Source organism: Bufo gargarizans, chromosome 6 (assembly GCF_014858855.1).
Source record: "Bufo gargarizans isolate SCDJY-AF-19 chromosome 6, ASM1485885v1, whole genome shotgun sequence".
NCBI lineage: Eukaryota > Metazoa > Chordata > Amphibia > Anura > Bufonidae > Bufo > Bufo gargarizans.
Genome location: NC_058085.1, coordinates 102,537,893 through 102,682,071, shown reverse-complemented (window position 1 = coordinate 102,682,071; position 144,179 = coordinate 102,537,893). Strand labels below are relative to the sequence as shown.

General features: G+C 46.1%; 1 protein-coding gene across 1 annotated transcript; it reads right to left on the bottom strand.

The window, feature by feature from the left end:
• Positions 1–33,851: 33,851 nt before the first annotated feature.
• DHX8 (DEAH-box helicase 8) lies at positions 33,852–72,859 on the bottom strand. Its single transcript, XM_044296604.1, has 24 exons — positions 72,743–72,859; positions 71,088–71,234; positions 68,382–68,467; positions 67,005–67,077; positions 66,821–66,906; positions 64,548–64,657; positions 63,778–64,101; positions 63,545–63,689; positions 63,040–63,243; positions 61,321–61,408; positions 61,050–61,147; positions 60,049–60,196; positions 57,989–58,170; positions 50,844–51,038; positions 50,215–50,400; positions 49,632–49,842; positions 48,577–48,758; positions 47,550–47,690; positions 47,142–47,297; positions 44,205–44,342; positions 43,961–44,089; positions 42,822–43,018; positions 38,315–38,494; positions 33,852–34,243 (listed from the first exon to the last, which is right to left on the bottom strand). Exons 2-24 carry the CDS (start codon positions 71,188–71,190, stop codon positions 34,024–34,026), a joined length of 3,582 nt encoding a protein of 1,193 aa, XP_044152539.1. The 5' UTR covers positions 71,191–71,234; positions 72,743–72,859; the 3' UTR covers positions 33,852–34,023.
• Positions 72,860–144,179: the final 71,320 nt, after the last annotated feature.

The following is a 144,179-nucleotide window of genomic DNA, read 5'->3' as shown; positions in this document are numbered from 1 at the left end:
CCTCTGCCTTGGCGGACTCGGCCATGTCGAAAATTTTCGCCAGAGGGCCCGTGATATCCAGAAGTTTATCCTGAACAGCGCGTAAGGCTGAATCAAGTCCCTTCTTAGGATTAAATTTTGTCTTGGTGAGGAATTGCGCCATCTTTGGATCCACCACCGGTGTTTCACACACCTTATTGGGGATCAAAGGGCGGGGGCATTCCGCTCGCAACTTGTTGCGGGACTCCTTGCTTAAAGGAGTACGGATTTTTTCTTCTAAATATTGTGCCACATGAGTAGCGGGAAGCCACTCCGCTGACCTGGGATGATGTAACTCATCCGGATTAAAGAGAGGGACACCCAACGGGTCCACCATGAGGTCGTCTATTACAGGCTGGTCCTCTTGTAGGGCCACCGTAGCCGCAGGTGGTATAGGGGTCGGTAACAAACATAAAGGATCAGACTCGCCGTCCTCAAACTCCTCTCCGGAGTCAAAATGGGGTTCGTTCTGCACCTCCTCAATAGATTCTCTGTCAGAATCAGACAACTGCTCAGGCATAGTCCTGGCTGATTTCCAAGCACGAGTGCGTTCTGCCTGCCGTGCGCAAGCTCTTTTCCGCGGGACGACCACGTGGTCATGTGATGGGTTACCATCGGGTCTAAATGTTCTGGAGGCAGACGGCCTTTCAGCATCCACTATAGGAACCGGAGAGGTCCTAGGGGGCTGAGCACATAAGGCCTGTGATATGGATTCAGATAGCGCTGAGGACATGGAGCCCATAGCTACCCTGATAGCCTCAGAGATAGATTGCTGCAGCGCAGCATTTTGTCTCTCCAGTGAGGATTCATTAGCAAGGTTGGGAGCACTAGCAGGGCTCTGGGGTCTAGCAGCAGGGTCCTGCCTAACTGAAGATAAACTACTGCGGCGAGACATGATAACAATGTGGAAGGAGTTAGTCACCCCAGACCACAAGGAGGGAAAGACCTAGGAAGAAAGAGAAAAAACGAATGAGGGCTAGAAGAAAAAACACTAATGGATGAAGCAGGGCGCAAGACAGGGACCCACCTGATGAACAAACAAGCCGGGGATCCAATAGGGAGCAGCCGGAACACGAGCGGGCAAAACGGCGCGAAGCTGAGGTGGAGCGGCCGAGATCTCGCGAGATCTCAGCGGCCGCAGACCCGCAACGGGAGCGCCGAGCTGGGAGAGCCTGAGGCCGAAATCTCGCGAGGCGCGAGACTTCGGCCGTCCCCGCAAGCGCCGGAGAGATCACGGGCGAACACCTGTGCGACGCGATGAAAAAAGGGGGGGGGGAGACCGGGAAGACCGGCCCAAACACGCTGCGCACCGGAGGTAAGCCAAGCAGGGGAAAGAATAACCGAACAAGGGGAAGAAAAGAAAGAAGGGGGGGGGGGAAACACCCCAAGAAAGAATAAGGCTAAACGCCGACAGTGAAAAAACAACAGTAAATGAGAGGAGAGGTAGAAACCTCCACAGACAGCTCTAGAACCAATTAAGAACAGTCAGCAAAAACAATATAGCCAAATGAATGGCAGGCAAATTTCTATTAACAAAGAGGATACTTATCTGCTATGGCAGCAGCAAAGAAAGAGGATGATCCCAGGAAGTGGAAGTCCATATATACTGGGATAAGGGGAGGAGTCGGTTACAAGGGTGTTTCTTTTGTGATTGACATGTTCTTTTCTTTGCTGCTATGGTTACAGTAAAGGAAGTTAATGCAATAGGAGCCTCCGTGTCTTGTGATAAAATCATTAATTAGCTTATGTATGATGAGATCGCAGTGTAGGGATTATTAGTAAAGAAAAAAAACAAAAAAAAAAACGGTTTAATGGGGTGACAGAAGGCCTTTAACTGTCCGCAGCGGCTTATTACACGGTATTTAGTGCAGGATGCGCTAAAAATATATATTGCTGCTGTCACACACAATAGTTCTTAAAAGGACTTCTGGGTCTCTGAAAAGTTTTTTGTATAAAAATCTTCCTATTACACTTCCTACACTGTCTGTACCTTCCTATGCACAGCTCTCCCTAACACTGAGCAATTTAGCGCAGGTTGCGCTACAAACATATATTGCTGCTGTCACACAGAATAGTCCTTACAAGGACTTTTGGGTCTCTGAAACGTTTTGGTACCAAAAAAATATTCAATTACACTCCCTACACTCTGTCCCTTCCTATGCTCAGCTCTCCCTGACTACAAATGAGCAGAACTGCGTCATATAGCACCCGATGACGCATTCCAGCCAGCCAATCACTGTAATGGAGACTCGAGCATAGGGCTTATTCAGCCGAGTACCGCCATATGCCGAGCATCGAGATGCTCAAGCCGAACAGGTGTTCGTCCGAGCCTGCTCGGTCATCACTAGGTGCCACCCATGCAGAAGGTGTTCATTCTGTGTCTAAGGTGGAAAAAAAATGAGAATTTGTGAATCCCATGGACAATAAAAGATATACCATTAGGCAATTTATTAAATTGCCAATGTACAGGAGTAGTATATGTAGCCCACAGTGATAAAGATCCTAGTCATTGGTGGAAGGTTTAACTCGCATCAAAAGCTCGGATATTCGGCGTAGTTTACTATTCATTGCCTTTAACCCCTGAAGATGCAAAGGCTATGGCGAAACATGTCGGGGGCAGTGTCTAAGAGTTTTAATCTGTCACCAGCTGCAATCTTGTTACAAAGGAATACAACTACAGGTGAAACTCGAAAAATTAGAATATCGTGCAAAAGTCCATTTATTTCAGTAATGCAAATTAAAAGGAATTGCATTAATGCAGCTTAAAATTTGAATTTTGTGAAAAGGTTCAATATTCTAGGCTCAAAGTGTCACACTCTAGTCAGCTAATTAAACCAAACCCCCTGAGCAAAGGATACCTCAAAATTGTGACTTTGGAGTTTTATAAGCTATAAGCCATAATCATCCAAATTATAACAAATAAAGGCTTGAAATATCTCGCTTTGCATGTATGTCTATTACATATATTAGTTTCACCTTTTAAGTTGCATTACTGAAATAAATGAACTTTGCACGATATTCACATTTTTCGAGTTTCACCTGTATAAGTATAGCACAGTATCTGACATCGTCATAGGGATAGATAGGAAAAATACGTACCTGGGATTTTACTTTCCTTGAGTCCGGAGGCAGCACACCATGGGTTAACCCGACCTCATCAGATCCTTGGACCGCCCACCTAGTTAGACAATTAAAGATAGTTAGTACCTATATAGCCGGTCATCTAGCCGCATCCCCTTGTGTTTTAAAAAAATTGATTCAGACGAAAGATTCATGCTAATGAAAGATCTTTATTTGGGAGGGTATATATGTGCTGCCTCCGGACTCAAGGAAAGTAAAATCCCAGGTATGTATTTTTCCTTTCCCTCTTCGTCCTCCGGCAGCACACCATCGGATTTTTATAGATCACGAAGGGGGGGATCAATCTGCAAGGCTGCACTTAACACTCCAGTGCCGAAGGCTGAGCTTTTAGCGTTGATGTCCAGCCGATAGTGCTTGACAAAGGTGAGAGACTTGGACCAGGACGCAGCGTTACAGATGTCTTGGATAGAGACTTGCGCTTGTTCCGCCCAGGAGACCGCGGTGGCTCTTGTTGAATGTGCTCTTAGAGGGAACGGAAAAGAGAGACCTTCTAATTCGTATGCTTCAGCAATCGTAGACCTTATCCATCTAGCCAGGGTGTCTTTAGATGGCTGATTACCCTTCCTTGATCCCGAAAAAGACACAAATAGGCTTTCTGCATTCCTGAAATCTGCTGTTCTCTCCAAATAGATTTCAATGGCTCTTTTAACATCTAGAGCAGTGTTTCCCAACCAGTGTGCCTCCAGCTGTTGCAAAACTACAACTCCCAGCATGCCCGCACAGCCAAAGGCATGACCGGGCATGCTGGGAGTTGTAGTTTTGCAACAGCTGGAGGCACATTGGTTGGGAAACACTGATCTAGAGTATGTAAGAGCTCCTCCTGATCGTTAGCGGGGTCAGGAATAAATACAGGTAGGAAAGCTTCTCTATTCACATTGTCCGTGGAAGAGATCTTCGGTATAAAGGAGGGCATGGTACGCAACAATACACCGTCAGGCAGGAATCTTAGATAGGGATGTCTTGAGGATAAGGCCTGTAGCTCTCCTAGGCGCTTTGCTGAGGTAATATCCACCAGAAATAACACTTTGTATGACAACCATTTAAGGTCTGTATCTTGAAGGGGTTCAAAAGGCGGAGTCAACAACTTCCTAAGGACCAGGGAGAGATCACAGACGGGGACAGGTTCTCTCAAGGTTGGCTTCAGTTTCCTTATGGCTTTGAAGAATCTGGATATGAGAGGGTGATTAAGAAATTTATTCTCTGTGATCACATTGATCGCTGTCATGTGAGCCTTTAAAGTATTGGGCTTAAATCCCTTCTGGAAACCCTCTTGGAGGAATTGTAGAATGGACTTGACTGTAACCTCTGGATAGTTAGATTCTGTTGACCAGGCCACAAACTTTTTCCAGATTCTTGCATATTTCATATTAGTGGAATCTTTGCGTGAGCACAGTAGGATAGAAATCACTGATTCGGTAAGACCTTCCTGTTCTAGTCTGGTTCTCTCAGTCTCCAGGCCGTAAGGTGTAGCCTGTCCAGATGTTGATGGTACAGGCCGTTCTGAAGAAGTAAGTTGGGAACTAGCGGTAGCTTCCAGTATTCTCTCTTCGACATTTGAAGCAGGATAGGGAACCAGGACCTTCTGGGCCAGAATGGGGCTATTAGGATGGCTTGGGGTCTCTCCAGCAGGATCTTCCTCATAACCCTCAGGATGAGAGGAACAGGTGGGAAGAGATAGACGAATAGGTGCTTCCAACTGATGGAGAACGCATCCACTACTGTGGGCCGATCCCTCCTGTTTAGGGAGCAGTAGTTGGTCAATTTCCTGTTTTCCTTGGATGCCATGAGATCCCAATCCGGACAACCCCATCTGTTTACGATTTGTTGGAATATAACAGGATTCAATTCCCATTCCGACTGACTGATCTTCTTCCGACTCAAGAGATCCGCTCAAGTATTCAAGCAACCTTTTATATGCGTCGCTCTTAATTCTGAGAGATGTACTTCTGCCCAAAGGAATATCTCCTTGCACAGATTCAGAAGCGCAGCATTCCTTGTACCTCCTTGTTTGTTCAGGTAGAACACCGCTGGAATATTGTCTGAACGAATCATCACATATTTTCTCTCGATAAACGTCTGGAAGTGGAGCAGGGCTAGAAATATTGCCTTCAGCTCTCTGTAGTTTGAAGAACGCTTCTTCTGATGCGTCGACCATTCCCCCTGGATCCATTTGTCCTGAAAGTGTGCTCCCCAACCACTGCTGGAGGCATCCGTGGTGATTTCCACCGGAGACCTGAATAGGAATACTTTCCCCCGGGAGAGATTCTTGGATGAAAGCCACCACTTTAGACCTAGTACAGTTGAGGTTCTTATATTTACTCTCGCCTCTAGATTGTGCCGAGTGTAATGCCAGGTTCTCAACATATCCTGCTGAAGGTCTCTGGCGTGTATCAAGGCCCATGGTACCGCATCCGATGTTGCTGTCATATGGCCTAAGGTCTTCATAACCCTGCGGACAGAGGGGGAGCGTAGGGTCATTAGGGTCTTTTGTTTCTTTTCTCAAGACTTCTACCCTCGCCGGAGTTAGGTATAACATCATGGAGTCTGTATCTATTAGGAGACCGAGGAACTTCTTGGAGGTAGAGGGGGTGATGTCCGACTTCTTCCAGTTTATCAAGAAGCCCAGGGATTGAAGAAGCTCTATTGCTGTCTTGAGATGCGCTTGCAGAATGTCTCTGGAATCTGCTGCAATGAGCCAATCGTCCAGGTTGGGAAAGACGAGGATTCCCTGAAGGCGTAACTCTGCTGCTATGCCATCTTCGTAAATACTCTTGGTGCAGAACACAGACCAAACGGAAGTGCCTTGAACTGAAAGTGAAGGGTTTTCCTCTTGACCTGGATTGCCACCCTCAAGAATCTTCTCGCCGAGCTCTTTATTGGTATATGGAGATATGCGTCCTTGAGATCCAAGGACCCCAAGAATTGATTCCGTTTGAGTACTGCTGTGATGGACCTTATTGTTTCCATCTTGAAGTGTATCTTCTTCATGTGATGGTTCAGGTACCGTAGGTCTATAATCAGCCTGTTTCCCCGTCCGATTTGGGGACAGCGAATATTCTGGAGTATACTCCTTTCCCTTTTTGACAGAAGGGTACTGGTTCTAGAGCACCCTTTTCCAGGAACTCCTGCAGAAGATGGAAGAGACATTGATTTTTCTCGTTCAGGACGAAACGATCTCGAGGAGACCGGTAGAATTCTAAATCGTATCCCTCCTTTACTATCTGGAGAGACCAGATGTCTGATGTTATTTGCTTCCATTCTGAATAAAAATGGGACAATCGGCCTCCTACTTGACTTTTGGCGTCAGAATTCGGTTTTGGGCTGCTTGGAATCATCAGACTTCTTCCTATATCCCTCTGCACCCGGCCTATTGCTTGATCTTCCCCTGTGAGGGCGTCCTCTGAAGCTGGATCTTCTATAATCCTGGCCCTTATAGGGACGAAAAAACTTATCTTTTTCTTTCCTTTTAACTTGAGGGAAGTTGAGGACCTTATCCTCAGTATTGGACTCCAGGAGCTTGTCCAGATGGGAGCCAAAAAGCTTGCCAGGCTCAAAGGGCAAGGAACACAAGTTGCTCTTAGACGCAGGGTCACCAGACCACAACTTCAGCCATGTGGCTCTTCTTACGGAGTTGGCCAGGGCCATATTCTTTGCTGTCAGTCTCAGGGAGTCAACAGGGAAATCGCATAAGAATTCCACAGCCAGTTTTAGAGTCGGCAATTGTTGGAGTAATTCGTCTCGGGAAACTCCATCCTCAATATCCCTTCCAAGGTGACTCAGCCAGACGCGCAGTGCACGTGCCACTGGAACCGCGGCCATAGCTGCCTTATTCAGGGAGGCCATATAAGTATGAAGTCTCTTCAGGAGGCCATCCGCCTTCTTATCCATAGGGTCCTTTAGTAAGGAAGAGTGATCGCTAGGAAAGAAGGATTTCTTAGCAAGCCTTGTAACGGAAGGATCTACTCTAGCGGGGGCTTCCCAGCTTGTGGATTCAGCCGGATCCGTTTTATAAGCGGCCCTGAATCTGGATCCTAGGTGGATTTTTCCGACCGGATGTTCCCATTCCTTGTGCATAATAGAGTTCAGCACTGGATGGCTGGGAAAGACCGTAGCTTTATTTTTAGGGAAGTAGAAGAGGTTCTCTTCATTCTGTTCAGAGGGTTTCTCTTTTTTGGACTCCATGATGTTCTTGACCTCTTTAATAAGGAGGTTAGCATCATTTTTATTAAACAAGAAATTGTCCTCCAACACTGGCAACTCTGGATCCGAATCTGACGATACTTCTCCTTCAGACCGGGAAGTTTGATCAGAAGAAGCTGGAGAAACATAACGCTTTGATTTCTGCTTTTTCTTACTGGACTTTTCTAAAAAGGCCTTGACTAAGGACATCAGTTTTCTGGTATCGGAATCCGATACTTCATCAGAATTAGCGCAGTTCTTGCAGATGTTAGACACAGCATCCTCAGGGAGCGGCTGGATACAGGAAATGCATACAACCTGCTTCTTAGTTTTTTTTGCGGACCTTAAAGGGGAGCTCTCCAGGTAGTCGACGCACACATCTTCCAAGCACTTATCAGGAAGGGGTTGTTCACAAGCACGGCAGAGCCTGTGTTTGGTCTTCCTAGACCTCTTACTGCTGGAGCTGGACATCTGCAAAAAAGAAATAAATTATAGTCTTAAATTTGCAGGAGGAGAAGGCTGCCTGACACAGGACAGGCAATTTACCTTAAAAACCGCAAAAGCTCTGCTGCCAGGCACAAGGGCAGTGAGCTAGAGGCTTACCTAGCTTATATAATTCAAATTTGGTGCCCAAACCGGAACTTCCTGTGACGTCAGACGCCCAGCGCCTGCGTTCCACATGGTGCGGTCCACCGCACCGGAAGTTAGGGACAAGACTTCCGGTCCCTTCGTTACTGCCGGGGCACCGCTGGAATGTGGAGAAAAAAGCGCCAGGGACCATACATGGCGCACAGAAGAAGCTTCAATAAGGCGGGCACGGTCCTAACTGGCCGCAAGAGTGACGGCCAGTCTGCTGAGGACATAGAAAAAACACAAGGGGATGCGGCTAGATGACCGGCTATATAGGTACTAACTATCTTTAATTGTCTAACTAGGTGGGCGGTCCAAGGATCTGATGAGGTCGGGTTAACCCATGGTGTGCTGCCGGAGGACGAAGAGGGAAAGGTGGTGTGCACCAACCACATCACAAGCTGATAGATGTGCTGGCAGAACAAAGCAGCAGCACTGACTGAGTCTTTTAATTATTAGCTTTAGAGTTTATTTGAGCACTGTGGGAATAAAGATAAGTAGGGAAGGGTACACTGAGTGATAAATGTAAAAAGGGTTTTAGTGGCCAAATGGCTTTTTGAAACTATGCACAATACGTCCTGACTATGAATGAAGTCAGGACAATGCAGCACGGAAACCACAGGAAGACAAGGGAGCGGTGAGTACAGCAAGGGCTAGCAGTACTACACTCACCACTTCCAATGCCTCTTGCATACTAATAAGCACTTTCATTATCGGAGTGCTCACTAGTATTTGCTTTAAGAGAAACATTGACATTCCCCCCCCCCACACACACACACACACACACACACACACACGGGCGTAACTACCATAGTGGCAGACCATGTGACTGCTATACGGCCCAGGGAAAGAGGGGGCCCAGTCTTACTTGGGATTATCTCCTCTTCTACTGGAGGTGAAAACTTGGTCAGAACTCTATCCTCTAAAGCAGTGGTGCCCAACCATTTTTCGTCTGAGGGCCGCACTAGACTTGGTATAAATTTCGCGGGCCAGAACCAGGTAGCTTTGCCAGAAAGAAATGCAAATGCTGTGAGGGGGCACGTGTTAGCATTACTACTGTGAAGAGGGCACATATCTGGCATAACTACTGTGAGGTGGCACATATCTGGGAATAACTACAGTGAGGAGGGCACATCTCAGGGTATAACTACTGTGAGCTGTGAGGAGGGCACAAATCCGGGCATAACTACTGTGAGGGGGCACGAGTGAGCATAACTAATGTGCCCTCTTCACAGATCTGGCATAACTACTGTGAGGGGGCACATATCTGGGCATAACTACTGTGAGGGGGCACATATCTGGGCATAACTACTGTGAGGGGGCATGTGTGAGCATTACGTCTGTGAAGAGGGCACATATCTTAGCATTATTACTGTGAGGGGGCACATATCTGGGCATAACTACTGTAAGGGGGCACATATCTGGGCATAACTACTGTAAGGGGGCATGTGTGAGCATTACATCTGTGAAGAGGGCACATATCTTGGCATTATTACATGTGATGTATACATGTGTGCAATGTATGTAGTGCAGTATGTGATTATCACACACTGCACTACATACATTACACACATGTATACATCACATACTGCGCTGTCACCTTCTTCTGCAGGTCTACCTTGATGTCTGGTCTTTAGCCTTCAGTCAGATCCTCCACCGCCATGCTTGCACCGTGTGCCCGACACCACCAGGAGCTGGCCCCTCCTCCTTTTATCTCCCGCCGGCTTCTCCTACAGCAGGGTGCTCTATCTCTCCAGTGCCCGCCCAATCTTACCAATCAGGGGCATAGCTAGAAATGACTGGGCCCCATAGCAAAAAAATGTATGGGCCCCCACCCTCCCGGATCTCCCACCCCCACATACCTATCGAACCTCCCACCCCTTCCAGAGCTCCCACCCAAACACCCCTCCAGGACCTCACACCCCAACATCCCCACAGCCCTCCCTAGATCCCCCTTCAGCATCGTCCACAGATATTCCCCCTTCAGTGCTGTCCACAGATATCCCCCCTTCTGTGCCATCCACAGATATCCCCCCTTCTGTGCCATCCACAGATATCCCCCCTTCTGTGCCATCCACAGATATCCCCCCTTCTGTGCCATCCACAGATATCCCCCCTTCAGTGACATCCACAGATATCCCCCCTTCAGTGACATCCACAGATATCCCCCCTTCAGTGACATCCACAGATATCCCCCCTTCAGTGACATCCACAGATATCCCCCCTTCAGTGCCGTCAACAGATATCCCCCCTTCAGTGCCGTCAACAGATATCCTCCCCCACCCAGAGCCGCTTCCGAGCTAATTTATTCACTGCACTTGCCTCTGTGAAATTGAAGAGAAGCTCCGTAATCTCGCACAGGTGCACTGGCAGAGGCCAGGAAGACGGTGCATGCGCACTTCGATGCCTCTGCCAGTGCGCCTGTGCGAGATTACGGAGCTTCTCTTCAATTTCACAGAGGCAAGTGCAGTGAATAAATTAGCTAGGAGGCTAGGAGGCTTTGCTGCGTGTGCCGTTCGCAGCACGCCCTGCGCTGATAAAGTCCGGTCACTGCGCGGGCCGCATGACACGGCTTCGCGGGCCGCATTTGGCCCGCGGGCCGTAGGTTGGGCATCAGTCTAAAGGATAACTTTGAGCAAATGAAGCAGTGGAAAAATTGCCCAACGGTCATTGAAAAGTGTTTAGGCAGAAACCCCTCTGTCCTGTGTGGGGGTCTGGTTTGATCCTTTCTATGGGGCCCTTACTTCTCTATGTACACCACTGCACACACACACACACACTTTTGGGGGGGAAAAATGTTTCTCATAAAGCGAAAAATAGGGTAATAATAATGAGCTATACTAAATAGGAAATATACTAAATAAATACTAGACTGGAAAATATATCAGTTAACTGAACTAAGGGGCACATTTATTTAGACCGGTGTTGTAGACGACCCTGTGCTGGCGGTGGATCCGCCAAAGTTATGAAGAGGCGCTGTCTTACATTTAGGCCATTTTCTATGCCTCTCGGCCCATCCCCTTCCCTGCCCACGCCACGCCCACAATTTTAAACCTGGCATGAGCAGAGTGAAGTCACAGATAGAGGTGCACCTAACTGTTGTGCGAAATGTGCGTGTCTGAAATACGCCTAGTTTAGACCCCCTTTTCCCAAATGACCCCCTAAATATATAAAGGGCCATAATAATGTTAGCAATACCAACCAGTCAGAGTCATATTATAAAACAATGTCTTTTGTATATTTTACAATACCAAACAAAATCTATGAACAAGAGGGACACTGCTTCTAAAAGAAAAAAAAAGCTGATCGTATTTTCTCACCCAAGACCCAAGGATGCCAACAGTTATGTGTGCTCCATATAGGCCCATAGACATTACACAGATACTGTTGTCGGTAAAGGAGTAGTAGTCACCTGTTTTCACCTGACCTTGAATGCATACACTGTCCACAATATGGGAGTCTTCCCCTTCCATCTCCGTTATTAACCAGCAAAATCACATAAACAATTAATAAAATCCTGACTAAGGGTACTTTCACACTAGCGTTGTTAGATTCCGGCAGGCAGTTCCGTATGCAAACGGATACCTTTTTATTCCGGATCCGGAATAACGTATCATCCGGAATAACGGATCTGGTATGTAATTTTTTCAAAGCTAGAAAGAACTGCACATGCGCAGACTGGAAAACCGAATCCGGTGATGCGTCAATTTCCAGAACAGTTGGTACCGGATGCGGCATTAATACATTGCAATGGAAATTAATGCCAGATTCGGCAAGTGCAGTAGTGTTCCGGAATTTTGGCCAGAAAAAATACTGCAGTAAGCTGCGGTATTTTTCCTGGTCAAATACCATACAAGGGACCAAGTTTTCAGCCGGTCTGAAAACAAATGCTGTCACCGGGAGCAGGCAGTTCCGAGAACAGCCGCCGTGGGCCTTCCTCGGGCTGTTCTCGGAACTGCCTGCTCCCGGTGACTGCATTTGATTTCAGTCCGGCTCCCGGCACAGGCACAAGTAAGGGCTTACTTGTGCATCGCCGGACGGGTGAGTCTACCTTACTAGAGACGGCAGCCCGCATGTGTTCGCTGGTGAACACTGCGAACTGACCATCACTGCAAGGGACGGAACAAAAGACATCCTAATGCATACTGAACTGATTGCTTTCCATTCAGAAAGCATTGGGACAAAAAGGAAGCGTATTAAGACCTTTTACCGGATTTCAATACTGGAAAAGAATAGAATACCGGAAAAGAAACGCTAGTGTGAAAGTACCCTAACTAACAATATTATGGTCTTAACTTGACACCATTGCTCAGTGATCAAGGGGTACTCGCTGAAATCACAGACCCATGTATAAAAGTGTTTGTAAGAACTTTGTGTAATACCATAAATAATGTCCCTCAGAATTCCTTCAATTAGTAACTAGCCATAAGAGTGATGACAACACAAGTGTACATTACATAACCTGCAATGTAATACTGTCAAGAAAACAACCATCACCCCAACCTACTTCTTGTTCCTGAGCCACTTTTATGGGCTTGTTCTAAATGCAGTGACCCAGTGGTTCATTGTTAAAGGGTTAATACTCAGGTTGACCACTTCAAAATGTTTACTGCTATACTGAATATGATCTATGCACTCTGTGATTCCAAAAGGTTATTTGTGGAAAGGAACTAGTTAAAGGGAATCTGTCACTAGTTTTATGGTGTCCTAAGAGCAACATAAACTTAAAAAAAGAAAAATAAACTGGTTCACTCTAAAGTCACAGGTAACATTGCTACAACTCACATGCCATGCAATAACAATACATCTCTATAAGAAAAAAAGGTTGTGAGTGACTTACCACCTTCATAATTGCCACTTCACTGCAACGTGCGGATGACCATGTCACTTTAAAGATCTAAGGCCCCCATATATATTAGCATATTTTCGACTAAAGAGAGAAAAAAGGATCGGGTGCAATGAATATTTTCTTTATAGTAACTGACTAGTATGACAAGTTGCAGCAATCCTGGTATCTGTACAATATTAATTTAACCAATGCCTCCCTACATTACTTAACAGGGTCATCGCCATCTTACCCCAACTTCTTGTCTCCATAAAATAACCCTCTGAAACCTTATACTTTACTTCTGGCAACCAACAGGGCAGTTCTACCTAACAGCAGGCAAACTCTTCTGCTCCATTCTTTAAATAGGTTGCTGTACTTACAGGACACTTCCACAGGATCCACCTTGGAAATTCTCACAGTGGGGCAAACTGTAATTTGATATGCTCAGGCATCAGATGCAACTCCTGAACAACAATGCCGTAGAGTCCACAAGTCCTTTTAGACATGTTACCTCTACCGGTCTTGCACTACACTTCTCTGTTACATCTGACCGGCTTTTGTAAGTTGTTCATCTGCTCTTCCAGGCGGCTAAAGTGTTTGCTTCACATCTTTGTGCTTGCTCTAATTGTGCGCTGTCTCTAACTGAATTGTCTTAAACTCAGACTGGTTTAGACCAGGGATGCCCAACTTGCAGCTATTAGGACATTCTGGGAGCTATAGTTTTGCAACAGCTGGAGGACCGCAGGTTGAGCATCCATGGTTTAGACTATGCTAACTCATTCCTCTCCTTATATAGAGGGTGACACCAGCCCCATCCAGTGGTGGCTGTGAGATAAGGCTTATAATTATCATTTGCTTAGATGAATACACAGTGAATACATACATGACATGATGGCAATATACTTTTGCACTTTGCAGTATACGTGACTTCTAGGAGCAGGATGCTGCACTCATACATATATTTATTCCTTTTACCGCAAAACATGGGGCCCATAATTGGGTAAGCTTTATCTTCACCTTGATTAAATACTAAAGTCACATTATTTTATAGAAACATTGGTGCACAGGTCTATGGATTATATTCCAACAGAGAAAACATTGATGGATTGCAGGATCTCCAAGTTTGTGGGGGCTTTCTCCAGTACACTTAAAAAAGCTATTGGTTTCCAATGGATTGGCCACCATGTGTATTCCCAGTAGGTATACTGGCAGTCTCCATTAGGGTAGGGGCTGATGAATTTGTCCCCCATCCAGCCTGTCCTGTACCTATAAACATAATACTGTTAATAATAATCCTACACTGGTAAAATTCTGTTTCCGTTACCGACAATTATTCCAGAGATTGTGTTGATTGTCAATGGGTTGCTCAGCCACAGGGCAATGTCACGGTTACCTTGATGACTGAATTTCCAATAAGGGGATTCTCCTCTGCACACAATTCCCAGTTGTGCTGATTCCAGCAGAGCTGATGATGAGGCAGCACTTCTGCCGGGATCCCAGTCTAGATAATGAAATAGTGACAGAAAGCCAAGATATGCGGATTTGTCTAAATTCCAGTAAGGTTCAGACAATAGCTGGATGGCACAAGATAAATGGTCATCTGTTCTCATTGTCCCCCTGTCCTTATCGACCTTGGTGAAGGTCATGTAACTCATTTCTGCTCGAGCCGTGACATTTCATTGATTCTTAAGAAATATACTTTGTATGTTTTCATGGAGAATTATAACAGATATTCCCCCATTATACTGTATTGCCAGTATTTATTAAAGGGCAGACTATGAAAATACCTGGGCAGCAGAATCTAAGAAATAGGGCCCATTTACCAGAGAAGCTGGAGCCCCTTGGAAGGTCGAATGGAAGAGGACGTTCACTTGTGCAACAATAACAATTGCACAAACATTCCCTGGTAGGGTGAACCTGCACAGGGCACAATTTTTTTTCTATGGGTCCATATGTACCCTTAGCACACAGGTGAGGACATGGTCATTTTATAAAATGAGAACTATGGTCTGGAGACCACCACTGACAGAGGCATAACTTGAGCTCCAATGTAATACCTGTAACAGCCACCAACTATGATGTGTAATTTATAGTACTTTTTTCCTCATATGGGGCAGAGGGACTTTTTGGACTACCTATAACCTCCAAGACTGGTACAACTTCTAAAGCTACACCCTATAGTTACCACTGATAAAACACAGGCTAGCACAAGGTACCATCTACACTGCCAATGGTTCTGCCTTGCAGCGGTAAAGAACCTGGATTTTAAATTACTCATTGTGCACTGGTATGAGAGTTTTTTTCTGAAGGTTAAATAAAGTCAGCCCCGTGACCATTTCATACGGGGAATGCCAGGAATATTATTTTTATTACAGATGGGACAGAAAGTTTGTGCGGATATTTACAGAACAGAGACAAGTTCAATGCTAGTTCAGCGATTCTAACAATCAAGGAAACAGTCAGGAAGCAGGGGAAGTGATGTCACTGGTGGAACACACTGACAAATACTATCATATTCCAAACATTGCCTGGCTATGCTGTTCCAAAACACATGCCGAGTTACTCACAAGCTGGTAGTGATTGGGCCTCTTATTAAACTGGTTGTCCAACTTTCTACCCTCAGGCCATGGGTATATGTGCCATAAAGCCAACACCTATAGCTGTAGTAGTGCCTACGGTGAGTGGCCGTCTGGTCCAGATTGACCCTATATTGTCTGAACTCAAGCATGGCTCTCTCCACAAGAACAGCATTGGAAGCAAATAATGGAAAGGAGAACCAACTTAAGAGCTATGCCCCCTTTTTCTTGATTGGGTAGAGTTGGTAGAATTAAACAGATCTAAGACCTTTAGTTCTTGGTAGGGGGTGTCCACTGTATGAACCAGCTCTAACAGGGGGTTCCATTTTGAGATGTGCATTGGTCTCCTACATACAACATTACAATGATTTATTCTAAAATGGATACCCACACCTGCTGTGGCAAGGTGAAAATGATCTTCTGACTGCACATTACTCATCCTCAATCTGGGCAAATAAAACGTGTATCGTTTTGCTGATGTGTTCTAGTATCAGTTACTGCAAAGGAGGTGGGACTCCGATACAACCGAATACATTCAACCCTTCTCTGATTCTGGCAACTCCAAGAATCAGGTGGATAGGTGGTTCATAGTTTTCCTATTTCTGGTGGCCCTCTTGGTTTTGTAATTGGCTTAGAGTAGGAACATAGGTGATCGAGTGGGATTCCTGTCTGTGATCTCCGCTTAGTGCACATTTGGTTTAACCCTTTCAGGTATCTATAAAAGGGGTGTCTAGTTTAGAAAACCCATTTTCAAATACATGATTAGGAAGTCCTTAGTTAATATAGGAAGGGGGTCCTCTTTTCTTAAGCTTGACATACGCATTACATGTATCAGCCAAACCTGCTGACCTAGATATGTATGAGAACCTCCCGACTCTCCCCTGACAGCAGAAATTGGGGGAGAGAGGGATTGGGCTGTTGGAATTCAATTTTGTACCTGAGGAGATAAACCAATGCCAGAGCTTTCTCCTCTCTTTGTACTCAGAACACATATGTACGGATGAGCCAAACGTGCAATCAGGAGAGAGAGCTTTTGGGCCGAACACGTGATGTGTATGGCCAGTTTCATTGAGATTTACTAAGAATGCCCCTCGCTCTGGAGGACTCAGGGTAATCTGTGCATTCCATGCAGTATTATTTGGAACTTCTCTTTTTATTCATTAATCTGTGCATTACATGCACAGCCTATAGATTTTGATACAACTGTGCAATGCCATACCTGCCCAGCGGAGGCGATGCAGAAGAACTGAACACTTTTACTTGGACGTTGTACAGATTACAGCGGATTGCTGGAGATCCCAGCTAAGCTTTCATCTGATAGACCCACATTACAGGTGCTATTACCAACCAACCTTCCAAAAAAGGCTACTAGCCATAATGTAACTCACAAACCTTGTCTTATATAATCGTATTTATATATTCTATGCAAAAAAAGAAAAACTGCAATAGTTGATTTGTCTCTCCAAACGTTGCCTTGCACTCAATAAAGCTACCTGGTTAAATGATATATTCTCTATAACTACATAAGGTGCAGCCTAGGGTGATTAATAGCAGAGGTTGCTTATGCTGCAGCTTTGTAAGCACTTTTTCTGTACTTTCCTGTGTGGCGGATAGCAAAAATCAACACCTTTAATTACACGGGGGTTACTTAAGTTGCTATTCATAGCTTCCAGCAGCTAGGAGAAGCAGTGTCCACCCAGCGCTGCGGATGTAAAATAGATGAGCACTGCAATATTTACTGGGCACAGTGGCAAAGCCCAACAGCGCCATCTAGTGAAAGGCTGCAGACTCATTGGCACTGGTCCAGCATGCAGCAAACATCATCTGCAAGGGCTTCTCCTTCACATGGGTTCACTTGTAATGTCAATCACTATAAAATATGGGAAGTTGCTGGTATGAGGATCTACATAACTGCGCAATCTGGGTAATTGACTGCCATTTAAACACTCTGAGCCCTGAGAGCCATTCTAGGATCTTCATCAAGAAAATGTTATTGCAGTGAAGATGGGTAAAATGGGACATTTATCACCGGCTTGTTATGGAGCGGGAATCTCATTGTGCTCCGGTAAATTTGCATCCAGTTAAAGCAGCAAACGATGAATTGTCCATGGCATTAGCGGAAAGGCTGGCAGCGCAATGGCGACCATTCCTGATGGAACGTGTCAGATTTTATTATGACTGAGCAGTTTTTTTTTATATATATAACTGGGCATGGGGTCCTAATGGAAAATCTGTCACAGCCCACCCCCATATATAGTATGTGCCATTCATAATCCTATTATATTGTTATGTGCCAAGGGGGGGGGGGGAATTGGATACCCTCGGGCACCAGGGCCCGGACCTGGGACATTATCAATTTCTTCTGAGTTTCAGATAAAGCCTATGGACAGGTTGTGTTCAGCCTAATTCACATGTCCGTGTCCACGCTCAAATACGTGAAAAGGTGGTCACTGATGCATCCATGAAGCTGCCCGTTATGGCTCCGTGTGTCCGTTTTTTGCTGTCCGTGAGTCATCCGAGTTTCACTGACACTGCACAGCTGAAAAATAATTTTCAAAGCATCTCTTCCTAATGTTCTGCGAAACACGGATAGCATCTGTGCTTTTCACGGACCCATAGACTATAAGGGGCTTGCTGGACAAAATAGAGCATGCATTCGTGCTAAAAATACGGACCATGCTAAAACACGGATTTGTGAATACACACGTTAAAATGAATGAGGACGTGTGCTGTCCGTGGAACACTGATGTGTGAATGAGGCTTTACTGCGTTGTACACACCTATGGCAGGAGCAGGCGAGCTGCGGTAAATGTGCCAGCAGCAAACATATTGGGGGAGAGAGGTAATTACGTTATATGCGCATACAACTGTGTGATTTCCAGCACACAATTAGGATTCTCTTACAAATAATGTAAGCTCTATAATGGATATCGGCGCAGAATTCAGGGAGCTGTCCTTTGGCCTATCTCTTTGTATGCATCCTACATACATCATAACCATGAAGAATGCATTCATACAGTAAATGGACAGTTACCAGGATGCCAAGAAGAATTGTCATCGTGCGCCACCTAGTGGCTGTTGCTTTTCCATTTGAATGTATTCTATTATTTTGTGTATGCTTTAAAAGAGTTAACCAGCAAAAAAATAAAATAAAAAAAATGGTCAAAATGTAGTAAAAAAGTGAAACTCATCGATCCCATACCACTCCAATTCTGACATTTGCCATGTTTCCTGCCAGCCTATAATTCCTAGTCCCTCTCGACACAGAAATGCGGCCTCTGTAGCCATTCTGGGCAAACAATCCCCTTAAGATGTCTAAGTAATCTATGTTGCGGTATTGTTTATGATTTTTAGGTTTTCTGTAAGAAGTGATATCGGTATAGCAAAAGGAACCAACCTTCTCTTGTAGGGTATGTTCACACGTAGCGGATTTGTAATGCAAAATCCGCAGCACATTACAGCAGCAGTAAAAAAAAAAATCACATCCACACGCTGTTTGTGGAGAAAAAAAATCTGCATGGAAATGGGCATGAAGTGCAACTGTACTGCGGCTTTTCAGCATTTGTGCGTAAGCACCCTTAGGCCACCTGCACACGTTACGGAATATGTGCTGTTCTTCAGCGTGGATTCCCGTGTGGAAAAACAGCAGCGTATTACAGTACCAGCAAAGTGTATGAGATTACACTAATCTCATGTGCACTTCGTTGCGTTGCAGTTTTTAAGTTTAATAGCATGTCAATTATGTTTGTGGTTTTAGCTGCAGATTCCACCCTTTTCAATGGAAAGATGAGAACTCAAAGCGCATCAAATTTTCGCCAAAAACCACTATTAGAAATTGCGGATTTTGGTGCAGATATGTTGCAGAAGCGCTAATAAACCGCATGGAAATTCATGCAGATCTTACGTGCATTTACCCGCAGACAGCGCAGATTTGTGTGCAGAAGATCTTGGTTTGGTGAGGAATTGATACAGTTTTGCCACAGATCTCACCCATCCATTGAAAAGGGTGAAATTTGCACAAGCAAAAGGACAACTGACATGCTGAAGATGTCAAAATCCGCAAAGCAGGTCAATTTCGGCACCCAAGAAAAAATGTACATGAGATTTTTCTGATCCCATACATTTTGCTGGTACTTTATTAGGCCGAACGCACACGGACGTGAGCGGTCCGTGGTATCCCGGCCTGGCATCCTGCCGACAGCAGGAGCGCACGGCGTCAATGGTTGCTATGATGCCGTGCGCTTCATGCCGCCGATGCACTACAGTAATACACTCGCATAGCGCACGGCGTCAATGGTTGCTATGACGCCGTGCGCTTCATGCCACCACTGCACTACAGTAATACACTGGTATAGATCATGCGAGTGTATTACTGTAGCGCAGCGGTGGCATGAAGCGCACAGCGTCATAGCAACCAATGACTCCTCAGCAGGATGCCAGGCGGGGATACCACGGACCGCTCACGTCCGTGTGCATTCGGCCTTACACTGTGGTTTTTCCACACAAAAATCCACATCGTGTACAGGTGGGAGTCTTCACATGTGGAAAATGTTTGTTGCAGAAAAGTTCTGCGACTGAAAATCTGTTCCATTCATCTGAATGGGGTTTGTAGAAATCCATGTCCTTCCCACCAAATTAGCCTCAGATGAATGAAACTGATTTTAGTTGCAGAACTTTTCTAAAAATCGGCCACGTGTGAAGGCCTCCTCATGCACCTCCAGCAGACCTACTCCTCAAACTTTGGTCACTGGAGAACCCTACGGTTATGTAAGATGGGTTCAGAAGAGGGGAGTCCGAGCACGCAGCCATAATACAGATACGTGACAGCCGCCGTTCACTGCCAGGAATCTCCTTTATGTAAGTGAAAAACATTTTACGTCAGTGGCATATTCCATAAAAAAGTAAGTTGTAAATCAAATTATAGAAACTTCACAAAGCGAGTGAATAACACTGGAGCTGCCAACATTTCCCGACATCTGATCGGAAATGAGTAATGGACACTCCGGTCACATCAGCACATTTGTATCTGGGTGGAAGTTCTACTCATTTCTTCCATGCTAAAAAAAATGAGTACCGGTATATTCAGAAGAACTCATGAGGGAATAGCAAGAGCACTCCAGCTAAAAGTTATGTATGCCTAGTGCAGGGCCTGAGGGATTGGTGTGCATCGTCCTTCCAGCCCCAAACTAGGCAGAACACACAGGATCATTAAGGCCACATAGCAATGCTATGCGTAAATGAAAACGGATTTGAGAAAAGTCACATCTGCGATGATAGATTAATATTCAGGTCAGTATAGGTTGGAACATCAACAGTTCCTCTGCTGTATGGAGTCACTCACCCCCCGCCAACCCATTCCCAGTCACTTGGTAATGTAAGGACACATGCAGCCTAGCATTTATGGTTCTACAAAACAACAGCTGGATGCAGATGACACATGAGTGACGAGTGATCAAAGATTTCCGGTTTTAACCTGAAAGAACCAGTTAGGCTACATGCACACGACCGTTGTGTGTTTTGCGGTCCGCAAATCGCGGATCCGCAAAATATGGATGGCGTCCGTGTGCGTTCCGCAATTTGCAAAACGGCACGGACAGCCATTTATTTAGCTGCCTATTTTTGTCCGCAAAACGCGGACAAGAATAGGACAGGTTATATATTTTTTGCGGACCACGGAACGGAGCAACGGATGCGGACAGCACACAGGGTGCTGTCCGCATCATTTGCGGCCCCACTGAAGTGAATGGGTCCTCATCCCACAGCTCGGATGCGGACCAAAACAACGGCCGTGTCCAAGAGGGCTTATAATTGAGCCTTTTAAAGAGTGGAGCAAAAAAAATGTGGAAGTGCAACCAGTCAGGATTTATGCCAAGTCGGCTTATTCTATGGTGAATGCAAAGAGAAAAAAAAGATTTTGACGACGGGGTATTCTGCACGAAATGTACAAAAATAGGGGGGTGGGGGGGTAAAGGAAATGAAAAAGGCGCCAAGGGATGACCACAATATTTAAAAGAAAGTATATAAAATGTATATAAAATATATATAAAATGGAGAGAAATAGGCAGCTCCCCAAGGACCCCCGAGAAAAATAGGGAGGGAAGAGAATCAGTACCAACTGGTGGACTGAAATTGGAATGAGGTTGCTGATGAGGCGGGTATCACAGGTGTCTTAATGATACCCAGGGGGCGCCACAGAGTCTCCAGTATTGGCAATAAAATTTTGCAGTTATAGTGGAATACACTATGAAAAAGTTACACTTACTTCACCAGGGAGGAGGGTATAGGATAAGGCTCAAGACACCTATACCTCAACCTCCCCCGCCGAGGTCGCTTCAAATGATGTAGTGATGGCTTCCTGGTCCCCAAAAGGATGACACCGGGGCTCCAATATAGTTAGGAAGTCTTTTATTAATTCAGCTCCCTATGGTGAGGGACACCTAGGTGCTGCTGATCTCTGGGGAAAAAAAAAAACTGGATTGGACAGATAAAATCATATCAATCAAGGGTTCAATCACACAGCCATATGGCCATGGTGCCCGTATTGACTTGAATGGTTCCGCAATCCGCAAGATACAACAAGTTGCAGAGGCACGTATCGGAAGCCCACAGAAGCATTACGAAGAACTTTCTTAGGATTTCGGTCCGTGCCTCCACACCACAAAAAAAATAGAACGGTCCGAATTGTATCTTGTGGATTCAAGTCAATGGGTCGGCATCCGCAAACAGAGTGCACACAGCCGGTGCCCATGTATTGCGGATCGCTATTAATAGTCTGCAGCACAGGAACTGGCCACTCACGGTCATGTGCATGAGCCCCAAAGTGGAGCGATAGGCTTTATAGCCTTTACTCAAAGCCAGGTTACATTTTAGGCGTTTATCACCATATCTGTTTATTGTTAAGTACACAATTGAGTCACATTATTATAATGAAGGAAGTCGTGTGTGGTGAGCAGGCTCGGGGGGAAATGGTTTTTTTACAGTACAAATTAATTTATAAAGTTATTGGGGGAAGCTTTTACTTTAGCTCATCGGAGCCAATACATTCTAATACTGTACAGAGCTCCTGCTCCGTACAGTATTAGAACAAAGTTTTACGCAAATCGACTTCGGATGTTTCATCCGAAGTCGATTCGCTCATCCCTAGTCGCGGTATTTCGGAAACTGCGCAGCTTGTGATCTGTTCGCATGCTGCTGTGGTAAAAGTGTATTGCGAGTGGGCAAAAGGCAGCATTGCGAATAAGTGATGTGGAAACTGCAGAGCAGCATGTGTGATTGATATAAGAGGTAAGCATTGGCTATGAAGGCTTGCGATGGCGGACTGACACTACAGTGGAGCAGATCACCACCAGTGTGTCTAAAATAACAGTTCAGCGAACCCTACTCCTGCGTATGGGGCTCAGAAGCAGACAGATGGTCACTGCACCTAAAGTTGCGTTGCATTGCCAGAAAAGGCTTCAATGTTTGTGGCAGTATTGGAATTGGGCCTTTGACTGGCAAAGGGTTGCCTTCTGATGAGTCATGGTTTCTACTTCAGCAACCAGATGGACGTTGGCATGTCAGGTGAGAAACATCAGAAAACAGACCCTCTACAACCATTGCTGAAAGAACAAAAGCTGGTGGTGGCAGCACTGTGGTCTGGAGAATGTTTTTGTGGTATTTTCTGGGCCCACTCATCAATAGGAAAGGCACTCGCAACAGATTTGGGTATGAATCCATCCTTGCAGATCACTTACATGCAGATTGTCTTCCCTGGGGTGGAAAGGATCTTCCAGCAATATGACATGTCACGCAGCTAGAAATGTCCAACACTGGTTGGAAGAGCATGACCAAGACTTCCAAGTACTACCCTGACTCCCTGATTTCCCAGACTTGAACCCAATTGAGAATCTTTGGGACAACCTCAATCCTCCTGTTCGCTCTATGGTCTCCCCCACACACCCTACAACAACTGGGGGGATGCACTGCAGTCATCATGGCTCCAGATACCTGTGACAACCTACCCGGACCTTATTGAGCCATGCCCAGCCTATCTAGCTGTTGTCGGTGCTGCACACAGCAGTTACTCTGGATATTAGCTGGTGGTCATAATAATGTGACTCAACCATGTATTTGTTAGGGATTGAAGAACCTGAACAAGAAAGTGGCCCCTTCAGTTAATGCGTACATCTGCACTGGGCTACATATACCACTCAGGCTAGTTTCTCATCTGTGTCAGCGGTTCCAGAACAAGCCGCCATCAGAAAGTCCATTAAAAAAATGAAATACCATAGCTATATTTTATCTGGCAAAATGCTGGTATACACAACAGATGGACCTTAATTTAGTTAATGGGATCCGGTGGGCTCCGGCAGCATCTGGATTCAGTCATTGAAGTTTACTGTTCCTATGCCACAACAGAAAACCGATATTTAGCCGCAAGTGTGAACCTAGCCTAACAGAACCCCACATTTTTCATACTGTCCCCAACTACTTTGTGTCATTTATAATACTGGTGTTTGCTTAGGCTACTTTCACACGCTTTTTGGCTTTCTGTTTGTGAGATCCGTTCAGGGCTCTCACAAGCGGTCCAACACAGATCAGTTTTGCCCTAATACATTCTGATCGGATCCTTATCCATTCAGAATGCATCAGTTTGGCTCCGATCAGTCTCCATTCCACTCTGGAGGCGGACACAAACGCTGCTTGCTATCCGCTTGACGAAACTGAGCCAAACTTATCCGTCCTGGAACACAACGTAAGTCAATGGGGACGGATCTGTTTTCTCTGACAAATAGAAAACAGATCCGTCTCGGCTATGTTACAGATAATACAAACGGATCCGGTCATAATAACAAGCCTGTTCCAAGAAATATTCCGACATTCTCGTTTATAGGGTCAGACAGGGTGTTTGTGTGGGACTTGTTATTAATGAGGAGATCCAGCTGAGGTAGATATAGAAAATCCATTTTCATTAACCGACGTTGTATGGAAGCAATAAGGAAAGACAACTGAGACCTGCAGCTTAGGAAAAGGTTTGTGCTTCTCACAGGCTGCGCTTTTCTCTAGAGATTAAGATCATTTGGGAATGTGATCATGAAACAGTCACTCAATACCACATCTGACCCTGGACTCCTGGCGGCACTGACCTCTGATGTTTCCCAGAGAAAGGTCTTCAAGGTTAAGTCATCCATCATCTAACCCTAGAGTGAAGGTCATCACTGTTCCTTATCAGTAATTTTCATAGAACTTCTAAGGTCTGGATTACACTGGACGAGGGTCGGTAAGATCATTGCTCACAAGCATTCGTAGGAACGGTCGGTCGTTAGCGATCTGCCTGTGTAAAAGTGCAGGCTAAAAAATAGTTAGCTGGAGGCAGATTACCACGTTTTGTTGCCTGCAAATAATGATTCGGCATCGGGATAAGTGAAGGCATTAGCGATCACACCCCCATATGGTGGAGGAGATTGCTGCATGTAATAGCAGTAATAGTAATCTCCTTTACTGATGAGCAAATGATTGTCGGGAAGGAACACATCTATCCCAACAATCGTAATGCTCATCTGTAGGTCTAATACAGCCCTAAGGCCTAGCCTTATAGATAAACCATGAGCAGACTATAGATCTGAGGACAAGCATTCAGTCGCAGAAAGACAAATGAAATGAACAATTGGAAATGGATCGCACATCCACTGCAAATGCTATGATCTCATCCCTGAATATCTGCAGGAGACAGCACTGAATAGCACATGTGTACCACCTCCATGCTACACGCTAAATGAGGCATTAGTGTACATTTTGATCAAAAGGCATAAGCCCACTCACCACGCCAAGGTCGCCTCAATGAGTGGGTCCTAACCTAAAATTGGCGCGGCGCTGCACGGCAACCACCAGCGCTGTGGAGCCATCCTGGCCGGTGGCGGGACCCAGTGGCCAAACAACACCCTTGCTGTCTGACCATGCCAAACCTAGCTCTGGGCCCCACCAACCAGCCAGAAAAACAGCACAGTGGCCCCCGTGCAGCACCGCACCATGTGAACAGTTGTCAAAGCTCACCTGCTCTGAAGCTCATTTAACCCCTACTACTGAATAGTAGGCTAATTAAAATCACCTGGCTAGTGGAAGGAGTGCTGATCCAGGGACAGAAACTATGTAATGAACAATTGGTTGGTGGGGCCCAGAGCTAGGTTGGCATGGTCAGGCAGCAGGGGTGCTGTTTGGCCACTGGGTCCCGCCGCCGGCCGGGATGGCGCCACAGCGCTGGTGGTCGCCATGCAGCGCCGCGCCAATTTTAGGTTAGGACCCTTTCATAGAGGCAACCTTGGCGTGGTGAGTGGGCTTATTGCCTTTTGATCAAAATGTACACAAATGCCGCATGTAGCATGGAGGTAGTACACATGTACTATTTAGTGCTGTCTCCTGCAGGAATGAGATCATAGCATTAGCAGTGGATGTGCAATTCATTTCTTCTTTTCTCTTATTATTTAAGACAAATGAAATGTAATAACTAAGAGAACCCTCAAGTTCCACAACTAACATATTGTCATGGTGTCATAACCTAGATCTCAAATCCCCGTATTACATAAATAAAGTGCAAGGAATCACTGGGAGGACGGCCTACCTCAGGACATCCACAAATTTTTTTTTTTGTCTATATGGTGATGAAGGCGGCCTTCTAAATTCTGGTCCTGTTGGAAGATCTTCTGAAGCGATTTTTGGTGCTCCTAGTGGCATTAACTACAATTTTGTAATGCTACGGTGTTAATCAGGAGAAATTACAAAGATCATTTGGACGTGGTGGTACTACCCAAGCCATGGCAACTTGAAGATGCCAATATTTGTCTGTCCCAGCTGCCCATGTGACTCAGTCCTTCATAAAAGAAAGTGCATCTGTGGTAGGGTGTAGTACCGATACTGTCATTTCCCCCCCAAAAAAAGGGAAAAATAAAAAGATCTCTTAGGAACACAGATCATCACCTGCGTCAACATTTCCCAGATCACTTGGGCAGGAATACTCTCCCAGACAATCGAACACTGGGCATGTATGGACTCAACTGCACACTGGGCTGTCGGTTTGCTGAGGCAACCATATGACGACAACCAAGTGTCCCACAGGAGTTGAAAAGCTGCCTTGGTGTGCAGTTACATCTCTATGCACAATGTCAAGTAAGGAAGGAGAGTTTGGGAACCAACCTTACATCTTTATAGTACAAGTAGTATAAAAAAAATTACCATAAAATTTTAAAAAAAGACATTACACTGGAATGCTGGTCTCTTCCTAGTAGACACAAGGAGTTGATGTATTGTAAAGGTCTCCAGTGCACAGCACTCTTCACTAGCTGCACTACTGCCTAATAACAGTAAAAAAGGAGATTTTTGTATAACTTACCAGTTAAATCTCTTTCTCGCTCTTCCTTGGGGGACACAGACCTTGGGTATAGCTCAGCTCCCTAGGAGGCGTGACACTAAGTAAAACTTAAGCCCCTCCTCCATCAGCTATACCCTCAGCCTGGAGATAGAGGCTACCAGTTGCGTGTCCAAGTAGTGAAAGGATAACAACCAATAACGGAAACAACCAGCCAGCAACCCAACGGGGCGCCAGACCATAACCCTGTAACCAAACACAGAAGGGTGGGTGCTGTGTCCCCCAAGGAAGAGCGAGAAAGAGATTTAACTGGTAAGTTATACAAAAATCTCCTTTTCTCGCCCATTTTCCTTGGGGGACACAGACCTTGGGACGTTCAAGAGCAGTCCAAGAAGGGAGGGACCACAAACCCAAGGCGGAACACCACCAGAGCATCAGGAAACCGCTGCCTGCAAAACCAGGCGGCCCAAAGCAGCATCCGCTGATGCATGCGTATGCACCCTATAGAACTTTGTGAAAGTGTGCAGAGAGGACCAAGTGGCTGCTTTGCACAACTGTTCAGCCGAGGCCCGATGCCTCTGCGCCCAGGAAGCTCCGACTGCTCTGGTGGAATGAGCAGTGACGCCGAAAGGCGGAGGTCTGCCCTTGGCTCGATAAGCCTCAGACACCGCCAGTTTAATGAAACGGGCAATAGCCACCTTGGAGACCGCCAACCCTTTGCGCGAACCCTCCGGAACCACAAACAGGGAGTCCGTGCGCCGAAAGGACCCGGTGACCTCCAAGTAAATCCTCAACGCCCTGACCACATCCAGACGGTGCAGTTCCCGTTCTCTGGGGTGGGAAGGAGAGGGACAGAGCGACGGAAGGACGATGTCCTCATTGATGTGAAAGGCGGAGACCACCTTTGGCAGGAAAGTCGGGACAGGCCGAAGCACAACCTTATCCTGGTGGAAGATCAGGAAAGGTTCGGAGCAAGAAAGAGCCGCTAACTCCGACACCCGTCGGAGAGACGTGACGGCCACAAGAAAGATGACCTTGCAGGACAGAAGGCGAAGGGAGACCTCCCGTAAAGGCTCGAAGGGGGCTGATTGGAGCGACGAGAGCACCACATTCAGGTCCCAGGAAGGAACTGGAGGGCGGTACGGCGGAACAGAGTGAGCCACCCCTTGTAAAAAGGTCTTAATTGGCCCTAGAGGGGCCAGGGGACGCTGGAGAAGAATAGACAGCGCCGAAATCTGACCCTTCAGAGAACTGAGGCACAGCCCCAGGTCCAGACCCGACTGGAGGAAGGACAGGATTGTGGGAAGAGAAAACCGGAGAGGTGGGATGCTCCGGGACTCACAGAACCCCAGATAGGACCTCCAAACCCGATAGTAGATCCTAGAGGATACGGGCTTACGAGCCCGGATCATGGTGCGGACTACGTCCGCGGAGAAACCCCGTTGCGTTAAGACGGCGGTCTCAATAGCCACGCCGTCAAACGTAGCGAGCCTAAATGCTCGTGGAAGATCGGTCCCTGAGAGAGAAGGTCTTCCCTGGAGGGCAGTGGCCACGGTGCGTCTGCCAACAGCAACATTAGGTCGGCGTACCAAGACCGGCGGGGCCAATCCGGGGCGATTAGAATCGCGGGGACGCCCTCTGCCGCGATCCTCCGAAGAACCCGTGGCAGGAGGGGAAAAGGAGGAAAGACGTACAGAAGGGAGAATTCGCGCCACGGAAGGACGAGCGCGTCGGCGCCGTATGCCTTCGGGTCCCGTGCCCTGGCCAGGTATAGGGGGACCTTGTGGTTGAATTTGGAGGCCATGAGGTCCACGTCGGGGCGACCCCAGCGAAGACAAAGGGCTTCGAACACCTCTGGGTGCAGGGACCATTCTCCCGGGTCGATGGTGGACCGGCTGAGGAAATCCGCCGCCCAGTTGTCCACCCCCGGGATGTAAATCGCAGATAAGGCCGGCACGTGCGTCTCCGCCCAGAGGAGAATGAGGGTCACCTCTTGCATCGCTGCGAGTGCCTCCCTGATGGTTTATGTATGCCACAGCCGTGGCATTGTCCGATTGGATCCGAACAGGGTGGCCCCTCAGCAGATGGGTCCAGTGTCTGAGGGACAGAAGAATCGCCCTCAGTTCCAGAATATTGATTGGAAGTCTGGACTCCGATAGAGACCAAACGCCCTGGACGGACCGGGGAGGGAAAACCCCCCCCCCCACCCCCGTAAGCTGGCATCTGTGGTAATCACCAGCCAGTTCAGTGGAAGGAAGGACTTCCCCCTTAGAGGGATATGCAACCACCAGCCGAGGGAAGCCCGAGCCAGGGGAGGCAGAAGAAAGGTCCTGTCCAGACTCCTCGGTGATTTGTCCCAGGCCGACAGAATTGCCCTCTGAAAGGTGCGGGATCGGAATTGTGCGAACGGCACCGCTTCGAAACAGGCAACCATCTTTCCCAACAACCGCATGCTGGATCTGAGGGAAGGGCGGTGATGACGAAGGAGACTGCGAACCGACCCGCGAAGGGCCAGACGCTTGTCCGACGGAAGGCGGACCTCCGCCAACTCTGTATCCAGGAGCATCCCCCGGAAGATCAGCCGTCTGGAGGGGGTAAGGGAAGATTTGGGGTGGTTGATAATCCAACCGAACCGCGTCAGGGTCTCCAGAGTGAGTTCCACACTGCGGGATGTCTGAGAGAAGGAGGGTGCCTTGACCAGGATGTCGTCCAAGTATGGGAGAAGAAAAACACTTCTTGAACGTAGAAGGGCCAAGACAGGGGCCAGGACCTTGGTGAACACTCGAGGAGCCGTCGCCAGACCAAAAGGGAAGGGCGACGAATTGGAAGTGATCGTCCCCCACCGCGAAGCGCAGGAAGCGGTGATGACATGGAGCAACCGGAACGTGGAGGTATGCATCCTGAATGTCGATTGAGGCCATGAAATCCCCTCTTTCCAGGGAGGCCACTGCGGACCTGAGAGACTCCATCCGGAATCTCTGCAGTCGGAGAAAACGGTTCAGGCGTTTTAGGTCCAAGATCGGACGCACTGAGCCTTCCTTCTTGGGAACCACAAAGAGGTTCGAGTAGAACCCCCTGAACCTTTCCGTCGGAGGCACGGGGGCGACGACACCCTTGTCCATTAGAGAGTGAATGGCCGCGAAGAAGGCGGCCACTCGTACGGGATCTCGCGGAGGACGGGATCGGAAGAAACGGTCTGGCGGAATGGACGCAAATTCGATTTTGTATCCGCAAGATACAATCTCGAGCGCCCATGCGTCTGAGATGTGGGCCCGCCATACGTTCCTGAATAGGAGAAGGCGGCCCCCCACCCGGGTGGGTGGGGGCGCACCTTCAGGCAGAGGGCTGCTGGCCTGTGGGAGCCCCGCCCCCAAAATGACGCGCGCGTAAGCCCCGCCCCCTGCCGGGACCGCTAAGCCCCGCCCCCCGTTCTCGGCGGGAAGGGGGAGAGAGAGAAGAGAAAAATGGAGTCAGCCCCGAATGAGGGGGAGGGGGGGGGGGGAGAAAGATAGCAGCGTGGGGGGAACGGCGTGGGGGTGCTGAGGATGCTGCTGTGCTGCATTGTCCTGCAGATGAGCGCTCAGAATGAGCGACCACGGGTGCCCCCCTTACCCAGAGGGGTAGATGCTGCAGATAGGGACGGGGTATGGGCTGGAATAGCCATCTCACCGTCCGACGTCTTCACCCTCAGTCCTTTCCAGCAGGGTCGCCCCTTCAGCCACTGGCACCGCAGTGGCAGGAAGCTGGAAGAGGGGCTTGGCGTGCGGGCGACCCCCTAGCTGGCGGGATGTAGGGGAGCCATTGCTGCCCAGATCCTCCTATTGCTTCTGTGGGGGAGGCAGCAGTGCAGATAAGTTGGCACTGGCGCAGCTCAACCCCAGGAGAGCAGAGAGGTCTAATGCGTCTCTGGTATCCCTAGGAAAAAATAAAATAACAAAATTAGAAGAAAAAGTAAAAATAACAAGGAGAAAACAGCCCTGCAGTAGCAGGGAGTGTCTTGCCTCCTTGGACACTAAGCTAAAACTGGTAGCCTCTATCTCCAGGCTGAGGGTATAGCTGATGGAGGAGGGGCTTAACAGTTTTACTTAGTGTCACGCCTCCTAGGGAGCTGAGCTATACCCAAGGTCTGTGTCCCCCAAGGAAAATGGGCGAGAAATTAGGTTAGGGCAATACTGTGAGGGTACTTCCACACATACTGGTATCTTGATGCAATTTTGGAAGAATTCAAAATAGTTGTATCTGTCCTCTCTCTCTCCTTTTATAGCCCACTCCTGATTTTGGCTTCCAAAACTGCATCAGGAAACCTGACCAAGTGGCCATACCCTGGCTTTCTTTAGTGCTACTGACATTGAGCCACAGCTGCAGACCAAGGGAATACATTAGGTTATAGGCAATCGTGTGGACTGCACTTGTCTCTCAATAGTTAAAACCAATCAGTAGCTGTACAAAAATTCACAGTGTAAGCCAGGCCTGAAGTTATTCGTAAGCCCACTTCCCCACCCCCAATAAAAATTCACCACCACAAGAATACAAAAATCTCTGGGGAACATGAATAAATGAAGGATCTAGGGGCAGAACAATACATTCGAGTATAGAGTTCCCCAATTTAAACACAAATTAGAAAATCACCAAAGATTTTACTGAAACAAACATAAAATAAAGCGTTTGAAGTAAGATGTAAAACAGAAGCCAAGATAAATACATTTCCCATAGGGAGAAGCACTTAAATACCTGATCTTAACAGAGAGCCAGCATCAGGTAGAAATCATATTTTAGAATCTGAAGTCTTTCAGAGAAAGCTTAAAGAACTAGAATATTATACAAACTAAAAGCCCCATTCACATCTACCATAGTTTTGGTCTCCATCTGACCTGCATTTTTTGCAGAACCATTTATTTTAATGGAGTCACAAAAATGCGGACAGCACACAGTACCACGGTCTCGCAAAAAGATAGAATTTGTCGTATTCTTGACCATTTTGCATTGTTACAATATGTCCACAAAAATACATGGACATCATCCATATTTTTGCAGATCCGCATTTAATGGACTGCGAAATACATATGTCCGTATGAATGCACCCTTATTGTAGGAAATTTGGGGTATAGCAGTAACAGCAGGGAGGTCCGCTATGGCTTTTATACTTGACCCTGGGACATGTGACCAACTTGACTCTAATATTCAGATAGAAACTTCAAAATTGGTGGCAATAACCTAAATAATTTGGTCATTTGCACATATTAAAAACAGATCTGGTGCCCTATACCTATGAAACATAGGGTATTCTGGGCCTTTATAACTGATATCAGGCTGCATAAAATAGGATAATACAATTTTTAAGAGTTCAAAGATTTTAACCAATAGAATTCTGTCATTTAAGTACCGTGAAAATACTCACTAAATGTAGTATTATATGTAAGCCATTCAAACTGAACGACTGACCGTGTAATCCATAGACGGGCCAGGTACTGCCAGTGCGAGAGTTACTCTGTTAACTGCTCTCCGCTCTGGCTTATAGAGTGGGGTTTAGAGATTAGAAAAATAGGTCTGATCTCACACAGAAACAGTGCCACTCTTGCCCATAGGCTATGTCTGGTATTGCAGCCATATTTCATTAAACTGAATATAATACCAGACATGGTGCACATACATGGTAGTCTCTGCACAAAAGCAGCCATAGATATCTAATCCCATACAACCAGTTTAAAAGAAAATGATTTGTAATTTCCTATTCCCTCAGCCAGATGGAGACACCACCTAAAAACCAGTCTAAACGTGGCCTTAAAGGGAACCTGTCACTGGGATTTTTTGCATAGAGCTGAGGACATGGGTTGCTAGATGGCTGCTAGCACATCCCCAATACCCAGTCCCCATAGCTCTGTGTGCTTTTATTGTGTAAAAAAACCAAAATGATTTGATACATATGCAAATTAACCTGAGATGAGTCCGGGACAGGGCTCATCTCTCAGGGACAGGACTTATCTCAGGTTAATTTGCATATGTATCAAATCGTTTTTTTTTTTTACACAATAAAAGCACACAGAGCTATGGGGACTGGGTATTGCGGACGTGCTAGCGGCCATTTAGCAACCCATGTCCTCAGCTCTATACACAAAATCCTGGTGACAGGTTCCCTTTAAAGGCTAACAACACCTCTGGGGGCAATTCTTTTTTATGATTACATATTACTAATTTTGGACTAAAACATTGTTTTTCAATTGGTCTTTATTAAAAATGTTCAACGGTTTTTGTTCTACAGGAATATGTTTCAGTCTATTCTACAGAATATCTTGCTTTCAGTTTCGCATTGACCACTCAGGTTGCTGCCTTTATCTCTGAACTCCTGTCAGCTCATAAACACTAATTTAAGCCATATTCTTATTAGTCTGATAAGAATTTAGCTGTAATGAGTGTTTATATGCTGTCAGGAATTCAGAGATAAGGACTATACATCCAGCCGTCAGAGCAGCAACCTGACGGGGTTAAGTGTAAAACTGAAAGCAAGCTACTCTACAAATACAATGAAGCTTAACCCTGTAGAACAAAAACTGTTTAATAAAAAAATAAAAATAAAATTAATATATATATATATATATATATATATATATATATATATATATATACATACACATACACACACAAAATGCGGGTCTCAGCAGCACAAGACAGAAAAACCGGTGCACGTCCTCTCAGCCGTGGGCTCAAGCGGCTATATATAGATAAGCATCAAAAGGATAAGGCAGCACTCCAGATAAAGTGAAAAAAGGTGGATCTTTTATTCTCTCTGCAACGTTTCAACCGTCTCGATGCGGTGCTCTCATGCTTGAGAAAGACCGCATCGAGACGGTTGAAACGTTGCAGAGGGAATAAAAGATCCACCTTTTTTCACTTTATCTGGAGTGCTGCCTTATCCTTTTGATGTGTGTATATATATATATATATATATTTTTTTTTTTTTTTTTTTACCCAAAATGAGTAAAATACAATCATAACAAAACGCCCCCAAAAGGTGTTCATAGCCTTTAACTATCATAGAGGAAAACTCATACTAGTACTATGAGGGACAGATCATGGCTTGGATGGACCAGCTTTGTGCAGAATCTTAAAGTCGAGCACTAAAACTGACCAATGAGAAATCAACATTTAAAAATATATATATTTTATACAGGGTCAAAACACATGAAGTCTGTTATAAAAAAAAAATGTAAGCTGCCATTGTTTAGCAGAGTCTGAGATAGTTTCTCATGTTTTGTGGGCGGCAGAATCTTCTATAGGTCTTCCTTAGGGTGTTCTTACTGCTTGCACCCAAATCACCGACGTCTGAAGGCCCGGGAAATTCTCCAGGCATTAGGCTCCTCATAGCGGTTATAAAGGGGCTCCAGACGCTGCTGTTTCTTCTGCTTGCTCAGTTTGGTTGGATCAGAGACTTTGAAGAAGGCAGGAGCAAATTCGACAAGCCACCGGGGGTCTATGGTAGTCACCTCTCGCATGTACTCCTTGGTGGTTAAGACTAATTCATGGTACACAACCCTGTGGGGAACAAAATAAAGAAGTGTTGGGACCCCTTGTGAAGTCATTGCCAATTCACAGATCTGCCATGTGTTACTTTTATCAAGTCTCCATTACATCTCCTACTAAAGAGCAAGCGAAATAGAAAAGCTGTTTTTAAAGGGGTATTCCAGTATCAACAAATAAATCGCACCCATTTTATTATACAAAGCGATACCACTTTCTAATATATTTTCCTAGACCAGTCTTCAATCATCTATGGATGGTATTAAAGAGTTCTTCTTGCTGTCACTCAATAGGAACATTTTTTTTTGCTTAGATGGGATGAAAATCTGTCCTGGTCATGTGATGGATACACACGGCTCAGAGCTCTGATTACTGTAAGGAGCCATGAACCCATCACATGACTAGTACAGATTTTTATCCACTGCAAGTAAACAATCAAATTTCTTATTGAATGACCGCAAGCAGAGATCTTGAAAAACGTAATACACCATTAGGGCTCATGAACATGACCGTATGTATTTTGTGGTCTGCAAAAACAATTGATGAAATCCATGTGATGTCTGCGTTACATCCGTTTTTTTTTTTGAGGATCTATTGTAACAATGCCTATCCTTGTCCGAAAAACAGACAAGAATAGGACATGTTCTATCTTTTTTGCAGAACGCAAGGCTCCAGATGGCGACCAAAATGGTCACCAATGCGAATTAGAATTGCAAAATGGCGACAAGACTTTGTAGTCTTGTCGCCATTTGCGCCTAGACCCTCCGGTGCTCTGCCGCCTTAAGAAGAAAGGTCTTGCATCCAGCAGACACACAGCAATCAAATAACAGAGCTGGGTTATTAGTGAGGAGGCTGCTGATTGGTCAGTATCAGCATGCTGCCGTACAATCGGCTGCCCCTCCCCCCCCCCCCTACTCCCGCGCTGAACACAGCAGCTTGCTTTTCAGTTATGAAAACACGGAGTGCGCTCACTGCCGACTGCTCCATAGACGAAGAGTTTTTCATCATGCAACGCATTTCAGTCATGCGACGCACGGAGGTGTGCGTTCTGCGTACACTGCGCCATGTGCCCCCCATGTAAGGGGTAAGTGGTGGAGAAGACAGGGCGATGATGGTGGACAGCTGCAGTGCACTCAGCCACACACAGAATGCCGCGTAACGCTGGGATTTATGTCTCCTTACACTAAGAGATGAAACTGATTCCATAGCTGGTTTACGCAATTCTGTCACAGGGCCTGGTGCACTTTATGTCTGTGCTAAATAAAAAGAAAGGCATCCACTGTTGCCAGCACGACCAATCATCGTAATGTAGTGCAGGGTTTCAAATCGTGACAGTGAATGGGGTCGCATTGCAACCCTACAGTTGTGAGAATTATTGGGGCTGTCATGACAATGTGCAGGTCCCAACATTACCCCTCTCACTAGTGGCAATGCTGCATTGCTACACTGATCTCTGGCCATGTGATGTTTGTCACAGCCAAAAGCCCCTTGCAGACTAGCGTTCCTCCCGCAGCGAGTCCGCAACATAGCTCCCGGCCTGACCTCCCAGCGCTGCTGGCGGTCACATAGCATTATATTGATTTATGATGCTATGCAACCCTTACAGTTCTGGAATGTTTTGGATAACACTGACATAATGCTGTCTGTGTTATCCAATACATTCCAGAACTGTAAGGCCCCTTTCACACGGGCGTTGCAGGAAAATGTGCCGGTGCGTTGCGGGAACACCCGCGATTTTTCCGCGCGAGTGCAAAACATTGTAATGCGTTTTGCACTCGCGTGAGAAAAATCGCGCGTGTTTGGTACCCATCGTGTTCTGTAGATTATAAGGGAAAATAATAGCATTCTGAATAGCGCTGGAGGGGTTAAAAAATAATAATTATTATTTAACTCTCCTTAATTCACTTGCTCGCGTAGCCCGGCATCTCCTTCTGTCTTCATCTTAGCTTTTTGTAGCAACAAGGACCTTTGGTGACGTCAGTGTCATCACATGATCCATCACCATGGTAAAAGATCATGTGATGGATCATGTCCTTGTTGCTACAAAAAGCTAAGATGAAGACAGAAGGAGAAGCCGGGCTACGCGAGCAAGTGGACTAAGGTGAGTTAAATGATTTTTTTAAACCCCTCCAGCGTTATTGTACTATGCATTCTGTATTAAAAATGCTATTATTTTCCCTTATAACCATAAGGGAAAATAATAATGATCGGGTCCCCATCCCGGTCTCCTAGCCTCAGTGCGTGAAAATCGCACCGCATCCGCACTTGCTTGCGGATGCTTGCCATTTTAACGCAACCCCATTCACTTCTATGGGGCCTGCGTTGCGTGAAAAACGCACAAAGAGGAGCATGCTGTGATTTTCACGCAACGCACAAGTGATGCGTGAAAATCACCACTCATGTGAACAGCCCCATAGAAGTGAATGGGTCAGGATTCAGTGCGGGTGCAATGCATTCACTTCATGCATTGCACCCGCGCGGAATACTCGCTCGTGTGAAAGGGGCCTAAGGGTTACATAGCATCATAAATCAATATAATGCTATGTGATTCCAGTCAGTGCTGGGAGGTCAGGCCGGGTGCTGTGTTGCAGACTCGCTGCAGGAGTAAGGGCTGTTTCACACGAGCGGATGCCGTGTGTGGCATCCGCTCCATGAAAGAGTGCCAAGACCCGATGCAGACTGCAGAGGCACGGAGCATTAACATGACTGATAATGTTCCATGCCTCTCTGTGATCTCTTTACTATGAAATCACAGTGACAACTGTGATTTCATAGTAAAGAGATCACAGAGAGGCACGGAGCATTATCAGTCATGTTACTGCTCCGTGCTTCTGCAGTCTGCATCGGGTCTTGGCACTCTTTCACGGAGCGGATGCCACGCACGGCATCCGCTCGTGTGAAACAGCCCTAAAGCGCGTCTGAAAGGGGCCAAAGTCACCATGTAGCCCCAGGCTTATCTAACCTGTGGTTATGTAATAAATTGCCATTTGGGACAACCACTTTACACCCCTCTTTTTTTTTTTTCTTTGCACTTAGTCCATCTTTTTTGTATGCACAGTACGGCTGATGTGCAGGAGAGGTCCGACGGCGCTCCTCATTAAAATATGGCTGTTACCTGCCAGGCTTCAGGTGGAGTCTCGACAGAACAGCAGGGTTAAGGCATGCAGCATCGCAGACATGGTGAGCAGGAGAGATCGCAATTAGGGAACAAAGTTTTATGCGAATCGACTTCGGATGTTTCATCCGAAGTTGATTCGCTCATCCCTAATTGCTATAACGACTGTACAAGCGTCATGGACAGACAGTTTTTCACCCTAAAAAAAAGGCTAATGCGTATGAATACGCACGATAATTTAACTGCCATTCAAGGAACAGGGGAGCACGCGCCACTGCAGACTGCTCATGAAGTGCCAGGGACAGCATGGCAGGAACGGAGCCTATGCTGAGTAAAGACCATGTGCCCAGGTGATGTCTCACCAGGCGTGCCAGCGTGCCCTGAAGGCTTCTATCTGCTGCTGGGAGCTCAATGTGGAGGTTTATGAATGGAAAACGAATAGCCAAGAGGCTAAAGAAAACCCAGTTTCTGACCCTTATGTTACAACAAAAATTTGGCGACAAAAAATTTTCAGATTAGGAGCCAATAGCTCCTTGATGTTTTTTTTTGTCTGGAGCACTGAGAACGGACATGGAATACACACACACACAGTCGTTTCCATTTTTTTCCCAAGCCCCATTGAAGTGAACTGTTCAGCATGAGGACCTGTAAAAAAAATGGAACGTAAAAAAAAAAAATATATATATATATGTTTGTGTGCATGAGCCCTTAAACTGATGATCGCAGGACTCCTTTTTTCCCTTTCATGCTCATAAACTGAGCTCTGACAGTAATTACTAATTATTAATGCAAAAAAATAAAAATGCAAGACATTCTCTAAATAAAGTCACTTTTGTCAGACCAGACACCAAGAGGTTGAATAGCACAATAGTGGAGAAGAACACAAACTTTGAATACACCATGCCACCTTCACGTCTTCACGCTAACTTTTCCTTCTTTTTTATTCATTGCAGAGCAATGCGCTCACTTACCATTCAGGCTGTCTGTTGAACAAGGCACTAGATGGGTGAATATAGACCACTTGTTGGTCTATAAGAGTTCGGTAACCTTCCTGGGGATCTTTCTTGGCAGCATTTCGGAAGAAGCCACTGCAGATAGCTTTCTGTACTCTCACTGTTGCTTTTCCACAGGACACAACATCCAGTTTGTGCCTAAAATAAAAGATTTTACATTACACCACTGAAACTAAGGAATATAAACACTGTAGTATCTAGATGCACTGCAGATGAAAACACTAGATCAAGACTCTTGTAGCAATTTAAAAAAATTTGATTTTTGTACTTACCATAAAATCCCTTTTTCCTTCAATGCATTGGGGGACACAGCACCATGGGTATATGCCCAGCTGCTACTAGGAGGCGACACTAGCAAAAGAAAAGTGTTGGCTGCGCCCAAGTGGGTTACCCTCTCCACAGCCACTAGGCTAATCTGTTTGTACCAAAAGCAGTAGAGAGAGAAACAGAAGCAAGGAACCAGCAAGTGAAGTAAAAACAGAGGGTGGGATCTGTGTACCCCAATGCATTGTACAAAAATCCAATTTTCTCGTTAATGGCATTGGGGGACACAGCACCATGGGACGTCCCAAAGCAGTTCCCAAGGGTGGGAAAAGAACAGCCATGCAAACGGTTGGGTGTACAGGTGCTGGAGAACCCTGTAACCCAACTGGACCAGGAGAGACCATAGCATGAAATGGGAGATAGGAAAACAAAGGAATGAGCCGAGAGGCTCCAGGACCAGGAAGAATCCCAAGAGAAAATAGTGGGAGAATCCCAGGACAAGTGCCTGGTAGAAAATCCCAAATGCAAGAAAAAGGCAAAGGGAAACACCCAGCTCGACCCAAGGTGGGGAAAAAGAAAAATCTGGAGGAGAGGAAGCAGGGAAGAAGTCCAGCGTAGAAACAGAGGTGAACAAATGCACCCTGGGGAGCCAGAGGAAGGAACTGGAAGATCCCCTGCTCCCCATTGATAAAACAGGGGCACACCACCACCGGAAAGCGACCGTTGGCAGTGACCTAGCCAAACTACATATATAAATATGCCCTAGGAGAAGGATCTAGAAGAAGACAGATCAAACAAGAAGATATGGTGGTCCCAAAGATCTAGCGAGGGAACCTGACCCAAGGAAAACAACTTCCTGGAAGGCAACTAAATTCCGTAAGGCCTAGAAACAAAAGAACCCAGACAGAAAAAAAAAAAAAAAAAAAAAAGACTTGGCAAGGAAAAAACAAACACTCTGTATGGTCACAGACCCAGGACATGCCCTGCCATGGCAAATGCCATGTGAAGGCACAGGGGCAGATGCCATGGTAAAGAGGAAACAGGGAGGCACAGGTGACTGAATGCTCCGAGAGAAGGAATCGCAACAGTCACCATGGGAAGAGAGCAAGCGTCCTTCCACCACGAAACAGGTGAGGGGAGAGAAACACCAGATGAGAAGGTGGGACCCCATCCTACCCAGGAATGCAGCTACCCCCTTGGGGAGGAGGGAGAACTTGGCAATGGCTAGGACGAGGACATGTAAGAGCATGCTTTCCAGAAAAAATGGGAAGGGGGGGGTCATTCCCCATGAAAACCGGAAATGTATGGCCATAGGGAGCCCTGAGCACAAGGCGGCTCAGGAAAAATAGTCGCAAGCCCTGGGAATACGAGTGGAGACATACTCGCCTGAAAGATATTGGAGTAGAGAAGACTCTGAACAGCCAAAGGAGGAAGCGTTCCCACACAGAGGGAAAGCACCATTCCCCTAATGGTCAATATGAAGGTAAATTGCTCTCTAGAGCAGGGATGGTCAACATGCAGCATTCCAGCTGTTGCAAAACTACAACTCCCAGCATGCCCAGGCTGCCTACAGCTATTAGCCTACAGCAGGGCATGGTGGGAATTGTAGTTTTACAACAGCTGTAGAGCCACAGGTTGGCCATCCCTGCTCTAGAGCAGTGTTTCCCAACCAGTGTGCCTCCAGCTGTTGCAAAACTACAACTCCCAGCATGCCCGGACAGCCTTTGGCTGTGCGGGCATGCTGGGAGTTGTAGTTTTGCAACAGCTGGAGGCACACTGGTTGAAAACACTGCTCTAGAGCAACCAGCTCCCAGGAACTGGGACCTGAAAATGAGGAATAGAAAGTGAGGCTAGAAATCCAAGAAGGAAACAAGCCTATGGGGACCCAGGAAAAAAAGGAACCAAACTAGGCCCAAAGAAGCTGCTCCAAAACAGAGCATATAGAGCTGCCATTAGTAGCTGTCCAGAGGGAATCGGCCAGCTGGATGGACCTGCGACCATAGAAGCAGGGACCCCAAGTAAAAAAACTCAGAAGAAGCCCAAGAGAGGCCTACAGGAGTGGACCACATCCTCAAAACAATAGCTGGCTATCAAGGGAAAATAGCTATGAAAGCTAGATGGACCTGCGACCATCAGAGCAGGGACCCCAAGCAAGATAAGAAGGGCCCACAGGAGCAACTATAAAGAGAAAAACATTAGCCATGGTTAACTAACTAAGCTAAGAGTAGTTACCGACATACTGTATACACTGTCCCCGAAGGGGCAAGTACAGTACCCTGGCGGTCGTCAAGAATTGCGGACATCCATATGGCAGAAAAGAATGGTGGATTCGGCTACAATGACATGTAGAAACCAGCTTTCGGCCAAGCACAGCGAAAAAAAACCCAGAGAGGGGGAAAGGGGTTGGCCGGGGCATACAAGAAAGGAAAGGCCAAGTGAAAGGAGCGTCTGGCAGTAACCAACTACTCCGAAAACAGGAGTACAGAGGATGCCTTGATATGGAAAAATCCAAGGGACTGTATCCGATACGGGAGCCAGCGGTGGAAAACTCACCCCACCTAGGCAGGTGTATGGTGCTCACCAGTCCTTCCATGACCATGTCAGAGAGGACGTCCAGCGATGATCCGAGAACTGCAGTAGCAGCTGGTGCTCACATCGCTGTGATTCCCTGTGATTGGAGCCAGCACTACCATAGAGAGCTCTCCATAGGAGCAAGGCATAACTGTGGGAGTCTAACGGACACAGAACCCCGCTATTGTGTACTCACAATGCAGGGATCCCCGCTGCCACAACTACTCCCCCCCCGAAAGGGGGGAGCAATGATATCAGGTACATACCGCAACTGGGACGGTTGACAGATACAACACCCAGAGATGGTACAAGTACACTACTGGAGGGAGGCAGAGATGGGTTTCCAGAAGAGCAACATGATGCCCAGCCCACAGTAAAACTAGAAAGGGCCATGCAATAGATGGTAGACCACAGTTTGCACAAACAGGGCACAGGGCTGATGAGGGAGTAAAACAGCTATGCGGTGCACACTAGGATGGTGTCATGGCGACAGTAACTGGAGAAGGTACAGATCCAGGAATGTGTGTCGAATAGAGCACCTGCATAGAGCAGTTACCCTGGCTGAAAATGGAGACCTGGCAACCAGGAAGGTCTGCCGGATACATCACGTAGAAGTGGTATGAAAGCCTCCCCCAGAAGGGGAAAGCGTACGTACCTGAGGCACCATACAGGCGTGCAAAAGGCCTGGGAAGGGCCCCACTACACACTGGAGAGTCGGCAAACTGGCGTACCCTAGTGAATGGGAAGTACCTTTACAACCAGATGAGTTCCACCAAAGAATTCACTAAAGTGGAAACCAACCGAGGAGAGATGTCCCTCAGTGGACCTTTGTCTCTGACCACCCAGATACTTCTGTATTGTGGAAGACAGCCTGGTGCTCTGCTCAGAGACAGAATCGGTGCAGATGAGGCAAAAGGTACCCTAGCCGATACCCTCAGAGCTAGTCCTTTTCTGCAGGAAACCCACGGCTCCCCAGCCGCCGCAAAACCACAACTTAGACCTTTCCCCACCGGAGGCTGATAGCTGTAGGCAGTCTGGGCATGTTGGGAGCTGCAGGAAAAAAGCCCGGGAAGCCAGAAGGGGCGGGAGAGAATGCGGCCTAGTCAAGCTAAAAGCCGGGGCCTCTATTAACGAAGCAGCCAGAAAAAGTGCGTCGGCTGGAAGCCGGGGGACCTCCGGAAAAAAAAAAAAAAAAAAAGTGAGATTGCCGGCATGCCACTGCGGAGGCAGTAATGGGGGACTGAGTGACCGGCGAGGTACTCAAAGTATGCACCCGCAGGGGGTGCAGCTAAAGTGGATACCAACGATAAAGCCCCATCCTGCAGCAGGCAGAGACCTGCAGAAGAAAATAAGTAAAAAATTAAAATAAAAAAGCAGCAAGACCTGCAAAAAAACAGAGCAGGTCATGTCTGCCTCCTACGGACACTAAACTAAAACTGATTAGCCTAGTGGCTGTGGAGAGCATATAGCCCACCTGGGTGGAGCCAACACTTTTCTTTTGCTAGTGTCAGCCTCCTAGTGGCAAGCTGGGCATATACCCATGGTGCTGTGTCCACCAATGCCATTAACAAGAAATATAGGATAACTAAGGAGAAGTGTTGCATAGGATCAATATAAAAGTGCACATTACCTGTCCATAATGCCCAACATCTGTTTGCGGATATCCTGTGCCCGCCGTAAAGAGCGGGCCTGAATAAAGTTCTCATAGCACCAGGGGTTAGAAAACTTGTTGTTTTTCCAGGAGTTGTACACAGCCAACAAAGTTAGATGGTCTCCTTCTGTCTGGTGGAACTTGGCCTTTTTCTGGTCTGCAAGTGCTTGTTTATCCTGCAGGGCAAAGCGTCAATCATGAAGGCAAATTTAGACCTGACAGTAAAAATAAATTCTGAACAAACTTAAATAAGTCCAAGATGTGTCACTATCAAACAGTGTAATATTTAAAGAGCACTTGTCAGCATGAACAACCCTATTAAACCAGGCACTCCAACTGTTCGGGTCCCTCTTTGAAAGCTGTGGCCCAGTTTTTCAGAAATCTGCAGCATACTTCACATGCTAATAAGGTTTTAAGTGCTCCAAGGGGTGGGTCTAGCCCCTCATAGCACTGCTTTACTACCGCCTTTCCCTCTTAGCTACTCCACCATTCCCTTAAGGAATCCTCACGATCTTCTTACCTGGCCCTGTAACTCTGCACGCACCAGTGAACCCTCAAGTGGTGCATGCACAGCATATCGCATAAGGCTTTCCCCAATGCTGAGATCTGAACTTCATAGCCGCATGTGCAGTACGGATCTCAACACTGAAAACTGACTGAACTGTACCACACATGCGCCAAAAGAACATTTACCTCTGCATGCAAAGGGTTACAAAGCCAGGAAGACAGGATGTCTAGCATTGTCACTCAAGTGGAGTCAGAAATTGCTATGGTAGTAAAAAGCTAGCAGTGAAGCAGTGCTAGAGGGGCTAGGATGTGCTACAGGGGGCTAGACACGCTCCTCAGTGCACTGAACATTACCATATGAAATATACTACAGACCTCAAGAGCAGAGGGGTTCATTTCACCGAGCATGAATAACTCTAATATGCTGTATGCCTGGTTTTACAGGGTTTATCATGCCTACATATATTCAACCATAACCTGATACATGGCCTGATATAGGGATCAATATCGACAGCTTCCACCGACTCTAATCTCAGATTAACACTTTCTTCAAGGAATCCATCCCATCTAAACCTAGCCATACACCCATGGTGGCAGACTGTATTGCGTACCTTTGGTCTGTAGAACACATTTTGCACAGAGAGCATGGAAACAATGGTTAGCATCTCCTCACTGCAGCCGAGATGTACAGACATGATCAGCATCTTACACAGCATAGGCTCCAGGGGGAACTCTGCCATCTAAAAAGAGGAAGAACATAAATAGAAGATCAGAAAACAGAATGCATTCAGCGCAATCAGAGGACTAATACTGAAAGCTAGAAAGAGAAGGCCAATGTCTCAAAGCCTTGCTTACCCTCCTGCCCAAACGAGTCAACAAGCCTTCATCATCCAGGGCTCCAAGGGTGTACAACTGCTCCATGGCTGTGATGAGGGTCTCCATAGGTGGGGCATCCATGAAATCAAAAGAGAGCAGGTCATTGATACCCATCGCCTTGATGTAAAACAAAATGCGTAATTAGGGGGAGAACTGTTAAGCATAGGGCTGCAGCTAACGATTATTTGAATAATCGATTAGTTGCCGATTAATTTCTACGATTAATCGATTAATCGGGAAAAACGACAAAATTACAAAACAAAGAGGTTTATATGATCTTACTTGAAAAATTATGTTCAAAGGCCATATTAAAACAAATTGTGGACGACACTATTATGGGGAGGATCTGTGGATGGCAGTGTTATGGGGAGGGGGATCTGTGGATGGCACTGTTATGGAGGGTGGGATCTGTGGATGGCGCTGTTATGGAGGGTGGGATCTGTGGATGGCGCTGTTATGGAGAGGGGGATCTGTGGATGGCACTGTTATGGAGAGGGGGATCTGTGGATGGCACTGTTATGGAGGGTGGGATCTGTGGATGGCGCTGTTATGGAGAGGGGGATCTGTGGGTGGCGCTGTTATGGAGAGGGGGATCTGTGGGTGGCGCTGTTATGGAGAGGGGGATCTGTGGGTGGCGCCGTTATGGAGAGGGGGATCTGTGGGTGGCGCCGTTATGGAGAGGGGGATCTGTGGGTGGCGCCGTTATGGAGAGGGGGATCTGTGGGTGGCGCCGTTATGGAGAGGGGGATCTGTGGGTGGCGCCGTTATGGAGAGGGGGGATCTGTGGGTGGCGCCGTTATGGAGAGGGGGATCTGTGGGTGGCGCCGTTATGGAGAGGGGGATCTGTGGGTGGCGCCGTTATGGAGAGGGGGATCTGTGGGTGGCGCCGTTATGGAGAGGGGGATCTGTGGGTGGCGCCGTTATGGAGAGGGGGATCTGTGGGTGGCGCCGTTATGGAGAGGGGGATCTGTGGGTGGCGCCGTTATGGAGAGGGGGATCTGTGGGTGGCGCCGTTATGGAGAGGGGGATCTGTGGGTGGCGCCGTTATGGAGAGGGGGATCTGTCGGTGGCGCCGTTATGGAGAGGGGGATCTGTGGGTGGCGCCGTTATGGAGAGGGGGATCTGTGGGTGGCGCTGTTATGGAGAGGGGGATCTGTGTATGGCACTGCTATGGGGAGGGGGATCTGTGCACTGTTATGGAGAGGGGGATATGTGCACTGTTATGGGCATAACAGTGCACAGATCCCTTTCCCCATAACAGTGCACAGATCCCTTTCCCCATAGCAGTGCCATACACAGACCCCCCTCCCCATAGCAGTGCCATGGACAGATCCTCCCTCTCCCCATAACAGCCCCGGCCCCGCTGCTTAGTCGGACTAATCACTGCATCTTTATTTTACCTTTTACAATCACGCTCCGGTAACAACTAACAGGCAGAGCGGACGCGGCGTAACGTCACTTACTCACGTGACGCACCTGCTCCGCCCACTTAATGAATGAAGGAGGCGGAGCAGGTGTGTCACATGAGTAAGTGACGTTACGCCGCGTCCGCTCTGCCTGTTAGTTGTTACCGGAGCGTCATTGTAAAAGGTAAAATAAAGATGCAGTGACCGCCTGCCCGCATAGCAACGAATCGGCGATTATTCGATGACTGGATTCGTCGACAACGAATCCAGTTATCGATTATAATCGATTACATCGATTAATCGTTGCAGCCCTAGTTAAGCAGCAATGTCTTTTGGTCAGTTAATGGTTGGAAAAGTCTTAAACAGGTTTTCCAGCCATGCCATACATTTTTCCAAAAAGCTTTTAAAAGAAGTCATAATCACCATAGCAATGCCCCAGTGCTCCCAGATGCCCGCTGGTCTCTGTATTTCCTTTTCCAATGATGATATCTCGACATGAACATGTGACCACTACAGCCAATCAGTGTCTGCGGTGGGGATGCCAGCTGTGTATACAGGTCATTGCTACGGCCAGTAATTGGCTGCAGAGGTCACATGTCCATGTGGAGACTTCATCTCTGAAATAAATTTGTACAGAATGTGGCAGGGGACCGGTAGGTTAGGGTTATTTTTATTATTTTATAACATTTTAAGCAGTTATTTTTTTCAAAAATTACATGGACACTTGTGGAAAATCTTTTAAAATGAGCCTGCTCCCAGCACTCCTGATAAGCAGATGATTTTACCAGGGAAAGCCAGCCAATCAAATATCGTATTAGATTCTGAAGAATGGCAGTCCATGTGATATCAGGAGTGTCTCTTTAAATCTACTTCATAAGGGCATAGTTGAAGGGTCTCAATGGATGTCTCAGTTGTCTGAAAACCATCTCCTATTTCACAAGACGTTAAAGGGGCATGCGTGCGGCTGCTCCATTAATTTCTATGAGAGTTCTGGAGAGCTGTACTCATCCATCTGTAGAACTCCAATAGAAATAAATGGAGCGGCCACGTGGATGTGCAACCAGCCACTCTGTTCTTTTCAGGGGGGTAGCAGGGGGTACGGGGGTCTCCATTCTCATGACTGGTGGGGTTTTCAGCGGTAGGATCGCCACCGATCTAATAGTTATCCCCTATTCTGTGAAACAGGAATACCCCTTTAATGTTGCTGTCCAACCCCATGCTTTACAGCTCTGCTTGTTCAAACCAGCTAGTAAAGGGATGGCCAACCTGCGGCTCTCCAGCTGTTGCAAAACTACAACTTCCAGCATGCCAAAACTGCCTAAAGCTATCAAACTACAGAAGGGCATGCTGGGAGATGTAGCTTTACAACAGCTGGAGGGCCGCAGGTTGGCTGTCCCTGAGGCAGTATGTACAAGTACAGCCCAGCCCACACACATATATATTGAGTCTTAGTACAGGGGATCCTACTGTCTGGTATTTATTCCAATTCTTCACACAGTAATGAATGTACCTTGAGTGATAAGACGGTGCTGGCCAAGTTAGTTCTCTGAATCTCAGGCACATTGGTAGTCAACATCTCATCACGATATGCGCGCTCAGTGTAAAGGCGGTAACACTTGCCAGGACCTGTCCTCCCAGCTCTTCCAGCTCTCTGTTTGGCTTGGGCCTTTGTAAGAAGAAAAGTACGACATTGAGCAGCCGAAACAATTTCAAGACATTTTAGTGTGACGCACTAGTATTCTGTACAGCCTAAATGTGATATCATGAATTGGGGGTATTCTTACAATCAATAAAAATCTTACGTTTTGGAAACGTCCTTTAAAAACGAATAAAATTCTAATTGCTAACAACCCAGCAAGCTCTATGTAGATGGATGCAAGTTCATGAGTCACATGAAAGCCCCTTCCCCATTACTCACCTGTGAGATGGGAGTTACTACAAGCTGATCAATTCCAGTTTTAGAGTTGTAGACTTTTTGTTTCACAAAACCTGGGTCAACCACATAGTAGATCCCATCAATAGTCAGCGAGGTCTCAGCAATGTTGGTGGCGATAACAACCTGGAAACACGAGCACACAAATGAGAAATATTAGCGATAAAAGTGAACTAATCTTACTGTGAGCTTTACCTCAGTGTGCCTCAGGAGGTGGACTCTGAAGTAGTGCTGCATTTTAATGGTCTTTACCTTTTACATGAGTACTAGAGCCTTTGGCTGTCACCGTATGCTGGGAGTTGTAGTTTAACAGCTATAGGGCCACAGAATACTGTACTAGGAAATCACGGCTGATAATATACACAGTCACTAAACTCAAGGCATTTCATACCAACTAAAATGTATGGACTACACTGAAGAAACAACTGTCATGATAATCACATTTATGTTTTTTCTCAAAATTAATAATAAAATAGGTGATAATTGTGCCCACGCGGTTTGGCAGTCTGCAGGATTTTCTGAATGAGAAACAGTCTTGTAGGAATCCTGCTGTGAACACATGGGTTGATCTCTTCTATTTTTTGACTAGTAGAAGACTAAAGTGAGCAGGATTTGCCAAGGCAGTGGCTTAATCTTTGTCTTACTGCAGACAGAGCAGAGAGGAGAACATGGCTGAGCTACAGGGACAGACATTTCTTTATAGATGTCTCTGTTTTAATTGTAATAGGAGACACGCAGAAGCAAAGGAAAAGAGGAGATTAGAGGTGGAATTTTTGAGACCTCCTATGTCTAGTGATGCTTTAAAATGCTAAGCTGATACACTGTATGTTATCCTTTGTGCAGGCACCGAAAGGCTCAAATATCAAAGGACTCGCAGAACACACAAGTTATCAGGGGAATCTGGGTGATGCTACCAAAATGTTTTGACCAATTTGTGAATCTAAAAACTGCTAATTTGCTATAATTAATCCAACTAATAGAATGAAACATTTGTCAGGCAAATTTTCAATACCTTTCTGCTACCCGGAGGTGCTGGGTCAAAAATCCTTGTCTGCATCTCACTGGGCAAAGCAGAATACACTGGCAGTATGATCAGCTCCGGCACATCAGGGCCAAGTGACTTCATTCTCTCATAGAGGATTTCACAAGCAGTGTCAATTTCCTCTTGACCAGTAAGGAAAACCAGAATGTCACCTAAAATTAGCAAACAGGTTAAATGTAATAGCAAACCTGTAGAGATGCGTTCACAGTGAATACCTACTGTGCTACATGGTAACTTTCAACAACTCAAGTTTTTTTCTGCAGTAGTAGGAATTTTGTGCTCTCCCGACAACTAAAAAACACTAATGGCATAGAACAGGCATGCTCAACCTGCGGCCCTCCAGCTGCTGTAAAACTACAATTCCCCCAATGCCCTGCTGTAGGGTGTTCAGGCATGCTGAGAGTTGTAGTTTTGCAACAGCTGGAGGGCCGCAGGTTGAGCATGCTTGGCATAGAAGATCAAGCCCAGGTCAAGCATATGAACACCAAGATTAATATGCACTAAAAACCAAACCCCACATGGGCATGATGGTCCTTTATTTAATGGGCCTCTGTCAGCAGATTTGTACCTATGACACGGGCTGACCTGTTACATGTGCACTTGGCAGCTGAAGACATCTGTGTTGGTCCCATGTTCATTTGTGCCCGCACTGCTGAGAAAAATGATGTTTTAAAATTTGCAAATGAGCCTCTAGGAGCAATAGAGGTGTTGCCGTTACAGCTAGAGTCTCCGCTCTATCTGCAATTGCCGTGTCCTCTCCACTTTGACAGGGCCAAGCAGCTACACTGCTCATAGACGCTCATGTGCATATATTAAAACACCACTTTTCTCAGCAATGCGGGCACATATGAACATGGGACCAACACAGATGTCTTCAGCTGCCAAGCGCACATTAACAAGTCAGCCAGTGTCATAGGTACAAATCTGCTGACAGATGCCCTTTACCAGTTGTTAAAGCCACTCCAATTAGAATTGACTTTTACTTACACACAAACAACCAAATCAGACAGGAATGGACTACAAACCTGGAGGTTCAGTCAGATGAATCTGCATCACAGTGATGAGGCTGGCATCCAGGTAATCAGTCTCAGGCTCCTTAGTGTATAGAATCTCTACTGGGTATGTTCGACCAGGAATGGTGAAAATTGGAGCCTCATAGAAATACTGAGAGAACTTAACGGCATCCAAAGTGGCAGATGTCACAATCAGTTTCATATCAGCACGCTTTTGTACAGTCTACAGGGGAAACAATAAGTAAAGCTTAAGAACGAACAATTCTAAACCAGCGCTGCATCCACTCCAAAGCTTCCCCTGGACAGTGGTGCTCACACCCTCCAGACCTGCAGGGAACTGCTGCACAGTCCTACTTACTTTATAGTGCTGCGGTTTTCTGCAGAGCAGCTCGTTGGGGCACCACAGTGCAGGGAAAAATAGTGAAGAGACCCAAAGTACTAAACCAGCATTCTCAGGAACGGTGGGATCCCAGTGGTCAGACCCAAAGCAATTAACTAGTGATATGCCATCACTTTAAAAGATAGAAATAACTTTAACCCAATCCTGTGGAGCATGACTGGTAAGTAAAAAGACATATGAACTGTTGGTTCGTACCTTCTTCAGAAGCCCAAACAGCACATCGGTGTGGATTGTCCTCTCATGCGCTTCGTCAAGCATGATAATGGCATACTGAGTCAGATCAGGGTCTATCAGACACTCTCTTAGTAACATACCGTCCGTCATGTATTTAATGACAGTCTCTGGGCTTGTGCAGTCTTCAAATCGAATGGTATATCCCACCTACAAATAGATAAAATGTGTTATTTTCAAGAAATACTAACATGTGCGATTTGAAAGGGCAGATCAACATTAGACTGGAGAGTACCATCAAAACCCATGAGGAAAAGCTAGAAAAGTGGTGGAAAGAAAGTTACGGAAGCATTGGAGGAGGAAAGCAAGAGAAGGATGAATTGTAGAATATATTTGTTTGAATGTCCAGAGTCGTACGAGGAATGTATCACCAAGGAATCATTAAATAAAGTGCCCAATCAATTCATCCAAACATTTGCAAGGGCATAGCACAATGCTAATTATGAAATATGTGGCCAGCCCCATTAGATATCAGGTTATTGCTGAGGAGTGCTGAAGCCAAAGCTACAGCGATCAGCTGATTACTGAGGCAGATTCCATTTAAAAAGCCCAAACGTGCTAGCTTAGGCGAAACATTAAATCCAACAACTCACCTCCTGACCTAGACAGCAACCGTATTCTTCAGACACACGCTTTGCTACAGACATTGCAGCCACTCTTCTGGGCTGAGTGCATCCAATTTTACCCCTTGTAGTATATCCAGCTTCCGCCAAATATTGGGTAATTTGGGTGGTTTTTCCTGAGCCGGTTTCACCAATGACAATCAAGATCTGGTTGTCATGAACAGCCTTATGGGGGAAACAAACAGAAGATTGTTAATTATGGTAGAACAGTGCCATACCCCGGAACATCTAGATGTCTGTATGTGCCACTCAGGATTGAAATTAATTATGGGGGTATTACAATCTTGGGATGAGCCCTAGCTTGAATGGAGTGGGCTGTACAATATGATTTCCCTAACTCCCATTCAGTTGTATGGGATGGAAACAGTATAGCATAGCCCACTCGGCTGTACCAAACACCTCTGGAAAGAGAAGGGGGCTATCTAAAGATAGGAAAAACCACTTTAATATAACAATCCAGTGTCAAGATGTAAGACAACTGAATGCAAGAGCAAAAAAAAAAACAACCAAAAAAAAAATAACTAAGGGGGCAAGTTTATCTGGTGTTCCTTTAAAAGGGTAACTGACATCACAAGTTTTAATAAAAAGTGCTGATCTGTCACTAAGACACATCGGAAGTTTTATGAAACGAGAATTACCCCTTTAAAGGAGTTGTGCCACTACAATAACTTATTCCCTATCCACAGGTTGTGGGATAAGTGTACGAGTGGTGGGAAACCGACTGTGGGGACACCCCACTGGTCACAAGAATGGGCACCGTATTCTACCATTTGAATGGAGCAGCAGGCATGCTTGTGCGTCCGCTGCTCCATTCAGCTCTATGAGACAGCTGGAGATTGCAGCGTATCATACACAGCAGGATACAGTTGAATGGAGCGGCAGCGGCATGCGTGTCCGCCACCCTATCCAAGTGGGGAAAAGCGGCCCAGTGGTCACACCAACACCGTCTTGTTGATAGGGGATAAGTTGTTGTAAAGGGACAACCTCTTCAAGCTATCCACAACAATACAAACCCCCTCATTGGTCTGCTGCTATCATACACCAGTAGATTGTGCGTCATTGTATTATCTTCACATCACATTTCTGACTAAAGACATCTTGCAGTAAACTGTACTTCAGAGTTGCTGACAAGGGATTTCAATATCAAAGCAGCATACAGCCTTTGACGAGGCAGGAAAACATCATTTTATATTCCCTTTCTAAGGCTGACAGAGCACACGATCTTTACGATGAAGTGGCTTTGTGGCTGCCGCTTTCTTTAAATGTGCAAGAAATGCATCTTCCAGTTTCCCTTTATTCTGATATGTTATAAAAGTGCTCTGCCAGCTAGGATCATTACTCTAACTGGAGTCCACATACGATAAAAACGAGATTTTTGTATAACTTACCAGTAAAATCTCTTTCTCGCTCTTTCCTTGGGGGACACAGAAGACCTTGGGTATAGCTCATCTCCATAGGAGGCGTGACACTAAGTGAGAACTGTTAAGCCCCTCCTCCACAGCTATACCCTCAGCCTGGAGAGAGAGACTGCCAGTTGCGTGTCCAAGCAGTGAGAAAAGGCAAAGTCCAAAAGTGGAACCAACAAGCCAACTACCCAACGGGTAAAACAAACTCGGAAACCGTGCAGAGAAAAACAAAGAATGGGTGGGTGCTGTGTCCCCCAAGGAAAGAGCGAGAAAGAGATTTTACTGGTAAGTTATACAAAAATCTCGTTTTCTCGCCCAAATTCCTTTGGGGGACACAGAAGAACTTGGGACGTTCAATAGCAGTCCAAGAGGGGAGGGACCACTGCACCAAGGCAAGGCACCCGAAGGCATCAAGAAACCGCCGCCTGCAGACCAGGCGGCCCAAGGCAGCATACGCCGAAGCCCCAGTGCGCACCCTGTAGAACTCGGTAAGGTGTGCAAGGAAGACCAGTGACCGCCTTGCACAAATGCATGGCCGAAGCCTTATGCCTCCGGCCCAGGAGGCACCGACCGCTCTGGTGAAATGAACGGTGACACCAAAAGCAGAACCCTGCCCGTGGTGCGGTAACCACAGCAATAGACACTCAGAGCGAAGGAAAGCCACCCTGGAGGCCGTCAACCCTTTGCGCGGACATCCCGGAAACACAAGAGACCGAACGCCGACTAGAGTCGGAGATCTCCAAGGAACAACTGCAAACCCAAACAATCTCCAAGCGGTGAAGCGCCCGTTCCCGGAGACGGGAAGGGGATGACCAAGCCTCGTAGATAAGAAGGCAGATACCACCCTCAGAAGGAAGGGACGGGATGGAAAAACAGCCCTGTCCTGGAAAAGGACAGAAGGCACAGAACACGAAGGGCCACCCATCAGGCACCCGCCAGACATGATGGCAACAGCAAACACAACTGTACAGGACAGAAGGAGTAGGGAGAACTTCTACAACGGCACCAAGGGAAAGAGTGGAGCGCCAAGAGCTCAGTGTGTAGTTCCCAGGACGGTACCAGGGAACGGTACAGAGGAACCAAAGAGCCACTCTGTGGAAGAAGGTCATGACAGGCCCAGGAGGGCCAGAAAAAACGCTGCAAGGGGAAGGACAGCGCCGACACTTGACACTTCAAGTAACAGAGTCCCAGTCCCAGGGTCAGGCCGGACTAGAGAAGGACAGAACCAAAGGGAGAGAAAAGCAGAGTGGGGGAATGCCCCGCTCACCACAAACCCAGGCAAGAACCCCAAGTCCGACAACCGAACCTGGACGAAGCACAGTCGGGAGCGAACACTAGCGCGCTCGCAGGAATCGCCTGGCAAGCGGGAGAAAACCCAATGTGATCAGGCGCAGACCAGTAACATGGCCCAAGGGTCGGAAAAAAACTGTCTCGTCGGCCCCTGAACAACATAGTCCCGTATCCAACCGGAGTGGGGGAGCAGAAGGACAGACGGAAGAAACCGGAAGGGTCCGCCCAGCAGCCGACAGATGCCAGGACAAGACAGGCCAAGTCCAAGTCGACGTAGCCACCACAGGAAGGAGTTCTACAGTCCTGGTGGGATCAAAGGACAAACGTGACCGAAGGGTAGTCCTCCCAAGTTACCGAAAAGGTAAGTCCAGCAGGACCATATGCCCAGACTGGAAAGGCAATCTGCACCCAGCGGGAGGACAGAACGCAATAGGCCCGGCAACAGGCACACAGCTAGTACTGCCAGCGAAAACGAGGGAGACGGTATGAGACCACAAGTAACGCCAGAAACATCCAAGTGAACAACCATGCTCACCCCCGAGGGGGAGGGGGCAATGACGAAACAGCCTCTGAGGCCTGGCCGGTGCAGAAGCCACCTCGGAGTGACAAACTCAGAGAGGAAGCCAAAAAAACCGAGCCGGCGAGGAAAAGCAGCCGAGACAGGGGCCGGCATAACACCCTCCAAACCGAAAGGAGGAATGGCAAACAGGGAAGCCACAGGACAGTCCAAAAGCCGAATACCGGCTACCCTGTGAGACGACCTGCACATCGCCTCGCAGAGGGCGAATACCCTGAAGAACCCAAATTGGAGGTCCCTCAGACCTGGATAGACGAGCACCCAAGAGAAGTTGGGTGACCTACCCGAGAGGAGCGGTCAAATCCTGGTAGCAGATCAGACTGAAGTGCAGAAGGCGCCAAAGACAACACTCTCGACCCCGACGGCTTGCGCGGGGAAGCAATGTCACGGGAGGACGAACGGGTACGCATCAAGGGACCCCGAACACTCCCCAGGTGAAAGGGCCAATAAACATGGCTGGTGCAGTCACAACGGGACCACACCAGAGAATGAGTGCCACCCAGCTCGGTGCAGTAGCGAGCCAGCAGAGCCCGTCTACATATATACAAGGTATACAGCGGTGAATACATTGGGCATTCAATTGTTGTGTGTTGGACAACACCTTAGGCTCATACAGGTGGACAGAATGACCTCCTCAGAAAAGAGTACAAAGCTAGCGACAATCAGCCTCACCCCAAGAGAAAAAAGTATGTCGCAGGAGGAAGGGAGGCATACGTACTACGAAACCGCAGGCAGCGAGAAGGCCAACCCACCCACTGGAGGAGAAGGCAAACACGGGCCAAACAATGCACAGAGCGCACAGCCACAGCATCCCACAGTATCCATGGAAGTGCAAAGTGCAACCCGAAAGGGAGTTATGCACAAGGCTAGTACAGGAGGCATGCTATGGAACGCAAGCAGTCCTCCCGGAAAAGGGGAGAGAAAGGCACCTGGCAAACTCTGCAGACGGCAAGAGTGCAAAGGCCCGCACCAAAAGGACCTAGTGAAGGGGGAAGGGTATGCACAGGATTATCCTAGCACCAAATGATTGTGCAATAATCCACCCAATACCGAATTTTGTGAGAGTGCAACGAGTAGTTCGCCAATGAAAGGGGAACGTCCAGTACAGCATACAGAAGGACAGCCGTGAATCTCATGAGCACGCAAAATACCGCCCATGGAATGAGAAGTGGTCATGCACAAGGCCAGCACCGTTTCCAAAGGGAGTGCAAGCAGCGCACCCATGTTTAGAGGGCCATGCTCCTGGCCAGCAACGTATTCGGTGAGGGTGCAATGAACCGCACACGGCAGCATCGCATCCCAGGAGAGCGCGAGCACCCCGCCACGGATGGGGCCATGCACATGGCCAGCAACGTACTGGCGCAAGAACAAACACCGTCAGTGAAGGTGCATGTATGTCGCCTGAGGAGAGGAGGCATGCCCACGCCGGCAGCAAAGCCAGCGAGAGTGCGGTACACCGCCCAAGGAAGGGGGGGGGGGCCATGCATATGGCTGGCAGCGGATCCGGTGAGAGTGCAAGCACCCCGCCATGGAAGGGGGTCAAGCACGTGGCCAGCAACCTACCGCGAGAGAACAACCCCAGCCAGGAAGAGTATGTATGCCGCCGGAGAGAAGGAGGCATGCTCAAGGCCGGCAGCGAAACCAATGAGAGTGCAGCCTACCGCTTATGGAAGGGAGTCATGCACAAGGCCGGCAGCGAATCCAGTGAGAGTGCAGCGTTCCGCTTATGGAAGGGGGACGTGCACATGGCCGGCAGTGAATCCAGTGAGTGCAGTGTTCCGCATATGGAAGGGGGACGTGCACATGTTTCATACCCATGGCCGACAGCGAACCCAGTGAGAGTGCAGCGTACCGCCATAGAAGGGGGTTACACACATGGCCGGCAGGAATCCAGCGAGAGTGCCGCGCTCCTCAAGAAGGGGGGGGTCGTGCACATGGCCAGCACCGTATCCGGTGAGAGTGCAATTATTCTGCCCCAGAAGGGGGTCATGCACCTGTCCGGCATTTAATCCAGTGAGAGCGCAGCATTCCGCCTATGGAAGGGGGGCGAGCACATTGGCAGCACCGATCCGGTGAATGTAGCACTCCGCCTAAGAAGGGGGTCATGCACATGGCCAGCCTGTAACTGGAGAGGCGACGTTCCGCCTATAGACGGGGCGCCTACCTTTGGTCAGCGCCGTATCCCGGGAGATGGCAAGGGTTCGCCTAGAAGGGGAACATGTAGCTGGCCAGAACCTCAGCCGAGGAGCGCAACATGCCGCCCACGGAAGGGGGGCATAGCGTGCGGCCAGCACTACTGCATCAGGCTGCAGCGTCCTGCGCAGCCATTCCGTTATTTATTAACCTTATTTATTTATTTTAAACACAGCCACTCTGAGGCAAAAAAGGGGCCACCATACATGGCACAGTCACGTACAGGCCAGCTAGGAAGCCCAGAACAGAGAGGGTGTCCTCTAGATGGGAGCCGGCCCCTGGAGATGGCCGGTACCCAACGGGTTAACAAACATCCGGCCTAGGGGGCGGCCCTGGGGGCGGGGGACCTCCAGGCGGGAAGAATTCGCGCCGCGAGAAGTTCCCGCCCCCTCCAACCGAGGCTGGAAGTTTGCGGCCTATAGGCCGTGAAGCCGGGGCCTAGATTTTTGCGGCGCCCGGGAGTACCGGCGGTCGGCCGGGACCGGGAGGGAGCCGGCTGACGCCTGTACTAACGGCCGCGGGTGCCCACCCCGCGGGGCGGCAGAGACAAACGGCCGGATTGCGGCCGAGCAGGCCGAAGCCTGGGTCAAAAGTTCGCGGCACCCGGCCGACCGGAAGCCTCAACAGTCAGCCGGGGCCCGCTGGAGCATCGTGCTCAGTACATGCAGGCCGTGAGGGCCTTGCGTCCGGCAGCTTCTGGAGCGGGCCCCTGGCCCTAGACACCGGTAAGGAGGGCGGGGGGACCTGAAGTCCAGCACTGCACCCCCTGCCCTAACGGACCAGGCGCCCGTGGAGGAGGGACAGGGCAGCCAGCGCGGGCCCCCTGCACTTAATCTGCGACCGGTAAGGGGGAGGGCCGGCATAACCCCTGTGTCAGGGGCAGCTAGGAGCGGGTCTCCGGCCCTAAAGCAGAACTCCTCCATGTGCAATGCCCTATGGAGGGGCAGTGTATAGTCGCCCCGCGGTCACCAGTATGGTGGTGGTGTGGGGCTATATGATTATTGGGAACCTCAGGGGCCAGCCTAGGTCCAGCAGGGACCAGTATGGGGGTCCAGCACGCAGGAGACCGGGGAGGGACTGAGGGGAACGTAGGGCTGGAGAAGCCTCTCTCTTACCACAGCCGTCTTCACCCTCGGTCCGTTCCAGCAGGGTCGCCCCTTCAGCTACTGGCACCGTAGTGGCAGGACGCTGGAAGAGGGACTTGGCGTGCGGACGACCCTTGCGCTGGCGGGATGCAGGGGAGCTGGGCTGCCCTGGTCCACCTTGCCTTCTGTGGGGGAGGCAGCAGTGCGGATGACCGGCACTGGCGCAGCTCGACCCCGGGAGAAACAGAGAGGTCTAGTGCGTCTCTGTTGTCCCTGATGATCTGAAGAAAAAAACAAAGCAAAAATCAAAACTAAAAAACCAAACAGGAGAAAAACAGCCCTGCAGAGCAGGGAGTGTCTTGCCTCCTTGGACACTAAGCAAAAAACTGGCAGTCTCTCTCTCCAGGCTGAGGGTATAGCTGTGGAGGAGGGGCTTAACAGTTCTCACTTAGTGTCACGCCTCCTATGGAGATGAGCTATACCCAAGGTCTTCTGTGTCCCCCAAGGAAATTGGGCAAGAAAATGAGATGTAGATCTTTGTCTTGAAGTATAACACTCATTTACCTGCACCAGCTGCTCCTTCAGCTTGTAAATGGGCAGACTCTCCCTCTGTTCAATGATTGACATCTGTGTCTTCTTCCCATAAGAGGCCTTATTACCTCCAAAGGCATGCTTCTTCCACTCTGGAATATCATTGGGCATCATCCCAATCCCCCTCATGTTAGCAGCAATTTGTCGTCCATCAACTATAAAACAAAATGTCAAGATATGAACAATCTTGATATTCAGGAAGCGACTTTTAACGCTCCAGGGTAATGGCTGAACACAGGATTCTTGTTCTACATTTTAAATTAATAAATAAATCGCAATAAGATGCATTTCAACATCAACTATAAAAGGTCTGTTCACATTGTATTTAAAGTGCAAAGTCAAAATGGCAGAATAGGCTCCAAACATATCCATAGACTTCTATGGACTAGATATAGGTGTTTGACTGTAATTTGCAACACAAAGGGATCCACAAAAATAGTCTATTGTGCGGTACATGCGTATGTATACATGATGCGTAACTAAACCACTTTATGGTACCCCTTTCAAAGGGTTACCCATTTCTTCAGAATGAATGCTGCCCTCTCAAAAACATCATGTAAAAGCTGGATACGTTAAAGGGGTCGTACAGGTCCTCAGTAAAGGCTATGAACACCTTTGGGGGCAATTTTTTTTTTATTATGCATTGTACTCAATTTGAGCTAAATATCACTTTTTAATTGGTCTTTTTTGTGGAGCCCTTTTTTCTGTACAGAGCAGAGATGCTCTAATAGAGGGATCTGAATTTTGTCTCAGCTCCATCAGCCAGCTTAGGCTACTTTCACACTGGCGTTTTGGCTTTCCGTTTCTGAGATCCATTCAGGGATCTCACAAGCGGTCCAAAAGGGATCAGTTTTGCCCTAATGCATTCTGAATGGAAAAGGATCCGCTCAGAATACATCAGTTTACCTCCGATCAGTCTCCGTTCCGCTTTGGAGGCAGACGTTTTGGTATCCGTCTGACGAAACTGAGGCAAACGGATCCGTTCTGACACACAATGTAAGTCAATGGGGACGGATCCGTTTTCACTGACACAATAGAATACGGATCCATCCTCCACTGACTTTCAATAGTGTTCAAGACGGATCCGTCTTGGCCATGTTAAAGATAAAGACGGTTGTATTATCTGAACGGATGCACACTAAACGCGAGTGTGAAAGTAGACTAATCTGAGTGGCTCCTTATCTCTGACATTAAAAACACTCATTATACATTATAGCTCAGTTATTCGGTGCGGATCTGTCTTGTATCTGCACAGATGGATCCGCACCAATAATACAAACGCTTGTATCCATTCAGAACAGATTTGTTTGCATTATTCTTTCAAAAAAACTCTAAGTCAAAACGGATCAGCCCTGACTTACACTGAAAGTCAATGGGGGACGGATCCGTTTTCAATTGCACCATATTGTGTCAGTGAAAAACAGATCCGTCCCCATTGACTTACATTGTAAGTCAGGATGTATCTGTTTGGCGTCGCATCGTCAGGCGTTTTGGTGTCCGCCTCAAAAGCAGAACGGAGACCAAACGCAGCCAAACTGATGCATTCTGAACGGATCCTTATCCATTCAGAATGCATTGGGACTGATCCGTTTTGGGGCGCTTGCAAGAGTCTTGAAACGGATCTCACAGGCGGACCCAGAAACGGTAGTGTGAAAGTAGCCTTAGACATAAGGGCTTATCAGATGACCGTACAAAGTGAAAGTACAAAGTATATTCACACAGCTGGACAAACAGACCCTTTGTGACAGAACGGCTGAATATTTTTGATAAAGACCAATTGAAAAAAAGATTGAGCCTAAAATTAGTAAAATGCAATCATAAAAAGAATCTGCCTCCGAAAGTGTACATAGCCTTTAAGTGAATACAGAAATGTATTTTTTTTATCTCTTTCTGTATTTCCTAGCCACGCCATGGTAAAAGTACACCCATGGATTCAGTGACACAAGTTCAGAGCCCTTTTATGATAAAGTTTCCATTTCTACAAGTAAGCAGTGACTGGCATCAAAACAAGGTGGATAGAGATGAATACAAACCATCCGGCAAAGGATCCACCCAGTGTTTATTTAAGCCCATTGGGATAGAGTCCATTTCTGCCTCCCGTTGTGCTTGCTTCATTTCTCTTCTCTCCTTTGCTAAAGCACTCTGCATCATGGCAGCTTGAGACAGGGAACCATCAGGATTCTGCAATTAGACATTTTTTATCCATTAAAGGGTTTCTACCACTTAGGTGTCACATATTTAGCTGTCAGACACTAGCGATCCGCTAGTGTCTGCTCTGGCCAACCATCCTAATATAATTGCTTTTGGGGGCGGTGGTTTGGCTAAAAAAACTACTTTTATTAATATGCTAATGAGCCTCTAGGTGCTATGGGGGCGTCATTAGCACCTAGAGGCTCCGTCTACCTTCAGAAACTGCCGCCGCCGAGCGCGTCCCTCCAGCCCGCCCATCTCCTCCTGAATGCGATCCTCCTTGTGAGCGCCTGTATTCTGCGCATGCGCAGTGAATGTCTGACAGCTTCCCTGCTCAGACATCTCCACTGCGCCTGTTCCTCGGAGCACTATGGCGTCATCGCGCAGGCGCAGTGGAGATGTCTGAGCAAGGAAGCGGTCAGACATTCACTGCGCATGCGCAGAATACATACGATCGCATTCAGGAGGAGATGGGCGGGCTGGAGGGACGCGCTCGGCGACGGCAGTTTCTGAAGGTAGACGGAGCCTCTAGGTGCTAATGACGCCCCCATAGCACCTAGAGGCTCATTAGCATATTAATAAAAGTAGTTTTTTTAGCCAAACCACCGCCCCAAAAGCAATTATATTAGGATGGTTGGCCAGAGCAGACACTAGCGGATCGCTAGTGTCTGACAGCTAAATATGTGACACCTAAGTGGTAGAAACCCTTTAAGATGCAAGAAACAAAGGATTTTCGATAACATTAGTAAGCAATAGGAAAATGAAACTGGAACGTAGCTGGTTGTAATGGGAAACAATTAGTCTCTCCAGTGTCTGAACACACTGATGCTAAATTACTCCATACCTTTACTATTTTAATTGGGCTCATGTCCATGCTCTGCTTTGTGTGTCCTCGTAAGAATGGAGGCTCCTCTTCTACAAGCTCAATTTCCAGATCTTCATCTATTTCAAAAGAAAGTTATACAATTTGCAAAATGTGAATAGACACAGATGGGCAAACAAAAGAAAAAAAGAAGAAGCAATACACCACACTATGTAGACTGTGCATGTCGTAGTGCCACGGGCATCCTAGAATCAACATTAGATGCACAGTGGGGGAGAAAAACATTACATACCTTCTTCATCATCAACCTTGGGTAGGATACCAGTCTCTTCATCAAAGTCAGGAAATTCCTCTTTAGAAAGCACATTGGCAGCAATCATCTGAGAGAAAGAAACTAAATTAATTTTCTGCTTCTATTAATCAGGACATTGGGGGGGGGGTAGCTTTTCTTGGGCTGAATGCACGAAAAAAGTGACTCCATACATCTGACCAACAAGGTGGTGTTCATTTGCTTCTCCTTCTAAATGATTCAAGGAGAGTTAGTGGGCAGTCATCAGAGAAGATGTCTTCAAGTTACAAATACGATCCATCAGGACAACCCCTTGTTAAAAGACAACAACCCCCTGGCAATTTACTGTGCGTAATAGACGGTAGTCTTGAACGGAAGACCCGCCATAGGGCACAAAGCACAGGACTGTCTTGATGCGATAGACTAAATGGCGCCAATATATAATCTTTATTTTTCTTCTGCTTTATAATTAAAAAAGAAATCCGGTTTCCCTGGAAAAACTAATTTCACAGAAATAAAGCTGTCTAGTACTAAAGAATGTAATTCAGAGACAAAGTGTAACTGTCATTCTTCATTTTATTTTTTTTATGTGTAGGGGGAAGTGATACTGACCATTTTTGTAATATACTTTAATTACTGAAACTGTACATTTCTGTTAAACAAATAGCTCTAAAGTAGCCCATTTTGAGCCTTAGCTACGCTCTTCAGTCTTCTCTTCACATAACACAGTCAGTGTTGAGCAAGTCTCCACTGTGATGTAAACAGAAGAGCGTTGCGCCATCACTCAAAATGGGCCACTTTAGAGCTATTTTTCTAATAGAAATGTACGATTTCAGTAATTGAAGTATATTACACAAATGGTCAGTATCACTGCCTCTATACATTACAAAAATAAAATAAAGCATGACAGTTACACTTTAAGGCCTCTTGCACACGACCATATGTATTTTGCGGTCGGCAAAAAATATGGATGACATCCGTTTGCGTTCCGTATTTTGCAGAACTGAACAGCTGGCCCCTAATAGAACAGTACTATCCTTGTCCGTAATACGGACAATAATAGGACAGGTTTTATTTTTTTGCGGAACGGAAATACAGACATACGGAAACTGAATGCACACCGAGTACCGTAAAGAGAATACGGACATGGAAAGAGAATACGTTTGTGTGCATGAGCCCCAAGTCTGAGATCTGACTGCTTGTCTTAAAGGCAAATCAAGTAGTCTGTAAAATGGCTAAGACATCTTAGAGGGATTCTTCCAGAATGACAGCTTATTATCAATCCACAGGATAGGTGATAAGTATCTAATCTGCAGGACTCTGAGCACTGGGTCCAGCATTTGGACAGAGTGGTGGTAGAGCATGCATTACTGTAGCTCCGTTGAAAGTCTATAGGCTATCAAAGATAACCTCTCGACTGTCACTCCATTCAAAGAGGGAAAACAGGACCCTTGTTCTTGTGAACCCTTGGGGTCCAGGAAGTCAAAGCCACATTTATTGGGTAATATGTTTTCATTCTGATAGAACCCCTTTAACATCTCAAAGCTTTTCCTTGCCAAAAGCATAGATTGCCATAAGTATAGAGATGAGCCTTAGATGCTTTACTTATAATACTGTTTATGATCTTATCTGGACTGCATTCTTCCCAAACTCTACTTCCCTATACAATATATCTCAACACTACCTGAAACATCCAATCAACCAATAATTGAGATAGAGCACCTGCTTAATCTCCCACTTCTCAGGGTCAGAAATCTTGGTGAGACGTTTTCTTTCCAAGGTGTCGTCTTCAACTTCCGGAGCATTTACTAATGAGAGGTGGTTGGGTCTGTCTGGGTTCCTCATTGAAGCCTCCTCGTTGTTCTCCCCAACAAGATTCCTCCTTCTGTTAGGATTCAGATCTTCTCCAGTGTCTTGATCGACATCCTGCAGTCAAAAAACAGCAAGTAAATATTGATAAATGATGCATTTAATAGCGTCTTGTGAACAGATAATGTAGGGAATTTATCATGAGGATAATATGTGAAGTCAGTTTTGCTCGAGTCTGTGTTGGCATACTTTGCACCAAATTTATCAAACGTTAGATGTTGTTTAAACAATTTGCTAATCTTTAAACCGAATGCTTTTGTCTATAAATGCTACTCCAGTTTTCTGCACCACCCACCCTATTGGAGTGGCTTTGGGACTTTTTTTTACCGGAGGGTCTATGACAGCACCCCAAACTCACCTTCATACTGAGGCTGGTTTTGCATCCAGTGAAGGAAAGCACCTTAATTTTTACTCTTTGACCCTTGCTGACGACATCAGCAACATTTGCCACGCGTCCTTCTCTTCTTAGCTCGGATATGTGCACCAAGCCCTCCCAGCGTTTCCTGTGTGAGCAGATAATCCATTATTTCTGTCACTACATTTTTATAAATACAGTAGAAAGGCAATTGGTGCCCATCATCTGACTCTTACCTCAGGCCCTCCAGCTGAACAAAACACCCAAACTGCATAATACTGGTGACTTTGCCATTGTAGATATCACCGATAGCTGGCTCTTCTGGAGGGGGCCTGTCAACATGCTTTTCCCTCCAGCGCTCATCACTCTTTTCAGATCGATGGTTTTTGCTTGTGTGTTCCTCCTTAATAGGGCTCCGGTATCGATTTTTGATAGGGCTGCGACTCCTTGACCTGTATCTACCTGACTTCTTCGTCCTCTCTCTAGATCTAGAGCGGGACCTGTGCTTGTGCTTTCGACTCCTCTCTCTGCTTCTACTGCGGCTTCTTTTCTTCTTATCCCTAGGATAAAAATTATATTTGTGAAGATAGAAATCAGTGTAAAACTAATAAAGAAAACCCACTCCAATAATCCTCAGGTAGTTTCTATACAAACTGGATGACAACCAATATTGATCTTCATCACAGGTCTTACAATGGTCATCCTACATACTTTTAAAACTTGCCTAAGGCCGGCTTCACATCTGCATTTAGCTTTCTGTTGTTCTGATCCATCATGAGAACAGAAAATAAAATAAAAAAAATAAAAAAAACGGATCCGTTTGCATGACTTCCATCAGAGATCAGTTATTTTTGATGGGAGAACATTCCAGAAGAACGGAAAGATGAACGCACATGTGAGCCTAACCTAAAACTATGCAGCAATAGTAAGACAAAAGGTGTGCATAACTAAGATTTACTTGCGCCAGACGCCATGTACAATTTTATACAGGAATAATGACACTCACTTATGTCTACTGCTCTTCTCTTTCGCCTTTCCCTCCATACTTGGCTTTAACGCATCAAGTTGTTCCAAGACATCTGCAGCCACCTTTACATCATCCGGATCCAGCAAGGTCTGTAGAAATTAGCAAAACTGTCCTCTTAATAAAACTCTGGTATATAAAAGTCCATGGTACCTTACATGAGAATCACATTGGATACACAGTGAGGCAAAGAGTTGGCGAATGTCATCAATAGATGGCACCAGTGCTTAGGCAACTATGCTGGATGATGGGGATACTGTATAATCAGGTGCTCTGCTCCGCACTACGGTTGTTTCGATACCAACATTTTTATTCGGTTTGGATACCATAACAAAGTATTGCCATACTCTATATCACACAAAAAAAAAAAAGCCAATAAAGCTGCATGCATTCCGCATTTTATGGAACGTCCGGCCCATAATCGAACAGTCCTATCCTATTTTTTTGGGGATGACAAGGTGACAAAAATTATTTTTTTTTAAATGGCGAATTGCGCGTTTTTTATTTTATGGCGTTCATCGCATAGTTGATTTTTTAAATATTTTAATAGTTTGGACTTTTCGGATGTGGCCATATGTAATATGTTTATTTATTGTTTATATATTTTATATGTAAAATTGGGAAAGGGGGTGATTTATACTTAATATTTTGGTGTGTTTTTTTTTACTTTTTATTTAAAAACTATTTCCCCCCTTAGGGGCTAGAACCTGGGATCTTTTTATCCCTTGTCCTATTCACCCTAATAGATCTCTATCAGGGTGAATAGGATCTTACACTCTCCCTGCTGCCCTGTGCCTAGTACACACAGCAGCAGGGAGCTTACCATGGCAGCCAGAGATTCAGTAGCCACTGCTGGGGCTCCGATCAGAAGCTGCCACTGCCGCCAATGAGAGGAGAGCCTGTGGCCACTGCCACGAATGATTTAATACTGGGGGGGGGGGGGTTGGGGGAAAAGACTGCTTCCTTCTTCCCGTGCTGCTGAGGGAACATGGCTGCGCTGAGAGCAGCGCGCTCATGTTTTCTGATACTTGGCTGTGCAGTAGCACAGCCTAGTATCAATAAAAGGCAAATCCCGGTATCGTATCGATACCGGGACAAAAGTATCAAATAGGTATTGAAAATTCGATACCCAAAGCAACCCTACTCCGCACAGCCCAAATGTATTCAGGCCAGACTCCATACAGTAGTAACATAACTACACCATCAATAAAATACTTCTGCTACAGAAGAGGATACATTGCAGTATTTCAGTGACCATCGAACAGCTAAGCAATTCTCCTACAGGCTTCTTCCTCTCATCCAAGACACTTGAAAGTCGCTTATCTGCTTGACAGAACAAATGGTTAGGCAAGGATAACATCTGAGGTGAATACCCTGGTAGGAGCCTCTGCTCAGATTTAAAAAAAAAATAAAAATAATCCTGCTACATGCAACAGAATTTTGTCCAGCAAAACGCTCATAACCATGCCAGAAATCTGATGGACCTCATTATAGTAAATGAGATTTAACGGGCGCCACAGATTCCGGTTTTCTGCTCCTATCCCGGAAGAGAAAACAGGAATTTCACTGCAGATGTTTATCTAGCATTAGCAAGTTGAAATCCAAAATGCAGGATTCCTGTTTACCCCAATATCTACCATCAACGGGCAGCCACATTGGAATACAGGTTTTTAGGGCGATTTCCAGGACTTTGATACTGAGGACCTATCTTTAGGATAATGGGGGTCTGATATCCCCACCGGTCAGCTGGTAACAGGAGCTGTAAACACTGGACCAAACAATGTATGGAGCCGTGCTGGGTTACTGCAGCTCAGCTCCCATCCACTATTACAGTGCAGGGTAGAAGTGGCCAATTGTCCCTTTATACAGCACGACAATCTGGCAGATTTCCCTCCCAACAATCTGCTAATTGCTAGTGGAGGAGACCAGTGCATATACATGCTGTGATCTCCAGAGTATGGGGAGGAGCAATCGCTAAGGCCATCGCTCTTCCCCATACTGTCTCATTGTTTCCCAGCAGCAGATCGTGTTTGCACAGAATGACCTGCCATTGGGGAAACAACGATTTTTTGCGCTGCACAAAAAAATACAATTACCCGATTACCGAGCGTTTTGCTCGTTAATAGGCGATGCATTTACACCGCAAGATCATCGCTAACGAGTGTTTCAATTGTCTGCCCGTATGAAGGGCCCATAACACAGAGATCCCGATTACTAAACACACAAACAACACACAATAATATATATGTATTTACCCGCATTCTGGGGTTGTCTGGTCTGCAAAGTGCTGGGAATAAATCCTTCAGCTTCTCCTTCTCCGACTTGGGTTTTAAATTTGCTTCTTAAAGAATAAAAAGAATATATAGAAATAATAACTTTATATTGTATATATTTAACCACAGGTATACATCTAAATATATGCAGGAAGACCTGACAAACCTTGACTTGTCGACTGCTTTGCTGGTGGCCTCATGGTCTGAATCAAGCGCAACAGATTGCTTACTAGAGAGTCCTGTCGAGAAATTAACACGGTTGTGAATCTGCAATTCCATTTGCAAGTTTCAATTTTATTAGGGAGGTTTTCTAAGGTTATATATTTTACCACACACACACACACACACACATTTGATACTGTAAGAAATATTAAGCATGTTTTACAATGACAAATCATGTGTGGAAAAATCCATAAAAAAATAAATAAAAAAAATATGAATGTGGGAAATCTAGTGATATGACTAAGCACACTGCAAAAGTTGAAAACTTTACAGAAGGATTCTGGGACTTAAAAGGGGTATCCAACTCTAACAGAGTGGCCCAGACCTGCCCGACCCAGGGTGGGTGTGATGCTCCCCGTATCCGGTCTGTCAGGCTCCCCCTGGCTTACACGTGACGTGCTGACTGCGTTGACGCATGTTGTCCTTAGCACATATGGGAGTGGAACTGCCGGCCCAGGAGCCCGAGAGAACGAATCCAGTGACAAGGAACAGATGAGCATCATCCCCACTCGGGGTTGGCAGGTCTTGTTGGCTAATCCCTTTAAATACTGATGAGCTATTCTCAGGATAGGTCACCCACATCAGGTCTGTGGGTTCAGACTCCCAACACCCCGGCCAATCGTCAGTTTGACGGGCCTGCGACGTCACATCCATCGGTCCCATGGTACAGCTTCAAGCGAAAGGAACCAAGCTGCAATACCAAGTACTGTCACTGTTCTTGGTATATTAGAAAGAGGTTGCTATGCTTGTCCAGCTACCATGGTCCCTTCATATAGCTGATGGTAGGAAGTCAGACCCCCACCAATCAGATATTGATGACCTAACCTGAGAACAGATCATCTGTATTTAATTCCCAGAAAACCTCCAATTATATTGGGAAATTTTATTTTGAGAAGATTTCTAAAAAGTTACTGTCAGAATCAATTGAATCACAAGCTCAGGACTGTGGGTGAGGGGGGGGGGGGAAATCGCATTCCTGACCCCATTCTATGTCCAACAAGAACAGGCAATTTTTTACATCATACTCGATTATCTAAAAATTTTCAATTCTCACAAAAGCAATGATGACTATTCATCAGTGTTTGCCTTCTTGGGAGAGAACGATTCTGCCTTGCAACACGTCTAGGAAGTTATTCCTTGCACAGGGAGCTATTCCTCCTATAACATGGCAGGTGACAGCTCAAAATGAAGACCAAGCTGTGACAAGTTCTAATTCCTCTTCATAGGGATGTTGTCAGAGCCATGCATCTACGCCAGGCAGATGGAATAACAGGAAGAATATACTTGGCTGCGGAGGTGAGAGAAATGACAGAAGACTTACAGTGAATTCTGCTCCATTCTTCTCTAGAGCTGATTTAAAGGAGTCAAAAGTAGTGAATTTCTCTGCGAGATCGATGACAAACTCAGCTGCAAGAGATAAAAGTCGTACTGAATTAAGAGATGTGGACGGTATGCATACAATGACGACTTCATATTAATATTGTAAGGTTTTTCAGTTGACTTATTAATCCTTGAATCTGACAGCATTAATGACCTGACTACCATATAGCACGGGAATAGTTCACATTATTAGGCTACTTTCACACTTGCGGCAGAGTGATTCGGCAAACAGTTCTGTCGCCGCAACTGCCTGCCGGCAATCTGCATGCAAACGGACAGCGTTTGTAGGCGGATCCGTCTCACAAATGCATTGCAAGAACGGATCCGTCTCTTCGTTTGTCACACGGACAAATGGATCAGTTTCCATTTTTTTTCCACATTTTACCAGTCTACGCATGGCATTGCGGTATTTTTAATGCCGGATCCGGAACTAATACATTTCAATGTAAATGAATGCCGGATCTGGCATTCCGGCAACTAATCCGGAATTTTGCACCGAGAAAATACCGCAGCATGCTGCGGTATTTCCTCCGTCCAAAACGCTGTTCAGTGACTGAACTGAAGATTTCTCTCCATTCAGAATGCATGGGGATAAAACTGATCTGTTCTTTTCCGGGATTGAGCCCCTAGGGCGGAACTCCATGCCGGAAAAGAAAAACGCTAGTGTGAAAGTACCCTTACTTAGGGTTATCAGGCCCCTGTGCTACTTAAAGGGGTTTTACCAGGACTTTTATATTGTAGCTCCGGTGCTGGAAATACACTTCTGCAGCGCTGCAATAACCAGCTCTGTCACACAGAGGACGGAGAGTTGTCGTTCTGGTGCTTCTGCAGAAGAGCGCAGTGGGGATGCCAGGAGTCAGACCCCCGGTCATCAGATATGGATGACCCATCATCCATTCAAGTGAATAGGACCTAAGCAGCAGAACGCCAGGCGAATGGACATTACACAGCGAATGGAGGTTTCTGCTACAGCTCCATCCACCGTTACGTTTCCAGTGCCTCAGTCCCATCTCAAGCACTTATGGTAGATGTCCAGAATATGAGAAGAGAGGAGGTAGCGTTTGCTTCTTTATGAAAGGAGTACCACCATATTGAAGCCGAAGCAGCCAACAGGTGCTTTGCATTGGCAAACATCCCATCTATGAGAAGCGCAAGCAGAACGTTGCTGACTTGATTTTTATCATTCAATAACTCAGGAACATATCCATGTGTTCAAAAGGAGTCCAGCCATATGTAAAAATATTTAGCAAGGGGTCTTAATCTAATTCTTGGGTGACATACATACATATGTCACATCACCACCACCACGCAGGAGAATGCCCCCCAATTGTGGGCTATGTAAACATGTGCACTAGGGATGAGCGAATCAGGTTCTTCACCTGTTAGGTGCTGTCCGTGCAGGTGAAGAGGCGCCCACCTGAGCCGTACATCTCGCCTAACCTTGACAATCTTGCATTTACGCCACTGCTCCGAGAAGCGGTGCAGGCGCAGAGTCCCTGCTTCCTCTACTGAAGCGGTGACTGTGCATATGCTGGAAGCAGAGCCTGTGTGCTCGTGTCACAACACGGAGCAGCGGCACAAGCGTGAGACTGTCAGGGACGGGCGAGATGTCCAGCTCTGTCAATGAAGTGACAGGTGGGTGCTTATTCTCCCGTGACCCTCAGAGGTGAAGAACCTGCCGATGAGATGAACCGATTTGTTAGAATTCATTTGCTCATCCCTAATCAGTTGCTGCGTCCATAGGGCACATGATAGCGGCGGTGACGCGATTCACCCAAATCACCACTTTCTGTGCTGCCCCTAGATGAATCATTCAGTTATAAACAGAAGAGGGTCTAGGGCAGTGATGGCTAACCTTGGCACTCCAGCTGTGGTAAAACTACAACTCCCAAGATGCCCCCCTTGCTTGGCTGCTCTCAGATCTCTGTAGAAATAAATGGAGCATGCTGGGAGTCGTAGTTTCACCACAGCTGGAGTGCCAAGGTTAGCCATCACTGGTCTAGGGTTATTCGCAAACAGTTTTAAAAACTGTCCAACCCCTTTACACACATGGACTCCATCAGTGTAATCCTCTAAAGAGTGATGGCTAACCTCCGGCACTCCAGCTGTGGTGAAATTATCACTCCCAGCATGCTCCATTTATTTCTATGGCGTTCTGAGAACAGCCAAGCAAGTGTAGATCTTGGGAGTCGTAGTTTTACCACAGCTGGAGCGCCGGAGGTTAGCCTTCACAGGCCTAACATGTCTGGGTGCACATCCCCTGCAATAGAAATAGGTCTGGGTCCAGGATGGTGAACCAGGATTAGCGTTTTAACAGACCGCACACAGTTCTTCTCACAGACCCATTCACTTAAATACGTCTTGCGGGAAATTCAGACCAAAATAGAAAAAGCTGAAATTTTCTCCTACAGACCAATAGTCCATGCAAAAAAATAAAAAACACCAGTGTGAATGTACCCATTTAATTTAAGGGGTCAGGGTTTAGTCTACACCTGGGTGCAAATATCACTTGTCGGAAAGGTGCCTTACTCCGGAGCATCTCGTAAAGAAAATTCCTCAACACCACACCCCGTACACGGATAGGTGCATGTTCCAGACCCTCTTCTGTCACCATATTCACTCCCTCCATCAGGAAAAGCCGTCTCACCTAAATCTTTGTCATTGATCCCCAAATGGTTATCCAGCTCTGTGCAAACCTTGGAAACCAAGGAGAGGTATTCAAGTTTCCTCAGCTCTTCCAGATCTGCCATGATCGCTGCTCAAAGACTAACGGTACGGTCAGGTACAGTGTGGTCTAAAAAAAGGAGAAATAAAGATATCAATACAAGCAATATCATACATACGGGCATGAGAACAGTCACTATCCGTGTATTCTACAATAATGACCCCAAGTTACTACCATGATGGGGGCAAAACTGAAGGAGTGACCTCCGGGAAAGCAGACGCTTCCTACTTCAGCACTAGGACGGATTGGAAGTGACGGGCAGACAAGTCCTAACCACTGCTGTCAGGGAAGGGGTTAGGCTGTGCTTTCGGAAAGTAACAGGTAGGGAAAAACTGTAACAGAGCACATAGGGCAGGGGCTGTCCATAGGGTGCACACTACCTGGCCTCCTGCCCATATACCACATACAGACCCTGCTCTCCTGCTCATATACTACATACAGTCACCCGCACTGCACTCCCGGCCGCATATCCCATACAGTCCCTGACCTCCCGGCCGCATATCCCATACAGTCCCTGACCTCCCGGCCGCATATCCCATACAGTCCCTGACCTCCCGGCCGCATATCCCATACAGTCCCTGACCTCCCGGCCGCATATCCCATACAGTCCCTGACCTCCCGGCCGCATATCCCATACAGTCCCTGACCTCCCGGCCGCATATCCCATACAGTCCCTGACCTCCCGGCCGCATATCCCATACAGTCCCTGACCTCCCGGCCGCATATCCCATACAGTCCCTGACCTCCCGGCCGCATATCCCATACAGTCCCTGACCGCCCGGCCGCATATCCCATACAGTCCCTGACCTCCCGGCCGCATATCCCATACAGTCCCTGACCTCCCGGCCGCATATCCCATACAGTCCCTGACCTCCCGGCCGCATATCCCATACAGTCCCTGACCTCCCGGCCGCATATCCCATACAGTCCCTGACCTCCCGGCCGCATATCCCATACAGTCCCTGACCTCCCGGCCGCATATCCCATACAGTCCCTGACCTCCCGGCCGCATATCACATCTAGTCCCCGACCTCCTGCCACATATATCATATACAGTCCCTGACCTCCTGCCACACATATCACATACAGTCCCTGACCTCCTGCCACACATATCACATACAGTCCCTGACCTCCCGGCCGCATATCCCATACAGTCCCTGACCTCCCGGCCGCATATCCCATACAGTCCCTGACCTCCCGGCCGCATATCACATCTAGTCCCCGACCTCCTGCCACATATATCACATACAGTCCCTGACCTCCTGCCACACATATCACATACAGTCCCTGACCTCCTGCCACACATATCACATACAGTCCCTGACCTCCTGGCCACATATCACATACAGTCCCTGACCTCCTGGCCACATATCACATCCAGTCCCTGACCTCCTGGCCACATATCACATCCAGTCCTCGACCTCCTGCCTACATATCACATACAGTCCCTGACCATATATTACATACAGACCTGCGCTGTATACACAACAGAGGTCTCTGTGCAGGTAACGCTCCATGACCCTCCATAGCCCTCCCGCCTCCTGACACTATACTACGTGTCCTATACATACACATACCGAAGGTGTACACCGTTCTCCGCTTCACAACGTCTCTCGCTTCAGATTATGTCCATCCATTACGCTGTGGAGTGCACTTCCGGTTACGTCAAATGTGGCGTATACCAGACCTTCTTCCGCCACCTACAATATGGCCGCTGCCACTTCACCCTCTCTACATTACATCACTTCCGCCCACAGTAAGAGGACGTCTTTGCTGTATTTACAACGTGAGAAGCCGCGAGCGCCCTCTGGTGGCAGCACTATGTCTAATTCATAACATAAGAGTACTCATACGACAGAGGAAACGTGTGACGGCCTTTTTGTATTATAGGGGTCTTTACACTGATGTGACCTATATCTAGAAAGGGCACCAGAAGGCATTGTGTGGAGCAGGGTTGTCACAATACCCAAATTTTGATTCAATTTCGATACCATAAAAATAGTATTACGATACTCGATACCATTCAATACCATGCAAAAAAATAAAACACCAAAAAAGCCACGTTCACTCTGCATTTTATGCCCATAATCAAACAGTCCGATCCTATTTTTGGGGACGACAAAATGGCGAATCACGTGGATTTTTATTTTTCTGTTATGGCGTTCATCGTATATATATTTTTTTTAGTTTAGTTTTTTGGACGTGACGATATGTAATATGTGTATTTATTGTTTATATATAAAATTGGGTGATTTAAACTTAAACCAGCAAGACTGTTTTGAGCCAAAACGTTGCATCCGGATTAAATTCCATCACCTTTTATTTTTTCTCATCTCTTGTTATGTACACTGGATTGGGGGTATTTTTACCACCCCCCGGGGATGTGCACCCAACACACTGATACTAAGGAGTGCTGTTCATCCCTGTTTTTTCGCTTAAACTTAAAGGGGTTGTTCGGGTACAGAGCTGAACTCGGACATACCCTTATTTTCACCCCCTGAGGCTAACATCAGAGCATCTTAAAGGGGTTATCCCATCTTAGACAATGGGGGCATATCGCTAGGATATGCCCCCATTGTCTGATAGGTGCGGGTCCCACCTCTGGGACCCGCACCTACAAGGAGAACGGAGCAGAGAAAGTGGAGGAGGGCGCACTGCGCATGCGCAGCCGCCTTCTGTTCATTTCTATGGAGCCGCCGAAAATAGCCGAGCGCTGGCTCGGCTATTTCCGTCGGCCCCATAGAAATGAATGGGAGCGTTGGCCGCGCATGTGCGGTGCGATCCCATTCACTTCAATGGGAGAGGCGGGGAGCTGTGTCTGGTGGTGGATGGACTCTGGGAAACCCGGGGTCCTCCAGCCACAACTCTCCCTGGCTCCGTTCTCGTTGTAGGTGTGGGTTCCAGAGGTGGGACCCGCACCTATCAGACAATGGGGGCATATCCTTAGGATATACACCCATTGTCTAAGATGGGATAACCCCTTTAAGCTCCCTTGCCCTGCGCTAAATCGCACAGGGCACAGGCTCTTTTGTTTTCAATAATACACTGCCGGGCGGAAACTTCCGCCCGGCAGTGTGTCCGGTGACGTCACCGGCTCTGATGGGCGGGCTTTAGCGCTGCACTAGCCGTTTTACTTTTCTGTTCACTTGAATGGAGCTTAGCTCCGCCCACACCAGTTGATACTAGTCGTGATGTCACTGGGCCTGCGCTAAACAGTGAGAAGACCGCGGTGCTGCTGGCGCGCCGCTGCCTTCTCAAACAGCTGATCGGTGGGGGTCCCGGGTGTCGGATCCCCGCCTATCACAAGCTGATGATCTATCCAGAGAATAGATAATCAGTTAAATGAAAGTGCAGAACCCCTTTAATAACTTTTAGTCCCCTTAGGGGCTAGAACCTGGGATCTTTTAATTCCTTTTCCTATTCACCCTAAGGCCTCTTGCACACGACCGTGTGCCCTCTAAGACATACGATCCGCGAGCGGACCATGTGTCCCAGAGCGGCATTGATTGTGCGCACGGGAGTACACAGCATCATAGATTACACTGGTACTGTGCACGTCGGGCCGTCACGGGGCTATTATCCCGCACTGATATGATCTTATGAGTGCGGGACAATAGCCCTGTGGGCAGCGCAACGTTAAAGGGGTTATCCAACCCCTGAAATGCTGCACTATACGCATGGGTCCCTCACACACAATATATCTACCTCGCTCCCCGACACCTGCGTCGCTTCTGGTCCGTGAACGGCTACCACTGCTTCTCATCTTGCGCGGATGAAAACATCCGGCGTCGGGGGCGGGCAGCCAATGGTAGACAGTGCCCTCTCACAGTACTTATGCCAGATATGTGCCCCTTCACAATAAATATGCCAGATATGTGCCCCTTCACAATAGTTATACCCAGATATGTGCCCCTTCACAGTAGTTATACCCAGATATGTGCCCCTTCACAATAGTTATACCTAGATATGTGCCCCTTCACAGTAGTTATACCCAGATATGTGCCCCTTCACAATAGTTATACCCAGATATGTGCCCCTTCACAATAAATATGCCAGATATGTGCCCCTTCACAGTAGTTATACCCAGATATGTGCCCCTTCACAGTAGTTATACCCAGATATGTGCCCCTTCACAATAAATATGCCAGATATGTGCCCCTTCACAGTAGTTATACCCAGATATGTGCCCCTTCACAGTAGTTATACCCAGATATGTGCCCCTTCACAATAAATATGCCAGATATGTGCCTCTTCACAGTAGTTATACCCAGATATGTGCCCCTTCACAGTAGTTATACCCAGATATGTGCCCCTTCACAATAAATATGCCAGATATGTGCCCCTTCACAGTAGTTATACCCAGATATGTGCCCCTTCACAGTAGTTATACCCAGATATGTGCCCCTTCACAGTAGTTATACCCGGATATGTGCCCCTTCACAGTAGTTATACCCAGATATGTGCCCCTTCACAGTAGTTATACCCAGATATGTGCCCCTTCACAATAAATATGCAAGATATGTGCCCCTTCACAGTAGTTATACCCAGATATGTGCCCCTTCACAATAAATATTCCAGATATGTGCCCCTTCACAGTAGTTATACCCAGATATGTGCCCCTTCACAGTAGTTATACCCAGATATGTGCCCCTTCACAGTAGTTATACCCAGATATGTGCCCCTTCACAATAAATATGCCAGATATGTGCCCCTTCACAGTAGTTATACCCAGATATGTGCCCCTTCACAGTAGTTATACCCAGATATGTGCCCCTTCACAATAAATATGCCAGATATGTGCCCCTTCACAGTAGTTATACCCAGATATGTGCCCCTTCACAGTAGTTATACCCAGATATGTGCCCCTTCACAATAAATATGCCAGATATGTGCCCCTTCACAGTAGTTATACCCAGATATGTGCCCCTTCACAGTAGTTATACCCAGATATGTGCCCCTTCACAGTAGTTATACCCGGATATGTGCCCCTTCACAGTAGTTATACCCAGATATGTGCCCCTTCACAGTAGTTATACGCAGATATGTGCCCCTTCACAATAAATATGCAAGATATGTGCCCCTTCACAGTAGTTATACCCAGATATGTGCCCCATCACAATAAATATGCCAGATATGTGCCCCTTCACAGTAGTTATACCCAGATATGTGCCCCTTCACAGTAGTTATACCCAGATATGTGCCCCTTCACAGTAGTTATACCCAGATATGTGCCCCTTCACAATAAATATGCCAGATATGTGCCCCTTCACAGTAGTTATACCCAGATATGTGCTCCCTTGACAGGAGGTAAAAAAAAAAGTAAATAAAAAATGTGAATTCTCACCTAGTTCCTCCGATGATCACACCACATGGCTGCTCTGTGTAGTAGGGGTGGGTGCATGCCAGGAATCAGCCTCTGCTCCTCCTGCAGCGTGATATGATATCCTGCTGCTGCAACTGAGCTAAATGGTGAAGCAGGGAGCGGACGGCTCCCTGCTTCACCATTACAATCAAATGAGAGCGTGACATACCCCAGCTGTTCTCGGGTCTCGTGCCCCTGAAATCCGTGATGGTTGGGAGGTATGCTACTGAGTACACTGCAAGTGCAGATGTTTGGGTTTTAAACAAAAGCTAATGAAATGTTATCCTTTTTTACAGACATTTGAAAACATTTTTACAAATTGGCCAACCCCTTTACGCTCAATTAAAGTAATCTTCTAAAATGTCTGGGGGCATATGCCCTGAAGGCGGTTTTCAGGCAGACAATAGGAAACAAAGGACTCAATATGGATGTTTAAAATGGATAGACGGACAGAAAATGGATGTGTAATCCCCCAAATCTGGGGGTACTACTACTGTAAATGGTTTGCAGTGTAATGCAATGTAATCCCTGACTTAGTTTGACGTCCAGATTCCCTACTGGCCCTTCTACTACAAAGACTCTTCTAACTATCTCAATACCGACTGAATTTTTATCTATACAACTTTTTTCTTATCACCTTCCCTACATCGACTCAAATATATTTCTCATCCATATTTTTATCTATATATTTTTTATCCATACAAGGGGGTATGTTTTGCAATTATATTTTACTGGGGGGGCATTATGGTGGGCTTTATTAATCCCCCATGGTATGACCCCCTAGTAGCAGCACCGGCCTCTCCCTGCTCTGCTATCCCTCTGCCCCTTCTCCAAATCCTTATTATGAAATCTTTCTCATTAGGATAAAACACATCAGCTCCGCCGAGCCCCCGGCCAAGTGTGGAAGTGGCGACCGAGACCCCCAAGGGCCAAGCCAAGTAACTGTAAGTTTACATATGAAATATGTTTGTTATACACATATAGCCTACACTGTGCCACACAATATACAGTATACCGCTACACTGTGCCATACAATATACAGTATACTGCTACACTGTGCCACACAATATACAGTATACCCCTACACTGTGCCACAGAATATACAGTATACCTCTACACTGTGCCACACAATATACAGTATACCGCTACACTGTGCCATACAATATACAGTATACTGCTACACTGTGCCACAGAATATACAGTATACCGCTACACTGTGCCACAGAATATACAGTATACCTCTACACTGTGCCACACAATATACAGTATACGGCTACACTGTGCCACACAATATACAGTATATCTCTACACTGTGCCACACAATGTACAGTATACCTCTACACTGTGCCACACAATATACAGTATACCCCTACACTGTGCCACACAATATACAGTATACCGCTACACTGTGCCATACAATATACAGTATACTGCTACACTGTGCCACACAATATACAGTATACCCCTACACTGTGCCACAGAATATACAGTATACCTCTACACTGTGCCACACAATATACAGTATACCGCTACACTGTGCCATACAATATACAGTATACTGCTACACTGTGCCACAGAATATACAGTATACCGCTACACTGTGCCACAGAATATACAGTATACCTCTACACTGTGCCACACAATATACAGTATACCGCTACACTGTGCCACACAATATACAGTATATCTCTACACTGTGCCACACAATGTACAGTATACCTCTACACTGTGCCACACAATATACAGTATACCCCTACACTGTGCCACACAATATACAGTATACCGCTACACTGTGCCATACAATATACAGTATACCGCTACACTGTGCCATACAATATACAGTATACCGCTACACTGTGCCACAGAATATACATTATACCGCTACACTGTGCCACACAATATACAGTATACCGCTACACTGTGCCACACAATATACAGTATATCTCTACACTGTGCCACACAATGTACAGTATACTTCTACACTGTGCCACACAATATACAGTATACCTCTACACTGTGCCACACAATATACAGTATACCGCTACACTGTGCCACACAATATACAGTATATCTCTACACTGTGCCACACAATGTACAGTATACCGCTACACTGTGCCATACAATATACAGTATACCTCTACACTGTGCCACATAATATACAGTATACCGCTACACTGTGCCATACAATATACAGTATACCTCTACACTGTGCCACACAATATACAGTATACCTCTACACTGTGCCCCACAATATACAGTATACCTCTACACTGTGCCACCCAATATACAGTATACCGCTACACTGTGCCATACAATATACAGTATACCGCTACACTGTGCCATACAATATACAGTATACCGCTACACTGTGCCACACAATATACAGTATACCGCTACACTGTACCACAGAATATACAGTATACCTCTACACTGTGCCACACAATATACAGTATACCGCTACACTGTGCCACACAATATACAGTATATCTCTACACTGTGCCACACAATGTACAGTATACCTCTACACTGTGCCACACAATATACAGTATACCTCTACACTGTGCCACACAATATACAGTATACCGCTACACTGTGCCACACAATATACAGTATATCTCTACACTGTGCCACACAATGTACAGTATACCTCTACACTGCCATACAATATACAGTATACCTCTACACTGTGCCACACAATATACAGTATACCGCTACACTGTGCCCCACAATATACAGTATACCTCTACACTGTGCCACCCAATATACAGTATACCTCCACACTGTGCCACACAATATACAGTATACCGCTACACTGTGCCCCACAATATACAGTATACCTCTACACTGTGCCACCCAATATACAGTATACCTCCACACTGTGCCACACAATATACAGTATACCGCTACACTGTGCCATACAATATACAGTATACCGCTACACTGTGCCATACAATATACAGTATACCGCTACACTGTGCCATACAATATACAGTATACCGCTACACTGTGCCACACAATATACAGTATACCTCTACACTGTGCCACATAATATACAGTATACCGCTACACTGTGCCATACAATATACAGTATACCGCTACACTGTGCCATACAATATACAGTATACCGCTACACTGTGCCACACAATATACAGTATACCTCTACACTGTGCCCCACAATATACAGTATACTCTACACTGTGACACACAATATACAGTATACCTCTACACTGTGCCACACCATATACAGTATACCTCTACACTGTGCCACACCATATACAGTATACCTCTACACTGTGCCACACCATATACAGTATACCTCTACACTGTTCCACACAATATACAGTATACCTCTACACTGTGCCCCACAATATACAGTATGCCTCTACACTGTGCCCCACAATATACAGTATACCTCTACACTGTGCCACACAATATACAGTATACCGCTACACTGTGCCACACAATATACAGTATACCTCTACACTGTGCCACATAATATACAGTATACCGCTACACTGTGCCATACAATATACAGTATACCGCTACACTGTGCCACACAATATACAGTATACCGCTACACTGTGCCACACAATATACAGTATACCGCTACACTGTGCCCCACAATGTACAGTATACCGCTACACTGTGCCCCACAATGTACAGTATACCGCTACACTGTGCCACATAATATACAGTATACCGCTACACTGTGCCATACAATATACAGTATACCGCTACACTGTGCCGCACAATATACAGTATACTCTACACTGTGCCACACAATATACAGTATACAGCTACACTGTGCCATACAATATACAGTATACCGCTACACTGTGCCGCACAATATACAGTATACCTCTACACTCTGCCACCCAATATGCAGTATACCGCTACACTGTGCCATACAATATACAGTATACCTCTACACTGTGCCGCACAATATACAGTATACCTTTATACTGTGTAGGGGTTATACTGTTTATTGTACAGCATGGCACAGAGGTTATATTGTCCGGCATGGTGTAACCGCCATACATTTTATGTACAGTATACAGTTATCCGCCTTGCCATCTATGCTTTCAATCTGGTTTTATATGTTACTTGTTTTTTGTACATTTACTTGCGTGTATTAGTTGAGACCTGCTGTGATTGGGTTTTAGTTAGTTATTAAATGCTAACATGACCGTTTTTTGGTTTTGCACATTATTGATGATTGTATTTCATGACTACTCTTCTAAGGGTATTGCCTTCCTTTATACTGCAGTTCTCCTGTACCACTCTGCCTGCCACTTTTAGCAGTTTAAGCAGTAATTTATTATTTTCTTTTGCTCTCAATAAATCTTGTGTTAAAGGGAACCTGTCATCGAGATTTTGTGTATAGAGCTGAGGACATGAGTCAGATTTGCAAAAAATTGCCTGGTCCTTAAGGTGAAATAGGGCTGAGTCCTTAACCCCTTAGTGACTGTTTGGGCCTTTATGACCAAGCGTTTTTCTTCCTTTTTTTTATGGTCTCGTTCCAAGAGCTATAACTTTTTTATTTTTTCGTCTATATAGCTTTATGAGGGTTTTTTTTTTTACGGGACAAGTTGTAGTTTTTAATGGCACCATTTTGGGGTACACATAACTTTCTGATTAACTTTTATTAACTCTTTTTGGGAGGGAGATGGGAAAAAATAGCAATACTGCCACTGCGTTTTTACATTATAAATTTTACGGCGTTCATTTTTCGGTACAAATAACATAATATCTTTATTCTCTGGGTCAGTACTATTACAGTGATACTAAATACTTATACATTTTTTTACGTTTGACTATTTTTTTCCCAATAAAACCCCTTTTATTAACCAAAAAAATGATTTTGCATTGCCACTTCACAAGACCCATAACTTTTTTTTTTCTTTTTCTATGGAGTTGTGTGAGGGCTTGATTTTTAAGGGTCAACTTGTATTTTTCATTGGTATCATTTTGGAGTAAATGGCGCTTTTTGATCGCTTGTTATTACGTTTTTTTCGGTGGAAACTAAGAATAAATTAGAAATTCTGTCTTTTTTTTTTTTACGGCGTTCACCATAGGGGATAATTTATGTAATATTTATGTAGTCCGGGTCGTTACGGACGCGGCAATACCAAACATATGGGGGATATTTTCTTTTTGCAATATTTTCAATGGAAAAAAAAGCATATTTTTTTATTTTATGGATTTTTTTTATTTCATAAATGTGTATTTTTTTTTCTATTTTTTTTTTTACTACTTAAAAGTCCCACAAGGGGACGATAATATACAGTATTTTGATTGCTTTGAAAATGTAATACATTATCTCTATAACCACTTCAGCCCCGCTAGGTGAAACCCCCTTCATGACCAGGCCACTTTTTACACTTCGGCACTACACTACTTTCACCGTTTATCGCTCGGTCATGCAACTTACCACCCAAATGAATTTTACCTCCTTTTCTTCTCACTAATGGAGCTTTCATTTGGTGGTATTTTATTGCTGCTGACATTTTTACTTTTTTTGTTATTAATCAAAATGTAACGATTTTTTTGCAAAAAAATGACATTTTTCACTTTCAGCTGTGAAATTTTGCAAAAAAAACGACATCCATATATAAATTTTTCGCTAAATTTATAGTTCTACATGTCTTTGATAAAAAAAAAATGTTTGGGCAAAAAAAAAATGGTTTGGGTAAAAGTTATAGCATTTACAAACTATGGTACAAAAATGTGAATTTCCGCTTTTTGAAACGGCTCTGATTTTCTGAGCACCTGTCATGTTTCCTGAGGTTCTACAATGCCCAAACAGTAGAAAAACCCCACAAATGACCCCATTTCGGAAAGTAGACACCCTAAGGTATTCGCTGATGGGCATAGTGAGTTCATAGAACTTTTTATTTTTTGTCACAAGTTAGCGGAAAATGATGATGATTTTTTTTTTTTTTTTCTTACAAAGTCTCATATTCCACTAACTTGCGACAAAAAATAAAAAATTCTAGGAACTCACCATGCCCCTCACAGAATACCTTGGGGTGTCTTCTTTCCAAAATGGGGTCACTTGTGGCGTAGTTATACTGCCCTGGCAATTTAGGGGCCCAAATGTGTGAGAAGAACTTTGCAATCAAAATGTGTAAGAAATGACCGGTGAAATCTGAAAGGTGCACTTTGGAATATGCGCCCCTTTGCCCACCTTGGCAGCAAAAAAGTGTCACACATGTGGTATCGCCGTACTCAGGAGAAGTTGGGGAATGTGTTTTGGGGTGTCATTTTACATATACCCATGCTGGGTGAGAGAAATATCTTGGCAAAAGACAACTTTTCCCATTTTTTTATACAAAGTTGGCATTTGACCAAGATATTTTTCTCACCCAGCATGGGTATATGTAAAATGACACCCCAAAACACATTGCCCAACTTCTCCTGAGTACGGCGATAGCAGATGTGTCACACTTTTTTGCTGCCAAGGTGGGCAAAGGGGCACATATTCCAAAGTGCACCTTTCGGATTTTGCAGGGCATTTTTTACACATTTTGATTGCAAAGTTCTTCTCACACATTTGGGCCCCTAAATTGCCAGGGCAGTATAACTACGCCACAAGTGACCCCATTTTGGAAAGAAGACACCCTAAGGTATTCCGTGAGGGGCACTGCGAGTTCCTAGAATTTTTTATTTTTTGTCACAAGTTAGCGGAAAATGATGATTTTTTTTTTTTCTCTTTTTTCCTTACAAAGTCTCATATTCCACTAACTTGCGACAAAAAATAAAAAATTCTAGGAACTCGCCATGCCCCTCACGGAATACCATGGGGTGTCTTCTTTCCAAAATGGGGTCACTTGTGGCGTAGTTATACTGCCCTGGCAATTTAGGGGCCCAAATGTGTGAGAAGTACTTTGCAATCAAAATCTGTAAAAAATGACCGGTGAAATCCGAAAGGTGCACTTTGGAATATGTGCCCCTTTGCCCACCTTGGCATCAAAAAAGTGTCACACATCTGGTATCGCCGTACTCAGGAGAAGTTGGGGAATGTGTTTTGGGCTGTCATTTTACATATACCCATGCTGGGTGAGAGAAATATCTTGGCAAAAGACAACTTTTCCAATTTTTTTATACAAAGTTGGCATTTGACCAAGATATTTTTCTCACCCAGCATGGGTATATGTAAAATGACACCCCAAAACACATTGCCCAACTTCTCCTGAGTACGGCGATACCAGATGTGTCACACTTTTTTGCTGCCAAGGTGGGCAAAGGGGCACATATTCCAAAGTGCACCTTTCGGATTTTGCAGGGCATTTTTTACACATTTTGATTGCAAAGTTCTTCTCACACATTTGGGCCCCTAAATTGCCAGGGCAGTATAACTACGCCACAAGTGACCCCATTTTGGAAAGAAGACACCCCAAGGTATTCCGTGAGGGGCACTGCGAGTTCCTAGAATTTTTTATTTTTTGTCGCAAGTTAGTGGAATATGAGACTTTGTAAGGAAAAAAGAAAAAAAAAAGAAAAATCATCATTTTCCGCTAAATTGTGACAAAAAATAAAAAATTCTAGGAACTCGCCGTGCCCCCCACGGAATACCTTGGGGTGTCTTCTTTCCAAAATGGGGTCACTTGTGGCGTAGTTATACTGCCCTGGCAATTTAGGGGCCCAAATGTGTAAGAAGTACCTTGAAATCAAAATGTGTAAAAAATGGCCTGCGAAATCTGAAAGGTGCCCCTTTGCCCACCTTGGCTGCAAAAAAGTGTCACACATGTGGTATCGCCGTACTCAGGAGAAGTTGGGGAATGTGTTTTGGGGGGTCATTTTACATATACCCATGCTGGGTGAGAGAAATATCTTGGCAAAAGACAACTTTTCCCATTTTTTTTATACAAAGTTGGCATTTGACCAAGATACTTTTCTCACCCAGCATGGGTATATGTAAAATGACACCCCAAAACACATTCCCCAACTTCTCCTGAGTACGGCGATACCAGATGTGTGACACTTTTTTGCAGCCTAGATGCGCAAAGGGGCCAAAATTCCTTTTAGGAGGGCATTTTTAGACATTTGGATCCCAGACTTCTTCTCACACTTTCGGGCCCCTAAAAAGCCAGGGCAGTATAAATACCCCACATGTGACCCCACTTTGGAAAGAAGACACCCCGAGGTATTCAATGAGGGGCCTGGCGAGTTCCTAGAATTTTTTTTTTTTTTGCATAAGTTAGCGGATATTGATTTTTTTTGTTTTTTTTCTCACAAAGTCTCACTTTCCGCTAACTTAGGACAAAAATTTCAATCTTTCATGGACTCAATATGCCCCTCACGGAATACCTTGGGGTGTCTTCTTTCCGAAATGGGGTCACATGTGGGGTATTTATACTGCCCTGGCTTTTTAGGGGCCCTAAAGCGTGAGAAGTCTGGAATATAAATGTCTAAAAATGTTTACGCATTTGGATTCCGTGAGGGATATGGTGCGTCCATGTGAGATTTTATTTTTTGACACAAGTTAGTGGAATATGAGACTTTGTAAGAAAAAACGAAAACAAAAACAAACAAAAAATTTCCGCTAACTTGTGCCAAAAAAAATGGCTGAATGGAGCCTTACCAGGGGGGGAGTGATCAATGACAGGGGGGTGATCAATGACAGGGGGGTGATCACCCATATAGACTCCCTGATCACCCCCTGTCATTGATCACCCCCCCCTGTAAGGCTCCATTCAGACATCCGCATGATTTTTTTACGGATCCATGGATACATGGATCGGATCCACAAAACGCATGCGGACGTCTGAATGGAGCCTTACAGGGGGGTTATCAATGACAGGGGGTGATCAGGGTAATCACCCCCCTGTCACTGATCACCCCCCCTGTAAGGCTCCATTCAGACGTCCGCATGATTTTTACGGATCCATGGATACATGGATCGGATCCACAGAACGCATGCGGACGTCTGAATGGAGCCTTACAGGGGGGTTATCAATGACAGGGGGTGATCAGGGTAATCAGGGTGATCACCCCCCTGTCACTGATCACCCCCCCTGTAAGGCTCCATTCAGACATCCGCATGATTTTTTACGGATCCATGGATACATGGATCGGATCCACAAAACGCATGCGGACGTCTGAATGGAGCCTTACAGGGGGGTTATCAATGACAGGGGGTGATCAGGGTAATCAGGGTGATCACCCCCCTGTCACTGATCACCCCCCTGTAAGGCTCCATTCAGACATCCGCATGATTTTTTACGGATCCATGGATACATGGATCGGATCCACAGAACGCATGCGGACGTCTGAATGGAGCCTTACAGGGGGGTTATCAATGACAGGGGGTGATCAGGGTAATCAGGGTGATCACCCCCCTGTCACTGATCACCCCCCCTGTAAGGCTCCATTCAGACATCCGCATGATTTTTTACGGATCCATGGATACATGGATCGGATCCACAAAACGCATGCGGACGTCTGAATGGAGCCTTACAGGGGGGTTATCAATGACAGGGGGTGATCAGGGTAATCAGGGTGATCACCCCCCTGTCACTGATCACCCCCCCTGTAAGGCTCCATTCAGACATCCGCATGATTTTTTACGGATCCATGGATACATGGATCGGATCCACAGAACGCATGCGGACGTCTGAATGGAGCCTTACAGGGGGGTTATCAATGACAGGGGGTGATCAGGGTAATCAGGGTGATCACCCCCCTGTCACTGATCACCCCCCCTGTAAGGCTCCATTCAGACATCCGCATGATTTTTTACGGATCCATGGATACATGGATCGGATCCACAGAGCGCATGCGGACGTCTGAATGGAGCCTTACAGGGGGGTTATCAATGACAGGGGGTGATCAGGGTAATCAGGGTGATCACCCCCCTGTCACTGATCACCCCCCCTGTAAGGCTCCATTCAGACATCCGCATGATTTTTTACGGATCCATGGATACATGGATCGGATCCACAGAACGCATGCGGACGTCTGAATGGAGCCTTACAGGGGGGTTATCAATGACAGGGGGTGATCAGGGTAATCAGGGTGATCACCCCCCTGTCACTGATCACCCCCCCTGTAAGGCTCCATTCAGACGTCCGCATGATTTTTACGGATCCATGGATCGGATCCGTAAAAATCATGCGGACGTCTGAATGGAGCCTGACAGGGGGGTGATCAATGACAGGGGGTGATCAGGGAGTGTATATGGGTGATCACCCCCCTGTAAGGCTCCATTCAGACGTCCGCATGATTTTTACGGATCCATGGATACATGGATCGGATCCGTAAAAATCATGCGGACGTCTGAATGGAGCCTGACAGGGCGGTGATCAATGACAGGGGGTGATCAGGGAGTGTATATGGGTGATCACCCGCCTGTCATTGATCACCCCCCTGTAAGGCTCCATTCAGACGTCCGCATGATTTTTACGGATCCATGGATACATGGATCGGATCCGTAAAAATCATGCGGACGTCTGAACGGAGCCTGACAGGGGGGTGATCAATGACAGGGCGGTGATCAATGACAGGGGGGTGATCAGGGAGTTTATATGGGGTGATCAGGGGTTTATAAGGGGTTAATAAGTGACGGGGGGGGGGGTGTAGTGTAGTGTAGTGTGGTGTTTGGTGGGACTGTACTGACCTACCTGAGTCCTCTGGTGGTCGATCCTAACAAAAGGGACCACCAGAGGACCAGGTAGGAGGTATATTAGACGCTGTTATGAAAACAGCGTCTAATATACCTGTTAGGGGTTAAAAAATTCGGATCTCCAGCCTGCCAGCGAGCGATCGCCGCTGGCAGGCTGGAGATCCACTCGCTTACCTTCCGTTCCTGTGAGCGCGCGCGCCTGTGTGCGCGCGTTCACAGGAAATCTCGCGTCTCGCGAGATGACGCGCCGATGCGTCCAGGAGGAGAAAAGCAACCACCTTCCGGACGCATCGGCGCGTTAGGCGGTCCGGAGGTGGTTAAAGCATTACATTTCAATAGCAATGCATTTCAAACCTTTACCAGCAGGTGGCGCCAGAGAGGCACAGCCTGCTGGAGAGAACTGAAGACAGGCTCGGGGCCCTGAACGGAAGCAAGGTAAGCTTCCGAACACATCAGCACCCCGCAATCTTATTTTCGGGATGCTGTTGGGAGACAGAGGGAGTCCGCTCCCTCTGTCACCACTTTACATGCAGCGGGCGCCATTGCGCCCGGCATGTAAAGGGTTAAACAGCCCGGATCGGCACTCCTGCCGGTCGGGGCTGTTAGAGCAGGGCCCCGGCTCTCATGTGAGAGCCGGGTCCGTGCTCCCCGCTGCACGGGGGAGCCGTGCAGCGCTTAGACCGGGCCGCCGTAAAAACGCGGGGGCCCAGCCTAAGGCCCCTTAGTGACCGCCGTGAAAACACGTATGGGTGGTCACTAAGGGGTTAAGGGGTTAAAGGGAACCCGTCACCGGGATTTTGTGTATAAAGCTGAGGACATGGGTTGCTAGATGACCGCTATCACATCCGCAATACCCAGTCCCCATAGCTCTGTGTGCTTTTATTGTGTAAAATAAAACTATTTGATACATATGCAAATTAACCTGAGATTAGTCCTGTCCCTGAGATAAGTCACACTTTTTGTGATGTAAGGTGACCAAAAATGGTTTATTTAGCACAGTTTTTATTAAAACATTTTTACGGTGTTCATCTGAGGGGTTAGGTCATGTGATATTTGTATAGAGCTGGTCGATTCGGACGCGGCGATACCTAATATGTATACTTTTTTTAATTTATGTAAGTTTTACACAAGAATATCATTTTTTAAACAAAAAAAAATCATGTTTTAGTGTCTCCTTATTCTGAGAGCCATAGTTTTTTCAGTTTTTGGGCGATTATCTTAGGTAGGGTCTCATTTTTTGCGGGATGAGATGACTGTTTGATTGGCACTATTTTGGGGTGCATATGACTTTTTAATCGCTTGCTATTACACTTTTTGTGATGTAAGGTGACAAAAAATTGTTTATTTAGCACAGTTTTTATTTTTTACGGTGTTTATCTGAGGGGTTAGGTCATGTGATATTTTTATAGAGCCGGTCGATACGAATGCGACGATACCAAATATGTATACTTTTTTTTTTATTTATGTAAGTTTTACACAATAAAAGCTTTTTTTAAAACAAAAAAAATGATGTTTTAGTGTCTCCATATTCTGAGCCATAGTTTTTTTTTTTTTTTGGGCGACTCTCTCAGGTATGAGGTGACGGTTAGATTGTTACTATTTTGGTGGGCAAACACCTTTTTGATCGCTTGCTGTTGTACTTTTTGTGATGTAAGGTGACAAAAAAATTGTTTATTTAGCACAGTTTTTGTGTTTTATATTTTACGGTGTTCATCGGAGGGGTTAGGTCATGTGATATGTTTATAGATACCTAATATGTATACTTTTTCCCCCTATTTTTTTACCAATTGTTTTTGTTTATTTTTACTTGAAACTTTTAATTTTTTGGGGGAAAAACTGTCACGAGGGTGTCAAGAGCCACGCCTGACTCCGTTGTACCCGGGGTCAGGAGGTCGCAGCGGTTGGCTGCGCGCTCTATGTAAGATAGGGATGTTTCCTTATTGTAGCTTTCTGGGTTTGCTTTGCAAACCCCTTTTGGCTCACTCAGGGATCCGTAGCTCCTTCTCTCAGCTGTTCCTTGTCCAGCACTCCCAATCCTCCTTATATTCCCCTCTCACACTTCTCTGGTTGCCAGATATAGAGCTTCCTGCCTGGACATCTATTCTGACCCACTGGAGCTGTGTTGCTGCGTTCTATGATTGTTGCTTTAGAACGCTACCCTCCGGATCCCTGTTGGACCTTTGTGGACAGTTGTTGTCGTCCACCTGGGTGTTTGTGTTTGTCTGTCCTCTTCCTGGTGTTTCCCTCTTAGTGCAGTGGTGAGGACTAGCGATCCCACCGGCCCGTTCATTATCTAGGGTTCATTTCAGGGAAAGCCAGGGTTTAGGCACGTGATCGCCGCACGGGTGAGGAACCCGTCTAGGGACGTCAGGGCAGTCAGGTGCCAGCCGCAAGGAGAGTTAGGGGTCACCACCTTTCCCTCTCCCTTGGGCAGGACTTTCCCTTTTTCCTCCCTGTGCGTGTTGCCGGTCATTACATTATATCTGGCCCTTTTTTTTTTTACCTACTTAGAATCCAGTATGGATCCAATTGCTGCTCTGTCCGAACAATTTCATGGCCTGTATTTGGAGGTGGCAGGATTGAAGGCGTCGGTCCTCCAGCAACAGCAGCAATTACAACAGACCGCAAGCCCAGCGGTTGCTACTGGTAACCAGGTTGTTGCGGAACCCAAGGTCCCTCTCCCTGACAGATTTTCTGGGGGAAGGGACAAGTTTTTGACTTTCCATGAGGCCTGTAAATTATACTTTAAACTGCGTCCTTACTCCTCTGGTAATGAAGAACAGCGGGTGGGTGTTGTTATTTCCCTGCTGCAGGGGGACCCGCAGTCCTGGGCGTTCTATTTACCTACTGATTCTCAGGCGCTTCGGTCAGTGGATGAGTTTTTCGGGGCCTTGGGTCTCATATATGACGACCCTGACCGAGTCGCACTGGCTGAATCAAAATTACGGAGACTCCTACAAGGAGAGCGGCCGGTAGAGGGGTATTGCTCTGACTTCCGTAGGTGGGCTACGGATACCCAATGGAACGACCCGGCTCTCAGGAGTCAGTTCTGCTCTGGGTTATCCGAAAGGGTTAAGGATGCGCTTGCATTGTATGAGACCCCCTTTTCCCTTGATGCAGTTATGTCCCTTTCTATCCGTATAGATAGACGCCTTAGGGACAGGTTGAAAAAACCGGAGCCATTGGTAACCCCTCCCAAGCAGCAGTTAGTCAGTACGGACTTAGACGAGCCTATGCAGCTAGGAGGAACTACTCGTCAAGCCCGTCCTCCTGAGGTTCGCCGTAGGCGTGTTTTTTTTTTTTTTTTTTTGTGGGGAGAGGGGTCATTTCATTAATGTCTGTCCTTCTTTCCTCAGAAACAAAAAAACGTCGGAAAACTACTAACCCCAGGCTGTGTGGAGGATGTCAGCCGGGGGGTATACGTTTCCTCCATACGTACATCGCAATTTGTGTTGCCAGCGGTTATTGTTTTTGGTGATAAGACAGAGACCATTTCTTTCTTTCTAGACAGTGGAGCAGGGGTAAATTTGATAGATGCCCATTTTGCCCGCACTATGGGTTTGTCTCTGTGTACACTACAGAGACCTATTCCCATATTTGCTATTGATTCTGCTCCTCTGTCTCAGAGAAATCTCACCCACATTGTTCATAATTTACACCTTCGGGTAGGGGATCACCATAACGAGATGCTCTCATGTTTTGTTCTGGAGGGGCTTCCCGCTCCGGTAGTGCTGGGTCTTCCCTGGTTGGTAGCGCACAATCCAGTGGTGGATTGGCAGGCCAGGGAGATATTGGAGTGGAGTGAGCCGTGCAGAGAAAATTGCTTAAATAGCAATTGCTTAGTCGCCTCCATAGCTACCCTACCTACATTTGTTTCGGACTTTGAGGAAGTTTTTTCTGAAAGGGGTTGTCAGAAGTTACCACCTCATCGTCCTTATGATTGCCCGGTTAACCTTATTCCCGGCGCAAAATTACCCAAGACCAGGTTATATAATATTTCAGGTCCAGAGAGACAAGGCATGAAGGATTATATCTCCGAGAGTTTGGCTAAGGGACACATCAGACCCTCTTCTTCACCCGTGGCTGCAGGGTTTTTCTTAGTTAAAAAGAAAGATGGGGGCCTGCGTCCTTGTCTAGATTTTCGTGAATTAAATCGGATAACCATCCGAGACCCATACCCTCTTCCTCTCATTCCTGACCTGTTTAACCAGATTGCGGGTGCTAGGTGGTTCTCCAAACTCGATCTTAGGGGGGCCTACAATCTGATTCGTATTAAAGAGGGGGATGAGTGGAAAACAGCTTTTAACACCCCTGAGGGGCATTATGAAAATCTAGTTATGCCTTTCGGCCTGACCAATGCTCCTGCCGTCTTTCAACATTTCGTTAATGACATTTTTAGTCATCTAATCGGCAGGTTTGTGGTAATATACCTAGATGATATCTTAATTTATTCGTCTGATCTGAGAACACATGAGGAGCATGTCAGACAAGTACTACAGGTCCTACGGACGAATGAATTATATGCTAAAATTGAAAAATGTGTTTTTGCCGTTCAGGAGATACAATTCCTAGGTTATTATTTATCTGCGTCAGGTTTCCGTATGGATCCTAGGAAGGTCCAGGCAATTTTGGATTGGGATCTTCCTGAGAACCTCAAAGCACTACAACAGTTCTTGGGCTTCGCGAATTTCTATAGGAAATTCATTAAAAATTATTCGGTGATCGTAAAACCCCTTACTGACATGACTAGGAAGGGGACTGGTTTTTCTAAATGGTCTGACACCGCTAAAGTTGCTTTTTCCTCTCTAAAAGAGAGGTTTACCTCAGCACCTGTACTAGTCCAACCTGATGTCTCTCAGCCTTTTATTGTTGAAGTCGATGCATCAGAGGTGGGAGTGGGGGCTGTACTGTCTCAGGGTCCGTCTCCTGGCAAATGGCGTCCTTGTGCTTTCTTTTCTAAAAAACTATCTGCAGCAGAACAGAACTACGATATTGGCAATAGGTAACTGTTAGCTATTAAACTTGCGTTTGAGGAGTGGCGTCACTTTTTAGAGGGGGCAGTCCACCCCGTCACTGTGTTTACGGACCACAAAAATCTGCTGTACCTCGAATCAGCTAAGCGTCTCACCCCTAGACAGGCTAGGTGGTCGCTATTTTTAACCAGGTTTAACTTTGTGATTACCTATCGTCCTGGGGTAAAGAATACCAAGGCTGATGCACTATCTCGTAGTTTCCCTGGAGGGGGTAATGTGAGTGATCTGGTACCCATTCTACAAAGAGGAGTGGTTGTCTCTGCGGTACACTCTGCTTTGGAGGGGAAGGTGTTAGAGGCCCAGGGGGACGCCCCGGTCTCTTGCCCCTCAGAGAAATTGTTTGTACCGTTGAACCTACGTCTCAAATTATTAAAGGAACATCAGAATTCGGCACTTGCTGGGCACCCGGGTGGTAAAGCAACCTTAGAGCTAGTGTCTCGTCGTTTTTGGTGGCCAAGGTTGCGTCAGGATGTATTGGATTTTGTGTCTTCTTGTTCTACCTGTGCGCGCGCAAAAGTTTCACATACACGTCCTGCAGGGTCTCTATTACCACTCGTCATTCCCAATAGACCATGGACACATCTGTCTATGGATTTTATCACTGACTTACCTTTGTCTGCGGGTAAAACAGTTATTTTGGTAGTAGTGGACAGGTTTAGCAAAATGGCACACTTCATTGCGTTACCCGCACTACCTAATGCTAAAACTCTTGCTCAGGTATTCGTCAGTGAAATCGTGAAGCTTCACGGGGTCCCCTCCGATGTTGTTTCGGATCGGGGAACCCAGTTTATTTCTAAATTTTGGAAAGCTTTTTGTTCCCGTTTGGGGGTTCACTTGTCCTTTTCCTCAGCTTTCCATCCTCAGTCGAATGGACAGACTGAGCGTACCAACCAAAACCTGGAGACATATCTAAGATGTTTTGTGTCTGAAAACCAAGAGTTGTGGTCGTCATATTTACCGTTAGCTGAGTTTGCCATAAATAATCGCCATCAGGAATCCACTGGCAAGTCACCATTTCTTGGTGCATATGGTTTTCATCCCCAATTCTGTACTTTCAAAGAGGGGGGGTCTTCTGGGGTTCCCGAAGAGGAACGGTTTTCGTTATCTCTTTTCATCGGTATGGCAGAAGGTGCAAGCTAACTTGAAAAATATGGGAGGTAAATACAAATGCATGGCTGATAAGAGATGGTCGCCAGGTCCGGACCTAGGAGTGAATGACTGTGTGGTTATCTACTAGGAATATCAAATTGAAGGTTCCCTCTTGGAAACTGGGTCCTAGGTTTATTGGTCCTTACAAGATTGTAGCCATCATCAACCCCGTGGCTTTTCGCCTGGAGTTACCTCAGACTTTTAAAATCCATAATGTCTTTCATAAGTCGTTACTCCAAAAATATGTTCCACCTCTAGAACCGTCACCGCTGCCACCCCCTCCTGTTGTCGTGGATGGTAATTTAGAATTTCAGATATCCAAAATTATTAATTCTCATCGGGTCCGCCGCTCTCTCCAATATCTGGTGCACTGGAGAGGTTACGGTCCCGAGGAAAGAATGTGGGTTCCTGCGTCTGAGGTAAACGCCGACAGGCTAGTTCGGATTTTTCATGCCTCTCATCCTGAGAGACCTGGTCCTGAGTGTCCGGAGGCCCCTCGTAGAGAGGGGGGTACTGTCACGAGGGTGTCAAGAGCCACGCCTGACTCCGTTGTACCCGGGGTCAGGAGGTCGCAGCGGTTGGCTGCGCGCTCTATGTAAGATAGGGATGTTTCCTTATTGTAGCTTTCTGGGTTTGCTTTGCAAACCCCTTTTGGCTCACTCAGGGATCCGTAGCTCCTTCTCTCAGCTGTTCCTTGTCCAGCACTCCCAATCCTCCTTATATTCCCCTCTCACACTTCTCTGGTTGCCAGATATAGAGCTTCCTGCATGGACATCTATTCTGACCCACTGGAGCTGTGTTGCTGCGTTCTATGATTGTTGCTTTAGAACGCTACCCTCCGGATCCCTGTTGGACCTTTGTGGACAGTTGTTGTCGTCCACCTGGGTGTTTGTCTGTGTTTGTCTGTCCTCTCCCTGGTGTTTCCCTCTTAGTGCAGTGGTGAGGACTAGCGATCCCACCGGCCCGTTCATTATCTAGGGTTCATTTCAGGGAAAGCCAGGGTTTAGGCACGTGATCGCTGCACGGGTGAGGAACCCGTCTAGGGACGTCAGGGCAGTCAGGTGCCAGCCGCAAGGAGAGTTAGGGGTCACCAACTTTCCCTCTCCCTTGGGCAGGACTTTCCCTTTTTCCTTCCTGTGCGTGTTGCCGGTCATTACAAAAACTTTTTTCAACATTTTTTTTCACTTTATTTTTTTGTCCCACTTTGGGACTTGAACTTTTGGGGGTCTAATCCTTTACAATGCATTCCAATACTTCTGTATTGGAATGCATTGGCTGTATGAGTAATACTGTGTGTATTACTCATACAGCATCCGGCCTGTAAAATCCAGGGGGCTGGATCTCACAGTCTCGTCACCGGAAGGCAGCGCAGATGCCTCAGGAAGGCATTGCGCTGCCTTCCATGCCATCGGGTCCCCCCCACAGCCCCATGGGGACCCGATGGCACCACCGCCGCTGCACCAGGTAAAAGCCGCAAACCGTAGGTCTGAATTGAGCTGCGGTTTGCGGCTTTTACCTGGTGCAGCGGTGACACGGGGGGGTCACGGGACCCCTCCACGCATTTAGCCGAGGTGCCTGCTCAATGATTTGAGCAGGCACCTTGTTCCGCTCACCGCCCGCCGGGCGGCGGTGATTGGAACAACACATGACGTACCGGTACGTCATGGGTCCTTAAAGGGGTTATCCCATCTTAGACAATGGGGGCATATCGCTAGGATATGCCCCCATTGTCTGATAGGTGCGGGTCCCACCTCTGGGACCGGCACCTACAAGGAGAACGGAGCCGGGGAGAGTTGTGGCTGGAGGACCCCGGGTTTCCCAGGGTCCGTCCACCACCAGGCACAGCTCCCCGCCTCTCCCATTGAAGTGAATGGGAGCGCACCGCGCACGCCCGGCCACCGCTCCCATTCCTTTCTATGGGGCCAACAGAAATAGCCGAGCCAGCGCTCCATAGAAATGAATGGAGGACGGCTGCGCATGCGCAGAACGCCCTCCTCCACTTTCTCCGTTCCGTTCTCCTTGTAGGTGCGGGTCCCAGCTGTGGGACCCGCACCTATCAGACAATGGGGGCATATCCTAGCGATATGCCCCCATTGTCTAAGATGGGATAACCCCTTTAAGGATTCGGGAACCATGCCGTACCGATACGTCATGGGTCCCTAAGGGGTTAAGTTCCTAGGCCCTGAGCCAAAATCATTAATAGGGTCCACAACTTTACATACTATTGATCATATTGGTATCCTAATTTTACACCACCTCAGACGACGGAACTAATTCCTTGGTGCAATTGTGATCTCTGCACCTCATACATATTCATTTGAAAATCCACACAGTAATGTCCCTGTAAAGGGTTAATAACCATGGTGGTGTCACAGCACAGGGATAATAAAGACAGTGATGCCACTTCATACGAATAATGACCAAATTGGGGGAACAGCACAAGAATAATAGCCACAGTGATGTCATAATGTAATCATGATGGACACAATGATCATCATAGTCACCATACTAGGATAATGCACAATGTGATGTCATAAACAGGAAAAACAAACAATGATGTCATAATACATAGGTAACAAACACCACAAAGTCATAGAGAAGGGTTATTGTACACAGCATTGTAGCAATAGCATTACAGGGATATTCTAGTTGTTACAAGTTATCCCCTATCCTGTGAATAACTATTAGATTGGTGGGGTCATACCGCTGTACTCAACTGTCTCCGGAACTCCCATAGAAAGGGTCGGACTGGGAACTAAAAATGGCCCTGGAAAAAAACCTAAAAGTGGCCCCATTTTGTAGGCAGGTCCAAATTAACAGAAGGCGGGGCAACACAAGTAGGCGGGGTCAACAATAGCATGGTGCAAAATACCATCCCAGCAGAACCAAATAACACAGTGTAGCACAATATACTGCCCCAAAAGCTGACCCTCTGTGGTGGTCATTAATAGCTGCCTCCTTCCCCAGTTGTCCATGGAGCAGGGGGCTTAGGAGGTGAGATGTGGCCACAGCAGTGTGGTCGCTGGAGGGGTACATGAGTTTCTGATTCTCATAGCGTTAATTAGTGTTGAGAGCTCGTTATGTACCCGGTCAGCAACAGAGACGAGGACTTGGGCGGCCCCCTGGGCATCGGCCCACCGGGAAGTTTTCTTGTAAGGTCTATGGCCAATCTGCCCCTGCCCATAGAGATGAATGAGGGGCAGGGCGCATGTTGACCTGCTGTTCCATTCATTTTGGGGGGCTGCGAGGGGTACGGGCTCCCTGTTGTTGTGATCAGTGGGGGTCTCCTGTGGATAGGGTATAACTTGTAACAAATGAATATCTATGATCTGGCTCTGTCCAGCTGGCAGTACCATTTGTCTCCAGTAGATGGTGATCTTGCTTGTGAGTACTGTTAGTATGGCAAGAAGCTTTTGAACCTGTGGAATTATTCATGATGCTGCAGCCATAAAATCTGGACATCAGGAGCCCAAAGTCTTCAATCTGGGATGTAAAATGCTTTCATATTTATTGGTCATTTTTATGAGTGTAATCAATTGGATTTTTCTCTATTAGTTTATAACAAGATCATCTGTGTTGTGTCAGGGGGGATTAAACCTGACAGAATTCACAGTCGCAGTCCAGCATAAAGCACCTCCGTCTATCAAATAACGTTTCATTGAAACGGCCGACATTTCACAGCTGTTAGGAAAGAGGCCGAGCCTTGTGCAGCTTTTGTGCAAACGGAAGCGATCACTCCATTACTTAACACTCATATTGTCTTTGGAAGCGGTTCAACTCGGGGTACAATTTTAGCAAAATCCTCTATAGTTCACTCATTGAAATCCGCTGGCAGAAAACAGAAAAATATCCTTCAGTAATTAACCACATTCACACCGCAAAGAGAAGAGCCAGAGAAGCTAAACGCTTACAGATGTGCTGGGCTCCACAGCACGTAACGCATATTATTCCCCGCTCAAAAAATGTCAGGTGACATCAAGCATGTTCATTTTTAATACACCATTCAATAGTCTCTTTGGGTATAAGGCCTTGCTTCCTGTGTCAAAAAGGCGAGTTATTACAAATAGTCTCAAAATGATTAGCGTATGTCACTTTCTGCGCCCGGAGCTACGACTGCCTGTCAAATGTTAACCCCTGAAGGGTCACAAGTTACCAGGTTTTCCAGCAGGACCCTCGACCCCGATATGGTATACTGTGTATCCCAAATCCCAATTTAATTTACCATTACAGAAAGTAAAGATCCGGTAAAGAACAACTTTATATTTTGGAATTTTATAACAGACTAAAGAATAAAAAATGATGTGGAAATGTTTCTTTAAGGAGGATCTGACCACTCTCCTGACATGTCTATTTTAGTCAGTACTTGAGTTTCTCATGAAATAACAATGCTTGAGCTATAAAAGGGCTATTATTATATATTTTTTTCTGCTGGACAAGTATTTTTTTTAATGGCACTATTTAATTATTTAATTTGACATTTCTTGTCTTGAAAAATGAAGGAAAAAATTATTTGTGGAGTGAAATTGAAATAAAAAAACATGCAACTTGAGCATATATATATATATATATATATATATATATAAACATTTTTTACGGTGTTCACTGTGCACTAAAAATGACATGGTGACTGTATTCTGTGGTTCAATGTGATTACAGCAATACCAAATACATACAGTTTTACTACTTGCTACTAGAAACAACTTTAAAAAAATATATAAATTTTTTGCATCACCTTATTCTGTCTCCCTTAACTTTTTTTATATTTCTGTCTACAGAGCCGTGTGAGGGCTTGTTTTGTGCAGGACCAAAGGCAGTTAACATTGGTACCATATAGGAGTACTTATGACTTTTTAATTTTTTATTAATGCAATATTTTTCCTGGGGTCATGTAACCAAAAACATTTATTACCCGTTACACCGTGCAGAATAAATAGTTTTATATTTAAATAGTTTAGACATATTCGGATGCGGCAATGCCAATTATATATTGTTTTATTATTAATTTTTTATGCTATTTGTACTTGTTTATACCATAGACTGCAACAGTTTACTGTTGCGGTCTATGGGAATTCTCTGTAAGGCCTCTTTCACAAGACCGTATGGCTTTTTCAGTGTTTTGCGATGTTTTTTCCGGATCCATTGTTTGTTTACGTTGTGTTTCCGTTTCGGTTCCATTTTTCAGTTTCGTTTTTCCGTATGGCCTATACAGTATACAGTAATGACATAAAAATTGGGCTGGGCATAACATTTTCAATAGATGGTTCCGCAAAAAACATAACGGATACGGAACACATACGGATGCATTTCCGTATGTATTCCGTTTTTTTTGCGGACCTATTAACTTGAATGGAGCCACGGACTGTGATTTGCGGACAAGAATAGGACAAGACTCAAAATCTAGCGGAACAGAATTGCGGACATACGGAAACGGAATGCTCACGGAGGACATTCCTGTTTTTTTTGCGGACCCATTGAAATGAATGGTTCCGTATACGGAAAGCCAAAAACGTTTGTGTGAACGAGCCCTAATTCCTATTAAAAGGCAGTTTGCTATAGCAGGCCTAGGAGCCGTCAAAAGACCACTCTGCACCCTGTGTTTTTACTGCAGGGTTGCTGATCGGAGCCTCACTCAGACCAACCTCTCAGATGCTGCAGTCACTATTGACTGTGTCATCTGAGGGGTTAATTGAAAGGGATCTGAGTTATCTTCTATCACAATCATTACGACTAGGTGTCATCTGTATTACACTCAGCTCATGAACTCTTTTCATGTACAGTTACATCCAGGTGAGAGAACGGGTGAAAGATACTCTTTCACGTTAGTCTAAACTTAATGAAAATTAATGACTTAACAAAGCTTTAGCTAACTGATGACACATCATGACTGTCTGGAAAGAGTGTTCCCCAAAAATTATTGGTCCTTCACCCAGGGGTGGATTGGCCATAGACCCTACAGGGAAATTTCCAGATGGGCCGATGCCCAGGAGGCCTCTCAAGCCCTGTTGATGGCCACAAGCCAGGTACACAATGATCTGATGCTCAACGGCCGCGGGTGCCCTCCTGAACTCAACTGTATTACTGCTCTCAAGATGGTGATACAATTGAATACGGAGGTTGGGGCAGCAGTATTTTTTGCTGTCCTGTGGTATTTGAATCTGCTGGGGCAGTATTCTGCACTGCACTACAGTATTGCAGGCCCCGTCTACTAAGGTTGTCCCCGCCTACTTTTTACAGGGCCACTTTTTAGTTCCCAATCTGCCCCTGCCTTCACCCCTTGAATATGTAGAGTCAGATTAAATGACTGGAACGGCCAGTACAGACTATAATCTGTATAGATACGGTTGTACACCCATCAACTTTCTTCTGTCTAATGTGTATGGCCACCGTAACATGATCATTCAGTCAAGCCAAACACTGTTGGATAGATAAGTGAAGTTCTTTGGTAGCCTAAACCTTCTGTCAGTAATTATAGCAAAGGTTGAAGCGGAGAGGGATAAAACCAGTAACCAACTGGCCGCTTGTTCCATATGGAATAGCAGTGAAGCTAATAATACTCTATACAGGTCTGATCCCCTGTTAGTAAACAGTCCCAGGTCTTTGTGAGTGACAAATCTGCTTTCTGCATCTTGCAGCTATTCTGGCCGGTCTGTTGCCGCTGTAACACTGGATAATGTTGCCTTTTGGCTTTTAAAGCAGACCATTCATGTATAAAGTCATCCTAGTGGCATCACAGATGTAAATGTTTTATCCGGTTTTTACTTCAAATCTTGTTATGGAACTTCTTGAAAAGCCACCTGGACGAGGCTCTGGAAAATTTCATCACTTGTCATGTACGTTCCCAGAGTAGAAGTTTAGTAAGCTCCAAAAGGAAAACACACGTACCAAAAATACAATGATTTATCCCTTCCTCACTGCCCGGGACAAAAATCCACTCTCCTTTCAAAACATGATCCTGAATGTTTGCAGACACAGCACGTTGCTGCCGATTCCCATGAGGCCTTGATGTTCGTAAGCAACCGATTACTGCAACACATGTATAGAAGAAACTGTTCCTACCTCAATAAACTGCATACCCAAGGCAATAGGCTGGTCCAGTGCTGGTGCTGACCATCACTAATGAAGAAATTCACTATTTGCATGGTGCGTATGGAAACCACTGTGCTTTCACTTGAAGGTTTCCATAAGTTGACATGGATTCAAAGCCTGAAACCTACAGAAGCAAACTAATGAGTGCAATATCTCTCATAAAGTAGGCCCATAAAATGTCAATTGGACCAGAATGACAAATATTTATTTCAGCAACATCCTTTTCCTCAAGCACCTAATATGTCCTCCCATCAAACAAGAATACTACTCCTTAGGCTACATTCACACAATTTTAAAACTGATCAAAGTCTATGGGTCTAATAACATGACAGGAGTGCACCCATCTAATCGCCATTAAAAACAGGTTAAAGTGCCTTTCAAGGGTTAAAAATTATATATATATATATATATATATATATATACAGTACAGACCAAAAGTTTGGACACACCTTCTCATTCAAAGAGTTTTCTTTATTTTCATGACTATGAAAATTGTAGATTCACACTGAAGGCATCAAAACTATGAATTAACACATGTGGAATTATATACATAACAAAAAAGTGTGAAACAACTGAAAATATGTCATATTCTAGGTTCTTCAAAGTAGCTACCTTTTGCTTTGATTACTGCTTTGCATACTCTTGGCATTCTCTTGATGAGCTTCAAGAGGTAGTCACCTGAAATGGTCTTCAAATAGTCTTGAAGGAGTTCCCAGAGATGCTTAGCACTTGTTGGCCCTTTTGCCTTCACTATGCGGTCCAGCTCACCCCAAACCATCTCGATTGGGTTCAGGCCCGGTGACTGTGGAGGCCAAGTTATCTGGCGCAGCACCCCATCACTCTCCCTCAAATAGCCTTTACACAGCCTGGAGGTGTGTTTGGGGTCATTGTCCTGTTAAAAAATAAATGATGGTCCAACTAAACGCAAACCGGATGGAATAGCATGCCGCTGCAAGATGCTTTGGTAGCCATGCTGGTTCAGTATGCCTTCAATTTTGAATAAATCCCCAACAGTGTCACCAGCAAAGCACCCCCACACCATCACACCTCCTCCTCCATGCTTCACGGTGGGAACCAGGCATGTAAAGTCCATCTGTTCACCTTTTCTGCATCGCACAAAGACACGGTGGTTGGAACCAAAGATCTAAAATTTGGACTCATCAGACCAAAGCACAGATTTCCACTGGTCTTCTGCTTGTTGCCTGTCCTTAGCAGTGGTTTCCTAGCAGATATTCTACCATGAAGGCCTGATTCACACAGTCTCCTCTTAACAGTTGTTCTAGAGATGTGTCTGCTGCTAGAACTCTGTGTGGCATTGACCTGGTCTCTAATCTGAGCTGCTGTTAACCTACGATTTCTGAGGCTGGTGACTCGGATGAACTTATCCTCCGCAGCAGAGGTGACTCTTGGTCTTCCTTTCCTGGGGCGGTCCGCATGTGAGACAGTTTCTTTGTAGCGCTTGATAGTTTTTGTGACTGCACTTGGGGACACTTTCAAAGTTTTCCCAATTTTTCGGACTGACCTTCATTTCTTAAAGTAATGATGGCCACTCGTTTTTCTTTACTTAGCTGCTGTTTTCATGCCATAATACAAATTCTAACAGTCTATTCAGTAGGACTATCAGCAGTGTATCCACCTGACTTCTCCACAACGCAACTGATGGTCCCAACGCCATTTATAAGGCAAGAAATCCCACTTATTAAACCTGACAGGGCACACCTGTGAAGTGAAAACCATTTCAGGTGACTACCTCTTGAAGCTCATCAAGAGAATGCCAAGAGTGTGCAAAGCAGTAATCAAAGCAAAAGGTGGCTACTTTGAAGAACCAAGAATATGACATATATTTTTAGTTCTTTCACACTTTTTTGTTATGTATATAATTCCACATGTGTTAATTCATAGTTTTGATGCCTTCAGTGTGAATCTACAATTTTCATAGTCATGAAAATAAAGAAAACTCTTTGAATGAGAAGGTGTGTCCAAACTTTTGGTCTTTACTGTATATATATATATTGTGGGGATTCGCTCTGGTAGACAGGCTAGCGGATGCAGTATAGAGGCAACAACAAAGTCTTTAACTTAAACAGTTCCATGTTTATTCACACTTGGCAGGTTAACAAAATATAAACACCTTGCTGCTGGTACCGCATAAGAAGGTCAAGTCCTGGTGTTCACTTCACACCATGCTGCGGGTACCGCATAAAGAGTCCCAGTCCTGGATGTCGTTCCCTTGTCCTCCCAGACAAGTCGCAAGCATGCATCAAGCCACAAGCCTCATACACAGACACAGCCCTGACTCTGAGCTCAGCTGCCTATTAAAGAACAACCAGGTGCTGCCAAAACCTGGACCGGAACCAAAACTCCAGTCCGGTATTTGAGATCACCTGGCTGGAAACCAGCCCAGCTGCACATGTTGGGAGGAAAATACCTGCCTTCCCATACAAAACCCCTTGCTATGTCACAATATATATATATATATATATATATATATATATATAGTTATAGTGTTGGACCCTGCCGATCAGATATAAATGGCTTGTATGGGCAATTCATTATGTTCCTATAGTAACATAGTGGTAAGAAATTTGCTATGACAGGCCTCAGAGCCTTTAAGAAGGCCCCAGGTTACTGTACTAACCAAAAGGCTCCTGCGATGTCGGCGCTGGGGAGCAGTTCGGTCCTTAAGAGCAAAATGCTCCTGGGAATAGACTGCTTAGATGTGATGGTCACAAGTGACCATGACATCTGAGGGAAGTGATTAAAAGTCCATGCACAACGTTGCCTGGGAGTGTTTGACGTACTGTATGCAAATTGGGAATTGGTGGTGCAGGGGGCCCATACTAAGTTTTCCTATGGGGATTCAAGAGATCTGTGTACGCCCCTGTTTATGAATTCACTGGGTGAAGCCATCCACAGCTGTCCCCTCTTTTCATGGACAGTATTTGCAGAGCCTTTATTTTCAGTACATCTGGAAATACTGTAGTTCTTGTCCCTCATCACTAACTGCTTCAAGTGCACAGCAAACAAGCCTCGGCATGTTATGTCTATATTCCACAATGGAGCATAAGAGGTTATTGTTATTCTGTCAGTACCTAAACTGATATGACTGCTCCCTGGAGAAAATGTGATTGTGGTGGTGACCTATTGTCAAAAATATGGCAGCCAAAGTCTGCAAACATGAAAAGAGCACAGACGACATTGTTATTCTATGAACCAAATCACATTTATTCAGTTCCCTTTCTTGTATATTACAATGTTAGGCAGTCTATTCAGTTGTGTTTTAGGAGTCATATTTAAAGCTGTTGTGTCATGAAGACCAATCCTTTCCATATCCATTATTACTGGATTCAATAAAGACGCTTACCCGCCAGATTTGTGGAAAGTAGAGGTTAACCCTGGCTACCAAGTTCTAAAAGTTTAAAGGGGTTGCCCAACCCTTTACAAGTAATGGCCTACCCTCAGAATAGGCCATCAATATCTTATTGGAAGGGGTCCGACAGCCCACATGCCCACTGACCAGCTGTTCTGCAGTAGTTCTGGTACCGGCACTACATAGCTCTGTTGTGTACTGGACCGAGCTCATTACTGCAGCGCTACTTCCATACATTTCAATGGGAGCAGTGCTGCATTAACCAGCTCTGTTCACTGCACAATGGTACAGAGCTACTGTATTTTTCTCTTTATAAGACGCACCCGATGATAAGATGCACCTAGATTTTTGAGGAGGAAAATAAAAAAATATTTTGAACCAAAAGGTGTGCTTTTGGTGGATTTTGAACTAATGGTGGTCTGTGGGTGACGCACTGTTATGGGGGGACCTGTGGATGACGCACTGTTATGGGGGACCTGTGGATGACGCACTGTTTCGGGGGGACCTGTGGATGATACTGTTATGGGGGGACCTGTGGATGACGCACTGTTATGGGGAATCTGTGGATGACACGCTGTTTCGGGGGGACCTGTGGATGATACTGTTATGGGGGGACCTGTGGATGACGCACTGTTATGGGGATCTGTGGATGACGCACTTTTATGGGGGATCTGTGGACTGTTATGAGGGGGATGTGTGGATGATACACTACTACGGGGGATGTGTGGATGACACACATATAGCATCTTATGTAATGGGGGTCACTATTAACACAGGGACAATATACTGTGACACATATGATACTGTGACCAGCATAAGATTATCTTATGCTGGTCACAGTATCATGTGTCACAGTATATTGTCCCTGTGCGAATAGTGACCCCCATTACACCACAGGGCACACAGTAGACTTTATATATAAAATCTTTTAATGGCTCTGCTTTCTTCTATAACAGTACTCACTATAAAAGCAGCAGTCCGGCCAGCACGTGACATCACTCACTCAGTCAGTCACGCTCCTGCCAGCTTTATTAATGAAGTGGGAGGAGCATGACCGAGTGAGTGACGTCACGAGCCGGCTGGACCGCTGCTTTCATAGTGAGTACTGTTATAGAAGAAAGCAGAGTGTAATGAAGCAGTTTTCATATGTAAAGTCTATAATCTTCAAGCAGTGTCTCTGCGTTAAACTAGAGCAACTCTCTGTAGTAGTACAACTCACTATGAAAGCGGCAGGCAGGGCGGCTGCGTAACCTCGCGATGCTCACTCATTCACGCTCCTGCTCCTCCTTCATGAATGAAGTGGGAGGCGCGTGAATGAGTGAGCATCGCGAGGTTACAGACGAGCAAATCGATCCTAAACTAATCAGATTCATTATGAATTTCACAAAAAAATCGTCTGCCAGACGAATCAGAAGTTTTTTTTATTTGTTTCAAACAAATCTTGTAAAAACCAGGGCTGTGGTGTCGGACTCAAAACTAGTTTTGGGCGGAAAAGTACAGACTCTAACGCCAGCTTAAAATATATATTGTTATTAATATTGTGTAATTCATTTCTTAACTTTCATAAGAATTTAGAAAAGTTTAGAAATGTTAATCAAAGTATACATTTTATGTTCTATCAATATAAAGGCATGTTTACATGTGTAGATGGAGCAGACAATTATTAGGAAGGGACTGTTCATTCCTGGCAATCCACTGCTCATCAGTGGAGGTGAAAAGCTGCATTTACATGCAGCCATCTCCTCCCACTGTATGGCGATGAGTAATGGCATTTACATGCTCATCGCTCTTCCTTATAGAGATTCATTGTTTCTGGGAAGCAGATCGCTGTTCACACAGCACAATGTGTTGCCCAGAAACAATAATATAATGTACTGCATAACTGATGAACTCCCTGATGAACAAGCATTTTGCTCATCTCATTCATCAGTTCATCGGCAGCACATTTACGGGCCTATTATTGGGAACAAGTGCTTGCAGTAATGTTTGTTATCGATAAATGGCCCCAGAATAGTGCAGTGTAAATCTGACATAAGGCTCCTATTTATCAAAAACAGTGATAAGCTGGGTGTTCTAGTGGTGATAGAAAATCAGTTCTGCCTCTGCTAAGGAAAGATTCATACTTAGCTGCTACCCACTGCTCTGGTCCTGTGTGCTAGCTCTCATGTGACCATCTTCCAGTACGTGGCTTGTTTGTCCCTGGCATGGGCATGATGATCTGCAAACGACGGGCTTAAGCGGTGATGTGTCTCTTGTGGACACCAGTCATTGGCTGCAGAGGAGCAGATGACCATGCCCATGGTGGAGATTAAGCAAACAAACCGCGGTAGACAGACCAGAGCCAGTGTGCAGAAAAGGAGCAGTGGATAGCAGGTAAGTACGAATCTTTCCATAGTGGAGTCAGGCTGCGGGCTCTTGTGAAAAGTTATTTATTTCCAGATAACTAGGGTTGAGCAGACCCATGGATATTAGGGTTTGGATGAAATTTGTTTCAAACGGGGACCCGAACGTTGAGGCTAAAAAATGGCTGTAAAAAAGTCATAGAAAGGGCTAGAGGGCTGCAAAAGGATACAAAATGGGGGTAAGAGCAGTACAATTGCCCTGCAAACAAATGTGGATAGGGAAATGACTTAAAATAACATAAAATACCTAAAAATAAAATATAATAATCTTGAACCAGGAGGCGGAGGTCCAAGTGGAGTAGGAAGTTGACAAGACTGTAGACGTGGTGGTGTAAGAGGAAGAGGCGGTGGAGGAAGCCAACACTGTTTTTGTTTTGTTTTTTTGGACTTGTCCGTTAATTCTGTGTGGGACCTTTAGCCATTTTTTGGGGTGTGGCTGGTATACTTCTCTACTCTTCTCTACTTTAGCCAGGAGGTGCAGGTCCGAGTGGAGGAGGAGGCGGTTACGCCTGTCCGTGATCACCCCCTGTCGTGCTAAACACACATTCAGACAATACACTTGCTGCAGGGAAGGCCAGCACCTCAAAGGCCTAAAGGGCAAGCTCAGGCCATATGCCCAATTTGGAGACCCAGAAGTTAAATGGAGCAGACCCATCAGTCAGTACGTGTAGACGTGTACACACACATACTCTTCCACCATGTTGCTGAAACACTGCCTCCTGCTAAGACGGTTCATATCAGATGGTGGCATGCTGACAAAGCTTTTCCACATTTCGGCCATGCTAACCCTCCCTTCTGAGGTGCTGGCAGTGCCCCAGCTGCATTGGCAACTTCCTCCTCTGCCCCGTGCTTCCACTGGGCCCCACTGTCAGGTGGAAACGCCATCAGTAGTGCATCTACCATTGTGCGCTTGCACTCACGCATCTTCCGATCACGCTCCAGTGATGGAAGTAAGGACAGCACGTTGTCCTTGTAGGGGATCCAGCAGCCTGGCCACCCAGTAATCAGCACTGGTAACAATGAGGGCATCTCAGCGGTTGTTGCTCAGCATGTAGTCGCTCATGTATGCCAGGCTGCCCAGAGGCAATGACAAGCTGTCTTCGTGGGAGGTGTATTGTCTGTGTCCTCTGTATCCCCTCAGCCACACTCTATTGGTGTGCATGAGCTGATTTGGATGCCACCCTGTTGTGAACACGGTTCCTCCTCATCTTCCAAAACTGTGCCTTGGCTGGACAAGACTGTAGGGCCCTATATTGTGGGGTTTTTAAATGATCAACTGAAATTAAGTTGCTCTTTGAGACCATTGGGGGCCAATGTTCTTAGTTTAAATATCCATCGGGTCTCATGTTGCAACATCTCATCAAAATTACCACAATGTAGGAACGGTTGATTCAATTCTGTTCTCATGAACTTTAAACAATCAGGGTTCCTATTATGCTCAAGGAGAATGTGTTTAGCAATTGTCTTGTCTCTCTTGTTTCTAATGTCCCCCAGATGTTCACTAACTCTCTGTCGTAGCTCACGTAGGGTTTTTCTTAATACAACTGCATGTGATTTTATGTACTACTCCTTTAGATTTGCAGTTTATAAAATCTAGAATTTTATACTTCCTCCCTATACCCTGACCGATAATTTTTTTTACCTGTCATCATGAACCTACAGGTTAAACAGCCACCACACATGTAGCATCCAGAGACTTGTCTTTATAGCAGCTTTGACATCTCGGGGTAATTCTTCAGGAACCTCTGAACCACCAAATTTAGCACATGCACCAGGCAAGAGATGTGGATTTCAAACCGGCTAGGCCCAGTGCTGCTACGAGATTTCACCCGGGCTTGAGACTTGAGGCACCAACAACTCATCGGTCTGTTCTTCGTCCACAGCTCCTGCGCGATGTAGGGTTTTCCCCCCAAACATATGAGTTTCAGAACAACCTGCTGTCGTATTCCCCTGGCTGTGCTGAAGTTGGTGGTGCAGGTGTTGCGCTGACATGATGAGGAGGCGATAGAGGAGGAAAGGAGGAGGAAGCGGAGTAGGAGGAGGAGGCACTGAGCAATGTCCTCGGTGGCGGTAGGACATGCACCAAACCGCTTTCTGCCTCAGGTTCAGCCGCCACTATATTTTCCCAGTGCGCAGTTAGGGAGATCCCTGCCCATGCTTACTGGTCCACGTATTGGTGGTTATGTGGACTTTGCCACTGATGGCGGCCCACCTGTAAAAGTAGTGGCGGCTGGGAGCCACGTACTGTGGGACAGCTGCTGTCATTACGTTTTTAAAATGTTCCGTCTCCAGCAGATGGAATGGCGGCATTTCAGAGGCCAGGAATTTTGAAATGCTGGCATTCAGGGCCAGCGAATGTGGGTCGGTAGGGTGATACTTTCTCTTTCTCTCCAGTGTTTAGGGGATGGACAGCTGAATGCTTACATGGGACAGTATGGAGATGCTCCGTGACACTGCTGGTGGTGGTGTTGTTGTTGCTGCCACATCCTGTCATTGATGGGTGCCAGGTGGCCCTGTCACTCCAGAGGGGAAGAGGCAAAGACTGCAGCAGAAGAGGGAGCAGGAGGAGCCTCAGATCTTTCATGGTTTTTTAGATGTCTACTCCACTGCAGCTCATGCTTTGCAGTTAGATGCCTGGTCATGCAGGTGGTGCTCAGGTTTAGAACATTTATGCCTTGCTTCAGGCTCTGACTGCAAAGTGTGCAAACCATCCGTGTCTGGTCGTCAACACATTGCCTGAAGAATTGCTGCGCTAGTGAACTCCTTTGAGCTGGGTTTGGTGTGCTCTGTCCCTCAGCTCCGTGGGCAGTAGCAGGCATACTGGCATTGGGCCGGCCACTCTGCTTTTGCACCCTGCTCCCTCTATTGCTGTGCGGCTGGAGCTGCGTGTCCTCCACCTCTTCCTCCGAACTGCACACATCACTGGCATGACCTGGATGCCATCCGTGCCGGTCTGCACAGTGCAGAAAGCTGCAGCAGTTGACACCTGTGTTTCGTCATCATCATCAGAGACGTGCTGCGGTGGTCCTCCCCGTCCTCATCCTCAACGATAAATGGTTGGGCATCAGTGCACTAAATCTCTATTCTCTTCCACTTCTGGGGCAGGGCTAGGTGGATGGCCTATAGAAACCCCGCCAGCAGAGTCATCAAAAAGCATAAGTGACTGTTGCATTACTTGGGGCTCAGAATCCCCACAAGTGTCACCCACAGACCCCCACAAGTGTCACCCACAGATACCCTCCCCACCCAGCGCTGCCTCTTAGCTAATTTATTCACTTCACTTGCAGCTGAGGTAAATGCAGAGAAGCGCCGTAATCTCGCACAGGCGCCCTGGATACAGTAGTCTGCTCCCGTGCTGACTACTGGCAGAGGCATCGTCGAGCGAGGTGTGCTGGAAGACGGCGCATGCGCACTTCGTCCGACGATGCCTCTGCCAGTAGTCAGCACGGGCACAGACTCCTGTATCCAGTGTGCCTGTGCGAGATTATGGCGCTTCTCTACATTTACCTCAGCGGCAAGTGAAGTTAGCTAGGAGGAGGCGCTGGAGGCCGGATAAAAAGGTCCTAATGCTATGCCTGGCAACAGCGGCGCCGGCACCCCCAGCAAGAGTGCACTGTACGCGGTGGCGTACTTTGCTTATGGGTGGCGCCGTCCCTAGCTATAGGCGCCTTACTTTTCTATGAACGCCACTGCCCTGAAGGTCCTGTGGCCAGACCTCCACTGATCTACAAGTGAGTCAAAAATTATCCTTAAAGTTATCTGGCTATAGAATTAATTTTAATTAAGAATCCTTTTTTAACATAATCTCCCTAAGTCACTGCTGTGCAGGTTTGAACTTGTTACATCAGTTCATTTGTGACTGCGGTGCGAGAAACGATGGCTGCACCACTTGTGGTCTGCACGTAAGAAGAGCCGTGTGACACAAGTATCAGCCATAAAGAAGGAGCTGGACGCACGTCAATGAATGATAACAACATTGAGCATGCATGTAAACTGATGCTGTTGAATAGATGAGTGACAGTGGATTATGTGGCCCAAGGAGGACACAGATTCATGTCTGATGAAGAGCTGAAGACAGAGATCCATTTCTGGCTCACAGCTAAGCCAAATATCTTTTAATGAGGGGATTCAAAAGCTTGTTGACAGATGGACAAAGTATATTGAAAAGCAGAGAGATTATGTATGTATTTGATAATGTTGTGATTGTCTTTTGTGAAAGTTGATAATTTTTAACTCATCCTCATAATAGGATAGGGTATAAGGTGATATAACCAGGAGACCCCTTTAAGTTATCTGAATTATACAGTAATATATCACTCATGAAGTGCCCAATAATCTAAGTGGGGTCTACCTTAATAAGTGAGTACCTTGCAGAATATTCATTCCATGTCCATACAACTAATTATAACAAAGGTCTTTATGATGTTGCTCATATCAAGGCTCCATCTGTATCTCCATTTACAATGTATACTTTTTGTATGAATGCAGTGCTATTCAGATTGGCTTGGATGCAAGGGAAGATTGGCGGATAGCTTATTTTGGCAAATAAGATCCTGGCATTGAGCCCAGATGAGAAGAATTCAGCACTGCCTGGGACAGGCTCCGGGGAATCCTAAATAAGGAAATAAGTCAGGGATACAGTGTGGTCTAAGATTTCACAGCCGCTTTGGAAAACTTGCCAGCTTCCCTGATCTACTCTGAAACCAGTTAATGGGACAATAGTGAGTAGGTTTTCCAAGATAACTGGACCATTAGGAAATGTTGAATTTATGGAGTTTGCCTATTTCTAAAGTCTTTAAATTAGGTCTAATGAAGTCAGCCATAAGAACGTGGGGAACAGAAGTTGTCCCACCACATCAACGGTGTGGAGAGCACTGATGACTTAAGAGAGTGTTACCGACTTCACAGCTCATTAAGGCTTGGTTAAGATGGTTAGACCACCCATTGACCATGGAATAATCCCGGTGTGTAAGGGAAGACCTGTCTGCACTAAGAAGTGTTACAAGCAATGTAGCTTTAACCACTTGTCAAAATCCATACTGTTCAGCCAACCAACATACAGACCAATGCACCTAGGTTAATGTTTGCATAGGTGGTTTAGGGGCAACAAAAACTGCTCCACCAGCAACTGAAGACCCACCAATGAAACACACTATTATTTCATGCAGAACGTTGGTGTGGTATTAAAGTTGCCATGTTAAATTTCTCATTTATACATCATGAATATTTAGAATTTTGACCACCATAACAAAGGGTGGTACATAAAGGTGTAGCCTTTTATATTTTGAGAATTCTAAGTAAAGTTCCTTAACTTCAACATATCCAGTATTTGCATAGCTGCCATGCAGTGGCATACATAGAGAAGTAAGGGCCCCATTGCAAGGATCAAACCAGCCCCCCCTCACCCGCACAGGACAGAAGGGTTTCTGCTTAAACCCTTTCAAATACCCTTGGGCCATGTTTCCACTGCCTTATTTGCTAAAAGTTGTTCCTTTAGAGCAGGGATGCTCAAATTCCGGCCCTCCAGCTGTTGTAAAACTACAACTCCCACTGTGCCCTGCTGTAGGCAAATAGTTGTAGGATGTCCGGGAATGCTGGGAATTGGAGTTTTGCAACAGCTGGAGAGCCGCAGGTTGGCCATCCCTGCTTTAGAGGGTAGAGTCCTGGCCAAGTTTTCACCTCCAGTGTGGGCCCCATAGCAGTCGCATAGTCTGCCGCTAAGGTACTTACACCCCTGCTGCCATGTAATACTAGCCACCACAGGGGAAATATTTGGTCAAACCAAAGGTGATCAACTGATCGTCACCACAGCGCCAATCTCATGAGATAACTTCTTTAGAGAAAATCTCCAATCATCTGACCAAAAGCTGAAATTGAAGGGTAATCGGCTAATGCAGCACGCCAATTATCCTACTTCTAAGACGACATCTGAATGATTGAGGACTGTATATATATTATGCAGGGATGCTGTAGAACAAGGACATGGAGTGGTGCTGAATGCCAGTGTTGGAGACCTTTTCATCCCCGTTTCTGTTTTCAGGCACAACGTGGATGATGTGGCACCATGTAATAACATCAAGGTAGGAATCAAGTGAATGGGAGCTGAGTTGCAATAACTCGGCATGTCCACTACACAGCGGAATACGTTTTCTGCTTTCAGCCATTTTTTCTAGCGCTGGCGGCTGCTGAGAATGGCTGATCAGTGGGGTTGGTGCTGGGTGTTGAACCCCCACTAATCTGATATTGATGGTTTATCCTGAGGAAAGGTCATCAATATCCATAACCCAGAAAAACACTTTAAGGTCCTACCACAGCATTGCCATTGCATCTTTTAGGTCATAGAAAGCTGCAGCAAATAGCTACTCCTGCTCTGCCCATTCATTTTCCTGTATTGCTCAGTGATCACCAGGCAATAAAGCAGAAGAGATGAGCAGACATCTGATTTTTGGGCACCACTTATCTCTGGGCACCACTGGAATCAAACAGGAACAAAACGCGCCAGATTTTTCCTCCTTACTATAACAACGGGTGCGCCATCCCCTATAGACATTATATTGCCAGTAGACCCGGAAGTATCTATGGAGAGTTTCATATGAAGACACTGCCATGTCTATAGGAATAGTACAAGTTTTAGAAAATGATATATTTTTTATAGCCTGCAGGAAATAATGTTCTAACATATACTGTTACCTTATTGTGACTTCAGATCTGCTGTAAAGGACAAGTACGGTCCCGAATATAGAATCATGTCAAGCAATATGTTTAGAAGAGACTGAGTGATGACAGAATGAGATAATGGCGCACACCACTCAAATACTTATGGATTTCCTTTGTTCGTTTTTATTCATCAGAAAATTGCTGTGCCACACAGGAGGAGACAGGGAGACGGCATACTTTCCGTACCAATACAAGAGAAACCAGTGGTAAAGCCTGTTCTCACTTTCATGTCTCATCATGCACAGTCATTGCCTGCATCTGGGATTCACGACTTTTCCACCTTGTGCGACACCCTGAATTGTTTGTACCACTTCATATCTCAAGTACGCTTGTTGTCACTGAAGACAGGGCTAGGTTTTTGACAACTTTTGTTGACTACTTATTGCGTTCCCAGGTTAAACAGTACTCTGTGTGGTACCTTCCGTTGGTGACTTGGCACTCCACCATATGGTGCTGTCATAAATATTGGTCCAAGTAACTATCCATACAATGCCAAACACAGTGCCCATAATACCACCATCCAGTGCTAAAATAACACCTACGCATAGCAAGCAAATAATAGCTCCGTATATAAATGAATCTAATAACAGTGCTATACAATGTCGGTTACTTCTATATAATTGTAGGGGGTGTCCCACAAAAAATAGTCTACATTTTTCAAACCAGCACCTGGATCTGAATACTTCTGTAATTGCTTGTATTTAAACATTTAATATAGCCACTGAGTTAGGGCTCTTGCACATGAGCGTAATGGCTCAGTACCCGTGCCGCGGACCGTAAACGGCCGGTCCGCAATATACGGGCACTGACGGTGTACATTCCGTGGTATGGATTTGGACCCATTGACCAGATTGGGTCTGCGATCCGCCAGATATGACTGAAAATAGGACTTCATCTATCTTTTGCGGAGGAGAGGCACGGATTATAAGCCCACAGAAGTACTTCCGTGGGCTTTCTGGTCTGTGCCTCTGCACCGCAAAAAGATAGAACATGTTCTTTCTTTGGCTGTATCTTGTGGATCAGAGAGCCATTCAAGTCCATGGGTCCGCATCCGCAAATGGAGTACACAGGGCCATTGCCTGTGCATTGTGGACCGCTATTTGCCCTTTCCTGAAGCAGCAAAGCCCAAAACCATAAACGTTTGTTACATTTGCTATCATGCACGGCCGTATGGTCCTAAACAGTCTGTGAATATCTGTTCTCTATCTCCCAGGTGTTTGGTACTTGTCCTCAGCATGTAGGGATAGAGAACCCCAGTAGTAGGCCTCACACTGCACAGACTTATGGAGCTCCTCACACTTTGGCTGCCTAAGCCAGACCCTCGGCTGATGCAATCAGACTACACAGCTCCTCCCTTGGAGGGGGGAGGTCCTGCTGAGTAGGGTACGATAACTAATCTGTGCTACATATATATATATATATATATATATATATACACATCACATTCAAAGCATGGAAAGTACATTAACCCTCTGGGGTACTGCATTAGTAATTTGTGACCTAGATGGGAAGATGTTATAACCTGAAGTCTCTATCTACAGTATATCCCAATGCTGTTACATTTCTAGTTACTTTTCTTCCATGTAGATACAACCAGGGCCAGATATTTCACTAGGCACAATAGGCCTGTGCCTACGGACAGCCTGGTGGAAAGGGGGCTTGGTCTTCGAGTTTGGTATCGCTTTACAGTTTAACCAGTAGGAGTCAGCGCACTTGTCTCCATTCAGTTCATATCTACAGACAATATACATTGCTAATACTTTTCACAGCTGATAGTTTGCTACAACTATATCCAGATAATCCTTTGTGAACTACATATATCAGAAACACAATCTCTCTCCCCAGTCCTGCCTGATAATTTACTATAATGTATAGTGTAAGTTTTTTTTATCTTAGAGTACACATGGCTCCAGACAGGGTCAGAGTACTTGCCCACCAGAGTACCTGAGGATCCACCAGTGGGCCTAGGCTGTGATATAATGGGCTCCACTGCATTTGGAGCCAATTACTTGCCACTAGGGTCTATTTATTTTATTCAAAACCTATTAGACATTATTGAAGATATAGGGGTTGGGTTCCCATGAAAACTTCCTCTGGTGAGCCCAAGGTACCCCAGTCTGATACTGACTCCAGATCAGAACTTCATACTGTATTATTACGACTGTGGTATAAAGGTATGAAGTCATGCTGCTCAAGCACCACTAGAGGGAGACAGTAATCTATATTATGGTATAGACGCTTAAACAGAGTCATTGTAACGTGAGACGTAATTTCATTGACTGAATTGCTGCTCATTTAACATGGAATCAGATTATATCTTCATCCAAAGCACCTTACTGCTAAACAAAGGTTTTTCTGGAATAATAATGCTATTTTCAGTGCAATATAACATATTATTTATGTGCCCTTTATAATACAAGTGCAAAAGGCAGAATTAGCACTCGTTAACATACTGAAATAACTGGGCAAAGGTAATATTTTTATTACCTTAAATTGCATTACTAGTACATTTTCAAAATGTGAGGGTTTTACCGCACAGGCTGATCAGACTGTGTGATCTATGACAAGGCAACCTCATCAGATGGGTCCCTGTACTATGCAGTGCACCTGTACAATTGGAGACTCACAGCTCTCTGTTGAGCCTCGGCCTACAATATGATCTCCAGTAGGATATAGTGGCTATAACAGAGGCAGAGCAGGCAACTGTTATTTTCATGCAGCCGCCACTAGGGGGAGCTCAATGAAAAGAGATTATTATAGCTTTCGTGGTAGTTGTATTAACTCCTGCAATGAGCTCCCCCTAGTGGTGACTGTAGGTAATAGAATAGGAAGCAAGAGATTTATCAATGTATTTATGCCAGTTTTCTGGTGCAAATACATTGAGAAATATGGTGTTCAGGATGAGCGCTATGTTTTTGAAGCACTTGTTCCACTTTTTCCAACATAAAAATTTGTTAAAATGGGTAAGACCAAAGACATTTTTTTAATTACAATTTGAATTTAAGAAAAATTTCTTCCACTTGATAAAATATATACATAAATTCATCAGAAATCTGGGGCGTTGCCCATGTTCTGCATTACTCTGGGAGTGATTGATGCACATGCACTGGGAAGTTTTGCTATGGGGCCCTATGATATCTGTGCACGTCCCTGGGTAGGAATCAGCAGTAATTCTATCCTATTCCTAACTGGAAACCGCCTATTGTACAGGTACACTGAATGAAGTAAGTCACTTGAATGGGACAAAGCAGCAATACCCAGCGAGTGTATGGAGCCCTGTAATGAATGATGAGTCTGCAGCACTCACCAGAGCACCATGGCCCATTCAAACAGTTAATCGCTGGGGTGCCAAGAGTCAGACCACCAATCTAATACTGATGGCATAGCCTAAGGATAGGTCATGTTTACAGTATTACAATTCTGGGAAAACCCTTTAAAGTTAATGTCCATCTGTATAGGGATCCAAGCCGCTACTTCCTTTTTGAACAGTCACAAAGTCAAATGATTAAATCCTGACTGCATGCAAACACCCTTTGGGGACGCTAAGTGCATACAGCTTTATAAATATGTAAGCAGGAAGGTCCCTCTAGTGGTAGGTGCAGGAATGACAGGAAGCAGTTCAGAGCCAGGCCTGATAGCAGTCAACTAGTCTGCCACCATGTAAAGTTTGCTTGATCTGATAGATCCCATGTGGTGTACTGATGATAAAATAGTAATATGAAATATATCACGTTCGTTATATAGTCAGCAAATATAAGGTCTGGAATAGTTTGTTTCGCAATGCAGAAAAATAACGATGTGTTGCCACATGGCAGCCATGAGGAATTTGCTGTTGATGGATCTGCTATTCTTATGATATCGGTAATGAACGGTGTGAATGGTCTATGGGTCTGACAGACTGAGTACTTCTGCAGTCCTTCTCAGTAACATATTCAGCACAAAGCAAGTTCCAGGTATTCCTATATTAAATGGGTTTCTCAGATTAGTGTTTTATGACATGTCAGTGCTGGCTATTCTCCATTGCTGTTGAATTGGAAATATGCAAACCTCCCATTCAACTCTTCTAGGTGGCCGGAACCTTAAACATCCTGTTTTCAATACTAGCTTGACCTCTGCTTGTTGCTAACCTGTCATATATCACTACTTTGGAAAAATGGCTCATGCCATAATTAGAATTTGAATAAGCCTCTGATAAGATCAGTCAACAGCCTGCAGGTAGCTGTAGGAGAATTTTTTTCACTGCTTCATGCATTAAAACTAAACATAAAACTTTAAATTTATAAAAACTATTTGGTTAAAAAAGTTTGAAAAAATAGCTCAGCCTGATGTTCTCACGGACACAAAGATGGAAATCTGACGTACCCCATTATAGTTAAAGAGAACCTATCCCCAGTGATGGCCAGTTCGTAGTAGTGTTCTCCAACGAACACATGCGGGCTGGGCCGGGAGCCGGTCTGAAACAAATGCGGTCACCGGAAGCAGGCAGTTCCAAGAACAGCTGTTGGGGGCCTTCATCGGGCTGTTCTCGGAACTGCCTGCTCCCGGTGACCGCATTTGTTTCAGACCGGCTCCCGGCCCTGGCACAGGTAAGGGCTTACCTGTGAATCGCCGGACTTGTGAGTCAAGATGGCAGCCCGCATGTGTTCGTTGGAGAACACTGCGAACTGGCCATCACTGCATATCACCTCTCATGACATGTCTGTCCTCCATGTAATAAAAATTTCGGAGCATCTATTCTTATTACTCTCTGGTGTGCAGTCTCTTTATTATTCCTGCTAGAAGTTATCAATGAATTATTATCAGTTTACATTGAAGGTGTTACCAGTTGGGTGTGCCCCTCCACAGTATGGCACTGGCAGCACTAATTGGATAGTGTCAGTCTTTGCAGGGACACATCCCCAAGGCAGGAGCCCTAATAATAGGAAGTGCACCAAGGGAAGAGCAGGTGTGCCATCAATTGCCTGCGCAGTCCAAGAATGCACCAGAAGGAGGACCGCCACTATGAACTGTGAGTACTACAAGTCCTGGGGGAAAGCAAAGTACTGAGACCCTAAACATGGGAAAAGCCCCTCACAATGCATTACGAAGATACACAATGGGAAATTTGCTGACTACTGTAAATCGCCATAGTTATGTCACTTATAATCCCTTTATCATTAGTACTTGGTCATATTGTGGTGACAAATACGAAGAAAAAAAAAATCGGAATCAGCGTATTCCATTAGGAAAATAAATTGTGTTCACACGAGTGACATTAGGTGACAGCATATGATGCCACCCCGCGTCTACGGCTTGTGCTTTCCTTGCAGTCTACAGCTCTGTGGATAATGTATTTCTAGTTCTAAAAAAATAACACATAAAAATTACTTTTCACCGTAACCTTGAGAAATAATGAAATTTAAATTTCCCATCCTATTGTGCCTTTCTATTAATTTTACTGTTTTTTCTCTTCTTTCATCTTTTATTTTTAATGATTTATATCTTTCACCTCCTATCAAGACCAGGTATAAGGAAATCAATATTAATTCTATCAAGAAGTGACCAGCTCCATAATACATCTCTTTGTAAGAGTGATTGAGAAGTGCAGAGGAGGGAGGAGGAGTAGCATGTGTATCTCTGTCATTAGAGCTCATCTATTCAGCAGAATGGTTCCCTGGAGTACATCCGTGATTTTCATGCCAGCAGTTTTCTCTGTGGTTTCTGAAGATCATGAAATATCACCGTGATCAATAATAGCCTGTAACTAGCAGCCATCTGACTCCATATATAACTTTGGGTTGGGTACACGGCAGCAGCTCTCATGGCACAAAGCTGCTCTGTGGTTGTTTGTGATGAGAAAATCAGGGTCTGAAACAGTCCCACCCTTGTCCTTGGGTTGTGTCTGGTATTGCAACTTAGCCACATTTACTTCACCAGGGATTAAAGAGGACCTTTCACCTGGAAAAACATTGTGAACTAAGTATCTTGACATATACAGCGGCGCCCAGGGATCTCACTGCACTTACTATTATCCCTGGGCACCGCTCCGTTCTCCTGTTATGCCCTCCGGTATGTTCGGGGACTTAGTTATAGTAGGCAGAGTCTGCCCTTGTTCTGCTGGTCGTCTCCTCCTCCTAGGCTGTAGTGCTGGCCAATCGCAGCGCAGAGATCACAGCCTGGGATAAAAAAAACTCCCAGGCTGTGAGCTCTGCGCTGCGATTGGCCAGCGCTACAGCCTAGGAGGAGGAGACGTCCAGCAGAACAAGGGCAGACTCCGCCTACTATAACCTAGAGTCCTAAGTCTCAGCCTACTATAACCAAGTGAGCGAAGATACCAGAGGGCATAACGGGAGAACGGAGCGGCGCCCAGGGATAATAGTAAGTGCAGTGAGATCCCTGGGCGCCACTGTATATGTCAGGATACTTAGTTCACAATGTTTTTCCAGGTGAAAGGTCATCTTTAAATGCAATACCGCCCATGACCCATGGACACGAGTGGATAAAAAAAGCAAACTACTTTATCCTAATCTTTGAAAACCTCATTAAATACTCTGAAAAAACAATCTAGGCTGTACGGTTAGAGTATGGCCAGTTTTACAAGTATAATTCAGAGATTAAAGGATAGGTTGGAGGAATTAATAGCATATGTGAAAGCTTCTACCATCAACCCAAACAATGTTTGGTCCCTCCCAATGTTTTCCTCTGGGAATGTCCCGGTTTTCATAGTATTGATCAAATATAAAAGGTTTTCAGTCATTTAAAGTGAATGTTCTCTTTTTATCATTATGCCAGTTGTTAGCAGCAATATCTCTATAGTAGTTGGAGCAGAGTTTTTCTAATACTCAGCAAAAAAGCTTAGTATAGATATAGAAAAATGACGACTGCTTGCAGTCTCCACTAAAGGGAGCCATGGACCACAAAAGTCTTAGTCGTGTGAATGCACCCTTTGTGTGTACGTAAGTTCCAAAGCACCCTCTAGTGGTGGCTTCAGGCAGTCTGGTTTTTTGTTTTTTTAATTTAATGTAGGGGATCTCTTTATTATCATATAACTATATTAAAAGTGGAATATTGGTTTTTCTGTTTCCTGCTGACATCAATTTGTTTACTCATTGCATTAACTAAGTAAGCTGAGTAATGAAGCTAAATCCATATCAATATATCCCCGTCCCATATATTAAAACAGCTCTTAAATGTTATTACACTGTATGCTTTATGAGGTGTAGAGAAGATTGCTGTATAGATTTACCTAGGTATAAATATACTGTGCCTCTTTGGACTGGATTGAGACTCTATTGACTGTGGACTGGAATAATGCTCTATGTACTTCACTGAGGGTCTGTGGAATGGACTGAGGCTCTATAGACAACTGAAGCTCTATGAACTGAAGCTCTATGTACTTGACTGAGGCTCTATGGTCTGAAGCTCTACATACTTGACTGAGGTTCTATGGACTGAAATGAGACTCTGGGTTGTGGACTAAGGCTCTATGGACTGGACTGAGCCTCTAGGGACTGTACTGAGGCTCTGTGTACTTGACTGAGATTATATCGACTGTGGACTTGGCTGAGGCTCTATGGAATGGACTGAATCTGTATGTGCTTGGCTGAAGCTTTGTGTACTTAACTGGATGGGGGCTGGAGGCTCTGTGGATGGAGGCTCTGTGGTCTGGACTCAAGCTTTGTGGATTGTGGATGGCGGCTCTATGGACTGGGCTGAAGCTCTATGGATTGGGGACTGCTCTACATGTCAGTAAACACAAAACAGCCATTTTGTGAACTAAAAAGATGTAAATAATTGGTCACTGTGCTCGCCATGGAGTACATGCCACTGGATAACTAGTGTTTTGTTACTGGCACATTATGGCCCTAACATCGTATATACCACCAGTTACTTTCAAAATCATTGTGATCAGCTAGTTTTCATGTACAACTAAGACCATCAATTACTGCAATGTTTTTAGGCAGTATTATTCTGTTATAAAACTGAAGCATTAGTGGTTGGGGAGTATTTCCTCTAAAGTGAAAGGATAACTATCAGGAGCGGATTGTCCATAGACCCAACAGGGAAATTTCCTGGTGGGCCGAAAGCCTAGGAGGGTCACCTAAGCACTCCTCGCCAGCCGGGTATATAATGATCTGATTCTCTCCCACGCACCTGGCCAGCAGCCGCATGTGTCCTCCTGAATCCAACTGTATCTATGCCCTTAGGACAGCAATACAGTTGAATACTGTGCAGTAGGATGACCCAACCATGGGTAACAAAGCTCCTTAGCATCTTTTACCCACCTTTGTAAAAAGAGAATTACTAAGGCACCAACGCCTATCTATACTAGGCTATGCAAACTGGTTGTTGAAATGGTTGACAGGTAAGTGAGAGGGATGTAGGTGGCTCAGTGCCTTCCTCATCCATAGGCCCATAGTAATGATGTGGCCTTTCTCAATGGCAGATACATAACTGTCATCTCTGTTAGGATACCTACATTACTTCTGAACTAAACTTCTTCCATTGCCAATATAGAAAATATTCTTTGTGTTTTATCTCTATATTTTTATGTTAATAACATTTAGCCATAAAGTCAATATAATGTAGCAAACGGATCTCGAGCATGCGGTGTGTCTGTACATCTATAGAAAGTGCGATGATGCTACAATAAATGCAATCATATAATTCATGTTAATTTCTAAATTGTTTCAGTATTCTAACAATTTCCAGTATTGGGATGATCTCAGTTCTCATGTACCAGGAGCCAGCTTTCCAACGTCCCCCATTAAGGAGCTGGTTAATAATCTTTATGGGAGCTTATATTAAAGAACAGTAAAAAAAAAGGGCCAATTCTCATTGACCTGAGAAAGGCCCCGTAACATTATCTTCTATTCTTTTCTTGATTGAATCGCTTTCAGGCTGGGTTTGGGTGGCTGGAAATTATCCAGTTCTTATCAAATTGAAGCAAATTAATTTTATTGCAGGATATTAAATATTGTGATGTTCTGGAGAGGCATTAGGTGATTGTTCACTTTTGGTGTTTGATCTTCACTTTCGGATCACCTACACTCAAGACAAGTCTTTGTGATATAATGTATAATGCCTTGTATCTATGGAAAAATAATCTTTTAGACAACATGCTGATTCAAATGATACAGCTGGTGTTGATGGTGGTGATTGAGATGATGTTCTGTGCCTAAAAGGTTGACAATACAATATTCTGCAAGCAATTAACTATCCATTCATCAGTGCGCTGTAAAGCTGTCCATACACATTAGATGTATGTTGGCCGAACCTACAGATTTCGGCCAACCTTCTAATGTGTATGGGGCCTCCCAACTTTCCCCAAATGTCAGGAATGAGAAGGGTCGGGCATGTTGAATTTCAGCATACATGATCCTTTTGTCCTCGGGAATGAAAAGCATTTAGGGGCACATTTATTAAGACCAGCGTTTTAGACGCTGGTCTTAATAAAGCCCCATAGTGCCTGAACTATGCCGAATTTAGGCGTATTTCGGAATAATAAATGACCCCCTTAATTTTTAGGGGGGAATTCTGGGCATGGGCTGTTCACCCCTATTGCTGACCCTTCAAACTTTCAATTTTCCCACTGAATTCTCTGCTGAACCTGACTGTCTGCTTAGATTGCAGCTAACCATATTAGTCTATGAGGAGTGGAAAAGGAGAAGAAGTGAGCTGCAGTGAGAAAGTCTTAGGCATAGGCACAAAGGGAGCAACAAAAAAAGAAAGAAAGTGAAATTGAAAAGAATATATAATTCCGACAGGGTTTTTTGGGTTTTGATATTATGGCATTCACTGTGTGCTATAAATGACATGATGTCCATATTCTGCTGGTCAATAAGATTATGACAATACCAAATTTGCTGTTTTTTTGTTTGACTACTTTTTAAAAAATAAAAACCTTTGAAAAAAGCGAATTTTTCTTTGCATCGCCATTTTCTGACAGTCATAACTTTTTCATATTTCTGTCTACAGAGTTGTTTGGCATCTTGTTTTTTGCGGGGCGAACTGTAGTTTTATTGATACCATTTTTGGAGTACATATGAATTTTTGATTACTTTTATTTTATAATTTTTTTGGGGGGGAACAAGGTAATAAAAAAATGGCAAATTGCATGTTTTATATTTTTTTTTCCATTACTGAGTACACTGCACAAATGTTTAATAGTCCGGACATTTTTGGACCTGGTGATACCTATATATATACATATATATATATATATATATATATATATATATACATATATATTCTCACTTTTGTATCAATGGGAACATGCTCGGTTCTTCCAAAAAACTAGCATACTTTCACCAGATTTATTATTTTTAGATTTTTAGATTTTTTTATGATTTTATTTAGACATTTTTTGCACCTCAATAGTTTAGAAAAGTTTTTAGAAAAGTGCAAATGCTTAAAATGCAAAGGCTTAAAACACCCTAATATAATCAAAACAGCTCTTGGCTGGTTCTGGTTTTCTCATAGAAACTATAGTATATGTAACTAATATGCATATGGAAGCATTCATTTACAGACAATGTCAGCGCAATGCTTACATGCTTTATCATTTTTACGTAGAAGTGTAACAGTAATTTGCCACCATCAATGGATTCCATTTGCTCCGTTATCACCTTTCCATTGTTGGCATGTCTTGAAGGAACCTCTTTGCACGCTTGCAACACCCACAGAACAAGCCTTCTATGATCAGCAGGTCAAAATTAATAGGATTATATGGAGATTATATAAACATGGCTGCTTTGTTCCAGAAACAGAGCCATGCTTGCCCGTAGGCCGTATCAGATGTTGCAGCTCAGCTCACATTTAAATGATTACTAAGGCTTCTTTCACACCTGCGTTAGGTGCGGATCCGTCTGGTATTTGCACAGACGGATCCGCACCTATAATGCAAATGCTTGTATCCGTTCAGAACGGATCCATTTGCATTATATTTATTTTGTGTTCATGATAATGCAAACGGATCCGTTTTTACTTACACTGAAAGTCAATGGGAGGAGGATCCGTTTTCAATTGCACCATATTGTGTCAGTGAAAACGGATCTGTCGCCATTAACTTACATTGTAAGTCAGGACGAAGCCGTTTGGCTCCAAATTGTCAGGCGGACATCAAAACGCTGCAAGCAGCGTTTTGGTGTCCGCCTCCAGAGTGGAATGGAGGCTGAACGGAGACAAACTAATGCATTTTGAACGTATGCTTATCCATTCAGAATGCATTGGGGCCAAACTGATCCGTTTTGGGCCGCTTGTGAGAGCCCTGAAACGGATTTCACAGGTGGACCTAGAAATGCCAGTGTGAAAGTAACCTAACTTTTCACACATCTTTGCATAAATCAATAGTACAGACAGATTAATTAAATTTTGTAATGTATCTTATCAGATAAAAATACCTCTTTCTCTACTTATCTATTCCCCCCCTTCCTAAAGAGGGGAGGGTGGGGTGGGATAAACTGCAGTGTGAGAAACACAGAGGCTATGGCAGCAAATAGCAAGTGTTATATCTCACAAGTGCTTGATTTACATTACTACTGCTCACTGCTTCTTTATGTCCTGTGTGGTGCTTTTGAGTGAGAGAGTTAAGCCTTATTCACACATCAGTGTTTGGTCAGTGATTTCCACCAGTGATTTTGAGCTAAAACCAGGATTGGAGCCTCTACAGAGATAAGGTATAAGGGAAAGATCTGCTCCTGTTCTGTGTTTAGAGCTGCACATGGTTTTGGCTCACAATCACTGATGGAAATCACTGACCGAAACACTGACGTGTGAATGAGGCTTTAGGGAGCAGCATCTTTTCTACTTTCTCCATGTGCATTCATGGGAGCAATCATAACAGCTAGTCTCCACCCACTAGGTCAATGATAACTGAGAAAATGGTCAGAAAATGTTATTCTTCATGTAGAAGCAGGGACCCGGTGGTTCACTGCTAAAACGTTTACTGTAAGACAAGGGTTAATGTATGGTGATTATGCACTTCCATTGGTAATAGTGCTTAATGTGGCTTTGTTATGCACTTGGTATTCTGAAAGGCTCAATGTGAGGGGAAAGTTAAATTGTGCGTATTAGAGATAGGTGTCAGGAGTGGGCTGGTTCCAGTCCTTTAGTTAGGAACTTCTGAAAAGAGTTTAGTAGTGAGTAGTCGGTTGGCCTGTGTGTGTACAGTAGCCAGGGAAACACCATCCCTGTGAACCAAGAGTAGCCCAAAAAGTGCCTGTACTAAGTGCTATCCTAAGGATGATGGCCATTCTAACAAGACTGGTAAGAAACAAGAAAGTAATGCTCACATTAGGCTGTGGACTTCACTGCACTATGGATTGGGCCAGTGGCTTCTGGCTCCCTCCACACTACTGAAACGAGCTGCCCATCTGTTGAAGGACTGAACCCCGCAGTTGGGCATTGCAGAATTTATTGCACCCCCTTGGCCATTTGAAAATATTGCATTGTATATCAGGAAAGGGACTCATAACACCCCCTATACACAGCCTTTGGGAAAAGCTTACTGTAAGAAGGTACAAGGAATCATCATGGATGATAGGTACGAGTCACCAAGGTTCCTGGCCTCGGTGGAGTAAGATCCGGTTTTTATGCGTCAGCAGCAGTGGCTGTTTGACACCTTGATACTTAGTATGGCTGTGATAGCTGATCCGGGATGGCTCTTAATGGGAGTAGTCAAAGTGCTGGGTGGGTGACTACTCCCCATGTTCCAGGCAGGGTTTTGGCAGGCATATAAACCAGCTAGCACTGCCAGGTGGAGAGGATTACCTCCGTCTGACAGTGGAGCTCAGGAGGTCTGTGTGCTGTGATCTGAGGGCTGTGTTGGGATCCGTGGCTTGAGCCGGGCTGGAGAGCTCAGACCCATGTGAGGGCGAACAGGCCGCCTAATGCCTGCCTGTGGACTTGACAAAGTAGCACTTCCAACAGGGTGTGAAGTAACACCCAGGAGAAAAGGTGACTGTTTTGTATATGAACTTTTCATGTGTGAATGATCACCAAGCAACTTGCGTTTTTGTTTTGCTTTCACGTGTGAAAAAACACTGATGTTTTGAACCAAGAACTTGTACTTTGCCTCTGTGCTGCACCCGCTAATCCTAACTACCAGAGCGAATCCCCAGATTTGGTGGAGGATGCGGGCAAGCACATTGAGGCTGGCGTGAATGCCAATATATTTTGTTGGTTTGCATTTTTGGGCACAGTTGTATGTCGTACATTAAACCAGCAGTATTACAACCCGTACCCCATGAAAAAATGGAGGCTGTTGTGAAGGCCCTCATGGAAGCTAAGCTACAGCAGCAAGAGACCAACCTGCACCAACAGGAGGCTAATAAGCAACATTAATAGACCAACCAGTTACTGCTACAACATGTGATGGCTTTGCAGACAGCAGAAGCAACCCCAAGCGTCCACGATGTCCGAAAAACAGTCCGTGCAGCGATCCCTAAGATGGCACCCACAGAAGACATCAAAACCTACCTGGTGATGTACGATAAAGTGGCCACCAGGACGATCAAGCGGCCAACTACCCAAAGGTAAAGGATGAGATTTTGGCAAGACTGGGGGTAAATGTGTTGGTCCGGGCCCAGCGGGTACATCAGTGGTGGTTTAAGCTGTCTGAGCCTGCGAGACCCCAGTATTATGACTTACTCCACCTTTTGCAAAAGTGGCTACAGCCTGATGTGCCATGGCTATGCTGGATAGACTATTGGCTGACATATTCTGGAGGGCGCTGCCACCCAGGAAAGGGAGCTGCCCATCTGGAGAGGGCTCCAGCTCTGGATCGGTCAGGTGTCTCCTGGAAATGGTGGCCCTGGTGGAAAGCTATGAGGCCACTAAGAATCTTAAGGGGCGTTCTTTCGGGAAGGGGGCAGGTAAACCCCAGAACTCCCCGCCCCAGGCCCAACGGTATGAGCCAGTGAAACCCACCTGGGAGGTTCCCACTATGGGCTAGACCCAGTTAATCTGCTGGCGGTGTCAGGAACCTGGCCATATAAGGGCTGAGTGTCTCCATTGGGTTGAGCCCATGGACACTAATTGTGGTTACTGTCAGTCACTGTATGCTATGAAACTGTGTGCCACAGGTACCCCGGAGGCTCTAGACCACTTGTGCCAGGTGGAAGTGAGAGACACTCAAGCTGAGGCACTGCTGGACTCTGGGAGCTTGGTGACCCTAGTAAGGGCTACCCTAGTGCGGACCGCTGAGTATACTGGCCGGAAAGCTGGGGTGATGTGCATTCACGGAGACTTAAAAGGCTACCCAACAGCGCTAGTGACTCTAACCACGGTAGCCAGTAGGTGGACCCACGAAGTGTCAGTCGCTGCAAACTTACACTATGAACTCATAATAGGGAGAGACTTTCCGGGTTTCCCGGCCCTATGGTCGGTTGTGAGAGTGACTGGTACCACTGAGTCAGGGGTGAGCCCAGAAGATTGGCCTCGTTCAGGAGGACGGCCAGAAACCTGGGAATCTGAGGCCGAAGGGCCAGTAGTAGGGGTGACTGCCACCTCGGTGGAAGAGGGGGAGACAACCCTGCATAAGGTAATGGTGGGAGACGTGGGGGAATTGCCACCGGGAGTTGGCAGACCTCAATGTCTCCGGGGAGAATTTTGGAACAGCCCAAAGCTGAGACCCAACCCTATCCCGGGCTTGGGAGAATGTGGTAATAGTTCATGGGCTACCCCAACAACCTGGGGCCGAGTCGATGTTCCCCCGTTTTGTGGTCAACCAGAATATGCTATATTGGGTAAACCAGCTGCGGGGTGAACCCATTGAACAGTTGGTGGTGCCCTGGGCTTATTGAAAACTCGTGTTAGAGTTAGCACACCAACATGTTTTTAGGGGTCATCTGGGATTGCAGAAGACACAGGACTGGATACTACAACGGTTTTACGGCCCAGTGTGTTTAGAGAGGTGAATGACTTTTGTAAGTCTTGCCCGACCTGCCAAGCAACTAGCCCCTAGCACCTGTTTTGCAGTCCCTTAGTGCCTCTCCCGATTATCGAAACTCCATTTGAAAGAATCGCTATGGATCTTGTAGGCCCAGTACTGAAGTCAGCTAGAGGGCACCAACATGTCTTGGTAGTCCTAGACTACGCCACTCAGTACCCGGAGGCGGTGCCACTGCGACATACATCGGCCAAATTCATAGCAAAGGAGTTAATGGGGATGTTCTCCAGAGTGGGGCTACCTAAAGAGGTTCTGACTGACCAGGGGACCCCTTTTATGTCCAGGGTCATGTGGGAACTCTGTAAGTTGCTGCACATAAAACAACTACGGACTGATAGAACGGTTTAACCAAACATAAAAAAATATGTTGAAAAAGTTAGTGTCTAAAGATGAGAAGGAATGGGACCCCAGGCCTCTACCAGGTTCTCGCCCTTCAAACTTCTATATGGCAGACATCCAAGTGGTCTGTTGGATATAGTCAAAGAGGCGTGGGAGCAACAACCCACACCATATAAAAGCGTTTTTGAATATGTTACCCAGATGCAGGAACGTATGGAAAGTGTTGCCGCTAGTAAAGGAACATATGGAGGTAGCTCAGTGAGCTCAAAGTCGGGTGTATATTCGGCAGGCTCGGATCTGGATCTTTAATCCAGGAGATCGAGTTTTGGTTCTGTTACCGGCAGTGGACAGTAGGTTACCGGCTAGGTGGCAGGGACCCTACGAGGTACTCGAAAAAGTTGGAGAAGTAAACTACAATGTACACCAGCCAGGGCGCCGGAAGCCGGAGCAGGTGTGCCATGTGAATTTGCTCAAACCTTGGAAAGATAGGGAAACCAGTACTGACGACAGCCCGCAGACGAGCTTTCTAGGAGGAGAGGTTCCGGCCCCTCAGTCTGATGTAACAGAAGTAGTTGCCACAGTGAAGATTGCTGGCAGCCTCTCCTCTAAGCAGACTCAGGAGGCCAGGGAGTTCGTCAGCAGGAACACGAACGTGTTCTCAGACCTCCCTGGATGCACTTCCATAATCCAGCATGATATTGTCACTGAGCCTCAGGCCAAAATCTGGTTGAAACCATACCTGGTACCTGAGGCGCTGCGACAAGCCATCTCGGAGGAAGTGCAGCTAATGCTGCAACTAGACGTCATTGAGGAGTCCAAAAATGAGTGGGCCAGTCCGATCGTCTTAATACCAAAGCCGGACGGGTAGTTACAATTCTGTAACGATTTCCAGAAACTAAACAAAATCTCAATTTCAATGCGTATCCTATGCCTCAGGTAGACAAGCTGATTGAGAGGTTAGGACAAGCCCGGTATTTTGGACCTTAACGGAGGCTGCCAAAGAGAAAACGGCCTTCTTTACACCGGAGGGGCTATACCAGTATAAGGTGTTACCCTTTGGTCTGCATGGCGCCCCCGCCACTTTCCAAAGGCTAATGGACATTGTGCTGCGACAACATCGTTGGTACGCTTCGGCGTTTTGACTGGGAAAGTCGTCTGCCCAAAGTGCAGGCTGTAGTAAACTCCCTTTGAAAAACTGGATTAACCGATAACCCCAAAAAATGAGCGATAGGGTTAGAGGAGACAAAATACCTGGGGTATGTCATTGGGCGCGGAGTGATCAAACCCCAAGTAAACAAAATTGAGGCGATAACAAATTGGCCCCGACCTGTCACCGCTAAACAAGTAAACTCATTCCTAGGAATGATAGGCTATAACATGAGATTTTTTCTCCAATTTGCTACTGTAGCCGCGCCATTGACAGGGTTATTGAAGGGAAGCAAGTCAGTGATGGTTCACTGGAATGACCGGGCAGAAGAGGCTTTCTCCGCTTTAAAGTAGGTCCTGTGTGGGTATCCGGTTTTGGTCTCAGTGCTTTACAGTCTCTGAAATCAATGGTGAGGAGCAACCCGTTGTCTTCCTAAGCTATTATTTGTTGGGGAGAACATTCCACCTAGTGACTGACCACTCCCCTCTCAAGTGGATGAGCCAGGCCAAAGACAGAAATCCCAGAGTCACCAGGTGGTTCTTGTCCTTACAAAACTTTAAGTTCTCTGTAGAACACAGGGCAGGCAGGTTGCAGGGAAATGCGGATGTCCTGTACCGAATATACTGTATGGCATGTGTACACCCCCTCAGGGTTGAACAAAGAGGGGAGGTATGTAAGTAGGTACAAGGAATCATCGTGGATGATGGGTACGTGTCACCGAGGTTCCTGGCTTCGGTGGAGTAAGAGCCGGTTTTTATGTGTCAGCAACTGTGGATGTTTGGGTTCGACGGGTTCAGCCGAACTTCACAAAAAAGTTAGGCCCCTTTCACACGGGCGAATTTTCCGTGCGGGTGCGATGCGTGCGGTGAACGCACTGCACCCGCACTGAATCCTGACCCATTCATTTCTATGAGACTGTGCACACGAGCGGTGATTTTCACGCATCACTTGTGCGTTGCGTGAAAATCGCAGCATGCTCCTCTTTGTGCGTTTTTCACGTAACGCAGGCCCTATAGAAATGAATGGGGTTGCGTGAAAATCGCATGCTTCCGCAAGCAAGTGCGGATGCGGTGCGATTTTCACGCATGGGTTCTAGGTGACAGTCTATTCACTGTATTATTTTCCCTTATAACATGGTTATAAGGGAAAATAATAGCATTCTGAATACAGAATGCTTAGTATAATAGTGCTGGAAGGATTAAAAATAATAAAAAAGTTAACTCACCTTCTCCTCATGTTCGCGTAGATGCCGGTCTGTTCTTTATCTGTGGGCTAAAGGACCTGTGGTGATGTCAGATCACATGCTCCATCACCATGGTGATGGACCATGTGATTGGAGCATGTGATCTGACATCACCTCAGGTCATTCAGCCCACAGCTAAAGAACAGACCGGCATCTACGCGAACAAGAGGAGAAGGTGAGTTAACTTTTTTATTATTTTTAACCCTTCCAGCACTATTATACTAAGCATTCTGTATTCACCCGCCTCTTATCCGGGCAAAAAACATGACGCCCGTGTGAAAGAGGCCTTAGAGTTCGGACCCCGAACTTGACCCTGAACCCGAACCCCATTGAAGTCAATGGGGACACGAACTTTTGAGCACTAAAATGGCTCTAAAAATCTCATGGAAAGGGCAGCAAAATGTGGTTAAGAGCATGGCAAGTGCTCTGCAAACAAATGTGGATAGGGAAATTACTTTAAATAACATAAAATACGTAAAAATAAAAAATAATAATCTTGATCTAGGAGGACGAGGTCCATATGGAGTAGGAGGTTGAGGAGGCAGTGGATGTGGCGGTGTAGGTAGAAGCTGCGGTGGAGGAGGAGGAGGTAGCCTACACTGCTCCCTAATTTATTTATATTTTTGTAAATTAGGGTACACCTAAAACATTGGGAAATATAACCTATGATAACCCCCTCCAGTCGTGTTAAACACACATTCAGACAATACACTGGCTGCAGGGCAGGCCAGCACCTCCAAAGCGTAAAGGGCAAGCTCAGGCCATGTGCCCAATTTGGAGACCCAGAAGTTGCAGGGGGCAGACCCATCAGTCAGTTCGTGTAGGCGTGTGCACACATACTGCCCCACCATGTCGCACGTCCCAGTGATGTTCACGATCCAGTTGGATATCTGCTCTATCAACTTTCGATGTTCTTTACTGCTCCTACCATGTTGCTCACGGTTATAGGCGAATCAGGGTTCCACGCCGGAGAGGGAGCGTGAGAAAGAGAGAACACATCCAAGGGAGATCAATGGATGAAATTTAATTGTGATCGAGCGGAAATGTGGGAGAAGCTATTAAAATGGAAGAATTGAAGGAAAGGAGGGGGCGCGCGGCAATTACTCACTCCCGACTCGGGGAGGTAGTGACAATAAATAACAATACAGGATTCTTAAGATGCCCTGTTATTGGAATGATTAATAAAAAATTATAGGGAATGTTACTGGGGTATTTGGGATTTGGAAACGTTAGACAGGAGAGGCCCTGCTGCAGCTTTGTTGACACTAGATAACTTCTGCTTGATCGCACGTCTCTGTGACGTCCACGATCCATTTGGATATCTTCTCTATCAAATTTCGATGTTCTTTTCTGAGCCTACCATGTTGATCACTGTTATCGGTGAATCAGGGTTCCACGCCGGAGAGGGAGCGTGAGTAAGGGATACCACATCCAAGGGAGGTCAATGGCTGAAATGTGGGACAAGTTATTAAAGCAGAAGGATTGAATGAAAAGGCCAATTAAAGACGAATTTTACAAATTTAATTCCCTGTCTCCTATGCAGAGCAGGGGTTTTTCATTGACAGAAATGTCACCCACCAATGGAATAGATGATTTTTAAAAATTTCGGTCCCCGTCATCTATGCAGAGCAGTGGTTTATTCACGTCAAAAATTGTAAAATGTCACCCAAGAATGTAACAGAAAAATTAGTGAATTTTTTTTACCTGTCTACTGTAATTCACCAAAAATTGGTGAATTACACCCGAATATGTAATAGACAAATTAGTGAAATGTTACCTGTCTACTAGATAGAGCAGGGGTATTTTACACCCAAAAATTGGTGAATTTCACCTGAAAATGTAACAGACAAATTAGTGAAATGCCATAAAATAAAATACATACAAATAAATAAAAAAATACATGATTTATGAGGTGGAGGTCCATATGGAGTAGGAGTTTGAGGAGGCGGTGGACGTAGCGGTGTATTTGGAAGCGGTGGTGGAGGAGGAAGAGGTAGCCAACACTGGTTTTAGGTATTATTAAATTAAAAAAATATATATATTTTTTTAAATTAAGGTACACTCCAAAAGAGTGGGAAATATCCAAAATACAACAATGAGCAATTGCGCTGTAGTATAACAATGGCTGGTTAAGGCCGGTATACATGTCTATTCTGCACAAGGTACAGACAAGTCCTGTGGGATCCATGCCTGGTTCATTTTAATGAACATGAGCTCGTCCACATTGGCTGTGAACAGGAGGCTGTGCTTGTCTGTGATAACGCCCCCTGCCATACTAAACACACGTTCAGACAATACACTGGTTGCAGGGCAGGCTAGCACCTCCAAGGCGTAAAGGGCAAGCTCAGGCCATGTGCCCTATTTGGAGACCCAGAAGTTGAAGGGGGCAGACCCGTCATTCAGTATGTGTAGGCGTGTGCACACATACTGCTCCACCATGTTGCTGAAATGCTCCCTCCTGCTAAGACCTTCCATTTCCCCAGTCGTCTCCATGACAGCGCAAACTGAGATTGCCTTCCTCTGATAGGACAGGAAAAAGCACACAGAGAGGTTAAAAACCCCACCCCCACCCCTCATCGCCAGTGTTTTTCCTGTCCTGTCAAGGAAGGAATGCCAGAGAGGTGCTGGGAGCTCTTCTGGGTTCCCTAGTCCTGTTTTTTTCTTATCGCCCTGCTACGGCGGGGTGTCATCCGTTAGACCGGAGGTCGGCTCCGGGGTCCGGCTCTTCCCTCCTCCAGGCACGGTCTATGCCCGGGTCACCCTCATTCATGGTGATCCCGGCGAAGTTCCCTCTGCGGCGGCCCAGGCGGGCTTGAAGCAGTGCTGTAATGGCGGCTGGAGCGACGCTATGACGCGCTTCCCTCCAGTCGCCGGGTGATGACGTCTGACGCCGGGAGGCGTGGCTAGCGTTGTGACGTCACGGAGGCTGCCAAATTCAAAAAGGGTCGCCGATTCGGACCGCTCTGAGGCCTCAACAGTTCACCCTACCTGCTGACAGCAACTCAAGTGGACGGGAGCTGAGAAGATGAGCGCCCCTACCACCACTTGCTCCGGTCCTGAGCCCCCTACCACTCTGGGCGGTGTGAGTAGCCTGCTGGCACCTTTTTTTCATTGCGTATTTGCCCTGCTGTGGTTGACCCTTTCCTCCCTTGTGTGTTACAGGGAGAAAAGGAGTCTACCTCCTCTGTTAAAACCAGACCCAGGAAGTACGGCATCTGTTCTAACCGCCTTCCTTTCTCAGGGTCCAAGCTACTGTGTAAAGACTGCACCTCTACCGTGGTGAAGGCGGAGTCCTCCAATTTTATGGAGGAGATCAAGACTCTGGTCAGAATGGAGGTCCAATCAGCGTTGGCAGCTAGGGACCCCCCTGCCTCCCCTATACCCCAGCCCTGCCAGGGCCACAGACCACCCTCTTCCAGATGCCTTGACTACTCTGGGAGCGACCTGGACTTGGCCAACTCTGATTTGTCAGATGTGGGGACTTCTGCTAGATCTCTGGAATTGGAGGAAAGTAGCGAGTACAGGAGATTCCTCTTTTACCCAAAGGATATCGAAGAATTGATCCGAACCATCAGGGCAACTATTTGGATGGAGATCCCTTAGAGGTCCAAGTCAGTCCAGGAGGAGATTTTTGGGGGTTTAAGGGAGAGGCACAAATTGGTGTTCCCGGTCCCGGACAATGTCCAGAAGATGATACGGGCAGAATGGGAGAAGCCAGAGGAGGGTTCCTTTATCCCACGGGGCCTCAAAAGACGATACCCCTTTGACGAAGCGGACTGTGCCGATTGGAAGGCCATTCCCAGGGTAGACGCTCCCGTTGCTAAGGTAGCGAAACAAACGGTCCGTTTGAGGACGCGGCGCAGCTCAGGGACCCTCTAGATAGGAAAGCAGAGAGTCTGCTCAAGAGGACCTGGGAAGCTACAGCAGCTCTCCTAAAACCGGGGGTAGCAGCGACGTGTGTGGCTCGTACACTCGCCGTGTGGCTTGAGCAACTAGAGCGTCATATAGCGAATAAGGCCCTTTTGGGAGGAAATCCTGGACAGTATTCCTCTTCTGAAAAAGGCCACTTTCTTCCTTGCCGATGCCGCTGTAGAATCGGTTAGGCTATCTGCATGCACGGCGGTCCTGTCCAATACCACCAGACGGGTACTGTGGCTTAAGGCCTGGTCGGGCGACACTGTATTTAAAAAAAAGGCTGATATTTCTACCCTTTCACGGTCAATACGTGTTCGGGTACGACCTGGAAAAGATACTTGAGAACGCCATGGACCGTAAGAAGGGCTTTCCAGAGGACAAATCCAAGTCCAGGAGACAGGTTTTTTTGGAGGCCCCAGCAGGATCCCAGGGCCGATAGGAGGAGCCACGAGGGTCACGGTTTACAAGAAGCGGGAGAGGAAAAAGTTTTTTCCTTAATCCCAACAGGAGAGATCCCTCTCCCTCTTCATCAAAACAATGACATCATCCCGGTCGGAGGAAGGCTCAGCTCCTTTCTTGGGGGTTGGTTACAAACCATCACGGATCCGTATATATTAGGCATCGTAGAACATGGCTACACTATAGAACTGGATTCCCTTCCTCCGCAGAGATTCGTCCTAACCAAGCTCACCAGGGGCTTCGAGTCCGGAAATTGAATGGCAATTTTCGGACCATCATAAATTTAAAACCCCTGAACAAACACATCACCTACCACAAGTTCAGGATGGAGACCGTCAAGTCAGCGGTGAAGCTCATCAAAAGGGGGTCTATGATGGCTACAATAGACCTCTCCGATGCATATTTCCATATCCCAATACAGGTCCGTTCTAGAAGATATCGGAGGTTCGCGGTGGAGCAAGGCGGAACAGTCCGCCACTATCAGTTCAAGTGCCTCCCGTTCGGCATATCATCGGCACCCCACATATTCACCAAGGTTATGGCGGAGGTCGTAGCCTCCCTAAGCAAGGAGGGGATAATAATCGTCCCTTACCTAGATGACCTGCTAATAGTAGCGGAAACCTCAGATCTCCTTCACAGACACATCCAAGTGGTTCTCTTGCCCCTCCAGAACTTGGGCTGGTTGGTCAACCGGGAGAAGTCCGACATGTTCCCAGACCATCGGAAGGTATTCCTGGGTATTCTCTTGGATTCAGCTCTTCAAAAATCCTTTCTCCCTCCGCTAAAGGTACAGAAGCTGAAGTCAAGGGTCCTCCACTTCACCAAGCAGTCCCGTTGCTCAATAAGGCGGGGCATGGAAATGCTGGGCCATCTCACCTCCTGCATCCCTGCGGTAGCGTGAGCCCAATTCCATATGAGACCCTTACAGAAGCTGGTTCTAAAACAATGGAACAGGTATCGATCATCCCTGGACCAAGGGTTGTCAGTGTCCCGGGAGGTGAAGGCTTCTCTGGGCTGGTGGTTCAAGACCAAGAACCTGGAAACGGGAGTTCCATGGAGGCAGGAGGGTGTGCTTTCCCTCACAACGGACGCCAGCTCTTGGGGCTGGGGGGCCCTCACGGCTTCAGAGACTTTTCAGGGGATTTGGTCCGATGACCAGAGAAGGATGTCCTCCAAATACAGAGAACTCCGTGCGGTTTGGGAAGGCCTCAGGTCCATCCAATCACAGGCCAAAAATCACCACGTCCTGGTCCATTCGGACAATTCTACAGCGGTGGCGTTTATCCAGCACCAGGGAGGAACAAGACACGGTCACCTCCAGAGGCTCTCAGACCGAATCTTCCTTTGGGCAGAAAAGAATCTACAATCCCTTGCGGCAGTACATCTGAAGGGATCCCTGAATCTCCAGGCGGATTACCTCAGTCTGCGAATGGTCTTCGTCCCAGGCCGCCTTTCAACAGATTCGAGATCGTTGGGGGAGTCCTATCCTAGACCTGTTCGCATTAGCAAAGAATCACAAGGTTCAGGATTTCTTCTCCCTCAATCGAAGAGACCCATGTGTGGCAATAGACGCTTTTTCCCAGAGCTGGACGACAGGTCTAGTCTACGCCTTTCCCCCCCGATACCAGTAATCCCAAGAGTGCTCCAAAAGTTTCAGTCCGAAAGGTGCAGACTGATTCTGGTGGTCCCATTCTGGCCAAGGAGAAGCTGGTTCGGGCTCCTCGGGTCCCTCAGCCCGGAAGATCCCATCCGTTTCCTGCCGGAGGAGGGTCTTCTAACCCAGGGTCCCATACCGCACCCCAATACCAACCTCCTCAAGCTGTCGGCCTGGATTCTGAGAAATTCCTCTTGCTAGGGTTAGGGCTCTCTGTAAGAGTAGTTAAGACCCTCTTACTCAGTAGGAAGTCCAACACCTCCAAAGCGTACCTCAAGGTTTGGAGGAAGTTTGCCTCCTGGGGCGGAGTCAGGTTCAACCAGTCCACCCCTAATCTCTCTCTTATCCTGGAATTCCTCCAGGATGGGTTGGATTTGGGCCTTGCTCCTAACACATTGAGAGTCCAGGTGTTGGCCTTGGGGGCCCTCTATAATACCAGCCTTTATGAGGTCCCCTGGGTAGCAAGATTCCTGAAAGCGGCAGATCGACTAAATCCCCGAGTTAGGAATATGGTCGCACCATGGAACCTTAACACCGTCCTTTTACGGCTGTCGAATGTACCGTTTGAGCCTCTTTTCTCCCCATCTTTTAAGTGGCTCACTCTGAAAACCATCTTCCTAGTGGCCATATCCTCCGCAAGGAGGGTTTGTGAGCTGCAGGCCCTGTCCATACAGGAACCCTTCCTCAAGGTGCTAGACGACAAGCTTGTTTTCAAATTAGACCCCTGTTTTCTCCCCAAAGTGGTCTCCTCCTTTCACAGGTCACAAGATACAGTTATCCCGTCTTTTTTCCCTAACCCTAAAGACGAGCAGGAATCTAGATTCCACAATTTAGACGTTAGCCATTCAGTTCTTCATTATTTACACGCCACGGAGGAGTGGCGTATCGACAAAAATGTATTTATCCAGTTTGCAGGTCCAAATAGGGGTAAGAAGGCAGCTAAGAGCTCTATATCCCGCTGGATTAGATGCACCATCTCCGAGGCCTATAAAGCCTCCGGTAAGGAGGCTCCTCCATCCCTTATAACCCAGTTAGATCGGTCTCCACTTCTTGGGCTGAGAGAGCCTCTGCTTCGTTAGAACAAATCTGCAGGGCAGCTACCTGGAAGAGGGCCCACACCTTCACCAAGCATTATAGGGTGGATGTGTTTGCTGATGAGGACTTGGCTTTTGGACGTAAGGTCCTAGGTGCTGTAGTCCCCCCCTAAGTTACTTTGTTAGTTCTCAGTTTGTGCTGTCATGGAGACGACTGGGGAAATGAGTATTACACTCACCGGTAATCCGGTTTCCGGGAAGTCTCCATGTCAGCACAACTTTGTCCCGCCCTTTGTTTTTTCTTTGTCAATAGACTACTTTGACTAGTTTTATGTTCTACCCCTTGTCCTACTCCTGTTATAATACACTGGCGATGAGGGGTGGGGGTGGGGTTTTTAACCTCTGTGTGTGCTTTTTCCTGTCCTATCAGAGGAAGGCAATCTCAGTTTGTGCTGTCATGGAGACTTCCAGGAAACCAGATTACCGGTGAGTGTAATACTCATATCAGCTGGTGGTGCTGGTTGTTGTGGCGTGCTGACAAATCTTTTCCACATTTCGGCCATGCTAACCCTGCCTTTTGAGGTGCTGGTGGTTGCTTAGCTGCTTTGGCAACCTCTTCCTCCTCCTCTGCCTTCGCCTTGTGCTTCCACTGTGCCCCAGCTGTCAGGTGGGAATGCCACCAGCAGCGCGTCTACCAGCGTGCGCTTGTACTCGCGCATCTTACGATCACGCTCCAGTGACGGAATTAAGGATGGTACGTTGTCCTTGTAATGGGGATCCAGCAGCGTGGCCACCCAGTAATCAGCACAAGTTAGAATGTGGGCAACTCGGCGGTCGTTGCGGAGACACTGCAGCATGTAATTGCTCATTTGTGGCAGGCTGCCTAGAGGCAGCGAAAAGCTGTCCTCTGGGAGGTGTATCGACTGTGTCCTCTGTATCCCCCAGCCACGCACCAGTGATGGCCATGAGCTGGTTTGGGTGCCACCCTGCTGTGAATACGGTTCCTCCTCCTCCATCTTCTCCTCCTCATCCTTCAGAACTGTGCCCTGGCTGGACAATTGTGTACCTGGCGTTTGTGGGTGCAGGAACCCACCCTCAGAGCCACTTGTGAATGACTGGCCGGAAACCCTATGAAATGATCCCTCTTCCTCCTCCTCCTCCTGTGCCACATCCTCTTCCATCATCGCCAGCAGCGGTTTTTTCAAGGAGGCATAGAAGTGGGATAGTAATGCTGAGAACGGCATTATCGGCACTGTCCATGTTTGTGGAGTACTCGAAACAGCGCAACGAGGAACACAGGTCTTGCATGTAGGCGCAGTCATTGGTGGTGAAGTGGTGCTGTTCCACAGAGCGACTCACCCGTGCGTGCTGCAGCTGAAACTCCACTATCGCCTGCTGCTGCTCGCACAGTCTGGCCAGCATAATCAAGGTGGAGTTCCACCTTGTGGACATGTCGCATATGAGGTGGTGAGCGGGAAGGCCGAAGTTAGGCTGCAGCGCTGACAGTCGAGCAGCAGCAGGGAGAGAACGCAGAAAGCGCGAACAGACGGCCTGCACTTTATGCGGCAGCGCTGACATATCGGGGTAATTTTTAAGGAACCTCTGCACTACCAAATTCAGCACATGCGCCAGGCAAGGGATGTGCGTCAAACTGGCTAGTCCCAGAGCTGCTATGAGATTTTGCCCATTATCACACACCACCAGGCCGGGCTTGAGGCTTACTGGCACCAACCACTCATCGGTCTGTTGTTCAAGGCCCATCCACAGCTCCTGCGTGGTGTGGGATTTGTCCCCCAAACAGATACGTTTTAAAACTGCCTGCTATCGTTTACCCCTGGCTGTGCTGAAGTTGGTGGTGAAGGTGTTACGCTGACTGAATGAGGAGCCGGTAGAGGATGAGGAAGCAGAGTAGGAGGAGGAAGCAACAGGAGGCAAACTGAAGCGCCCTGCAATCCTCGGTGGTGGACGGACATGCGCCAAACTGCTATCAGCCTCAGGCCCAGCTGCCACTGCATTTACCCAGTGTGCTATTAGGGAGATATAACGTCCCTGACCGTGCTGACTGGTCCACGTATCTGTAGTTAGGTGGACCTTGCCACAGATGGCGTTGCGCAGTGCACACCTAATTGTGTCCCCCACTTGGTTGTGCAGGGAAGGGATGGCATGCCTTGAAATGTAGTGGCGGCTGGGCACGATGTACTGTGGGGACAGCCACCGCCATAAGGCTTTTAAAACTCTCCGTCTCCACCAGACGGAATGACAGCATATCAAAGGACAGTCATTTTGAAATGCTGGCATTCAGGGCCAGGGATCGTGGGTGGGTAGGGGGGTACATCCTCTTCCGCTCAAGTGTTTGAGAGATGGAGAGCTTAACGCTTCCGTGGGACATTGTGGAGATGCTTGGTGACCCAGGTAGTGGTGTTGCTGGCAGATCCTCTGTTTACGGGGTGGCAGGTGGCACTGTCACTCCAGAGGTGGATGAAGAGGCCGAGACTGCAGCAGAAGAGGAAGCAGGAGGATCCAGAGATTGTTCTTGGTTTTTGAGGTGTCTACTCCACTGCAGCTCGTGCTTTGCACTTAGATGCCTGGTCATGCAGGTTGTGCTCCGGTTGAGAATGTTTATGCCTCGCTTCAGGCTCTGAACTCCTTGGAGCTGGCTTTGGTCTGCTCGGTCCTTTGCTGCGGTGGGCAGTAGCATGCGTACTGTCTAGGTGACGACCGCTCCGCTTTTGCACCCTGCTCCCTCTTCTGCTGTGCTGGTGGCTCTGTGCGACCACCGCCTCTTCCTCCGAACTACACAGGTCACTCGCATGACCTTGATTCCGTGTGGGGTCGAGGACCTCATCGTCCTCCACATCATCTTCCACTCAGTCTTCACCCCTGCCCTCCTTGTCGGTCTGCACACTTTCGAAAGCCACAGCAGTTGGCACCTGTGTTTCGTCATCATCCGAGACGTGCTGCGATGGTCCTCCCATGTACTCATCTTGAAACATAAGTGGTTGGGCATCAGTGCACCCAATCTCTTCCACTTCTGGGGCAGGGCTAGGTGGATGGCCCTGGGAAACCCTGCTAGCAAAGTCATCAAAAAGAAGGAAAGACTGCTGCATGACTTGGGGCTCAGACTGCTTGGCTGATTTGCAAGGGGGTGAGGTGAAAGACTGATGGACATCGGCTCCAGGTGCCAACTCTTATCTTTTAGCAGGAGACTGGGTTGGAGACCATGTAAAGGAACTGGAGGCACTGTCAGCAAACCAATCTACTATCACGTGTACTTGTTCTGGCCTCACCATTCGTAGAGCCACATTAGGCCCGACCAAATACCTGAAGGTTCTGCAGCCTACTCGCACCTAAGGAAGGTGTTTCACTTGTGCATGTAGCTGGCACAGATCAACCATGTCCTCTCCCTGCAACAGGAGCTCCACCAGCAGCACCACGACCAGGGCCACGTCCCTTATTTGACGCTCTTCTCCTATTTCTCAAATTTAGGATCTTGCCCTAAATAGGTGTTTTTTTTTATAGCAGAATAAAACAGTATCTAAAGGGTGTATCTCACAATGACAGATGCAGCAAAGGCTGCAAAATTAAGATTTTTGCCCAAAATAGGTGTTTTTTAAATAGCAGAATAGCACAGCATGTCTAAAGTGTGTCTCTCACACTGACAGATGCAGACAAGGCCGCAAATTAAGTATTTTGCCCAAAAAGAGTGTTTTTTTGAATAACAGAATATGACAGCAGTATTTAACACTTGAATTTCACACGTACAGATGCAGCAAGGGCTGTAAAATTGAGTATTTTGCCCAAAATTGGTGTTTTTTGAACAGAATGACAGCAGTATATAACGCTTGAATTTCACACATACGGATGCAGAAAGGGCTGTAAAATTGAGTATTTTACCCAAAAAGGGTGTTTTTAAAAACCCAGAAAATTATAGCTGTATTTCTAGCTTAAATTGCACACTGACTAATGCGACAGAGGCCCAAGATGGAGGGTATTGCCAAAAATTGGTGTTTTTTTAAAACCCAGAAAATTATTGAAGTATTTCAAGCTAGTTTTTAACAATCACAGATGCAGCAAAGGCTGCTATATTAAGTACTTTGCCCAAAATGGGTGTTTTTTTTTAATTACAGAATATGACAGCAGTATATAACGCTTGAATTTCACATGCACAGATGCAGCAAGGGCTGTAAAATTTAGTATTTTGCCCAAAAATTATGTTTTTCAAGCCCAGAAAATTATTGCTGTATTTATAGCTTAAATTGCACACTGACAAATGCTGCAAAGGCACCAGATGTAGGATATTGCCAAACATCGGTGTTTTTTTTAAACCCAGATTATTATCGCAGTATAATTTGAATGTCACAAAAGCACATATGCTGTGCTGGTGCAATGAGCTTGCATAAAATGGCCACCGCCACCCACCTAACTAACAGACTGATAAAAGTTATTTTTCTGTGTCACTGGGCTCAGGGCAGGGTAAAAAGATTGTGCACTGCACCCACAAAACTAAATCTAGGTAGATCGCTAAGTTAACAAGCACTTCTGATTAAAGATTCTTTCCTATTCTTTCCCTCACAGCAGCAGCATCCTATCCCTACACTATTAACAGCAGAGTGACGTGCAGCGTTACGTGACTCCAGCTTATATAGAGGCTGGGTCACATGCTGCACTGGCCAATCACAGCCATGCCATTAGTAGGCATGGCTGTGATGGCTTCTAAGGGCACACAAGTTAAACGCTTGTTGATTGGCTGCTCTGCAGTCTTTCAAAAAGCGCCATTAAATAGCCGAACACCGAACCCTTACTGAAATGTTCGGGTTCGGGTCCAGGGTCCAAAAATCCTAAAGTTCAGTACGAACTCGAACTTTACAGTTCGGGTTTTCTCAACCCTAACCTTGATAATTAGCCCGAGTGTTAAAGGAATACTTGGAAAACTTGACATACAGTGCTACAAAACATACAGGTTAATATAGTGCCACATACCTCTTACATCCAGTGAGGTCTCCTCTGATGTAGACGTTCCCTTTCCTAATATTCTCCATTCAGACCAGACCACCATGATGATTTCTCTCAGCCATCTCTTGTCTCTGCAGAGTTTGGCCTACAGACATCTTCGTTTCCTACTTTCCTATTCTCCTCTCCACCTTCTGAACACCCCATCCTGCCACCCCTACTATGCCAACTGTGCTCCCCAATACTATACTGCAGAAACAGTCTCCCTGAAAATACTAACACCACAAAGATAGTGCCCCTTCAATAATGATTGACACACAGCGCCCTACAACTAACAGTACCCAGCAAATACTGCCCCTGACATTTATAGTTCTGTAAACAGTGTCCTCCAAAAATAATTGTGTTAAGCCCATACTGTGCCAGGATGCCCCCCACTGTAACAGTCTTCCAATAGTAATAATGCTCTGCCAGAGTGCACTATGTGGTAACAGTGCCCTCAATAGTAATAATGTCCCTTATTTTGCCCCATAGTTCTGCCCCCCCCCCCCTCACTTGTCCCTACCTGGTGCTGCAATCACCTCACTGGCAATGCCCCTAGTATCTATAATGGCCCCCTGTAGTGCCCTCAGTATATATAAGGCCCTCCAGTGTCCCCTGTATATAAAATACTTTCAATAGTGCCACAGACCAGTGTTTCGCTTTCTCAGCTGTGTCAGGAGGTTCGAAGCTGAGGAAACGAAACGCCTGTTGAGGTGTTCTCTGACCACTATTGATAATTTCCCTCGATCATGTCTACAAGTGGGCTTTGTTGGTGGGAGTTTCTGGATATTATATTTATGTAGCCCTATTTATTATGGCATCTTGAGGGTCGAATAGGACGTCCCCCTCTCAAATGTCTGTTTAATTATTTTTTGGCTACTTAGGAGTGGTTATTGATACATTTTCTCCTCTTTCCCTCTGACATGTTTTACATCTTTTTTGGGTGTACTGACACCAATGGTCAGTGATTCGGTATGGCAATTGTAGTTATTGTTACCCTTTCTGATGTTTGTCCCATTTTTATGTTTTTAAACATGTATTTTTGATCTTCTATTTAATAAATTGAATACTCTTTGTGATATTACACTAAGCATGGTGTTTTTGTGTTCCCTTGTGAAACATATTATTTGTAGGTTTAGTTCTATTAAATTCCACTTAGAATTCTAAAATAGCTTTTTTTTTTTTTTTTTTTTATATTTTGGTTAAAACTTATTTATGGAAGCAACTAGTTCTCATATATTCCATTCATCTTTCTTTAAAGATTTAAAGCGGAAAAGAGAAAAAAATAAAAATCATTCTTGCCTGTCCGATAGCGTATAAAATTATAATTGTGTTAAGAAGATTACACTGTACGGTAAATAGGGATTAACTAACTGATTAGTCTTTAACGAGAAGATTAAGGTCTAATCCGTTTTCAAAATCTTAAAAAATATACTTTTACCACATTGACTTTAGTTTATAATCAGGTGCCCTTTAATATCGACAATTGACACAGTTTTGTTACTTAAAGATGCGGCCATTTTATGGGCTAAACTAATAATGGTGAAATTACTACCTATCAA

Coding starts and splice junctions, on each gene's coding strand:
- DHX8 (XM_044296604.1), bottom strand. CDS start 71,190: ATGGCAGATCTGGAAGAGCTGAGGAAACTTGAATACCTCTCCTTGGTT. Junction 66,907..67,004: donor AAAGCAGTCGACAAGTCAAG/GTTTGTCAGGTC, acceptor TTATTCTTTAAG/AAGCAAATTTAAAACCCAAG. Junction 50,401..50,843: donor GTTGCTGTCTAGGTCAGGAG/GTGAGTTGTTGG, acceptor ATCTATTTGTAG/GTGGGATATACCATTCGATT.